The sequence below is a fragment of the Falco biarmicus genome, chromosome 1 (genome assembly GCF_023638135.1).
Source record: "Falco biarmicus isolate bFalBia1 chromosome 1, bFalBia1.pri, whole genome shotgun sequence".
Taxonomy (NCBI): domain Eukaryota; kingdom Metazoa; phylum Chordata; class Aves; order Falconiformes; family Falconidae; genus Falco; species Falco biarmicus.
In genome coordinates this window covers 57,787,822-57,932,000 of record NC_079288.1, presented here as the reverse complement: position 1 = coordinate 57,932,000, position 144,179 = coordinate 57,787,822, and the positions used below count along the sequence as shown (strand labels likewise).

The 144,179-nt window shown below is 43.4% G+C and overlaps 2 protein-coding genes across 2 annotated transcripts in view; one reads left to right on the top strand and one right to left on the bottom strand.

Moving 5' to 3' along the window:
• PPA2 (inorganic pyrophosphatase 2) overlaps positions 1–17,965 on the top strand; it is a 36,365-nt gene extending 18,400 nt beyond the window's left edge. The window contains 6 exon segments of the mRNA XM_056327831.1: positions 301–427; positions 8,036–8,163; positions 9,993–10,078; positions 11,597–11,666; positions 16,695–16,734; positions 17,783–17,965. Coding sequence (XP_056183806.1) covers positions 301–427; positions 8,036–8,163; positions 9,993–10,078; positions 11,597–11,666; positions 16,695–16,734; positions 17,783–17,811 — 480 coding nt within the window. The 3' untranslated portion in view covers positions 17,812–17,965.
• A 33,116-nt stretch (positions 17,966–51,081) lies between these two features.
• TET2 (tet methylcytosine dioxygenase 2) lies at positions 51,082–125,335 on the bottom strand. The gene is made up of 10 exons (XM_056327816.1): positions 125,202–125,335; positions 72,011–75,395; positions 69,691–69,781; positions 66,003–66,096; positions 64,664–64,872; positions 63,697–63,847; positions 61,437–61,526; positions 58,764–58,901; positions 57,013–57,373; positions 51,082–55,799 (listed from the first exon to the last, which is right to left on the bottom strand). Exons 1-10 carry the CDS (start codon positions 125,229–125,231, stop codon positions 54,394–54,396), a joined length of 5,955 nt encoding a protein of 1,984 aa, XP_056183791.1. The 5' UTR covers positions 125,232–125,335; the 3' UTR covers positions 51,082–54,393.
• Positions 125,336–144,179: the final 18,844 nt, after the last annotated feature.

Here is a 144,179-nt window from a genome sequence, read left to right as displayed (position 1 = left end):
GAGTATGAGATACTTTTGAGTTGCAGTTTGGGGTGAACATCAAGAAGGTGTGGAAGAACTAGGGTAGAAGAGAAGGAAAATTCTTCTGGCTTGTTGTTTACTTAAATGCTGACTGGAGAATTGACGGTTGAAGAATAGCAGTGGTGGGAGAAAGGCTAGTAATGTTAAATACATGTGTACTGGGTTTACAGATCTATCTTGCAATTCTGTTAGCTGCGGGCTAAAAATGCAGCCTGTGAGGTGAAAGAGAAATTCTACTTAGTGTTTTCCAAATGTTTGTGAGATTATGTTCTGTTTCAGATTCGTTCTTCTGGTGAGATTGTTCAGGTGAAGGTCTTGGGTGTTTTAGCTCTTGTTGATGAAGGAGAGACAGATTGGAAGATAATTGCTATCAGTGCGGATGACCCAGAAGCTCAGAAAATCCACGGCAAGTATTTTTACCTTTCTTAATGCAAGTTACGTCAGTAGCTTGCACAGTAGCTACTCAGTTGTAGCTGAGTTTAGACCACCCAGGCCAATAAAAGGCAGACATCAGAAAGGCAAGACTATTTTTTTGTTGTTTAAATCTGGTACTTCCTTCAAGGAGGGCATATGTGGTTTCGTACTAAGCTTTTGAAAAAGATTGACTTGGATTTTCAGGAGAACCTGTCATGCAGAAAGTCTTTTGACTTCTGAAACACAACCACCTTAGAAAGTGACCTCTTAAAATTACAGGCTTATCTCCTGTGTAATTGTGCATATTTACCTACTCAGATTGTGTAGCACACTGCTGTTTTGCTTGTTGAAAGTGTTTGTTCCTTTCATACTTGCAGGCATTGCGTTGCATTCTGAAAAAGGCTGCACATTTCCAATGTTTTGTCACTTGTAACTGGGTTACTTCCAGGGTTTGTTACCTAGTATGGATGATTAACTTTCACCTTTTAGCTTGAAAATTTTGAAAGTAAACTGCTAATGCAGCTCACCCTAATATCAGCCTTGATGATGACTAGCAGTGCAGGGGGAAATATCCTTTCCAGACTGGTCCTCCTTGTGACCATGCTTTTGGTATCCAAATAGAATTCAAGTACTAAAATGTATGCAAGTAGCATGTGAGGTGGAGTTCTGCTTGCAGATTCCCATGAGAAGATGATACAGATGTGTTAAAACTGCAGGGAGTTAAGTTTTTACAGCACAGGTAAAGTGCAGCTTCTCTCTGAATAAATGGAGGTTCCCTTCCTCAAACACAGTGTTACTGGGAATCATGAGAATTAAGTGAGGAGGTTTGTGTAAGATAGTGATTGTTGTGAGACCAAAACCCATATGTCATCAGGTATGTATGATCAGAGCCTGCCCTTTGTTGGTAGGGAGCACTAAGGCACAGAGTGGCCTTCCTGTAAGAATAGGGCATAGGGCTATCCAGTGGTTTTGTAAGTAATTATTGCCATTGAGGCTTTTTCCTGATTTCTGAATGTAAAGCAAGTATATCACTGGGCTGGCCCTTCATTCTCAAGTTCTCTTGCAGGTTGCTTTCATGTGGAGAATACTTGGCTTGTGGGGGAAGAAGGGGATAAGAGGAAATGAGGAAAAGGAACCTCTTGGGTTGATGTTGATTAAAGTAATTGGACAGATTAATTACTACATAGTGTTTATGACTTTACTTTGACAGATATTAAGAAGTTCTGCTTAAGGAAATAGTAATAGTTTGCTGTTAATGTTAGTATCAGTTTGAGCCTCTGTAATGTGCAGTAAAATGCAATATAAGTGTCAGTAGTTAAAAGACAAGTAATTAGCACTTTATTTCTATACATTGTTCTGTTTAACTCTTACCCTTTTTCCTTAACAATTTCTGCAACAGTTTTATCAGAAAAGCTGGTGTGAGAATTTGAAAGGAGTTCACTAACTAGGGACAAAATTGGGACAGTTTATGTCACTGGGTTAAGTAACTCTATTTGAAAGCCCTCTGTTTTGTTTTGGTTTTTCAGGTAATGACTGATTGGTCAGCTGTGTTACAGCTTTAGTTTGTTTGGGAGGGGAGTAAGAGTTTTAGTCTTGTTTTAACAAAAAAGAAAAAAGGCAGGGGGGAATGCATAAACCATTGTCTGTAGTTGATTCCTGTGTACATCCTTTCTTATCAGAGAAAGGTGCAAAACTTCAAGAGGAGAACTGTTCTTCTGAGGTTCAGAGAAGTACAGAAATATGTATCCAATTTAATATGATTTCTCTTTGTGATTGGAGTTGCAGTCCAGGATTTACAAAAGAAAAGAAAAAGGAGTGGGGGAAAAAAAGCCCCCATCTGCTTTCACAAAACATGACTAGCTTTGCAGTGTTTAACAGCAATCCTTCTTCAGTCTGAAAACAAACAAATCTGTTGGAGTAGGCAGTACAATATGTCCTTTTATACTTGTTTTCCCCCCTTCCCAAATATGTTAATTATTTCAGCATAAAGGGATAGCAGCTACAGATAAAACTGGTATCTCCCTCGGTAATTGACGTGCTGCTGTGTTATGGTGGTGGCCTCCTAGGGAAAGATGAGACTAAGTGTTGCCTTCTAAGTCTGCCCAGTAATTTTTATATCGTTTGTTAAACATTTTGAATTGGACTGAGAATCATCACATTTGCTTTCAGCTGAGTATGTGCACAGCCCCCAGTGAACATTTGGAAAAGATAATTCCGAGACACCAGAGCGGTGATTACTTGCAAACCCCATCCTGAGCCCGCACAGTGTGTTAACTCTTCTTGCTGCTTTAAGCACACCCCAGGTACTCTGTATATTCTCCTTCTGGGATTGTGATCGTTCTCCTAAGTGCAATTGATTTTTTTTGAGACTTCACAGAACTTAAAACTGAGCAGTCCCAACTTCTGAACAGTTCTCATTGTTTATTCATAGCACTCCACTGTACTGTGTCCTGCAGGCATTTATTGATAAATACTGGTTTAAATTGGAAACCCTGCCTAGAACTCTCTCTTTCACACAGAGCAATGAGAAACTCTAGTTTATAGTGACAATACCCAGGAATAATAAGCAGTGCTTAGCACCTGTTCGACTGGGAACTGTGTCATCCATGGGAATAGCAAGGGCTTAGTGTCTTTTTGGACTGACTTGTGAAGGTAATCTGTTTGAAATTATAGTGCTTAATACTGGTGGGCGTGGGGATAATATCACTCCGAATACAAGATGTATGTCAGATGCAAGTATCTATGACAGAGTTTCTTTATGTCAGTGAGATCTGTCTTTGTGGCAACCTGAAAACCACTGTGGTGTGTTTCTGCTCAGGCAGTTTCAAGGTAGATGGCCATTAGCAGGCCAGTAAAGCAACATCAGATCAAGCAAGTGTGGGAAATGGCCTAATAGCTCCCTGCACACTCAAACACTAAATATTGGTGGTGTAATAGGCCTGGCTGTGTTTTTGCTGCTGTTGTTGCTTTTTGTTTGTGGTGGTTTTTTTTTTTTTTTTTTTTTTTGTAAAATACTAGCCATGAGAAGCAACAAATTCTTGGACTGGAAGGACTGCTTGTCTGCTTATGTCATAATTTGGATAGAATTTAATGTATTGAAATTCACATACATACTTGATGTGCTTTACAATGTTGGGCTTAGAAAGGATGAGCATCTTCCATGCTGCAGTTTGGTCTAAATGTATATGGCATCTTCACGTTGGACAAGAGGTTTTGAATATCACTGGCAATTGAAACAGGAAGTGTGTTTGAAACAGCTTATGAAAAGTCCAGCTCTCAAAAGGTCATCTTACCTTCCCTGAGCAAATTGGATGAATAATGGATGGCATTTTGGAGGTGTTTTACTGGCCTGGAATCTCAGTAGCCATTTTTTGCTGTTGCTTACTGGAAAGATGACTGGTTGTATTCTGCAGCAGTTGGTGAAGTCTGCCGGCTTTCTTGCACTATCATTTGCTGGCACTGGTATAGTTAACTGTGCTATCTTGTCACGCTTCTTTTCCAGCATGCAACTTGAGATTGGCTTTGTGAATTAAGTGATCAAACCCTAAATGGCAAAAACAAAGCATATGGCATACTTTGTACCATATATTTTTATAGATCCTTGCATGAGAGTGTATTTATATGCATAGAAGCAGAGAGGCCCTGAAAACCTTTGTTGTGGATTTGTGTAAGCATTCAATATAAAGAAATTAATTATCTGTACTGAGGCTCCCCTCCTACCCCCTCACACCAGGCTGCACAAAATACACCAAATGCCTTTATATGGAATGTTGCTGCTGCTTCCTGTAAATGTTTATAAGATGTTATTAAAAACATATGTCCTCTCTTCCCAGAGACCTTGTTTAGAAAGCTTGCTGCAAGCATGTTGTTTTAGCTTTGCTTGCAAGAAGCAGCATCTGTTGTACTAAAAACAGTAGTTTGGTACAAATGCTTTTGTTGCTGTCTTGCAAAGCCAGATAGAATTGGGATCTGCGTTTGCATTGGCTCACTCTATTGACAAGAGAGCTAGCAGTGGTTGTTTGTGCCAGCCTTCAGAGATTTTTCCTTATTGAGACTAAACTGCACACTTAATGTGATTAGCTATCTTTTTTTTTTTTTTTTTTTTAAACCCTTGGTGCTTAACTTTGGTGCCCAGAAAAATGTGACCTATGGTTGTATGTAGGCAGTATAAAGACGTTACCACCTAGAGCCCAGTGGGTACCTGCTGATAATATACCTGCAAGAGCTGCTTGTGGGAATGAAACCGCATTAGGCCAGGTGCGTGCTTGCTACTCCCATACTTGCTAAGCCCTTTTTGACATCAGTGTGAGTACGTAGTTGTGAGGGAAGGTAAGCAGTCAGGGTCAGAAGGAAGTGTCTTAACAGTGTCTACTGTGGGAAAGACATTTAAGTGGTTTTTGGTGTGTTTTTGTTGTTGTTTGTTTGGTTTAAATCATATATCACTGTACTGCTTATCACGATCTATTATTTTACCTTTCTTTACTTAGTCTTTTGTTCTCAGAGTATATTTTTCTCCTTCTCCCCCTGATATCCAAAAGATGCTGTTTGGATTTCGGAATGGAGGGCAAGCTGTCTTTCAAGCTTTTCTATGGCAGCTTGTAAGGAACTGAAGACATGGCTGTTGTGGATGTGAGAGCTCCTGTTTTCCTTATATTTTGTGCTTCGTGCTGACTGCACAGCAACAGGATCAATTTATTCTTGCGCACACACACATACACGTTTTTCCTGCTGCTTGCCCCCAAGCAATGCATTATAATATAGATGTTTTGGTTGGTTTTTTTTTTTTTCTTTCAACCATTTAAGCTTCATATGGTGCCCAGTAGCTGTCCTTCATAATAAAGAATAGTGAAGTGAAGCATGGGGATGAAGGAAAGTAACTTGCAAGGACCAAGGAAATAAAAGTAACCGCTGTCCCCCTTCTTAAGTCCTCAAAAAGAGAATATACAGCAGCCAGTACTTTAGGGGTCATACAATGCTGTAACCTGATTCTGTGTAGTCATTGTACCTAGGCAAGGTATCTTCCAGTAGAGAATGTGAAATTCAGAGACATGATTCTGTCCATGAAGGTGGTCATCCCTGTCTTAAGGAGGTAAGGAAAGGCTGCCCCAAAGCCTATTCTAATATTTGAGTCCTTTAAAGAAATAAAACCAAGGCCTGTAAATAAGGAACAACAGGTGGGGAGGGGCCCAAGTGTCAGTTTGTAGACAGACACTTTTGGTGAATGGTTTTTATGGGAATAGGAGACAAATAACCAAGTAGGAGGAGTGGAGAAGCAGAGTTAGGAGAGAAATTTGCTGGAACAGGAACCAGAAGAAAGGACCAGCAGTCTGAGAAAGTATTTAAGTAGTGTCTAGACATGGAGGTCTGGGGTTCATTCACTGCTGGAAGCCAAGGAAGTTGCTGCAGCAGCCTAGTTTGCTTTACAGACCTGAGGAGATACTGTCTCTTCCAACAAGTACTAGAACTTGTGAGTTCAAACCTCTCAAGGGGAGGAGATTACAAGGGCTCAAGATGGGAGAATGGTCCCACACTTGGAGTGAACAGGATGATATACTGTAGCCCTGAAACCAGTTTGAATTGGAGCTGCAGTTTTATTAGTGCCCAAATGAAGCATCCAACCAAGTCCCCACCCTTTTCTAAATCTTTTCTTCTTGGTTGGTCTCACCCACCCATCCCAGTGAAAGACTTCTTGTACTCTTAAAGCATGTATTCAGCTAGAAGTCCTGCCTCTAGCATAGCCTTATGTGCCCTTGCTTTTTTCTGGGATTCTGCCAATGAAACTCCCTAATCTTCTACAGGCAGATGGCCAGCAGCCAAGTGCAAAATGTGTTTTACTTCTGAGTCCATAAACACGTAGCCCTATTAAGTGTGTGCAGAAGCAAAAATTTACATAAGGTTCTTCAAAGTTTTATGTTTTATTCCTTGGGTAGTGTGTGATCCAGTGGAATTTGGGAGTGGCATCTATGAGATGCCTATGAACACTCGGCTTATCTTCTCACATAGGTTTGGTCACACAGTTCAGTCCATGTGTCATCTCTCTTGGTGGTCTACAGAGAATTGCATTGTCTGTAGCACAAGGCTTGTTCCCTTCTCATACTGTCCTTTTTAGAAATACTTGAATGTCTTCGTTCAGGTTCACAGCCTAGATCTTTAAAAAGACATTTAGGCACTCAAAGATGGAAAGCACAGGACTAGGTGTCAATTTTGAAGACTAAGCACTCTGAAAATCTGGTTTAGAGGACTGGATAGACAGAAGAGTATCTGCTAGGAATCACTGCCAACCAGGAGATGTCAGTTAGTGAGGCATATCTATGGCAGAAGAGAATGAAGTAACCAAGCAGTACTGGGAGAGAGCAAGAGGGAATTGAGAAGGGAGAAATCAGCAACTGACTTGCGAAAACACCAGAAAAAGAGAATAACACCATGGGAAGTGGGCAAAGTGAAGTTACGAAAAAGCTGGAAGACTGCATGCAAAGTACAGCAATAAAAAGTCAGCTCCCATTTCCATTAGAAGTGACATTAGGAGGGAAATAGATGGAAAGCGAAGGATTACACCAGCTACAAAAAGTACTTTGCTTCCAGAAAGGACAAATTCCTTTATTATATCAAAATCAATTAAAATTGTGTTGAAGGCTTTTCCATGTAAACATATTGCCAGAGAGTTAATTTGCCAAGGGGGTGATAGGACCACTTTGTTGCAAGTGACAGAACTGATGGTAGTCTCACAGGACAACCTGGTAAAATTTGATAGGCGCAGCAGAAGTGAACATTTAAGATCATGAACTGCGCCTTTGCTATAGTAGTATAGCCCTTGAGCAGAATTACTGTGTGACTGTTTAATCTCTCTGTACCCACTGTGGCAATGTTCATCTCTGCCTCCCAAGGGTGTCCTGCAAATGGCATGCATTCCTCTTTGTGTCCCGTTCCATCTTTGCACAGTAGGATTATAGAGGTAAAGGTAGAATTGACTTATCACTGTGAGTATGCAGATATCACGGGGTTATCAGTAGAGTTAGTGTTTAGTGCTCCTGGCACATACCTGTCTTGTATCTAATGGGCTGAATTTGGAAGTAATGTGAGCAAAGGGATGCCTTTAACGTAATTTTGAGAAGTCAAGCCTGTATTTTGTTTTGAGGTGCTGGTTTAAAAATCCATATGTTGAAATTGTTTTTACTAGCTATTCTTTCATTATCAAAAAATGCTTTTAGTCCCTGCAGTTGCTGGGGAAAACAATTACCTCACTGAATAATCTTAAGTATTGCAAGAGATACGTATTGAGATGAAAGCCTATAAATACAGAATTTTCTTCCTCTCCTGTCAGAAGTATGGTCCTTTTAATCATTGTCCCTTTGGGCCTTCATTAACGAAGGGCAGGAGGCAACTGGCTTACCTGTTCAGCGTGGTTGTGAAAGCGTAAGATATCAGCTATGGGCACCTGATGTAATGAAGTGAAGTTCCGCGATGACTTTGAAAGTGCTCAGTGAAATCAAATAGTTTGCAGATCCTTTATGAGACTTTAAAAAATGAATGTTACAAAAACTGTGAGTAAAAATGACCAGTTCTTTTTTTTTCCTTTTTTTTTTTTCTTTTTAATTTACAGATATTGACGATGTTAAGAAGCACAAGCCAGGTTATCTTGAGGCTACAGTTGACTGGTTCAGATTATATAAAGTCCCTGATGGTAAACCGGAAAATCAGTTTGCTTTTAATGGAGAATTTAAAGACAAGGTGAAGATAATCCAAAACTAAAGATGCATCATTCTGTCATGTAGCCTCTTTAATACATCATAGACTTTTTGGAATTGTAAAGGATGAGGTTTTAACAAAAAGAATTTTTATAGGAGGGATCTTTGAAAAAGATTTATTAGGCTAGGAATAAATAATCTTTGCTGCCTTCCATTTTATTCAGGGAAAATGCATAGTTTATTAACGGAAGTCAGTAAAAAGCCAAACAAAACCAAAACATTCAGTCCTAATCCTGATGAGACTTACACACTTATCTGTGCATTTGTAGTTTTTTTTCACAGCATTTTCATTCTTACTGTCAGAGGAATGAACAAATAGTCTTTTCAGGTATTTTTTCAGTCCTGATTTGATAAATTTTCCTGACAATTTTTTTAAGGCCATGCCATTTAAGGCAGACAATGGGTTGCAGATTTTTTCATATTTGGTATTTGCTCAAGGTGTACTTCTTCCTGGTAGTTCTATGTGAAAACATTTGAACTGGTTTTGGCTTGAAGGCTGAAAAAATATTTTCTCTTTTTTTAGAAAATGAATGGTGTTTTCAACTACCTACGGTAAAAATGGCCAGGGTTTGAAAGGAGAGTGGACCTGGGAATAGACCTCACTGAAGAAAATACCTGGATTTTTCCAGAGGAAATTGGGTGTGATTTGAGTAAAAGTGACTTGCAAATCATGTATTGCACACTCTGTAGACTATTTTTGGCAAAAGTGTCACAGGTTCCTGTTGAATGATGCCCGTGTGTCAGCTAGTTCAGCCTTGCTGTGTGCTGTCAAAGTTATAAAATGCCTTCTAACCAGCACAGGCAACTTACATGTTTTGTCTGGTTAAAGAGATGCTCTGGCTCCCCTCTGCACTAGAACTGTCTTTTAAATCAATCCAGTGTAGAGTTGTAAGGCTTGATAACCTCATCTCTCTCCCCTGTTCTCTCAGGAGCTGCTTTTAGAAATTGTCCTGCTCTGTAATGCAGAGTGTCACTCTGTAGTGACAGTTTAACGGTATATCCCTGTCAGGCCATTGGAGTTCAGGCTTGAGGCACTAAATGCCCCAGGATAGCTGGTGTGGAGCACTTGAATAATTCTCCAACATTTCTAGAGACCCAGAATGTGGGGCGGCAGCTGTTGGCTATGCTCCAGCAGCTCTGGTGAAGTTCACAATGTTCCAGTGGCATTTTGCCAAGTCTCTCCTTCTTAGGAAGTGTGCATGTTCTGTTGGCAGCTTTTTGCAAGCCAGTCTAGATACCATCATCTGGACAGGGAGGGCTTATTTTACTTTATTTTTTTAAAAAACTTTCTCATCCCTACCATGCCCCCAATATTACTTTTGTTTAAAACAAACAAAAACTGTTAAGCAGCTGACATGTTACGTTGTTGCAAATGCTTAAGTATATGATTGGGCAATTAATGAAGTAAATGCAAATTTTGCCACTAGAGGGGAAACCTTAACTCTGACCTTGATGTGTATGTGTGACAGAGGAGTCGTAGCTGACACTTTGTCCCATTTAGGACCTGGTACAGTTTTCTACAACTGTAGGTGTCTGCTTAGCATCTAGTGCTGATTTATTTGTGCAGCCTTCATGTTTTCTGGCTGTGGACCAAGGGAAAGTCCTGAATGTGTTGCCACTGTATTTGACAGATAGTGAAGTTTGTTTCTTTTCATAAAAAGGGTGTTATATTTTACAGAAATTGAATGAGGCCTTGAAGGAGGGCCCTTTAAAAAAAACAGATGAAAAGTATGTTTTACTAAACTAGTTCTGTGACTTTTTTTCTGTTTAATAGCATTTTAATGCATAAAACTTTTCCTTGATGTAAACTAGGATTTTGCTGTTGAAATTATTAAATCCACCCATGAACACTGGAAAGCTTTGCTTCATAAGAAAGCTGAGGGAGGTACTATTAAGTGGTAAGTGTCCAGTCATGTCTTTTCTTCTTTGTCTTTTGCTAGTGCTGGTGGTATTCTACATGTGGCAGCTGTGCATGAGCTGCTTAGAATTTTTACTTTGAGATGACAGAAATACTCATGGTTTTGATAATTGATAATAGACTATGATTGACTAATTGCACCTTGTATGATAATGACTTACTGGTAAGTGGTTCCAAAAACATACTGATCATATAAAAGTGATATAGATTAACTTTAGGAAAATGGCCCCAGAGTGTGTGTTCAGTATCATTTTGGGAGAATCTTGGTATTCCGTGTAAATCCTCTTGTCACTGTTTATTCCATCCTTCAGTGCTGCATTGCTGTGCTGCAAAATTCTTTAGCAGCTTAGCATTCCATATTTTTTAGTTGTTGTCTGGAATGAGAGAGCCAAATTACTGTTTTTTATTAGCCTTTGGCCTGATCTAAATTAAAATGGACTTTTATTAAGCTCTCTGGACTGGTTTGCATTGGCAATTCTGGCATCAGAGGTCCTGAAAAGTAGGCAGGTATCTTCGCCTGGTGCTTTCCAAGAACAGTAGATTGCCTACCGTTAGCTGAAACCAGAGGGCAAAGGCTGTGGGGAAAGGTGTGCTCAGATAGTTGCTGTTGTCTTCTACTTTATTGGGAAAAAGTGACTTTCTTTTTCTTGGAGCTGTTTGAACACCGTAGCAGTTGGCCAGGTTGGTAGTTCTGTTTTAGCATGGTAGAAATACGGTAGGATAATATTAAAATTTTGGTCTTGATTATTTCAGAAGTGCTTTGAGGTTCATGTTGGCGAAATTAAAAAATAATTAAAATTGCAGTCTTACTTTGAGGAATTGAACTTGTTGCTGTTTACTCTTTAGGACTTTCAAAACTCATGACCAAATTCACTTTTGGTGTGAAAGGATATTTATAGGGAAAGATCTCTGCAAAGTACTTGGTCCCAGAATTTGCTCTCTGGAAGCAGTACAGGTGTCTGCTGCTTTATGTAGGAGCAGAGTTTTGACTTGTGTTTTTTCTTCCTCCTTGCTACATACTGCAGGCAGGTTACTGCAAACCAGGGGTGATCTGCCACAGAATCTGCCTGTCCTTCAAGGCACAAGAGACAGGGGGATAGTCACGCTGTTTGTGGTAGCCATCTAGGTGTTTTTTCAATTCCCTCAGGAAGTGCCAGTTTATCTCTATTGACTTTGTGGGGGGATTTAGTTTAACTGTGGTCCCCTGAACTGTACCCAAGTGAGCTGCCAAAAGCTCTGAGTGTGAGCACTGCTTGTATTCGTATAGAACATAGAGCCTAAACCCCCCCTCAAATCCAAAGAAACAAAGAACACCCCTCCACGCCCCTGCTCTCTTCCAGCATTACTGGTTACTTTTATGTTTTTTACTTCATTTCTTGCAGATACACATTTCTGAGCTCTATATGTGAAGGTGTTTTTTTCCATAGGTACTCAATAGTGTGTGTGTGTGTCTCTTTTCCACTGATTGATAAAATGTGTATTTAATTTTGTTTTTCAGCACAAATGTTCTGGTGAATGGCAGTCCGTTTTGTTGCAGCGAAGAGGATGCCCGAATGATTGTGCAGTCGGTAAGGATAATCTGTACTTTTTTTCTCCCCCCGCTTTTTTTTTTAAAGTGATTAATAGGAAAAGAAGATTAAGAGCTCCAAAACTGAAAGAAAGTAGCTAAACTGAAATGGTCCTTAAATAAAAATTTTAGGCATAAAGTAAAAGGAAGAGCACAAAGGTTGTGGGGGAAATGTAAGCATTATAATACAAACCTTTCATTGCAGTGGTCCAATTGTGCTTTCTGGCAGGTTCATTGCTGTTCTGGTGGGGGTTTTTTGTTTTGTCTTTTTTTCTCCCTCTGCAGTGCTGTTTCTTCTGATCCTAAATAGCAAGATGGACTGCTATTTGTATCTAGCCTGCTGTCTTCTCTGTCTCCCCTGTTGCCATGAGTTACCACCCAGTGTTAGAACTCATTGACTAGCTGACTGTAGTCCCTAATCACTAAAGGGATCCTTTGTTTGTCTACTTGCATAATTAAATGCATTGCTGTAAGAGAGGGGGATGCTTTTTTGAATGTTTCTTAAAGAATGCCTGTCATATTCTGAAAATTAACATAAAATGAAAACATGCAGGTTTCCTGTTCAGGCAAGAAAAATGTCCTGCAGGTCTGATGCTTTCATGTGCAAATGCTAGTGGAGGAGAATTTCTTCCATTTTAAAATTTGCTAGTTTGGATGCCAGAAATGAAGCAAAGTTACCAGAAATTACATGGAGAAAAGAACCCCCAAGTATTACTCTTTTTTTTTAATTATTATTATTATTCTTGGTTTTATTTTTAACATATGCCATGATTGAGACTGTGCTCGTGACCAAATGAGCGTGGCAGGTATTTTGCACATGTGCGTGGCTGTCTGGGCAGCCAGTGTTTTGCCCCAGTAGTCACAGGAATTATGCAAGTTCAGGATGCCATCCACTGTCTGTGCAGGTAACATTCCAACAGCATTTCTAGTAAGAATGTGTTGTCCTTGGTGGTGTTTTGTCACAAGGAAGTAAAACTTGTCAGTTGCAAAGAAAACTTAGTTTAAGTCATAAAGTGTCAAACCTAACTGGTTTTCCTATTCAGGTCTCTTGCTTTCAGGACTTCTTCAAAAGTGTCTTTATGGTTGGCCTTATAAATGTTTATTAATTGGACTGTAAGTTTTAAATGAAAGAAAAACTCATTCTGGAATTCAGATATGTTTTTAGGCATGTCACTCACAGCTATAAAGCATATATTTACCTCCTCTATGTTTTCAAATTTACAGTAACTTTTACTAAGTGTTTAAATGCAATTAAAATTTGAAGTTCAGATGTATTTGGATAATGGCAAACCTGCAAAGGAGTATTTCCTTTTGCTTTCTGTTTCTACTTTGAAGCATGTAGGGTAAATAATTATCTGTTTAAATCAGCAGTATCCATTATTTTTCCTTTTAATAACAAATAAAACTTCCTGGGTTTTGGGGTGGAGGTTAGTAAAAACAAGTTCATAAAATATATTGTATCAAACTTTATTTTTTTTTTATTTTGAGCACTTGCATTCTTATCAGGTATTATCACTTTCTGGCTTTTAAGTGATACTGGTTTGGGGAAGTTGTCCTTTCCATCATTCTTTTTCAGTTCAAAGTATTTTAATTGTGTCTTTGTAGGGTACTACTGCTTGGTGCTTTTTGGGCAGGGAGAAGAGGCAATACTCTTTTAAATACTGTTCATACTGCGTGCAATTACCAATCTATGATAAATAAAAAAAGTAAAATGCTCTTGAAATATGAATGGTGGACACTCTAAATATAAGCAGGGAGGTTGACCTGCATGTTTTAAGCACGTATCTTTTTGTCTAGTATGCTACACTGCCTGCTTTGGTTATTAGTTTGAAAGAGATGAACACCTGAAGTGAAAGTACATGAGTGTTGGCTACAGAATCTTAATGGCTGGTGGTAATTTTAAATGAAAGTTGCCTGTGTCTGTCTGGGTGGTTTTTTTGTGTTTTTTGTTTTTATAAACTGAAAGTAGATACATTTTCTTCTAATTTATGTCCATCTATTAATTTCTGGATTGAAAACAGAAGAATGAAAGCTGAGGTAGGGATTTTGTGTGCAAGAACAGTGAGAAATGTATTTCAGCGACTGCAAAATTTCTGAGCTACTTGTGCAGTGAGAGCTGGTACCCTACAATTCTGTCTCCTGGGTCAGACTCAAATATGGAATTTTTGACTGGGTGATAATTGCCTTCAAGCAGGTATATCGAGTTGTTATAAAAAAACCCACCAAACAAACACCAAAACCACAAACCTCAACCAAAAAAATACCCCCAAAAAACCCCACCAAAGGAAAACTCGGTACTGCTATGAAACAATTTTTATGGTGAGCGAGAGACCTATAAGAACCAAAAGGAAAACAAACAAATCCTACCAAATGCTTCCCAAGTTGTGTACTAACCAAAATTTCATACAGATTTTGATTGGGTAATTCCCAAGATAGTCCTGTTGATTTCAGTAGATTTATTGTGCTGTTGTTTGACCTTTCATTATTTTACAGATACAGGACTAGAATGTCTTGTCTCCGTTGGGGGAATTTATACTCCACTGAGTTCACTTCTACATGGTGGGCACGTGTACTGTCATCTGTATTGGTGGCAGACTAGGAATGATTCTATAGCTGGTCAAGTTGCCATGTCCCGACAATCCCAAAGAGATAAAAGATAATATGTGCATATGGGAACACATATGGAACATTTGAACCAGCCAGAATTACACCAGCCCCCTGCAACTACAAACCTAGTTGAGTTTTAACACTAGGTGGTGAAAATTTCTAGGGTTCTCCAGCCTTTGCAAATGGTTTGATATCTCTCTCGGCTCCACTGTTAGTGTATGTTGGAAACTGAAGCCAGGAGGAGCAGAGCTTTGTAGCTGAATGTGTTAGTGCCAAGATGTACTATTTATTTCAGGGTTTTAAGTGTTGTCATCTGTAAAACTGACCAGGACAGCCAAACTATTGTTTAACATTAATCCTTGAGAACTGCTTGCTCACTTGCTCTGTGAAGAAGCTACTGAGGACTTTGCAAATTGGAAAATCTCCAAGAAAATCTATATATAGTTAGTAGAGCAGTGGTTCTCAGACTTATCACATAATTTTTCCCTTTATAATACTGGAAAGTGAACTAGGAAAGCTTTGCTAGATGATGTCTCATCTGATAAAATGCAGAACAGTGTCTTGCAGGGGAAAACACTTGGCTCTTCCATATAATTTAAAAAAACCTCCCAACAAAATTTGCATCTGTATATCTAATGATGTGTTTTGAGTAATTCAGATAATTATATAATTATAATTAATATAATATAGAGATAATATAAGCAAGAAAAGTCTGCAAATTGCCTTTCTCCCTACATGTTCTGTGAGGGCATTTCCATTTGGGACTTATTAGAGGCTGAATTTTCTGTTCAGTAGCCAGTTGTGAAACAAAAGATTGATTGGGTTTTTAGTCTGGGATTTTGCTTTGTTTTAAATTATTTTGTTTGGTTTTTAAACTGTGTTCTAGATGGAAAGGGTTGTGTAACGAAAAGACTCCTGGTTCAGTGGGATGAGGTTGTGATCTGTTTGTGGTGGGAAGGTACCGAGTCCTTACCTTAAACTTCCGAAGCAATTATCCCTGAAGTGACAGGCACCTGCTTGTACATGGTGACGACTGGTTCTCCCTACCTTGTGGGATAAAGCTTTGGATTTGCTGGAAAGATAGGTGATGGTCTGGTGGTAAGGCCTGGAAGACCTGGATTATGTTTGTCATACTGCCACATCCCTTCAGATCAGTCGCTTAATCTCCTTGTGCAGGTGATTATCCTGGGTAAAGTGAGAAAAAGGATATTGGTTTTCTTTTTCCTCCTCATGGGTTTTGACCCACTCTCAGTGGATTGAGCCCTCTGCGTGCTTAGAGGCAGGCAGGCTCACGAGGGAATTTCACACCAATGGGGCTCGGTCCGAGAGCTGCACTGTGCTAAACCTGGCTCCGCGGTTTCTGGGTCTGCCTGCCTGCCTGCCAGGATACTGCAAAGTTTTCATTATTGTCATCACGTGCCGTTAAAGCAGTGGCAGGAAGTGCCACCCTGTTGGTGTGGAAGACATGGGTGGTCACTGTGCAGCTTTGTTCTCCTGAAGTTTCAAACACCTGTAAATGCTGCCTTGGAGGTGGCTTCTTTTTTGCGTTCACCTCAGTGATTACTTGTGGGGTTATCTGCTGGGGTAAGTGGTTGTGTCATGGCAAAAGCCAGCATCCACCCTGGTTTTGCACTTGATTTGTGTGTGCAGGTGAGTGTTGCAGGATTACTTCTGCTGAGATGCTCTTTGCTTCTTTCCCATCAGTTAGGTCATTTGGAAAACTTGTCAGAAGGGCGGTGGAGGATTGTTCTTACGCAAGTAACTAGCATCCTCATCGCGAGGCATGTTTCATCGAGCCAGTGTTAAAACTGGCTTTAGTTTTGTCCTTTAAGTTACAGGACAAGGCATACTGTGTAATACTGCAATTAAATCCTGGTGTATTCAGCTTTGAAATGTCAGACGTACATTTTAAAAACAGTTTGTCACTTCACACAGAACTGAATCCTACTCTGTCAAAATATAATTGTAAGAGTATAATCATATGTTTATTTATAAATGTTTGCATATATATAATGTAAAGTGTGTGTGTGCGTATAATCACATGCATACCTTATGCCGAAACTTGTATAGTAATGTAATTGGAAAGGCATTTTCACTCTTTAGTATGTAAACAGCAAATCCTGTTCTCATCAAAATGATATGGTAGGAGATTCCCCTTTAGGTAAGGTGTTAATGTGTCACTCATTAGTGTGTGTGTTTTGTCATTTATGGGCAATTTGTACAGTAGTTGGGGGGAGTGGGCAGGGAGTCTGTAAGGTAGAACGTTGTCCTGTGGGGGCAACAGTAAGTTCTGTTTGTGTTTAATACCTCTTGACTGCAGCAGTAAAATAGCTTTGAGTTTGGGTGTTACCTCTGAAACTTCAACCAAATACTGATACATTGGTTTGCTTTTTTCTTGTTTTTTTCTTTTTCTTCTTTTTAGGCACCCATGCATGTGAATGGAGAGTCTGTTTCCCCAGAAGGTACCTTTTTCCCCAAATGCCATACAATTTCTCTAATAATTTGCTTTAAAAATCGACATAAAAATTGTCTTGTTAAAAAAGGTGGTTTTAATGCACATGAGAATGATATTTGTTATATCCTGTCAGACTTCTAATGCCTGTCCCCTGTTAAACAGAACATGAACAGAAATTCATGGGTGGTTTGTGGGAGATTACTTTTGAGTGCGAGTTAAAGTATAGCCCACATAAAAAGATAAGACTAAACTTTTCTGTCACTGAAGAGGAACTGAGGAAGTGAGGAACTGAGGAGAGCAAGTGCATTATATTTATCCTTTTTAAAGCAGAAAGGTTCCTTTGCCTTAGTTTTTGTCATTCCTCAGAGTAGCTAACTAATCATGTAAACAGCTCCTTTTCCTAGAATTGACCATATTTACTTTTCAGATGTAAGTTCTAAGGACAAAATTCTCTTTTCACTGTTATATGTTTTGTTAACTTGAAAAAACTTCATGTTTTTCTTCAAGAAATAAGAATGAATCCTACATGCTCGTTTTTGTTAAAACTTAAGATATTTCTACTGGCAGGAACTATAGGGAAGACATACGTGCTTTTTGAGATGGAGTGAGTTAATGGAAACACTAAGAGAAACTTAGTCACGAGTCAAGTTCCAGATTGTTTGCAAAGTAACATCTGTGTAGCCCATGTCATGGGAAAGCAAGCTGCATTCCGTTTGCCCTTATAGGGTATGCCAATAAATAGCATTTATTTACTGAAGCATTACAATCTCAGACCTCTGACAGACAACTGAACATAATCTGTCTGATCTTTGATGTTTTCCAGGGAGGGTCACATCAGTGTTGTAACTTGTTGCAGGGTGGTTTCAGCCAAACTGTTAAAGTGAGCGGGTACTAGTCTGAGGCCATGCTTTGCACAGGCTGAGAGTAGACCTCACCCAGAAGTACTGTTGTGGGAGAGGAGACAGCTGAGAGAGCAGGATGTTGTTTTTCAAGTGTTTGTGTACGGCCAGTTGTGTAGAACGAATGTCATTCTTTATGTGTATTTTATGTTTTAGTTGATTCCTGGCACTTTTTTCCCAAGTGATCGTCAAAGTGTTCTGAAGCTGCATCATCAAATCTTAAAGGCATCCCTTTTTTGAAGACAGGCAAAAGCACTAATTGTTGGGTTCCTCTTGAAACAACTCTTCAACTTGTGTAAACCTTCTATCATGTAAATAAACATTGATATTAAAAAATGAGTGTTTCCTTTCTATGTCTGTCTTTGTACAGTGTGGAGCAGAGGGAAGAGGAGGGCTTGCTTGTTTGTTTCTGAGTCTCAGAACTGCAGAATTGATCTTACCCACTCATGAAGTTTAGTATCAAATGAGGTAGGAGACAGGGTGTTTTCAACCTTGTTCTCTAGATATGGGAATAATCCAGTCATCAGGTGCATAGAAGACTGCGTAAATTTACATCTTAGGGCTTGTCTGGCCAGCCTGACTGTAATCCGTTTCAGGTGGACAATAAACTTTATGTAATAGGCCTAACAGTTTACCATGTTCTTTAATACACGACTGGGTGCCTTTCCCTGACTTGTATACACTTTTGTGCCCAGTTCTTTCTGCGTGCTTTGTAAAGTTATGAGCAGACCATACTTGCCTTAGGAAAACCCAACCAAATACAACTTCATTCCAAAGAGTAATTCAACTAGGAAGGGCTAGTGTCGTAACAATTGAAGTGAGGATGCATGTGTGCTCTCTCTACTACGTCCTGTTTTGATAACCTGTGTGTTTCGTCACACAGGAAGGTCTTTCCTTATGGAAAGCTTCCATTTTTAGAGTTGTGTATGCCTGAAGGCTTTTGATAGCTCCTCATTCAGTGAATCAACATTAATAAAATGTATAGAACTGAGCTTTGTGTTTTCAGGGTAAAAATATCTACCACTTTTTCTACTGCAGGTTTATATCTGGCCTGTCTGTACCCGTGGTGTTCATTAAAAACAAACCAAAAAAAGCTAGCTGTTAAGTAGAAAGAGATGAAATGATGATACAGACTGATAGCTTTATCCAGCTTGTTACTGAGAACAAAGGTGAGAGTTGTCTGCTTTGTATGATGACGGAAACAATATGTTAGTATTGCTGACGCATGATGGAAATGGAAGATACAAAGAACTGGAAAAGTTAGGCTGTGGCTTGCAATAGAGGACTAATTTTTCCGTAGTAAAGTTATTAATAAGAAAGCTTTTGCCTGTGGGAATGGTTCTTTGATTTTAGGAGTTGATTTTCCTGGTTTAGAGACCTTCTGCTAGGATATTCTCTAGTGTATAAGCACCAGTCACTTTGGAGATCTCCATTAGGGCCTCGGCACTTGGGAGTAGATGGAGTTCTCCCATCTGCATAGAGTTTTATACAGAGTTTAGGAGTGGTATGAGAAATGCAATATAAACCTCAGATATTGTGGACTACTTTTTTTTTTTTTTTTAGTCAAGCGATATGTTACATCCAATGTACACTCAAAGTGCTGATTTACCATACTTTATTTGAGATTTTAGAATTCAAAGAACATGCAGCATTATACTTACAGATATAATGGCCTTTTTTAAAAATAAAGTGTTTCTGTAGTGTCTTGTGTTCATGTGTAGCCTCTCGGATTTCTCTGGTTAGAGGTGAGCTGTAGCAGAGCACAGAACAGCTGCTGTATTTGCCCATGTGGTGGTACATCTAGGAGGCCTTACTGTTTTGTAAAGTGCTTAGGGGCAGCTGGGCAATGAAGCAAACTGTGTAAAATCAAGTTATCTTCCCTATACAGTGGTCACTGCTGTCCTTATCTTTTTGAGAGACAGAATGAAAAGCTGTACACATATGAAAACCAAATATTGTTTACATGTGTATCTATGCTGAACATGCCAAGACTAGGTCAGAAGTTACTTCGTTCTTGCTTCAAATAATTTTAGTATTTTTGGTTTAAAACTGTATTGATGGCACGTGGTTAGGAATTAAGGAGGAGTAATAAATTTTGAGATCGGATTAGATGCTGTGCAAGACGACAACAAATAGTACTTGGGAAAGCTGAAAATTGAAATTATGAGAAATGCCTAATATTATCCTAGATTTAAAAATGTTAAAATATTTATTACGTATGGAGTATATAAACAGTTGACTGTCTTGTCTTCAGAGTATTTTCAGCACCTGTTTATGTATAGTTGCTAAAGTTTTTTCCCAAATGGGATAGAAAGATATACTGTTACCTATAGCCTTGCTGCTGAAATGTACTGAATGCTACTGATGTGGATTTCAGAAATGAAGTGATGAAATAGCTGTGGAGAGAATGTCTGCTAATAAGAGGATTAGGGAAATGGGACAGAGAAACTAGAATACGTTTTTCAGATATCCTCAGGAAAAACAAGTCTGTGCAATAAACGTTTTTTATTTTATTTTGGCTCTTTTCACAGGCTAGGTCTTCTGTTTGTATTGTGTGCCTATATTGTTGTGTTTAAAATCAGTTTATTGTAGTGGGAGGCTTAGTGTAGTGGTGTCCACTTCTCAATAATTTTATGAAAATAACTTTCTTATATCTGATTCTAATATTTCCTGGAGAGATGTCTTGAAGAGAAATCATTTTTTTCTTTTTTTTCCCCCAGGAAATAAGTCCATCTTAACTGTATTTTCTGTGCTGAATATATAATACACATTATGTATATCTTCGAAGGATAACTTTGCATCTTGATTTCCTCTTTTTGTCTGTTTTGGAGAGAAAGTAGAGGTTACTTCTTTTCCCACCTCACTATTGTGATGGTGAAGTTTCTTTTTACATGTGTAAATCATCAGCTCCTGCTTAAAATAGTACCGTTTACTGCCATGGAGTCCACGCTTCAGTCCCTCCAGTGAAAATGGGGTTTGAGTTCTACTTACAGGGAAATAACGTTCATTATTTGTTTTAAGTTTGGAAATCAAAGCATTGTGAAAATAGTATGCTGTTGTCACTGTTAGGATATTATTTACATGCTGTTAGCAACAACGGGCATCCTCTGAAACCCCCCCAAAAGAATAGAAAGTAATTCTGAAGTGTGTTTGGGAGAACTGTTCATAGATGTTATGCAAGGAGGAGCACCTTACTGTAACTTGTGTTTGCCACTTAAATTGACGCTCAAGAGCTACAGCATGCAGCAGTCCTAAACTGATCAAAGTATTATTTCATGCTTCTCTGCTTTTACTGGGCTTGAATCTTTTTAATGGGTTGTAGTTCAGTTTTACTCCAGTCAAAAGACAAACCCAATATTAAGTCAGTAGGGCGCAAATTTTTTTTGTCTGTCCTTGCTGTAAAACTTAAGGTGATTTCCCCGGGCCCTCCCCCCCGCCCCTCCCAGGTTTGATAACCTGGGTTCCTACCCCTGAGGACAAGAGATCTGGGATTTAGGGATCAAAGAGGTGAGAAGTTAGCTAGAAGAGAACAGAAAGAACGGAAGACGCATCTAGGAGGTTCAAGCGAGTAAAAGTAATGAGTAGAACATTAAAAAGGAGTGACCAAAATGTTTTAGAACAGTTTTGCCTAAATATTGCAGCAATGTGTAACAATGCTGGTTTCATGCAACTGAAGAGGTCAGTAGGATGCATTCGTCAATGAAGAAGAACGTTTACCTACCACGCAGGAGTTGCAATTGCTTCGCCAGAAACAGTGCTTTAATCTTTGATCTCCTGAGTAGGGGAAAGCGATAGAAAGCAGCAATTGTATTCATTGTTGAATTGACTTTATGAGAGTCTTTGGGGTTGTGCAGAGGTGACCTGGGTGCTCAGCAATGCTGGCTGACTGACTGACCCACATGCAGTTTTTGATTCCTCACAGCAGGATGCTGGATGTATGCTGTGCTCTCTTCCTGAAACTACAGGTGGGGTCTAGAGGGTAGCCCAAAAAAGGCCAAGCTCACTGCTGTAGGTTGTCACTTTGTGCTTATTTGTCAGCTTTGGCTCATTAATTCACTGCTAATTCTTGTGGCAGAAGCTTTTAAGTGTTCTGGAGCTATGGGCAGTATTCAGATAGTGCTGCATGTTTTCTCTCATTCTTGATCTGATAAATTGCAACTGAATCAGTCTTATCAGTGATTCAGTATGCTCAGTCAAAAGTAAGATTTTTGTTGATGATTTGGTCTACTGCAAGGGTCAAAAAAGGGTTTCCTATTGTAAGGGAAATTGCAGAAACCAGTAAGAATTCTGTGCATGAAGAATGTGTCTTATGTGCCAGCACAGTGCTGTCTGTTAGCTTTTTCCCTTAGGACATCCTCATAGAGTTTCTAGATTCCTCACAGATGTCACCAAGTTTAATATTAACATGTTTTGTTTATTATCTTTGGAAGAATAATACTTGCATTAGCCAGATATTACAGTACATATGCAAATTTGTGTTCGGTTGCACTCCTTGTGGTTTGCTTCTGTGTATGTGTTAATGCTTGCCTGGAAATTAAGGGGGTTTTCTTCAGATACAAAGATTTGGTTTTGTGTGCGGTGTTCAGTGCTAATCATGGAATCATAGAATGGTTTGAATTGGAAGGGACCTTAAAGATCATCTAGTTCCAGCCCCCTTACCACGGGCAGGGACACCTTCCACTAGACCAGGTTGCTCAAAGCCTCATCCAACGTGGCGCTGAACACTTCCAGGGCTGGGGCATCCACAGCTGCTCTGGGCTACCTGGCCAGTGTCTCACCATCCTCACAAAGTGGTCCTGTAAGCTTCTCTTTCAGGATGAAGAGAGTAAGTGTAGTCACTGAAATGGCTGCACTATGGAGCTGTTACTAGCTTGATGCTCGTTTATTGGTGCGTATATCAGGACACGGATATTGGAATGTTACAAAACTAGTTTGTCTGCTCTGTGTCTGACTGCTGTCTGCTCTGCAATTATACCAGCTACAGGCTGGGGGTTGGGAATGTGTCTTAAGTATTTTGTAATTCACATTTTAAATAAGCGAAGGAGTAAATATTTACTTGGTGCCAGAAGCCCTGGGCTGGAATACAAGGAATTAACTTTAAATTCTCTTTTTTCCATAGTGTACCTTGCGGGCTTGGGCAGACCACATAGTCTTTATGCTACCTGTGAAATGGGTAGAAAAGTTGATTCTGTGAGTGGCCTGATTTTTACGAGAGACCTGACACTTCTCCAACACTGAGAAGGGAACTCCTTCCAGTGTCTAGGAAAACGTAGGATATATTCAGCTTTGCTTACAGTGAAAAGGAAGGTTAGCTGTACTGACAGGCTTTCCGAAGGATTTGACTGAATCTGCCCGAGGGTTATCTGATGACATAATTATCTTAAGACTGAAAAGACCGTAAATGGTGGTAAAAGTTCAAGGTGTGAATTGGCATCTTAGTCCTTGTGAGTTCTGCAGGAGACTAGACTTGATTCTTAAGCAGGTCTTCAAGTCCCTTAATGGCCTATGCGTGTTGCTTCTGGAGTGCGGAAAAGCCAATTTCAAAGTGTAACTCATGACCACCTGGGAGTTCTGAGCATTTGAACTCTAAATCATAGGAGGTCTGGGAACAAAGCTGGTTTAAGAGTCAAAGTGAAAATATCCTGCTAGTTCCTGCTATTTAGAAGACCTACTGTGTGGTAAAAAAATCAAGTCTAGCTGAGCGGCATTTGGCAGCCTGCTCTCCCTGGAGATCTGGGATGAGAGGGAAGGCACAGTCAGGTGAGGACAAAATTCCCCTGACGGAGCTGTTCACTGGCATTTACTTCTTGTCTCATTATTGCCCTGCTTTAACTAGATCATTTCTCATACGTGACAATTTGGGAATCAACAATTCAGGAATCCCTAGCCCTTTACTTGGGCGGTTTTCTGATTCAGGCAAACCACATAAACCTCTCTCTGCCCCTCTTTCTTTTTGTGCCTGTACACAGGGACATTATCTGTTTGTTACATAATGTGGTGGCTATTAGTTGCTTCAAAACGTCAAACATCAAGGAAGCCTTATTACTAGCAGATGTGTCTCTGACCCGATAGGTTGGCAGCGCGAAGCTGCAAATTTGAAGTCCTCTCAAAGTTTGTATAGTTTTATGTGTGTGTGAGGGAAATCCTGCAAGAGAAACGGAGTCAGGGTAATAGGGCAGCTGAGCAAGGGTCACTGTGAAGTGCGCGTGAAAAGAAAGTTGTAGCTTGTTGTGCAGCTAGCTGAGAACAAGGGGACCCAAATGTGGAAAGGGAAATGGCATCTCCTATCCTAATACGGGAAGAGATTTGAGATTCATGTTTCTGTGGACCTAAGTGTCATCAGAACATCTTCGTTATCTGCAAATCCTGTAAAAGTATTGCTCCCCAATTAGTGATAATCTGCTTTGTAAAAGTAGCTCTCTGATTCACTTAGCTCTCTGTCTTGAGCTGGAATGGTTTGTGGGACCTCCAACTGAAATGCAAATTAGCCTTAGATGTTTCTCTTCAATTAACGCTTCTTGGAAGAAGTGACACAATTCTTGAAAATATCAGAATGATGTTTCTGTGACGTGCAAGCTCTTTGTTATATACGTAGCATAGCTGATCTGAATCATACCAATATGCTTATGGTCTGCCTGAAAGTGTAATGTATGCAAGTTGCACAGCCTGTGATATTTTTCACTGAATGTGTGATCTGGTGATCTCATGTAAAAACAAAAGTTGTATTTTTAGAGAAGAGAAAAAGGCGGAGAGGTGGTGGTGTGGTGCCGGGGGAAATGCCCTTTACCAGCAAGGGACCGAGAAAACTGTAGCAGTTAATGAACATAAGCACACTAGCTCCTAAAACTAAAGGATTTTTTTCCTTTTAACTTAAAAGCCTAATTCCTTTCTAAATATAGGTTTATTAAAATAAGCTTAGCAAAATTTGTTGCTTTATGATGATTAGTTGCATAGTGAATAGAGGTAGCTGCCTAAGTTCCAGTTCTCTTCTGTAATAACTGGTTTTTGCTTTCTTTGAATTTGAATGTTGAAATTGTAAAATCTTCTATTTAAAAATCCCTATTTAAAAATTCATTTTGAATTAATGTTGCAGTGAGGTCTTCTGACCCATCATTGATACAGAGTATCCATAAAAATGAAATGGTTGTTGTGTATAACAACCAGGAAGCTATTTTTTCTGATTTTAAAGATGCTCTTTTTCCAGAATATGAATAATGAAAAAAACCTCATTTTGCAGCCATAACCATTTTCTGCATCTATTTAGAACTCATTGTAATCATGATCGGAGAGCATTGTAGTAGGTACATCAAAATATACATAGCACCTCAAAGACCTAACACTCCAAGTAGAAAAAAACAGTTAAAAGATGGGAAGAGAACTAAATGCTCTTCCTGTTCTGCGGCTGAGAGAACTTGAGGAGCAGTGAACATTAGTGGGTTTCTTGGGGGCAGTGGCTGATACATGGAGGAGATGAACTCTACAGAGGCTTACCCTGATCGTTCAGCCTCTATACTACTATCGTGGTGGTATTGTTTGACAAACGAGTTATATATTATATGGAGCGGTAGTGGCTGCTTGTGACACGAAATGGTCATGTAAGCAGGACTACAGTTTAAGTGATAAATTTAGCATACCCTAAATAGTAAAAATGTAGGATACTGGGACCTTGGATCCATGATGTATCGAAGAATCATTTAGGTTGGAAAAGACCTTTGAGATCATAAAGTCCGACCATCTACCCAGGACTGCCAAGTTCACCACTAAACCATTTCCCTAAGCACCACATCTACATGCTTTTAAACACTTCCGAAGATGGTGATTCCACTACCTCCCTGGGCAGCCTGTTCCAATGCTTGATGACCCCCTTTCTGTGAAAAAAAAATTCCTAACATCCAATCTAAACCTCCCCTGGTGCAACTTGAGGCCATTTCCTCTTGTCCTGTTGCTTGTTATCTGGGAGAAGAGACCAACCTCCACCTGTCTACAACTTCCTTTAGAGCAATAAGATCTGTCCTGAGTCTCCTTTTCTCCAGGCTAAACCACCCCAGTTCCCTCAACTGCTCCTCATAAGTCTTGTTCTCCAGACCCTTCAGCAGCTTCATCGCCCTTCTCTGGACATGCTGCAGCACCTCTACGTCCCTCTTGCCGTGAGGGGCCCAAAAGTGAACACGGGATTCAAGGTGCAGCCTCACCAGTGCCGACTACAAAGGTACAATCACTTCCCCTATCCTGCTGGCCACCCTGTTTTGGATACAAGCCAGGATGCTGTTGGCCTCCTTGGCCACCTGGGCACACTGCTGGCTCATGTTCAGCCGGCTGTCAGCCAGCACCCCCAGGTCCTTTTCCCCCAGGCAGCTTTCCAGCCGCTCTGCCCCAGGCCCAAGCCTGTAGCGCTGTGTGGGGTTGGTGTGACCCAAGTGCAGGACCTGGCACTTCTCCTCATTGAACCTCATACAACTGGCCTTGGTCCAGCCTGTGCAGATCCCTCTGCAGAGCCTTCCTGCCCTCAAGCAGATCAACACTCCTCCCAACTTGGTGTTGTCTGCAAACTTGCTGAGGGTGCACTCGATTCCCTCATCCAGGTCATTGATAAAGGCATTAAACAGGACTGGCCCCAACACTGAGCCCTGGGGTACGCCACTTGTGACCGGCCAACAGCTGTGTATATCTCCTGGGCTCAGCCAGCCAGCTTTTAACCCAGCGTAGAGTACCCCTGTCCACGCCATGAGCAGCCGGTTTCTTCGGGAGAATGTTGTAGGAGACTGTGTCAAAGGCTTTTCTAGGGTCCAGGTAGACAACATCCACAGCCTTTCCCTCACCCCCTGGGCAGGTCACCTTGTCATAGAAGGAGATGAGGTTAGTCAAGATCCCCCAGCTGTCCTGCACATGCTGCGTGATGGCACTCAGGCTGATGTGCTCCATAACCTTCCCCGGCACTGAGGCCAGGCTGACAGGCCTGTAGCTCCCTGGATCCTCCTTCCTGCCCTTGCTGTAGATGGCTGTCACACTGGCTAACCTCCAGTCTCCTGGGACCTCCCCAGTTAGGCAGGACTGTTGACAAATGATGGAGAGTGGCTTGGTGAGCTCCTCCACCAGCTCCCTCAGTACCCTCGGGTGGGTCCCATCCAGCCCCATAGACTTGTGCACACTGAAGTGGAGCAGAGGTCACTGACTGTTTCCTCCTGAGCTGTGGGGACTTCATTCTCCTCCTCATCCCTGTCCTCCAGCTCCGGGGGCTGGGTACCCAGAGGGTACTTGCTGGTCTCACTGTTAAAGACTGAGGCAAAAAAGGCATTAAGTACCTCAGCCTTTTCCTCATTCCTTGTGGCAATGTTCTCCTCCGCATCCAATAAAAGATGAAGATTATCCTTGGCCCTCCTTTTGTTTCTGATGTGTTTGTAAAAATATCTTTTGTTATCTTTTACAGCAGTGGCCAGTATCTTAATATATTGCTGGTCTGTGTACCACGTGTCGCTGAGGCCCAGAAAAGGAAGCCTTGTGTTCACAAAGGAGATAAAAGTAAACAAAGTGCAGCTGGCCTTGAGGAAGTACTTTTCTGTGGATTAAGACCTGTCTGTTGTGTCCTTTCACCAGCTGAATCCTAGAGCTTCCATGAACAATACCAACCAACATGTATTTCTCTGCCATGCAACCAAACTGTGAAGAGTTCCTGCCTTCCAGGAGTTCAGCAGGCATCTCTTACGTTGTTTTCACGAACCCTTTGAGCTGGCATTTGGAGATTACTGACCTACGCAACGTTACTGTAGAACACTTACAGTGGTGAAAGAGAACTGTAACCTCACACCTGGTGCCAGCGGTAGGAGGTTAAGATATTTTATTACATGAAGAAACTTCTGCATCTAATGCAGACCTATGGATGTCTTATCTTTCTTCTTGCTTCCCATCTTGTCATGTTGGTGAAAGTGTAAACTAAAGGCAATTCCTTTGGCAGGGTGACTGAAAATATTTGTGTGATGGGACTGTAGCCCTAGAAGGTAGAAAGCTGAACTATTCATACAGGCCCAATAATTAACTATATTTGTTAGTAGTTTTCCATTAATGAGACATTCTGGTGTAGGAGTCTGTGTATTTGGCTTTTTATTCAAGCCGATGATGTTTCTTTCAGCAGAAGTGTGGTGTTTCGACCATATGCTCAAATATTAACACGCTTAATGCCAGCAGCAGAATATTTACATTAAAGGACATGGAGCCAAGTTAAACTCAATTGCAACTTTATTAACTGGATTACAGTATTATCAGCAAAACCCAGCTGTGATAATCAATTGAGTGATCTCTTGCCTTTTCCCCTCTTTAATTTTCTAAAACAGGCTGAGACAGATCTGCCCTTGTTGGAAGTTGTGCTTTAATTACTGTCTTAAGCCCTAGTGCAGCCGGGTAGAGGGGGTTCCAGGGGGTATTCCACTTGGGCCTGAGACCCTTGAGAGGGAGGGAGGGATAGGAAGGTAAGCATATCCAAGGTTTTATTCCATGCTCCCTCCCTCTAGTCATGGCATTAGAAGATGTTACGTGCTTGCCGTCAACAATGCACAATTTAGTGCTGTTAAATTAAGCAGTAGTTCTGGAAGAGAGATTTTGCAGGTGAGACTGAGGCAGTTGAGTAGGTTGTCCCCAGAAGGCTGTGGATGTGCAGGAACTAACTGTAGCAAATGCCTCATGAGGTTTCCACCTCTCAGATCAGGCTTGCAAAGATTTACAGTTTTGATTGTATAACTGAACCAAGGACATTTTGATAGAAATGGCTAACGGAGAGATAATGAGACTAAACAAGTCAGCAGATTTGAGGAAGTGGTAACTGAGCAAGGCATGGCGTGAACGGTTGGTGATGGACATCTCTTCTGCTCTGTTGTAGCCAGGGGAAATGGTCTGTTCACAGATGGTGTGAGAACTAGGACTGCAACACAGGAATAAAATCTGTTGCTTTGTTTTAAACGATAATGAACAGGTTGTTGCCTAGTGGAGTCTCAGCTAGTGGCAGGATGGTGTGACCTGGAAGCTCAGAATTTGAATAAGCATTCAGCCTTCAAAAAAAACCCCAAAACAAACAACAAACCCCTAACAACAGCCTCACACCCTGGCTGTTCATCATGCCAGTTTGGAAAGAGGATGAGAAAAGTCTTTCTTTTTACAGTTCCCCTTTCCATCTGAAAAAGAGAACCATCTGAGGAGCACAGAAAGGAGAAGTTCAACGACACTTTTATGGTTTGCTTGTTGGACTAAAACTAGGCAATTTTTTCTTCCCCTCCCCCCTCCTTCTTTCTTTTTTCCCCTTCCCTTTCCCCTTCCAAAGTTGTTAATTCTAGTTAGGCCCATTCCAGATGATCTTGGAGAGGGCTGACAGGGAGTTAGCATCACAGTATGATCCAGTCACAAGTCAGTTCTGCAGAAGATGGACCTTTGATATCCCATGTGTAGTTTGTATGCAGTATGGCTGCCCTCAGAGGAGTTCTGCCTTTTTGTTGAGACAAGAAGGCAGCAGAAGGGGCACGCAGTGGGGAATGAAAAGCTGAAGAACTTGGATCTGCCACATGGGATTAGGCAGCAATAGTGCTGTAGACATTTTTCTCCTTGCTGAGCTGATGTTTCTGAGGCTGGGGATGGTGGGTGTTCAGGCAAGGTGAGGGCTTGTGCGCTCATTTTTGGAGAGCACAGATTTGTAGGAGAGTGTTGGAACTGCATTGTTGGGGTGCTCAAGGTGAGAGGAGGCGATACTATGCAGGTAATATATGTGAAAACAAGAGAGATTAGGATTCTAAGAGGACTGTGGAGATGAAAGAAAGAAGTGGGTTTTTTTCCAGAGATCTTTTTTTTCCAACCTTGTGTGTTGTTTTGAGTTTTGCTCTAACTTTGTACTTGTGAGCAGGAACAAATGAAAGGGACTCTTCTTTCCCCTTGTTCTCAGTGCCCATCAGCTTTTCTCTATCACTTGGCAAACCCCTGTGACACACACTTTGACCACAGCAGCTTGTTTCTCATTCTGAGAATATGGTTGGACTGTGGTGATGCTCAGAAAGGGGTTATACAGATGGTAGCCTCAACTTCCCCAGTTATCTTGGGTCCCAACCACTTCTGAAAGGAAGATGAGCTTAGGGGGAACAGTTGATTCATTCACTTCTTTAAGCCATCAAGTTCTCAAGCCATCTTATGTTATTTTCCCAGTTACAATGTCTTCTCAAGAAAAGATCCTGTACAATGCAGGCACTGACCCAAGAAGGAAAACAGTAGCTGGAAATGCCAGGAGGAACAGAAGGAACTTCCATGTTTGCAGAAACAATTGGTCATGCATCTACTATGGTTTTCCAAAACTTTTTTGGTTTGGTTTTCCCCCCCCTGTATTCAGTGTCTTTGTTCAATTCCTTGTAGCGAGTTAGAACAGACAGTGGGTTTTTTCGTTAAGGTGATCACATGTGGAGGCTGGTTGGAAATAGTTCAGTGGTGCAGGCAAATGAAAAGAATCTCAAACCTCAAGAAAATAATGTCTGGGGGGAGGGAGCTGCATGAAGATTAAGTTAAAATGAAACCATTATCCAAAACAAACAGTGGTCTTAAGTGTGAGCTAATCATTCCTCTTGAAGTAGTTGGAAAATTGTCTCTTGCATTCCAGATCCCAAATTTAAAGTGCGGTCATGCTTTGTGAAACTGAAGACATTATTACAGATGTTGATTTGTAATGTGATTTAGTGGTTATGGCAAGTGGCAGATTTACAGCATCAGGACTTTCAAGTTTTATGGCAGACTGAGTCATTGAGTGACCTTTCGGTGACTCTTGGTTAAACACCTACATACGGAGCTTGATCCTGAGCAGTGGGGAATGGCTGTGGATTCCCTGGGCTCCCCTCGAGCTTGGCCAAGACCGGCACGGGTGGAGGGGCAGCAGACTGCCCTGTATATGCCCGGCACCCCGCACATCGGCCTGCCATCAGCAGGGGTAGCTCAGCCGCTGCCTTCTCTGGCAGCCCTCTTCCTTCCCTTTCCTCACCCTTCCTTGCCTGGCAGGAGGGGCCAAGAGAGTAACCACAGAGCTTCTCCCCATGGCTGCCTGCGCTGGGACAGGGGACGGAAAGGGGAAGTGGTGCGGGGCGTCAGCTCAGGGGGCTGCTCTCCTGGAAGCATGGCTGCTTCCTATGGAGGTGTGCAGGGAGTGGGAGTTACCTTGTTGCTTTTTCTCCCACGCCTGGTGCAGTACTTCTGGTTGAATGTCCTGAAGTTTGCTTTCTTGATATCAAAATGAGTTTGTGGCAAATGTTTCAATACCCTGAGCAGAAAAACACCGTTTGAATCTCTAGGAGACTTCCAGGAGGTGAGGGAAGAGAGAAGGTAAGATGAGGAGAAATGACAACTTCATCCAGATTGGCTTCCAAGTTAACGCCGCATGGCAGTCAGATGACTGAGCACAGCTGCATGGCTGTGTGGTCACGTTATCCGCATCCTCACTAACCAGTGTTTTGGTTACTTCAGGAGAACAAGTCGGGGAAGGGGAAGGCAGAGAGGCTGCTGGGACCCGCGGTCCTGTGGCACAGGGGAGCCTCCGGTGCGGTGCTTCACACTGGGACACGTGAAAACAATGAACGGTGAAATACTTCTGTTCACGGAGCCCGATTCTGTGAAACCCCAGGCTTAGAGGGCAAAGCAGCACAAAGAATTCCTGCGCAGATGAGTATATCCTTAAAGGTTGCTAGTTTTCACCTTCAGCATTGACTTTTCTGACGCAAAGAGATGCGGTGGCAGCTCTGGGGCTGCTGAGAGGCACAGGAAGAAGTACTCAGCTGCACGGGCAGTATTTACTGTCCCCATTTCCTCCAGAGAAACAACCGTGGGTGGGTCTGGCTGTAGCGCCTGTCTCTTCCAACTAGCTTTGCACATTGTGCGCGGTGTGCATACCACAGTTTGGGGAGTCCTGACCTCAGTGAAGGGAAGCCAGGGAGTTGCTGCTCTCAGCCTGTTTGAAACTACAGCACCGTAAGCGAATGGTGCTTCTACAAGGAGGTGTTAGCCATGAGGTGCAGCAAGCCAGGGGCGGTGGTACTTGGCTGGTTGTTAGCAGAGCAGCTGAATCAGGCCCACTGTTTGCATTCTCTAAACTTAGTCCAGCACTAAATGTAAAAGTCAGGTAGAGGAGGGAAAAGCAGACAGGGAGGAGGCTAATCTAGTTCTGTTGCTGTAATCCTTTGGCTTCATGGATACATCAGAAAAGGATGGGAGAGGCACGTGTGGCTGCATGCGGTCATGGAGCAGCTCCCGGAGAAAGCGTGTGGGTCTGAAAGCTGTGGAGGTGTTGAGACACCAGCTTTGCCTCCTGTAATTACAAGGGGAGAGGAAAGTGGAATAAGGGGTCGGACCCTGGCTAAAGGCGAATCTGTCTTCTACAAGGCTGAGAGTCTCCTATCGGGATGATGAGACTGGGTCAGCAGCGTGGCAGGACACTGCCCTACCGTGTCAGGGGTGGCCATGGCCACTGCCGTGGAATGGCAGAAGTGAGAGGCTCTTCACTACTGGCTACGTAATACTTCCCTGCCATTCTGGAAGTGCTCCGAGCCTTCAGTACTTTATGCTGAATATATGTAAAACAGCCTTGGTTATTTCATGAGGCTGCTATGACATGCCTACTCTGCTATTTTTTGTGAAAGACTGCTGTGTTTTGGTAAAAGAGGAGTGGGATTATATGAATTTGAGCGATCTCAAACAAGCTGGATGCGAGCTATGCAGTTTTTTACTTCTTTCTTGAAAAAAAAATAATAAAACAACCACAAAACCCCCTGAAAACAAAGGTTATTTTTTCACTGGGGAATTTTGAAATGTTCAAAACTAAGCAGCTGTTTTTTCAGCTGTTGCAGGTATTAAACAACAGCAAGAAAATCCTCAGCTATGACCTGTCACAGGAAATAACCCTTTCTTGATTGTGGTGAACAGCTGGGTTCATTGCTTCTCCTGCAGTGGTAGTCCTCAGCTTCTCAACTTGTTACCTGCACGATGGCTCATCAAAATTTTAACCTAATGGTATATATAAAAAAAAGAAATAATGAAATTGCAGATGTCTAAGCGTACCCTTAGGATTCATAAATTATAGGAGATACAGTGAATTGCTGTTAGGAATGAATTAGGTGTTTGGAAGTGACCTACTTTGAAGATATTTTTAATTTTTTAAAAATGCTAAATGCTTTTGACCTTTTTACCCATTGCAGTGCAAGTGACCACCTAATAACACCACTTCAGTTTTGTTGCTTTTTTGTGATAATAAATAACATTTACTTTTCAATGATGATACTTGAATTATGCAAATTAAATTCTCACTAATAGCTTTTTTCAGACCCCATAAATCTGCAATGTAATTTGTCCTTTAGTAAATAGGTCAGGGGAAATGCAGCAATGACAAGGGTGGGCAGATGCATTTTGGATCCTCTGTTTAACTACACATATGCTCTGTAGTCACTTAAAAAAACCCAGCACCAAAAAGCCCAAAAACCTGATGGCCTGTATAAATGTTAAGAAATGGAAACAATTATTGGAATTGTTGTAGTTTGTGTTCACGTTACTGTCAATAAAGGGGCTGTTGCCAATTTATTTCACTTAACAAATATCAGTAGAAGCAATCATGAAAAACCTTGCTCTGAGAATATCCTGCAGGCTTCCTTTACTTGGAGATCAACATGTTTATTTCTGGCTTGAATCTTCTCATTGTTTAGATTAAAATCTGCTTTGCATGGTCAACATAGTTGAAAGCGAGCAGATTGCCTTCTGACTCCTACATTATCAACACAAGAATAATTGCCATCACAAGTAAAAAGCAGGAAATAACATGCATTACTTGAAAAAGAACACACAACTTTCACGTTCACAGATTTTTAAGGTTAATACTTTCCCTTCTCTTTCTCCTGCTTTCAAATCAAAACAGAACCCTGCCCCTGAAAAACACCAAAAACTGGGGAACAAGTGAACTACCCCAAAAGCTGACAAGCAGGCAGCTGTGGTCTGTGATTGCTAGGAGAAATAAAAATGAACTTTTGCTGTGTCATTTCTAGAATCATATTTGAGATCAGTACTGTGACAGAAATAAAAGCACAGGGACATACTGAGGCAGAGTTGCCAGACCCAGACCCCAGTGCACTGCAGATCTGTTGAAGTTCAGTATGCAGCAATGCAAAGTGATTTCTGCATGATGTCTATACCCCGACATGTACACCAGCCAAGGCCATTTCAGCTGGCTGGTTGCATGGGATGGGAGTCTAGAAGATAATATGAGGAGAAGTGAAGACAGCAAAGTCCTGAGGAGGGGACCTGGAAGGAGAGTAGTGCTTTGCACCGTCCTGTACACATTGAGGGTAGTGTGGTAACCCTAGCCAAAAAAGGTGAACAGAGAAGATGGAGTGTTCTGCATGCCATGCTTGTCCCTTCCCTTTACCATCATTTTGACATTGTAAGTTTTTATAAAGAAAATCGGGGTGTAAGAGAGTGAGATACCTTAAAGAATCAGTAGGTGAATACCATTCTTTGAAGATAAGCGCAGTCTGCCTCAGATGACTTGTTGATTATCCATCCAACAGCAATTTCATCTTGTGCTCTGTTGGTTCAGTGGTTTGACACGCTGTGTTGGCATTGTTATTTAGGGTATTTTATGCAAACCAGTGTGAGCGGTTTATCCTGTTTAGAGTGCAAGCTAGTCCTCCCATTCCCACAACTGAATCTATTTCATTACAGTGAATGCTTTCTTTGTCTCTGAACTCTTGCCTACGATCATAAACAAACAGCTATGACCTCTGTCTTTGACATGAGGTTGTCACACTCTTCTTAATACAAGACAGGGTACTACCTTGCCTTGCATTTGATAGCTGTTCCCCATTATCTTTGGAAATTAAATCTTTTTTTTAGAAAAGGATGGTGCAATCTGAGGAATCTTCACTGTGTCAGTGTTTCTCAGCTACAGTCCTGGATTCTGGTCAGCCATAAAACATGGACCATTATCCTGGGGAGGACAGAAAGTAAAACACTCAAACTGTACCATGTGTGTGCTCTCACATGTGTTAGCAAATCAACAAAGTGGGAGGAAACAGGCAAATAAAAATAGCACATATACAGAATTTTAGCCTCCTTTTTTGTTGGGAAAGTCTAATAAGTAACAGGGCAACAAGCGTGGCCTTGGATATTGTTTGTTTAATTTCCTGAAGGGACAGATAGTCCTTTGACTTATTCTTTTCTTGGTTGTCGGGAAGCATTGTGCTTGGGCTCTGTTCTGGTGGGCCTGATTATCGTAGACAAGAGATGCCGTCTCTGCCGCCTCTGATCCGGATCGTTGGTGCCGCCAGCACTGGTCTGCAGGAAGAACGAACACACCTCCCATCCCAGCCTGCTTGTGATCATCTAAACTTGAGAACGATCTGATCCTAGTTTTTCCCACTTAAGCCCTCAGACACAGGCAGTCCTGCTGTGGTCCTTCTCGGAAGTACCTCTCTTTTCTTCAGGGCTAAGCGGGGTGGCACGTCGGTCCTGCCCGAGCCACAGGCAGGCTGCTCTCCCCGCAGTGCTCAGGGCGGGCAGCTTCCAGCGCAGTCTTTTTACGTGACGGCTCAGAGGTTACAGTGTTCGGGTCTCAAATTCCTGAGGAAATTCAGCCCTTGTGAAACTGAACAGATGGAGCTGAGCCCCAGAGAGTAGACAGGGAACTAATGTTTGATTCCCACATCCTGAGTGAGTGCTCTAACCGCTAAGGAAGGGCTAGGACACTGCTGCTTCCTCTGGCCACGCCGCCTAGTAAAGATGTTGCCCTTCCTCATGAGAGCAAAGTGATACAGGCAGGGCAGAGCAAAACATGCTGAAGTGCAAATGAAAAGAAGGGCATCCTGTTGCCCTGCATGAAGAGCCTGAGCCCCTAGAAGTGGTTTTAAGGAGCTTCTGTCTCCTTGGTGCTCCCTGGGGCTGGTTGAAGCAGCTTACCATGCAGTGAGCTGTTTCATGCGGATCATGCTCTGAAGCATCAAGCCCTTTCCTGCACATTGCACAGGGAACCTGTTTGCTGAAATCACAACTGTTGCCTTTGTTGCAAAATCTAGAGACTAAAAGAGTGAAGTGCTTTTGTGTAGCACTGCTGTGCCAAAACCCCAAGTCCACAAATAGATTAATAGTTTGTTCCTTAGGGGGCATTAACACCACAATACTCTTGAAGTATGTGCTTCTACAGAGAAAAAGTAGCATTTGGTACTACTTTTCTTCCCAAACCTTCCTCCCAGCAGTCTGCGTATTAAATATACATTATTAACACACACCCCCGCCCAATAACTACAGAATTATGACAGTTGAAGCAGAATTAGAGGAGCTAACATAAAGGCGGACCCCGTGTCCCACCTGCACTGCAGGCTGCTGTCAGGGCACCTGTCAGTCATGATTTGCCTCTGTACGAGGGTTTCTTTCCTGGAAAAAAAGCAAAACAAAAAGCAGGCTTCCTTCCAGCCTGCTAGCGTGATAAAGCTTATCAGTCATAGTGACAGCAAAGGCACAGCGAGGGGAGCTTATAACCCTTGCATCACTTTGCTCTTAGAAGCATAGATGACACAGCGCTGACAATCAGCTCCTTCCATCCAATTGCACTTATGCTGCTGGCAGGACATCTACCAGCAGTTATAAAAAAAATCCAGCTGTAGCATATGCAAAGCCTGCACTGATATTTCTGTGAACCTAACAATCAATTTTTCAGTGTCCTGCCTTTATGTAAAATACATAATGAAACATTTGTACAAGAAAAAAACAACAGTCCATTTTCTTTAGAAAGCTCAAAGCTGCCTGGGGTGGTCTAATGCCTGGAGTCCTGGTAATCTGCACCATTACCATAATTCAAGAATGGATGGCATCTTTCTGTTGAATAAGCAGCATGCTTTAACAGGAGAAATAAGAAAAAAAAAGCGTCTTTCCAAATGGCTGGTATAATGCATTGGCATTTTCAAAGGTTGTTCTGGACGTTCAGCATTTACCCTGGCAGCCCTGAACTCTGAAATTGTGGTATATTACATTCATTGCTTTGGATGGATGCTTGCTTTCTAAGCTAAGACCAAGCACTGAGGCAATTGTAGTTTCAAGATAATAATGTCTTTAGTTAAATAAACCCAGGACATGCCATTTTTTAAAATGTAGCTCTAGCCCATTTGTTGCAAATTATGGTTTTCTGTGTTTGCGCTGCTGTGACTATGCTGGTTCCTGATGTGGGCTCATTAATAGATTATTTTCTTGTTAGCTGTAGGTAAAGCTTTGACCTAGAGCTGATTAGGGAAAAGAACTTCTGTATCTATTATCTTTTCTCTCTCATAATTAGTATAATTATGCTTCTGAGCCCCAGACAGAAATCTCAGACAGTCTGCTGTGGAGCCACAGAAACCATCTGGACAGCAGGAATGGGAGTTTGCTGTTGAGCAAGGGATGGCTGGGTTGTGTAGTGTCAGGGGAAAGCTGAGTTACTGCATTGCACAGAAAGCAACCAAACCAGTGGAGAGAGTTCCCTCCCTCCCCACCCAGTTAAATCCAATTAACTGGGAGGAATGCAAAGAGCAGGTTCTGTCATTTCCACTTTTTGGAAGATAAATTGGTATGCCTATGAGACAGAATCATTTAAGGGCACAGTATCTCAAATGTGGAAATCACGAGCAGCGCTGAGGAGAGTACCCAAATGGAAGCTCTGGGTTGGACACAGTTCTACAGCTTCTCAGTAACGTGGTCAGCTGCTCTCTGTTAACTGGGGCTGCCGGCGAGCATTCCCAGCTGCAGCGTGGGTGGCAACCCCGACTGCTCCGCGCTGGGGCAGGGGCAGCTCCCCACAGGTGTGGGTAGGGTTTTCCCTTCTGAGGGTGCACTGGCCGGCTGTGGGCAGCCTCTGAAGTTGGGTTACAAAGCAAAAGCAGAGGAGAGGACTCTTTTCGAGAGAGGTCATGGCAGCCTTCAGGGGGAAACAAGTTGAGAAGGTGAGGTCAGTTTAGTACCTTTGGTTTTCATAAAGCTTCCACGTTTTGTGAATGCAGTGCTCTGCTCCTGAGATCTCAGATTGGCCTCATTAAAGGTAAGGCTTGCTTGCAAAAGGACAGGGCTCAAGCACCGTGTCTGGAAAGCGCTGAGCAGCTTAACTGGCAAGAAATCTTGCAGCTTAAACCATGGAGGAGCCTCAGTGTACGTTGGAGGGCACTAGCAGCTGGCTGCTGGCTGCCTCTGACCCTTCCTACCGTGTTTGCACCTCGGGGTATGTGCTGCTTTTTCTTGTAGTGCAGCTGGAATGATGGGGTTTAACAGGACCATTGTTCTTTATGGTCATCTCAGATATCATTGCTCTGGTACTATGAAGTGTGATTCCCATCATAAGATGGCAGCTGTACTCAGGCGCTTCCCAACCGGGCTGAAGTGCAAAGCTCGGAGGAAGGAGGAAGGAGATGATGGTAGTGGGTGATGGTGAGGGTGCAGCCAGTGTGGCTTCTGCCCTGGGCACAGCGCTCGGAGCCCCCGCCTCATGCCTCATGATGGAGTTTCCAGCGAGGTGGGAATGAGTTGCTGTTCAGCAGGAGCAGCCTTCGTCCGTCCTTTTGCATTAATCCTGCAGCCTGAGAGAGCCGTAGTCTGAGTGCCTGCCTCCGAGGTGGAGAGGGAGGCTCTAGAGTTTTGTGCTTTTCTCCATGTAGTAAGTGCACGAGCAGCCCCCGGGAGAGGAGGGAAGGCCCGGGCTCCGGGATGCTGTTAGCTTGGGCGTTTGCATGCTTTCCTGGGAACTAAGAATTAGAACTTTGTCGTCCCCTCCAGAGCAGAGGGGATTTAAGGCCTAGTCTACCACACCTCAGCTAATGCCAAACTAGTTGTGGCCTTAAGGCAACTCCTGCTCTAAGAGCAGGGCTAGAGGTGCTTACTTTTAATCAGAGGATGCACATCATGAACCAGTGACACTACGTCTTACCAGACCCCCACCCCAAAGGCCCAGGCAGGCTGTAGGAGCTTCTGCCGGGGGTCCTGGGCTGTGCCACTCATCTGCCCCTGCACCCGCTCTGGAGGTACCTGATTATCCCTGAGCTCTGGGTGAGCTCAGCGCTCATGTTAACACGCACCTCCAGATCCCACTGGAGGCCTGGTGATGGGTTAGATCCTGCAGCGCTGCCTGTGGAGCTGCTCCAGTCGCTCTGCAGGCTGAATTCCTCGCTCTTAGCCATCAGCCCTGCCAGGAAAGGAGTTACTGAAACGCGTGAAAATACTTGGTGTAACAGAGTACCTGGCAACTGATATGGGATAGTTGGATTTTCTTTTTTTTTTTTTTTTTTTTTTTGTTAGCTTGTTTTCACTGTATGTCTTTAAAAAAAAATAAATTCGTTAAAGGAAAAAATAACTTGGCTATAAATGACATAAAGCACTTTGGGTTGTGCTGCTGCGTCCTGTGGTGTAACTATTCACGCTCTTTCTGTGCTCCGTGTGTGACAAAATAACCTGGGAGAGAGCCGGGTGTCTCTAATCCTGTGTCCCTGGCTCCTTGCCTGGAGGTGTCCCATAAGCAAAACCGAAGAGGAGCTGTGATGGGCGGTGTGCCACGTTATGGTTTGATGTGGCCGGGGAATGGATGTGAGGCTGTGATTAAAGGCTCTTGTGGTAGTCTGTGAGAAAATAAAAAGCTTGTGTGTGTTATCAGTGGAAGCAGCAAAGGAGTTCCATCATGTATGGAGGCATCCGCTCGTGCGTCGAACCGCTTTCGGGCTGTGATGGAATGCTCTTACAGCTAATGATTGTCTGATTTTTTTAATACAGCATTGATAGGGCTGATTTGTTGGTGAATTTTGGAAGTGAATATGCAGTTGAGCACAAGAGCTTGTATGTTTACGCTAGGCGAGTGTCTCAAGCCCGAAGAAAACAGGTAAAACCTCTTGTCTGGAGAAATGATGCCATTTAATCCCAGCTTACCAAAGAGAAAATTGAGTACTATCTCACTTTGCTTACTGTAGCAAAGGAGACACTGCCTGCATCTGGGAATGTTTTGGGTGTCAGCTGGATTTTTACTCATTTTAAGAAACTCTGTTCCAGCTAAGAAGTGTGAATTGGTTTGTTCACTGGCTGTTACTGACCTTCCTCTCTGTTTACTTACGTCGCTAATGCTTTCTGTGTGTTATGGCGAGAAATCACCAGCCTATGCTTTCCTCCTGTGGAGCTGACAAGCCTTCTCTTTGTGCATGAAACCTCTCCCTTGGGCTGGTAAGGAGCAAACTGTGTGGGAAGTGCAGCTCCTGGAAGGCGGACACAGCGGCTGGGGACCGTGTGTCCCCCTGCTCCAGTGGGGTGAGCCCGGCACCCGCGGGGCTGCCATGGGGCAGGTGGAGGCACTGGGCCATCTTGGCCTGTTTTAGGCACTGAATAAAACAAACAAACTGGCGTGCTGACTGTGTCCGGAATGAGTCAGGTCAATTTACAAGATGTCAATTTTGGCAGCAGAGGCGTGTGCGCTTTCTTCTTGTGAGAGAGATCGGAAAAGAGCGGGACCGGCTTCTGTCGCGTGCAGCAGCTCTGGCGCTCGCTCCTGGGGTCTGCTGGCCTCCTGCCCACACTGTTACCTTAAAGTGTATCACCTTCTTCTAGACTTTCTGAATATAATTTCTTTTTATTAGTGATCCAGTCATCATGCCATCTTTCAGCCTAAGGGAATTATTCATCCCCTTTCTCATTTTCGAGATGCCTTAAATACGAACCCCCAAGGTTTGGGTGCAGCTCCCATGCCATAGTACTTGAAGGGATTGGATCGATTCGTTGTTCACCGACTTTCCTTTGAAAGCATCTGAAGTGAGGGGCTTGAATGGTCCTATTTTTTGCGCTTCTCTTAAAATGAAAGAAGTGAAAGGGTCAAAATGCATATCAATTAATTTTGACTTCTACATAGCATCTTGGTTTAGATCCCATTCCTTGCCACTCTGTGAGAAAAGCCTTTGTATTAATTTTCTTACAGGTTACAACTATTCTTTTTATAATGTTAGCTTCTGTAAGTATGGTAAACAGGCTATTGAGTTGCTAAGAAGGGAGGCAGAGATGATTGTGGGTGTGTGAATAAAGAGAGACCATAGGTAAAACTTCTGATCTTCTGGAAACGCTTTGAGTCACAAGTGCCAAGAGCTGCATTTCGGTGGCCACAGAACTGGGTAGGATATTCCCTTCCAGAGTCATGTGTGAGCTCCTGTCAATGGCCAAAATTTTTTTGTTCATTTTATGGTATTAGTATAGGCGGTCATAGTAATAAAGATCCCTGGCAGGAAAATATCACAAAGGCATACGCAGGTTTTTTTCTCTGGACTGATGGAGTGCAGTGGACAAACATACAGAGCAAGACTTCAAAACAATTTACTAGAATAATCTGCTGTCAACAGAAATAACATAACGATAAATAGAAGTCACCTAATGATTCTGATAATGGCTTTTTTTCTTTTTTTTTTTTTTTTAACCCCTCCCAAAATTTCTTTGCCGGCTGATGCTGTGGAGTCAGTCAGGGGGGTGAGTCTGGTGGAAGAGTGGACAGCTTGGAGAGGGTGCTATGGCTCCTGCGAAGGTGCAGTCAGCATATGGTGAGGTTTAAAGTACTGAGACTATTGAGGGGTGAGGAAAGCGTGACTTTTAAGTAGAAGGAAGAGGTTTTGTTACTGATGCATAAGAGTCTGGGTGTCCCAGACAGAAGTTACAGCCTGGGTAATGGTGCTGACAAAAGACCCTGGTTACCTCCTCTATTAGGACAAGTCTGTTCCTAACACGTTGGGCAAATAGATCTTTTCAGCACCTGAAAATGGATGCAGAGAAGCAAATCTTCAGATCCCTGGAGGAATTTGGAAGCTGCAGAAACTCATGTGGCCTTAAAGAGGATTGAGACTCTTTGCGGTCATTATGGATGTCTTGGTGGCCCCATGCCACCTGTGGTGCCAGCTCTGAAAACTGTGCTCTGGCTGCCTGGATCGATGTCCCTGCTGTTGCTGTGGGCTCAGTTTACACCCGACCTCCTCTTGCTGGGTTCCCAGGGGTGTGCTCTGTAGGTAGCGTTGTCTGCTCTGGATTTGCATCCAGCTCTCTGCTTGTGGAGCCGATCAGATGGAGGCCTGCGGTGCGAAAGAGAAACCGAACACTCAGTAGATTACCTTGGCTGTGTAAATGATCCTCTTTGTCTCAGCCTGACTTCTACAGCATTGCAACAGGCAACTGTAAAATTGCATCCACAGCAAGGAAGTGTTACAATCTCTCTCCTCAGACTGTCCTTCCTCTCCTCCCCCTTCTGTATTATGCCAGGATTATGGTGATGTTCACAATTTCTGGGTTTTTTTCCTTTAAGGAGGAATTTGAATGAGACAGAGCTTTTCCTCAAGATTCTTTCTCTCTCTAGCCAGTCTTTCCTCTGTCACATATGATCCATTCAGAAATCCCTGGTCCGTGTCTTGCTTTGACTGGCAGCAGTTGCGAGACGGTGCTTCTTGTTCAGCATAGCTTGTGTGCATCTTGGAGTAAAAGCTATGGTGAGCCTGGCTGGAGTTCTGCAAAAATTGCTCAGTTGTTGTACTAGTGACAAATAGGCGAGGGGGAGCGCAGTTCACCCCCTTGTGTGTCATTTCTTACACCTTCATGGTTGTTCAGCAGCGCTCTGCAGAATGGCTGTATTGTCTGGCCTTGAACTTTCCCACAAATCCTGTGTCTAGGGTAATCTGAGCGCTTTAAAACTTCATGAATTGCCTTTGGGGAAGGACCTTTGGAGAACTGGGCTGTTGTGAGAGTTTCTTGGATCTTGAAAGGGCGAGAGGGTCCGGGCAGCGCTGTCTTAAATAGCTCCACAGTCTGGGCTCAGCCTTGTTAAGCAAGGTTCTGACAAAACAATGCCTTTCATAAGCCATCTCCTAGAATCCGTACTACTGATATCCCACATCTTGCAATGTACCACAGACTATTTAATGAGCAATCAAAAATTTTATAAACATGGTCTACCTTTGTAGATCTGTAATTGGAGGAAGAATAAGAAATAAGATGTTTTAATAAGTATGGAAATAGATGTTGCTGTAGTCTGATCTACAGTTAGTTTGCACTCAAATACTTTTTTAAGTGGCTAGCTGAGTGTTGGATGTTAATGTGAGACGTTAAGAAGCTGAAGTACCTGTCTATATTCCGATAATCAGGTGGCTTTAAAAGGTTTCAAGCTGTGCACTCTGAAAACCTTGGAAGGCTCCAAGAGCTTGTAGTGTATTTGGCCACATACTTTCTATAGACTTCAAGACGATACTTCATTCTTTCACTGAAGCGATCGTGATATGGGGGTGGGGGGGTGCTCCCTACATATACAGAGTTAAACTAAAGGAATTTGAGTATCTTCACCTCCAGTTACCTTACCCCGGGTGGACTAGAGAGTGCGTCTGAGTAGCAAATACTCTCTGCCCCAGCACCATCTGCCATCCCCAGCAGCTCTCTAGATATCACCGCTGGTTAGTTGCGATGGGGTGGTTCTTCTGCCTGCAGAGCCATAACCCAGCGGTAAGGTGCACTCCTTGGCTTTACATTTGGGGCAGTTTGCTGAAGACAGCTTGGAAAAGTTTTGCAAGACGTGCTGTTCTCTTCAGCATTTTGTGCAGCGGTTTCCGAGCAAGGCAATATATAGTTGGAAGCCTGTAGTGCTGAGGGCTCGTCCTTTTACAGTGAACTTGCTGTCCAAGACAACTAGACGCATCGTTGTTGAATTGTGTGGCACTTGTCTAGCTGAAAGTTGATTCTGACCAGTGTGGGGATTTTTAATTTTTTTTTTTTCCTTTGCAGCTAGCCAGTGCTTGATGTGGTATGATTAGAATCAGAAAAGAAATCATTTTGTATGGATTTTTTACTGGGGAAAAAAGCAGTCAGCAGACTTGCATCTCTGGAGGGGGGGAGGGTATTTTATTTTTTTTTTCCAGACATGACAGCATCTTTCCCATCTCTTGATGATGCAAATAGGATTTTATGGGTCATAATGCAATATTTTATTGATCATGTTATGAAAAATCAATGAAAAAGTTGCTCTGGCTGTCAATTCTGTGCTACCTACTGCGTATGCAGTGACAGGTTTGACTGCTCACCATTGTGACTGAGAAGAGAATACCTTGGGGTGCCCAATTATAGCAGCAGTGAGAGGAAATTCAGAAGAGTAATTTTGGCTTCCTTCATCGCCTTTATGTTGGCCTCTGAACGAGTGGCCGTTCCACTCCTTTCAGATTTCACAGCAGCAAGAGCACTAATGGCAACTCTGTGCAATTTTGACTTCTCATGTCCATGAGATTGAATCAATGCTTTTCCTTCCACATTTAGTAAAACAATTTTACACGCACTCTGAGCAGCTATTCTTGTCTATACCTGCTTTGAGATGGGCTAGATGAACTGGAAGATTTTATAGAAAGCTGTCTCTTTCATTCTTTCTCCCCCAGTCCCCCCCACCCCCCCACCCCCTTTATTTTTTTTTATAAACTGCAGATTGACAATGGAACAATTCTCTAAAGGAGGTATTTTAAAGGCAAAGATGAGGAAAGGCTGAATGTTTTATTAGGACTTATCTCGTAAGGGGTGGAGTTTAAAGCAGGAAAGAAGAAAGTTAACATAAACAGAAAAAAAGCAATTGAGCTCTCCCAGTTCAAGGATATGGAGTTCAGGTGCCGTTACTATAGTATCTGGACACTTAAATTGTTAATGCATTTATTGCTGTAACATTCCCATGTGGTTTGGAGCAGACTGTTTTGCAAGGGAACTGTGACCAAGAAACCCACCTGAAGCAGGTTCTAAGCAGAGGTTTGAGGCTGAAATCCGTGGAACTGTAGTCTCTATATTTCTGGTTCAGTCACTACTTAGCCCTGGAGGTGACGTATCTCCCTGACATCTGTGAACAGCTGGATTTTGCTTTCATACTCACCCAGGACTGCTCAGAATGGGAGTCCCACAGCATAGCTCGTAGGGAAGCATGACCTGACCCCAAAACAAAGTGTTCCTCTGCCTAAGTTCTGATCAAAGTGGACTCATTGCTCAGGGGAGCCGAGCTCCTGACGAGCATCCTGCTTCTGTTTTGGCTGCTTTTAAAGCATAGCTGGGTAAGGAGAGAGCCTACTGGGGAAGGTGTCTGCCTGTGAAGAGGAAGGCAGGGGTCAAGTGCTATCTCTCAGTGCTGTCTTTTAATGTGCCATTTAATATTAACATCACATCCATAAGCAGAAATGAGAACAGGCAGCAGAGCTCTCCGTTCCCATACTACAAAGTCATGCTTCCCCTTAGGCAGAGTTCTCTCCCTCTGGCCCAGCAAATACTTTATTATAATTTGGGTTGAGTGACAGGAGGAATGTCCTTCCTCGAGGAGGGGCACATCTTGGACCAAGGCTCCCGCCCCCTCCCCTGTGCTGAAGGCTTGAATCTCTTCTGCCAGCCGTATAAAATGGTGACTGTGCTTCCTAACAGGAGCCCAGCTGCATTCCCACGTGCAGGTAGCAAGGGATCTCTTTCCAGCCTCTGTGGCAAAAGGTCACGTGTAAGGTATCACCTCTCCTCTTAACTATAATTGATTGATCAGAGTTAACTGAACAAGCAAGAACTTTGTTTGCTCTTTGCCAGGAGCTTTTGGGAATACTCATCAGCAACCGGGCCCTCCGCGGACCGGATGGTGCCCGCTCACCGCTCAGTCTGTGCTCTAGAGACAAGTGGGCAGACATCAAACAGGCAGCAAATCTCTCTGGTTTGCTTTTGTCAGCACCAGTCTAACACGTAACCCCCCTGAAAGAGGGCAGTGGCTTTCCTAGATCGACAGTCCATACATTCCACTGTGGAGATCTACCTGCAGAGAAATCTGACAGCCATGTGTAACTGGTGACTATCAACTAGCAGCAAACTACTTTCTTAGGAAGAAAACGGCTGCTAATGTTCCCAGTTAGTTGTGTCAGCTATACCTGACTATATGTATACTTAGCTGTGTATTTGAGTAGTTCTATAGTGCCTTGCTACAAATGCATGAAGAGACCACATAGGAACGCTTGTTGGATTCACAGAAACTTGCCAGGTCCTCTTCAGACTTGTGAGGATTTCTTCTGTGCACTTAAAATGTGGATGGGTTTAGGGGTCTAAGTATGTGTAAGCAAGCTGCTTGCCTGCCTTTCCCAAGGAAGCAGCTGCCTCTGCGAATGTGGTGGAGGAGGAGGAGGAGGAAGAGGAGGCAGCACTTCTTTCTTCACGTAACAGGCACAGCTGCAGGAGCTCTGAAACCTCATGGCTACACTTGAGCTGGTTTCCTTGACAAAAGTGCATTTGGTTTTTAATTGATTTAACCTGGAAACCTGCGCTGGGGCTAGGAATCCTGCGTCGCAAATCCTTCTGTAAAATGTGAGCGTGTTGCTGCTGTGAAAATTACCAAGACAGATCTAAAACGTTCCCCGAGTCCTCTTGGTAGTCCTGTGAGAGAGGCTCACCCTTGTCACCTTGTGTGTCAGGGATTTGCACCTGGCAATTTGAGTGTCGTGGGAACTGTCAGACCCTCTTCTCCTCCTTGTACTGCTCTGGTGTGGCTGGTGTCACCTGGCACCTCCTAGCAGCGTCATTGTCCTCACACAGATGAGTGTCCCCTGTGTTACCATTGGATCAGCTGGTATTTGTTGCCTGGGGTTTTGGACAGGAGGAGCCCAGGGTGTCCCCTGCAAGGCATGTGTGTTGTGCCACGGCCTGGGTCCCTGCCTTCCGCTGCTCGCCTCAGGGTGCCGCAGCAACCTGGGTCAAGCTGGAAACAGGCTCCTCTTGTTTGCATCCTGTGTCAACGATGCTGGGGTGCTTTGGTGCAAACATTTTCGTCTTAATTGCTGGGAGAATAAATGCCTGCAAACCGCAGCCCTCTGACACAATGCGTGCTTGCTTCTGGTACGGAGGGTGTTAACAGCAGAGAGACAAACAGAGATTTGCCAGGGTTACTGATTCTAAGGCTGTATAAATTCTTGAAGAGCAGGCAAGCCTGAGGTTTTAAATTTCTGCCTTGTACGGTCCCTTCCAGCACCCTGTCCTGCCGCAGGGAGGCTGTGGAGATGCCGCGAAGGTTCAGATGCAGATCCCGTGTGCGGAGTCTGGGTGTCTTAACCAGGGCCTGAACTGAAGCGCTGTCAGGCAAAACAAATGTGCTGGGGGTGGTGGTGGAGGAGGGAACAGCTAATAGATGTTTTCCCCTTGCTTGACATCTGTCACCTCCCCCCATGCCAACCCTTCCTCTGTTTATAGCAAACCATTTGCTCCCATTAATTAGAACTGGACTCCTGCCATCTGACTGGCTTTATGCCTGTACAAATGTCAGCAGCACCAGGACTACACAGGTGGGGAGAAGGGCTGGTCGGAGGAGATCTGTTGCATCTGTCTGGGGAAGGATAGATGGGGGAAAATGCCACCGCCCTTCCAAATCAGGCCCATTAGCTACAACAATAATTGAAACGCGGACTGGGAGCCCCAGGATGCCACTTCCCCCGTCCCTTTTCAGAGCAGACTGCACTTTAAGCCATCCCCTCCAGTTAAATCCCTTTACCAAAGTGGTCTGTACGAAGGCTTACATACAAGAAGATAATGGTGCTGTCATTTTTACAAATAATCACAACAGGAGCAGAAAAAGAAGAGGAAGATGATTACGCCTGAAAATCCAATGAGGTTCCAGTCACTAATGCAGTGGAAGCTAAATGGAAGCTGAACCTCAATCCCAAGCTGCTCCTGCCAGGCATGGGGCTGGCTCTTCTGCGACGATTTAGGAGTGTACAGCTGTGTTGCCATGACATTAGAAGGAAATGTGCTTACCCTGGGATGGTTTTCCTTGTGTCAAATACTACGAAAACGAAGTATTTAATGTGCTAGTTGAAGCAAATCCTGAGTGGGAGAAACAGGTTTAATTGATTAGCTTGTCTGGATGGTAGAAGAAAAAACCAAATCTGCAACCCCCCTCGCGGCCTACTCCAGCAGCCAGTGCTGTGTTTGTGGGGACTATGAATCAAGAGAGTGGCACTGTTGTTACACTGATGATTAAACCCCATCTTCAAAGGCAGTGGAGCAGCAGGCTCTTCTTCCCCCCACTCCTTCCTATCACGATTTGGAGTAGATTTTTACATGACGTGGGAAGGATGGGGGCTGATGTGATGTGCCTGTGTGTATCCTGGAGTATTTTAAGTATTGTAAGATGGTGCCCTGGAATCTGTTTGGGCAAGGAGGACCTGGATGTCAAGGCTGTGAGTGCTCAAACCGTGGATTTAGTGGCAAGATGTTCTGGGGGAGAGAGTGGTGCCTTGTGCCTGCATCTGAAAGAAAGAGGTGCAGGCTCCAAATCTGGAGGGAGGGAGACCTTTAATAGACCTTTTCCTCCTTCTTCTCACTTTCTTACCCCAGTATAAGGTTTTTCTTCCCTCTAAACACAAGTATTTTTGTTTTTCTTTAAATCAGCAACACTTCCTGTGCTAACCTCATGCCCATCAGTGATTCCCTTTGCTGGTTAGAGGTGGGGCAACTAAAACATGGAGCTGACTGACTTATTTGTAAGTTCTGCAAGAATCCCTCATGGTACAGTATTTGCATTAACTAAATGAACTTAGGGAATCATTTACAGGTCAAGGTAAAGGAACCCACTTAATACATAAACTTAGCTGAAAAATGAAATGGCTCACACAGAGTGATGGAGGAAGAGCTGTCACTGTGGCTCTATAGGGTGGTGGGGGTAAAACTGTCAGTCCTCTGAGACAAAATGTTCCTTCACTGAGTGCCTCAAAATTACTAGTTGTGTCTGCATTAGGTAAACATAGCTGAGTGTAACAGAAACTTGACAGATGCATGTTTTTCAGGGAAAAAAAAAGGTTACTATGTTAGTTAAATAGCAGAGTATTAATTTACTGCTGAGATGATGATATCTACCAATTCTAATCTTTGTGCTGCTGGACTATCAGCAAGATTCACTGAGTTAGGCATGAGGCTTGTCATGCAAGTGCAGAAGTAACGGGGAGCCCTGCCTTGCAGCTCTGCTGGCAGGCACGGTGCCCTGCTGTTCCGAACAGGCTACAGGCAAGAGAAGGTGTGTTTCTATAAGCTCTGTTTTGCAGCTAGGTGTAAACCACAGGTTGACATTTAAATCAAAGGTCTTGTTCCCCTGCTTTGAGTCTTACTTGAGTGAAAGGATTTGAGTTGGTTTTTTTGTTTGTTTTTTTTTTTTTTAATTTCCAAATTCGTATTTGAAAGTAGCGGTGAAAATGTGTATACGGAGAAACCACCATTACCCACCACTTCTTAATGCCTGCTGTGCCTTCTGTAAGGCACCTTTCCAAAAATACATTCTTACGTTTAAGTGTGGTTTTTTTTCCTTTTCCCCACCCTTCCGTGCTGATACTTTTCTGTATCTTTGAGCACAATCACCTGTCGCTCTTAAAGTTTGCCTGTGTTGGTTTTTTTTTGGTTTTTTTGCCCTGGTTTGGTTGGTCATCACAGGCTTTTCAGTCGTTCCCATAAAAAAGTGGCATTGCCCTCTCTGTGAGATGTCGAAAGGCAGAAAACGACGGGACAGGTGGGTAAGAGGAGAGGCAGGGCAAGGCAGAAGCTACCCCTGGGGGCCGGATGCTCTGCTGGGCACCCGCAGTGGCGACTGATTTATCAGGGCAAGCAGCCTGTGGTTGGGGCACCGAGGGCGCGCGGTGCCTTGGTCACAGCCACCTGAGGCACACGAGCAAACCGCCCTTGCCTCGGGGACAGCCCAGCAGGTAGGTTTGGCCTCGGCCTTGGCTGGGAGCGGTTGTGCCAATGCTAGTGGCACCTCTGAAGCAAGGTCTGTCAAAGTGCGCTGGGGAGGGAGCTGCTTACGTTGAAAGGCAGCCAGTGGGGATGTTCGTTAGCGGCAGGGGTTTATGCGGGGAAGGCTAAAGGGGTGACAGACCTTTGTTAAAGCCGTGCATCTGTCGGTTCCAGCTGTCTGACATATTAAAGTGCACCTGCGCACAGAAAAGAGCAACACTTGGCTGCTGCAGCGTGCTAGTCTGCCTCGAGGCATTCCCAGCTGGGAATACGCTGAGAGCCAGGGGTGAACGTTACAGATTTTTTGAGTTTTAAATCACTGTTCCCCGAGATGCATAGCTGTATGAATGTAGGGTGCGTAGGGAGGCTCCCCTGAGGTGTATGACACTGAGGGATGGGGTAAGCAGGGCTGACGACAAACTTAGGGTCTTCAAAAAGAAAACTTGAAAAGCTTTCAAGTACCAATCGTTACAGAAACATTTTGCAGCTGTGGAGAGAGCAGTTTCTGTCTGTTAACACAGAAAAGATGATTTCAGGGTTCTGTCCTGATACCCCTTGAAGTTAAAAGAAGGGACCATGAAAACAAGCTTTTGTCTGCAAGAACGTATGTCCTGGTAGCAAATCAGAGAGGCTTTCTTGTTGCTTCTGCTTTTCTCTAGATTATGTGTGATTTCGATTATACATGAGGTTTTGGGCTTTTATTTTTTTTAATCATAGAATCATTTAGGTTGGAAAAGACCTTTAAGATCATTGAGTCCAACCACAAACCTAACGTTGCCAGGTCCACCGCTAAACTATGTCCCTAAGTGCCACGTCTACATGTCTTTTAAATACCACCAGGGATGGTGACTCAACCACTTCCCTGGGCAGCCTGTTCCAATGCTAGACAACCCTTCTGGTGAAGAAATTTTTCCTAATGTCCAATCTAAACCTTCTCCTGGTGCAATACTACTATCTGTTGGAGTATCCCACTGTTTGGGAGTAATTTGAAATCGACTGAAAAATACATAAACAGATAAATACCCCCCAAAAAAACAATGAACCCCTAGAGCGTCCCTCTTGTCCGGCCTCTGCCAGGTGTGCATTTCTGGCTGTTACTCAAGCAGTGAGGAAATTCCAACAGTGAATATGCCATATTCATCTGTGTCCACAAACACTAGCAGGAAAACAGCAGTGATGCTCTGCACCCTTCTCCTGCCCATAAAAATGCCACCCGCCTTCACTTTAAACACAGGTTTTATTGAGCAGTAGCCTGGGCTTTGTAGCTGGCGTCCCAGCCCGTTAGAAGCAAGAGTCAAAGGAGTCAAAGCAGAATTAGGAATAAATATGATGTCTAGATCTCCTGTTTTGAAGTTCCTAGCGATGCATTTCATTTGAGTGTGATGAAGTCGGGGAAGATGGAGGTGGGCTAAACCCGTGTGGGTGTGTGGGCCTGCTTCGTTGAAAAGTTTGGGTTGTGCTCGTATGTCAGTCGATCCAACTGATTTCTAAGCTGCTGAAGTATGCAACTTCCTCTGTTTCTCAACAGTTTTAACTCTAAGTTCCCCAAGCTAGCAGTTTTCCTGGCCCCCTAACCATCGCCCAGTTCTCCTGGGGCTCTTGACCCGCGGCTGGTACTAGGGGCCATGTTTCACTGTGCTGGCTTTTCTGTCAGCTGATAAAAATGGCAAGGAAAGACAAGGTTCTGCAAGACAGACTTAGAGTGCATTAAATAAATATAAATTTTATTAAAAACACCCACATCTCAGCGTTATCAGGAATGATATAATAATAAACAGCTTTCAAATAACCTGCATTACATTACAATACTTACAGTATTTATAACCATCCTCAGATTCTTTTTATAGACATACCAAACATTTCATGAAAATGAATGAAACTGAAGTAAAAAAAAAAAAAAAGAACATAAGCATAGAAAATGCACACAGAAGTTCATTACCTTAGTGTCAAACTGCTAAAGTTTCCTACACAAGTTAACCACCAGCTTTAGAAGTGAACTTTATACCACTGTGCGTCAATCAAGATGAAAAATTCATTCAAGTAAAGTTGACACCACTCAGAAGCATCTTCAAGTATGGCTATAGTCAACCTGATAATCCTATACAAGCAATTTTATGTCTGCTTTGTCATTCGTTCCAACGGAGGCAGGGTTCTGTACACCAAAAATTACAGTTCGGGTATTTACAATACAAAACTGATTCACCAGCTAAGCTTCCTGCTCCTGCTGCCAGCAGTTTGGCAAATGACGGTGCATGGCATATTAACCAAACATCTACTATGGATTACATGAATAATATAGGAATTAAAAAAAAAAATCACCGAAAAAATGAAGATTTATAATGATTTAATTAATCTGACATATAACCATCTTTTTTTTTTTTTAAAGGCGAAACTTTTGTTTCAATGCAGTGGGTAAAGTCACAGACTGAAAATTAAAACCCCAAATTGCCATAATAAATATTTGACCATTAAACCCAAAGGCCTCCTTTGATTTACTCGAGTTAGGTTGTGATTCTGTTAGACAAAATTTCTTTTGACCAAACTTAATCTTACAGTATATTGCACAAGATACATCTGGGACATGGAGGTTTGTATGTTTAGGGAAGCCCTTGTACAGACTGTACCTTTTTTATATTTTATTTTATTCATTACAGTATCCAAGAAGCCTTGTTTAGAGAGTGACTTGAACAACTCTAGCAAACAGTCACTTGCCAAACCCCTGCCTTACGTTTTTCCCTTTAATCAGCTCAGTGCATTCTACTTTGTTTTTGTTTATTTGAAACAGGCAAAACATTCTAAATCTCTTAAACACTTTCATGACAATAAAAAGCTAATGAATTTACAAAATTAGTTTTAGTTACACCAATACATGTACAGAAAAATCAGAGAAGGGATTCAAAAGAAAAGCATTAAATCCCTGAAAAAAACCCAAAACAAAACAAAAAACCCAAGAATAATATATTTAACCTACATCAGCTTTACATACACACAGGTGACACGTTGGCATAGGAGAACATGAGCTGAAATATCCCTGAATTTTTAGGAAAAAAAAAAAAAAAAAGTTGAAGTTCAAGTTATACTTGCTAAAATGTCAAGTATTGAGAGATTTTTTTTTATATTTTTTTGTTTGTTTTTTTTTTTCAAAGGCTATTGGGGGAAAAAGATGGTATACAATATATAAACTTTCATACTCAGTTCAATATCCTATTGCCAAACTAGTGTTGAGGTATATGACAATTAGGAACATCACTCAAACCTTTTAATGTATTTTTTAGCTCACATTATGATATATTTGTAGCAGGCTGAGTAGCACCATGATGTGAATTCAGCTCAAAACCCAAATATATATAGATTTAATATTTTTACAGTACTAAAATACTAAAGCATTGCGTTAAAAAAAGTTTTGTTTACAATTTAATTTACTATACAACTCTCCTGCTTTTTTTTTTAATAGAAATTAATGATTTAAAACCACCACAGCAAGCCAGCTGCCTATTTTTTTTTTTTCTATTTAATCAACGGAATCACACAGAACTAACCCTGTTTCATTCATCTTGTGTAGGCATCAGTCTGCTCAATCTTCCTGGAAAAGAGGACACTTGCACCGAGAAATGACTTACACCACAATGTACATAATTATCAACACAAAAGCAGTCTGCCATTCAATATTTGAAGAGCATACAGGTCTTTAAAAACAGCAGAAGCTCAAGCTAATTAGTTGAAGTCTGTTACATGCTGCTAATTATTACCTGTGGTTAATATAAAATTCTTTCCTTAAAACTGTACATATTTGAGCAATGAACTTGTCATAATAATTGTAGAAAACAGTTTACAGTATAGCTGTGTGAGATGAGCACCAGAAAAACATGTGTTTTGTGTACTAAAGTATTCCCTTATATCCAGTAAGCCCCATTTTTACCATAACTGACTGTATTAAAAATGGATATGTAGCCCACTAGCAGATGCATGGCTAAAACAAAAGTATTTAAAAGCTTTTTTTAGTTTAAAAAAATTATCTTTGCATTTTAAAATCAAAGTAAACTTTTTTTTTTTTAATGTCTTAGTACCTTAGCATTGTTCAAGTTGCCAAGCTTAGGTAGACAAAGTGCTTTTGAAACACTATTTAAAAAAAAATATCTCTCTATATATTTTATTGTCCTTTTCTAGGACTTGACTGGATGAGCAAAATCCAGAGGTCTTTGTAATTCCCATATGTTAAAAAGTAAGCTTATTTTAACACCAGGTAAATTCAATACATACATGAATGAAAAGGTCCTCCTGTTGTTGAAGAACATTTGACTACATCATTGACATTTTGTTATAAAGGCATTAACTGTTGGACTGTTAAAATAAAGACACCATTCTCTTAGATAGCACCATGGTTTTAGAATATCCAAACAAATTCAGTGTTTTGCTGTCTATTCATTATGTATTATACTTATCTACTTTGTTAAATAAAATCAAGAGACTAATAAGATTACAGTAAAAACTGCATGTTAAAAAGCCATATTTCCAGTATTTCAGTACATCATAGATTCAGCACCAGATGTTATTTTAAGATTCCTGCAGTTGTAATACTACAGTATTATTTTTTTAGGGTTTTTTTTGCTCCTGTTCCATGACTATGCAAACTTGATGACATTAAAAGTGGCCACAGATGTGCAAAACTGTAAGAAAAAAAAATAATCCATTTGCAGATTACCTCTTTCAGTAATGGAGCCAGTGTTTTCAAATGTAAATTGTGAAACACTTTTTTTGTTTTGTTTTTGTTTTTGCATAGGATGCTTTGGTCTTGTTTCCTACATGCCATCTGTGACCACTTAAAAATCAGTGGAAAGTAAGTGCGCTAGTGAGATTACCTCTTTCTGCTGGTGTGCTGAGGCTTTTTCCACTGATGAGTTTCGTAAAAACACTGTTTTCTTCTCCACCCTTGCCTTCCCCAAAAACTAAAGAACTATCCTACTGACAAGGTGTTTTTTTCAAATGAGGTAACCAACAAAGGTGTGAAGTTAGATATATCGGTTGTAAGGCCCTGTAACCCGTGTAAAGGCATATGGAGATGTAGTTACTGTGGAGTCCGTGGTGACCGACAGCGTCCTTTGTGCAAGAGACTTGATGAAGCGCACATACGTTGGCTCAGAGGGTTCATGTGGCTCAGCAGGCTCCCGCTTTGCTTTCTTGCCGTAAGATTTCTGAGGCACGTAGTCTGGACCATACTTTTCACATTCCTCTTCTTTCTCTCTTGCCTTCTCAGCCATCTTTGCCTCCCACAGAGCCAGACCATGTTTTGGCTCGTTCATACTCTTGTGCTGGTAAAAGACAAGGGATATTCTGGTGGGGTGGTTCCTGTTGGGGTTTTTTAAGGGAGTCGTTGCATGGAGCTCACGTTTTGCGCACTCTATGAGAATTGACCCATGAGATGGAGCAACTGCTACTCCTCCAATTTCTGGATCCAGAAAGCTCTGTTCACTATCTGACCAGACATCATCAGGATCCTCTGCTTTTTCTGGATTTAGCACTTCAGTTTTATCTAAACCACCCTGGGGAGTAGTCCTATCATGATTTTGACCTGGAAGCATGTTAGACAAACCGTTAACTGCATGTGAAATCATTTCACTCTCCTTATTTTGGAGGTGCAGTGAATTAGGAGGACCACTAAACATACTTGGAGCAGAATGGTAATCATGTGCTAAGTGTGGAGGGGGTTGCACTTGATGATGTTCACTGGTTTTACTCGTGGAGGCATAATCCATGCTTGGATTACTCAGATTGGATTTTAACCTTGAAGCAACCTCCATAAAATGGCCGTCAGCCTCATGGGTGGAGTAAGAGGAAAAAGACCCTACGTGGTGTACATTTGGTCTAATGGTGCAATTACTGAAGGAGTCTACCTGCATATTTTGGTTTCCATAATTCAAGTACTTGGGACCAAAACTCTGGTTATTCCCAAACCTGTGCTGGTATAATGTTTGAATGGGTGGTAGGCTTAGTTTAGACATATGCTCTTGACTCTGGCAACTATACAGGTCCACGTGCTGATGCTGGGAAGGGTAGGAGCCCAAGTAAGAGGGGCAGTTGTCCATAGGTATGTTTCCATTGCATTGGTAGGGTGGATATTGGTTATTTTGACTTAACGATCCTGAATAAGGGTTCATGGGACTGGAAGAATTCAAATATGACCCCACAGGCTGTGATGAGGTTGTGTAGAGGTTCATGGGACTGGACCCTCCATAGGGATCTGAAGTGTATGAAGAGCTTGGATAAGCACTGGCTGGATTAGGCAACCTTACATAGAGATTTGCAGAACCTGAACCCGAGTAAGAGTTAACGGGATTTGACTGAGGGTTAGGGAGAGTGCGCTGTGGATGCTGCTGCTGCTGTTGTTGTGTGGCTGGTCCTGAAAGACGTAAAAGATCTGTAGATGTGAAAAGAAAAAAAACACACAACAAACAAGCTTTTTCTAAAAAAAAAACCACACCAAACCAACAAACTGCATACTTTATAGACTTTTCATGATACATATCGTTAAAATTTCTAAGGAAAGTGTATCACATGATACATTAACAGAGGTTCCCTTTCTCATATCTCAAATACCATCCTTGAAGATGCTGAATAAATACTAGGGCTACTCATCCATTTTGGCACATATCCAGTGAGATCAGATGCTAGTGGCAATGGGGAAAAAGAAGACAGTGCAATCTGTTCAGAGTCACATGAACAAAATCCAAAGAGTTGAATCATCATTTAAGTAGCCCATAAAACGCAGCATCAAAGCGCTCCCAAACAGCCATGCACAAGGTGACCTTCTTTTCCCCAAGAATAAATAATTCTTCTCATCTATATTAATAGAATTCTCTCAAAAAAGTTTCCCTAGCTTTATGCAGAAAACCAACAGTGACATTCACTGATAGAACAGTTCAGTAACAAGTGAGATTAACTGAAGACGTATGAGCAAAACCATCATTCACTAAAGTGAAATGGCATTGTTTAATGGTTACAACCCTAGCCTGGGTCATGGGACAGCTGACTTCTATTCATAGGCATTTCAGTGACCTTCTGGGTGCCCTTGGGTATATGGCTCTTTTCCTCTCTAAGAAACTTGCTGTAACAATAAAACAGTCACGATGAACTGCTTTACTCAGGACTCTCAAATCTACTGATGAAAGCTGCCAGGGCTTGTTAAGTGGATTTTTAAACTCTTACTCTGCTATGGAAAAACCTGTTCTACTTTTGGTCTTGAAGCAGAGCGCGAATGGTGGTAACAAGGTTAGGCTTGAATCCCCCTCAAATTAGGAGGTTCTCTGTAACAGTGGCAAACAGTGAGTGATGTGTAGGTCATTCTTTCTTTGGCAGCAGCATCCCACACTTGTCTTCATGGTTTCTAGCACTACTAGTCTTTTAAAGGTACTTTACATTACACTGGATGGCAAGCAGAGTTTGCAAAAGCACCAGATTTCTATCAGAAATATACAATATTGATATTTACTTTCAAGAATTCTCTTTCCTTTTTACTTTAAAATGTTCTTGGGCTGAGAATAATGGTTTTCTTGAGACTCATTATAAATGTCCCTGATTTCTAGGAAGCTTACCACTGTTGATAAAGATCCCCATCAGATTCACGTGTTTACCTGCTAGCTGCTTTGCATGACCTGCCGCCTCAGAGTTGCCTTGCTTGTTGCGTGCTGCAGCAGTCTTATCTCTTTCAGCTTTGCTAGACCCATTCTCCAAAGAGGAAAGCTTTTCTGCAGCTGCTTTCTTTGCTTCTAGCTTCCTTTGCCGACACGTCTTAACGGGCTCTGCTAACATCCTTACTTTTCGGCGAAAGGAGGTAAGGACCTGGATGCTGCCATTCCTCTTCTTCTCCTCCTGGCCTTCAGTGCTTCCGAACTCATCCACATCAGAGACTTTGTATAACGGGAGCACGTGGAGCTGCTCGTCTTCTGGTGTTTGGCCAATTTCACGATTGTCTTCTCTAGTTAGTGTGCAAACCTGTTGGAAAGTTGTGTTAGAGTAACTTTCTCAAACCAGTCTGAGAAGAGGAGATCTGAAATACTAGCCTGTGCATTTGACCCTGCCCTGCCACTGTCAGCGTCAGCATCTGGCAAGCCATTTGTAAGTTTCTGTGCAATTTATGCATGTCACAACAAGCCTGCAATTTCATTTCTTCCATTGCTCTGTTGGACAACGTTAATAGAAACAGAAGGTATACGTAGCTATTTCTTGTACTTGTGGTGAACTGGACAGTATAGTTAGGGACTACCCTAATGTAAAATAAACTGTGATGCATCGTACCATGGCTAGAGAGCTAAAACAGTGGAACCTGGGACTTTGCACTTGCTGAAGATTTTTTCACTATAATATGTTAGCTAGCTACCTATTACAAATACTGTGCAATGTAACATAACTGCCATTGTGTCTCACACCCCCTTACAATGGCAACTTCCAGAACTTTGCAAAGGAGCAAGTCACTGTAATTTAATAAGATTTAAGGAAGTTACTGTTGTGTCATGCAGCATACTAATTGTATTAGCTCCAGCTAAAACAGGTATTGGGAGGATCTCAGTGGAAAAAGATGCTGATACAGACATATTCTGTAGCAAAACCATTGCATCAGCCAGTTTTTAGGAAGAAAGCTCAGCTAGAAATACATATTGTATTGGTGGTGGTGGACTTGACAATTAAGTCAGACCCTGGAAACTGGAAAAATTCAGTTAGAAGTAAAATGTAGGTAGTCTCTTTGGTCGTAATTACGATTATTCTTTCTCATGTTTACCCCAAATGTATTGTCACAGAGAGAGTAGGCAGGGAACAGAAATAATCCAATACTCAATGAAAACCAGCGCATTTTTCTGGTATCTTCTGCAGAACGTTTGCTGTACATGCTAGAGACCAGAACTGAAGAGAGTAAAGGGTGCATGTACAATACAAAGGATGCCAAGGCTTGCAGGCTTTCTGGTCATCCCAAGGAGGAATGAAATTCACAACTTCCAAAACTCTCCTGGAAAGAAGTTATTTGTTTCCGTTTTTATTTTATTAGAAGATATAATCCAAAGTTGTTAGAAAAAGAGTCTTTCGAGAGGATAAATATAAACTACTGTGCCAGGAACACTGAAACAGGCATTTCAGCCCTGTTGAGACCATTGTCACCATGGTTTTGCTTTTACCAGTTTTATATTAAACGTTTCTTTAATAGACCAAAAGTTGCATTCATTTGAATGAAAAATTGTGTAGGGGGTAATAAGTTAGCTGAATTACTGCTTAATATTCCTTTTTTAGCAATCTGTGTTATGCAAGTATAAATTTAAACAGACGGGGGATAATGAATTAAATGTATGAAATTGGTGCTGGAGTAACGAGGTTATATGCATCATGGACTTACCAATGTACTCCCGTTCTGCATATTGTGCAAGTCTCTGTGAGCATGAGCGCAAAAATCCAGGCAGGCAGTAACCCCTGAGAATGGGCGACCTTCTTTTAAACCCAAGCGACACTCGGGTGCTCTGTGTTCATACTCTATCTGGAAAGAGATGACAGGTACCACTTCAACTCAACTGGATGTTTCAGCACATGGAATTAGCACTGAACGCTCCACTGTGACAACATGCAAGCCTCCTAACATCTTGGAGGTGGCAACATACGGATCTTGAAGGCAAATAAAATCAAGCAATTTGATGGCAATTCCATATCGATACTTCATTCCTTGCTGCTTTGTTCTCTGTTACCTTCTGTCTCTGGCGTGATGGTGAAATTAGCCAACAATACTTTTCCTTGCGTGTTACTTTTGATTCTCTGCCAGTGGTTGGTGTTTTTACATGACAAATGCAGTGCATGGTTTCAGCATCTGGCACGGTAAGAGTGATGTGTTTGTGTAGACTGGAAATATACCAAGCTATTAAGGGAAAATGGCTTTAGAAAACTGACTTCAGAATGACTTCATGAAAAATAATAATTTGCTTTTTGATTTGTGATATTTTGGCATGCTAAACATATATTTCACGAGGACTTAAGTACATGAAAAAGATGAAAAAGAGATATAATTCAGTCAAGACAGTGCCTTCTACCCATGCGCTCACTACTAAGCAGCTTTACAAGAGTTCATAATACAACAATAAACCTTACACAAAAAGAAAGAATTCTGTAATGGAAGATCAAGCCTGAGACAAATGACAGTTTCAGATTTTATTTAGAAAATGAAAAATAAAACCACATTTGTAAAATGCTTTGCCAAAATTCCTGAACCTTTCAAGTGAATGCAATTCTGAATGGAACTTAATGGATCCCATTTTAAGTTAGGGTGAAATTAGAGGTTTTGCCAAGTCTTGATCCAAGATCACTAAAAAGATGACTAGTTTGCTCACATATTTTTAAGATCTGGGATATTTACTTCCCTGGAATCTGAAAATAAAAGCAGAACAAAACTTGAAGCATGAAAACTTCTTTGGAATTAAACTAGAGTGGTCTGAAATGTTAGCCATACTGTAAGTGTCTGCTTGAAGTATTCTTGTGCAACTGTTCTCCGAGACCTTCTGTTGGATCCAGTTGGAAAACCAGACCCTTCCCAATGCTAGATTTTAACCCAGTAGCAATCCAGACTTGGGTTAGAATAAATCTGGGAATCTGGAATTTCTTTTCAGGATTCAAAGGGGGATTGATTTTAGGGCTTTTTGGTTTTAGAACCTTTTACAATACCATACAAACCAGGCCTCTTTAAAACCACTGGCAGTAGCTTGCCCAGGGTTTCCACACAAATACAAGGTCTGCACGAAACTCGTGAAACAGGCCAAACTATACACATGGCTTATTGCACAAGGTAAAAATTGAAACTTGTAAAAGCATTTATTTTCAACAAGTGTCAGACAGGACCATGGCTTACATGGATAAAAGTTCTTTTGTGAATTTTTGTGGGAAAAGAAAAGTTGCCCAAGCCAAGAACCATTTTACTGTTCACCACCCCCTCATTTTTTTTTTCTTCCTCTTTCTTTCCTCTCTTGCAGAATGTCTCCCAGATATTTGGACAGATAACCAGAGCTAGTGGGCATATGGCCACAGCTTCCTCCACAATAAGCCTCCAAACATTATCTGATCAGGTAAGTGAAATTGGGTAAGTCCGTACTGAATTTGCTTACCCTATCTAGTTGCTACTAAATATGCAGTAAAGAGTGAGTTTTATGCAAATAAAAATGGACAGGTTTGGTTAGTTTATTGTTTCCATTACAGTTGAAAATGTCTTGTGCTGGTTGCTACAGCATAATGCTGTCAACAGGCAAAAAAGATGTCATAGTTTGCAGTAGTTTGGAGACTGTCAGTTCTTTGACTTTCTAAAAGTGAACCAGAGCAATGAAAACGAAGGCCAATAGTTACACGTCTGCAAGGGCTATGCTATCAAATTTTGATGCAAATGTCTGAAAGACATTTGGTAAAGGAGTGCAGCTGAGAGACAGCCACACTGGGAACCTCATAAAAGCTTTGAATGTGCTACTATCTGTGAACACTGCTTCACAAAAAATATGCGCGCATGATCCCCTCATGCAGGGAGGCTGGTGCAAGCACTTGTGTGCATATGCAGGGCTGAGTGTGTTCAAATATGAAACTTTGCTTTAAAAGTATGCTTGTAATGGCTGTTTTGGAGAAAAGAAAATTAATCTGCCACTTGAGAGAGCAGAACTGAAACTGTGGCTTCAGGACTCTGCCTTCTGGCACTGTTGCCAATCTCACACCATCGTCATGGCTGTTTTGCTAGATAGGCTGGTGACTCATTAAATTCAGAAATTTGTGTTGTAGAGCTAAAGAGTTCTGCTCAAGTGTGAAGCAATTTTATTGTGTTGATATAGGTGAAACGATTAGTTCTATTTAGTGGACCAAATTCTGCTAGTTTTACTTTTGAAAGCATTTTAAGTGGAATTGCTGATTTCCATTCATCTTTACTCTGATGTCAAAGAAATGCTGGCACAAAAAGTACATAATGGTTTGGTGCAAGACTGAAGCATTGAGAAGCATGGTAAAAATCAGATTATTTGCATGACTGCTCCAGTTCCTTTTTTCCCCAGCATACCTGGTTGTTATATGCATCAGGTGCAAGCTTCTTGTAGGTAGGTGCCATAAGGGTTGACAGATTCTGCAAATTGGATTCTAGTTTTTCTTCCTGTTAGGAGATGAAATAGAGTTCAATGACATTTCCATGCTGTATGTAGGGGATCTAAGAAGTGAAGGTCTTTACACAATTATGTTCACACTGCTACTTGTGTAAAGGCCTAGATCATTATCATTCTTGTTTAGACAGTAACTGTTGTGAATCTTCTTTTAATATTATTGTTTCACACCCTTTAAAAAGTGATGCAGTAAAGCAGTATGGTGTGATCCTTGCAAGAGGACATCACATACTATAAATCTGGTTTATGTGAAGAAGAATCACATGCTGTAACATGGAGATTTTTTAGATCCAAGTATGATGATCCTCATTATTTTCCCTATTGGAGTTTTGGGAAAAGTAGTACTCTTCAGAAGGTTTGAGAGAAAAAATATCAGAATGGTCCGTCCATTTAATTTAAGGGTTTTGCACATTGCAACGACAGCGCTTCAATGCAGTGAAATACCTTTTCATGCAGCAATTTAAAATTATGTAAATACTTCAGAAAGTTCCCAGTTCTTAAGCAATGAAGAACTGTGGATGTGTCTAGTGATACGGACATAAGAATGATCACATCTCTTCTTGAAGGAGCTCTGAATATGAAGGGTTCTTTAAAAATTAAGTACTCCAATAACATTCCCCAAAGTTGTTCCCATCCTCTTAGGACAAGAATCCCAAATTCAAAAACTTGCTTAGACGAGGCCCTTATTTTTAATTTCAAGTGCATAAAGAACAGTGGCATACTGGAGTGGTATACTTGGTTTTAGGAGTTTTTCTATTATAGGAGCATGTGAATGGCTGTGAAAAACCTATGGGTTTGAGAGATGTGTTTCATGCGTTAAAAGTTTGTATTTCCTACTATGGGACTATATCCGAGATTGGGATTCCAAAATGACGTTATGAATTTGTCAAAAATAACTTGCTGTGACCTTGTGGCTGCTGCTAGAACTTGGACCTTTTGTATGGCCTGTAGGTTACCATTTGTAAATGCTACTTCTGGTTTTCATTGGAGAGGATCCTATTTGCTTTGTCTATAACTGTGTCAGCGCTATGGGACCCAGCCGCTGGTCTGGATGCATGCTTTGGCTGCCCCCGGCTTTGTGTGGGAATAAGACTGGAGTGTAAAAGCATCTTCCCTGCCCAGATCTGGCTGCCACGGGAAGTAAGTCCAAGAACGTAAGCTGGAAGCGTGGCATGGTAGACTCTGGCCAGGTACCCAGCTTAGAAAATTTAGGGGGTTTAGGACTGCAGGCTGTGATAAAGAAGGCTTTGTGTCACAGCATGATTTAAGGAGAGCTATTCTGTAATTTTTAGGGTCAGAGAAGAGCAGTGGGGAATGTGGGAAAACTGTGTGTTAATTATGATGATATTCTAAATAGTGTGCTATTGTCAGCCCAGGCCATAGGACGCAGAAGCACCTGGCTGTCTGATCACATGAAAGAAATGCTTGGATTTGTGTAAGAAAGACACCAGGATACAGTGAAAGTTGTGGACCGATGTGTCAGTACACAAGCAAGGGACTAAATCCGCACGTGCTTGCCAAAAAACAGGCTGGGCCATTGGAGCCTCCCAGACACATGACTAGCTAGAGGTGTCCAGGAGTCGCTGCAGTTGTAATGTCACAGGTATCTTGCGCCCGGGCTAAGGTCAATGTTTTTTTTAATTACTCTGACTCATTTTAAACAGTTTCCAGTTTGCTGTAGCACAGAGCCCAGCCTGGAAACTATTCAGTGGGGAAGGACTGTATGTAGACTTCCCATCCTCTTCTTCCTATTGTCACCTCAGCGTTTCATCATGTTTGTCTCCATGCAGTCTGCTCTGGTCCCCAGTTGCAATGTTATGTGCCTTCAGTTGGTAAACCTCCTGCTCCGCCACCGGGGAATGCCCGATTGCAAACCTAATGCAGCCACAATTATTCAGGCCATGCCCTCTCCTCTAATTGTGAAAGCCTGCAAACATGGTTTCAAGTCTCAGGGCTTTTACCAGCTGTCAGAATTTGGACAGTCAATTCAGCTGGCTCAGCAACTGGAATCAATCAGTTTTGTCTGGCAGTTATTTAATTACCCTACATGTACGCCATTCAGGCAGGGCTCTGGCCCCTGGTCTCTTGTACTGTATCTCTGTTTGCAGAGTGACAGAAAACATTTCCTTGCAAATGAGGCTCATTTTAGAAATGGACACCAACCTCTTTTGGGTCATCCCCCATCAGCTTAAACTTTCTTGGAATCTTGCTTCTGGCAAACTTACAACCATTGTAGTACATGCTCCAGGAGCAACCAAAGGAAAATGAAGCACCACAAGTTTCAGGGTCCAGCCCTTGACATGCACAAGTCCGTCTGAAAAATAAGAGAATATGGCTGTTAGCAGCAAGGGGCACTCCTGCAGCGGGCATCAGTATTCTGCCAGCGCTCTGGGGAATCATTCGTCTTGGATTGTCTTCCATTGGTAAATAATGAAGAAATGAAAGAGGAAGGCATATGCATTATAACAGAAGAATTTATCGGAGTGAATAATTTATCGGAGTTAATAATTTCATGGTTGCAAAGCAAGGACTATGGGGTTTCTACACTTCTGTGAGGAACCTGGCTTTGCTCGAAAGAGGGAATGTTTGCGTGGTAGGTAGTGATTGTCATGGTATCTGAAAGGGGCACACGCTGATGGCTTTGCAAGAATGTGGGAGCCTTCTGACAGCAGCTAAGCAGTTACTCCTGAAATATGACTCTAGCCATGAAGCCAAAGTAACCTACAGTGATACCCATGTTAATTTTGGTTTGAATGTTCTTTGCTATCAGAAAGATATGGGAAAACAATATAGTGCAATTTATTTAGATTCAGGCTAGCTTCTGTAGGCTTACAATATGATTTAGTGCATCTAGCTTTTATTTCAAGATTGAGGTATCTGCTGTCCTGGGCCCTGCTGAGATCTCTTCCTTTAAATATACTGAGATGCTTCACAACTCCGGGAACATGTTTTTCCCTGATTTATAAGAACATTTACTTTGCTTTTCTCACAAGGTTTGTGGATTTTCAAACTGCCCGAGACAGTTGGAAAGGTTACGCGTATTTCAGGGTAATAGCATCATGGGGGGTGCCAGGTCTGAGGCAGAAGGTGGGGTTGCAAGATGGACGAGCATACACTTTGTTCCACTTACTCTTCATTCAGGGCACACCGCCGGTTCGTGAGTGTGCCATACTTCCTCAGGGTGTCCGTGAGTTCAGAGTAGAGCTTGTCGGCTAGGCTTGTGGGGATTCCCTCCCAGACCAGGATAAGAATCACGATCACAGCCGTCTCACACGTGTGGCCCGCTCGCTCACGCACCAAGCAGAGTAGCTTTTCCTCCTGACTGCTTCTGCGGACTACCTGCATGCACAGCAACACACACACCCCGGAGCCCCAACACAAACAATGCGTTTCTTAATGTGAAGAACAAGAGAGTAGGAAACCTCAGCATTAGTGCATGTGTGGGGAGGTTACTTCTGCTGCTGTCTTCCTCTTTGTTTCTGGCAACTTGTTCCATTTTTCTCATTTAATGATCTGGGCCAGGGCTACCCTTTCTGTTTAATGAAGCTGACTCTTAAGTGGCTAAACTTGACTGCTGGCATGGAAAGCCATGGTGGTGGAAACCAGCTTTGTAAAGGCACGCCACGTGCTCTGCTTCAGCAGGAATCCTCTACTGAACCTGCACTACAGTACAAGCGGCCCGGTTCAATTAGTAGGCAAAAGGAAGTGAGCAGCGAGATCCCTCCCTGCGCAGAGCTGGATGGTGGACACCTGTGCTTAGGGGCAGGAGCTGTGCAGGGAAAGGCAGGGACTAAATAACTGGACATGGGAGATCTCTCCCCTTCCCTCACAAACCTAAGCAGTTAAACCCACGATCAGCGAGCCACTCAGTTTTGTGACCTGCCCTTGCTACATACAACGATTACAGCGATGAGAGGAAAGCAGCAGATGTTGTTCAAATAAGACTGTCCTTCTCAGTGCTTGTGCTACTGTGGGTATTGCTGAAAAAAAAGGTGCAGTCTGGCATGCATAAAGACTATAATCATGTATCAGTTTTTCCTCATCCTGTATATTTCATGAGCCTACCCAAACTACTTGGTAATTTCTGCCAAAGTATGACAGTGTTTGCTAAGAGGGTGTCCTAAGGACCCTCTTGAACTGGGAGTGCACTTATTGGACTTACTTGTAAGCTACAATTAAACAGCAATAAGAACGTATGGTGGTGTCAATCTTAAATCTAAGTGAAGCTGCCTTCCTTCTCAGGTTTTCATATCTTTAAGCCAAATTTTATTCTTGCCATTTTCTGTGCAACAAGTAAAGGGAGTGTGAGAGACAGGGGTGGGAGCAGGCTACAGGCACCCTGTGGTACTGCTGCTGTTGGGTTGTATTAAATTTCACAGTGTCAGCTAACAGGACATGTCACTGCTGTCTGCTTACATGAACCATCATACTGAACTAGATTAGTCTTAACATTTGTGTACATCACTTACCCATTTAGCAATTGGACATCCTTGAGAACTTTTGCCTTCTTTCCCAGTGTAGACAACCCTCTCAATCCTTATAGCTTTACCCTTCTGTCCAAATCTTAAACAAACAAAAATATGTACAGTAAGGAGATTCATTTGGTTCTGCATGAACACTGAAAAGAATGGAGCACATTTGCTAGTCTTAAACACTGAGTATTACAGGGGGAGGGATATGCAATGCGGTTTATCTTGCTGATTTTATTATAGTGGTGGATTGATATGTTGAAAGGGGCAAATGTCTTTAACTCATCATGCATGAGTAAAAATGATCCATATCACATTAATATTCCCAAATCTTTTAACTGTTGCTGTAGAGAATTTATAGATGAAATTTTGAAAAGTGGACTTTAAGTCTCTCTGTTTTGGGCATGAATTTCACATTTTTCTTTAATTTCTGGGTTAAAGTTGTTACTCTGAAATGTATATAATTATGTTGTCACGGAACAGCTGGCATGCAGTATTCATTATTAATTTTCTGTGCTTGTTTCTGGTTTGGATACAGTGTGAATCAGTTAAGTTGTGATTAATTTCCTTTATCATCTGCTCATAAAACATTACTTATTTACTTCTGCCTGACTTCTATATGGCATTGGGAACACCAGGTGCCCTCAAATGATGCCGTTTGTGACTTTCTGAGACTGAAGCGGGTAAGCTCAGCTCTTGCTGAAGCATTTAATCAAGGAGATTATGCCATCAAGGCAGAATCTAGCCCCACATGCAAGTAGTGCTCTTGCCCAGAGCAAATGGGATTCACTTTCCATGTCCTTTGATGGACCAGGTAGAAATATGCAGCAAGTGCTAAGTGAAGCAAATCTTGAATCAATAAAAAGCATCAGACCTGTTAAGCCATTTCCAGGCATGTTCTCTGGCCAGGCCTCTCCTTGGGCTGCTGCAGGTGGGGGGTGCCCACTGCTGAGCCCTAGAGCGCACCAGGTCTCAGGTGAGGTCGTGCATTAGAAACTGCAGGGTCTGCAACATTACAGATCCAGCTACCGTGTTGACTTGGCTGCATTTTGGGGACCAGAGAAATTGCACTTCCATCACTATTTCTTGAATTCTGATGCTTTCATTGGCATAACTTTTTTTTTTTTTTTTAAATAACCAAGTGTGGGGACTAAATCACAATCTCCTTGTTCTTTGCCTGTTACCTATAGAGCAATCAAGATAGTTCCTTCCTGTTGCGCACACATTTAACGATGCCTTGAGAACTTTTGACCTTTCGTCCCTCTTGTTTTTGCACTAAAATCTTGGTGATATATTTAAGAGCAAATATTTGTATTTAAACTTCTGTCCTGTAAAGGAAATGAAGAATGCTTATTTTTAGATGTGATCTCATTGTGAAATTTCAGTGTCACAGGAAATTATACAAATAAAATCAACTTGTACTACACATGTTCTGCAGGCAACTGTTAGGTCACTTTTTCCTACTTAGGCTTGGATGTTAGTATACATTTCTTTCTTTAATTAACCACATTTTTAAAAAAATAAATTAAAAAACTTAACATTTTCTATTATTTTGCTAATCTGGACCGCAGGACAACTGTGCAGATGCCGTTATAAAAATACATTGTATGTTACACACTGCAAATGAAATGGACTTTGTCTCAAATCTTTTCCACTGTCACAAAAGAATTTGTGCCTGATGTTTGTCATGCTTGCTTTTAGGCCAGTGCTGATTGGCTTTAAAACCAGAGCAAAACTCACTGAGTGTGAAGTAGGATTGGGAGAAGAAAGAGGTAAAATGTATGTATCCATCATGGATCCTGCAAGAAATTTGTTCTGGTACAGCTAAAATACTAACTGCAAGTCTAAACCCCAATCCTGGTGTGTTTGGCAGTGCTGATACCTTAAAAGTCAATTCATGGAAGCCTGTTTAAAAGTGCTTCAAATGTTATTAGTGTCACCAACTGCACACATGTGCTTGAGAGTATTTTTATAGTTCAGTGCTTTTTTAACTTGGGGATACAAAATTAACTAACGAGGAAGAGTTCTGAAGTTCTTCAGTCAGAGAATCACACAGTTCATACCATATGAACAGTTGAAAACTAGCCATTGTTCAAGTGGCTGCTGCTATACTCTGCTGAACCTGGCTGAGTAGATGCATGTTATCTATAATCTCTCAGGATTTCCTTCTGCCAACATGAAATGAAATTAAATGCAAAAAAAAAAAAAAGAAAAAAAAGAAAAAAAAAAAGAAAAAAGGTGAGGTCAATATTAAGGATGAAAAACTACATTCCAAAGTAAAGAAATGAAAAAAGTTTCATCTCTAATAATTGACATCATGACATGAATGACTTTCCTTTTATTTATTTATTTGTAAATACTAAAGAATTAACCAGTCAATGAGAGCTATGGAGATAACAAATTGTAAGAAGCTTCTCAGGAGAGTCAGTGTTCACTCCCTCTTCACAGGAAGAAGCTAATTTATGTAGCTTACATGCATTCAAGGTGCTCACAAAGCTGAAAACAAGTATTGGGGCAAGCCCCGCACAGGAGTCACAGGGAAGGAGATTCAAAGAAAGAGAAAGGACCTTAGGATTTAGAGGTAATCCAAAGGGTTTTGGATTATTAGGGCAAATCCTAAGTGGCCCATGGTTGTGCAGTGATGAGCACAAGCTGACAGACCTTGCTAAGAAATGCTGCTCCTTAGCTCAGACACAGCCCTGCAATAATGCTCATTTGCTTTTGGTTCTGCAACTAGCTCCAGCTTCTTTGCAGTTCTGGAGTCCAGATTTTAAAGGTATTATCAATCAAATTCCCATCTGTCTTTGACTTACTGGGAAGCTTTTTGTTTGCTTGTTTGTTCAAAGGGGGACTGAATTCCCAGATACCTCTAAAAATCTGACAATTAATGTCTATGCATGCCAAAAGCTACAAGAAATGCAGAATTCACAGTGCAGAAGTCACTTTTGTGACAGTTTTTAATTTAAATACCTTAAAAAAGCTAATGGGTTTTGCACTTACACATATTTTCAAACAGCACAGATCATGTAACCATTCTGTGCTGTTCAAAATTCCTGGTTTGGTTGGCTTGGATGAATACATATATCATGGGATGCAAGATGATACAGGACTGTCCACAATCAAGATAAGGCTGGTTTTGTGCAATACTCTGAGGAAGGGGCTGTTTTTTCACAAAACTACTTATAGATTCTTGGGCTGAAATCCTACCCAACAATTTTGTGGCACTCCTCTGGACGTGACTGATTTAGATTTAGCCCTTTAGGCCTGTACTATATACTTAGTAATTTGGGGGTGTGTGCTCATTTTGGAGTTTGATAATTCTGTTCTTCATCTTTCTTCTACCTCGGCGTCCTCCTACCCAGAGGGAACACCAGGTCCATGCCTGCTCTTACAACCATTGCCAACCGTCTTGCTTGGCAGGCTGGTGAATACTTGTTCCTGCTTGGGTTTGCTGGCATCTGTCTCAAAGTGTGCAGCCTGTGCCAGCCAGCAGACTATTAGCCCTGTCAAATATTGTGACTCTCTGGTGAATAGCACAGTGCGTAATGTTGGCAACACTGGAGGAGCTAAGCCTACAAGTAATTACTTGATTTGCAATTGTTTATTTCTTTATGTGCAAAAGCTGGAAAAATTCTGACATCCACAAAAGGATAAACTTTAATCTGCCCTGTGCCTTTGCACTAATTACCTTTCTTCCATGATTTCTCTAATAGCTGCCACATTAGGACCGGCTCCTAGATGGGTATAGAAAGGACCTTCATCTTTTTCAATAATTTGCTCTGTTTAAAACAAAATAAAGGTTATTACTTCAAGGCTTAATTCCTTAATGTAAAAAGTCACATTGCAAAGCTTACATCTAGCTTATTAGAATACTGCTGTATGGGTCTGGGGTCAGAGTTTTCAAACACTTATGTCTAAAGTATGCCCACGCAATTTGTACAAAACATGCAAAGCACATGGCTAATCCTGCAAATAGCTGTGATATGGACTGTGTGCCTTTTGCTAGCACAAACAGTTGTTTCATATCTCAGGCTCTACATTGAAATTCAAAAGGCATTTTCCTGTTATCACCAAACAATTGTTTCTCCTTCTCCCACTTCCTTCTCTCCCGGTATCTGGAAAGGAGGATAAATGGGATAACAATGGCAATACTGACATTAGGGAGGTTCACAGTACTTGTTTTTCAGCAGACATGTTACAGTGTAGGAACCTACAGCTTGAGAAAGTTGCCAGTAAGGTTACCTAAAGAATTTCTGCCACCCACAAGAAGACTTCATGAAATGAAAAAAAGCAAGTTTGCTGAAAGAAATCCTGCACAAGAGTTAGTCAAAATGGTTGTATGCTAAGAATGTGGCCTCAGTTTTCTGTGTGTAGGTAAGATCAGAACATATGCTATATGTTTAGTTTGATACCAGGAGGCAGGCTCCAGCAGTGAGAAAGAAATGGCCAGGCTCTGCTTGGGTTCAGAAGGAGGTGGTGGAGCTGTGCTGACTTGTCCGAGGGCTGACTTTTATGCTTTCTGCCATGCTAACTCCAAAGGCTGGATGAGGTGCTGCTGCTCTTGACATACAGCCTCCAGAAGCATGATGAAAGCATGCTATAAACCTGAATGTGTCAATGGGGGAATGGCGTAATTTAATCTTCCTAAGGACAAGTATTAGTAGGAAAAAGCAATAAACCCTTTCAATCACGCTGTAGCACTGGATTCTTCAAAGAGGACAGGAACTAAGTTTCATGCTCCTTGATTTCCTAGAGAATCTGCTAAGACTGAAGAATTACAATGCAAGTGGAGAATAAGCTCTTGCACTTAGTAGTTGCAGTACTGGCTAAAAAAGTAGTGAGGATAATGAAATGATTGCTAGACAAACTTGTGCCAACTACATCGGAGAAACTGTCTCAAGAAAAAAACCTCAAACAACTTCAGTGTTTTCAAAAAATTTTGTAGCTACATTTTATAGGTTTCTTACAAACCAACAAAGAACAGCAAGGAACTGGCTTCCAGTTTTCCTCCTTGGAGCTTTGGAAATCCACTACCTCCTCTTTTTGTTCCCATGGATCACCTCTGAGACACAGCCCAAGCATTTGAAAAGGCAAAAAAGGTCCATTTTGCAGTTTTGGAGGATTATTGGTTCAACTTTCCTCTTAAGTAGCTGGTACAAAATCCCTGTAAGTGAAACTATAACAAGATTCCCCGCGGCCCAGCCCATTTTGTCGCAGCCTGAACAATTAATCCATTAGTCTGAAAGTGCCTGTTAGACCTGGCTGTGTGCAGAGTTAGTGCTGGATGGAAGCTCTGGCTATGGGGCCATGCTGGTCACTCTGCTTTGCTTCCCTCTGCTCTATTCTTCTGGCTTTTGGAGATCGGGTACACCATGAAGAAACACTGAGGGTCCCCCTCACTGCTTTTTTGATGCTGCTTGTGTAACTCCTCTAAGAAAATGCTGATCTCTTTAGCCTTGCAGGAGACAAGTGTGTGAAAGGGAGGATAAACTCTTGCAATAAGTGAGGCATAATCTGTCATCCCTTCTTTGCTTAGGCTTTACTCAGGGAAACTTCAGCAATTTCACTGTTAAGAGCAAAAAATGGTGTAAGGATCTCAAGTTTTGGACCCAAGACATATTTTATAAATGCTATATCTAACCTTGACAAATAGATTAGATTATAAAGTTATGACCTACTTTTTATCAGCATGTTGTCATTACATGTCTGCTGCTCAAGGAGAATGGATGTGAGGGGATACATTACTGGCCATAAGCATTCTGACTGAAAAATCAAATAGGTAATTGCTTTATGAAATATTAAGAAAGGGCCTGTGTGTAGGGTTGGATAAGGGGAGTAGGCATAACTACATAAAACTGCAATTTTTTAAGTCTTTGCTAATTAATGTTCTAAAAAAAACAACCCAAAAAATCTTCCAACAAAAACATCCAACTAACCCCATGATCCCAGCTCGAAGGCTCATTTCCTTCCTGTGAACTAGTATATTTTTAGTACATCTCAGCACTTACCAACACAGCTGCAAGATGGGAAATCATACTGGGTTTTGGCAGGTGTGTCCAATAAATTTTTTACAGGAGTATCCAATAACTTGGAAGGTGAGTCTAAAAAATTATTGAGAACAGTTCCAGCTGTTCTTTTGGTCGGGGTTTTCTCAGCAGACAAGTTTGCTTGTTGATCTAAGATTGGGGTCTGAGTGTCAAAATCTGCAGCACTGGTATTTCTTGACAGGATGGTAATAGGGCCTGCTGTTTCAACCTTCACATGTTTAGGTGATTTGATAGTAAAAGTCTTGTGATCAAACAGTGATTTGACCTGTATCTGTTTCAGCTGCTGTTCCATTGTCTCAATGATGCTCTTTTGTTGCATGCTCTCGCAGCCAAAGTGCTGATTCTCTTGTTTAATTGGTTTTTTCCACATTTTGTTTTCCAGCTGTCCAGCTAATGGACGCATGCAGACATTAGACTTTGTGCCAGCCTCAGTTTTTATAGGCTTGCGCGCTGCACTGGGACCAATCTCGGTTTTGGGTTGCTGGTATGCTTGTTGCTCCTGTTTTTGCAAGAGATGCCACCTTAGAGCAGCGTGCTTTTGAAAATCCTTAGGGGTTTGGGACTGCACATGACAGCCTCTCTGGTCTTGGGAGTGTGGGGCAGTTTGCTGGCTGAGTGGTAAGTACCGCTGAGGAATCTGCGTGACTTGTTGGCTCGGGACATCTTGGTTGAGACCACCACTGTAGCATTGTGTTTGCTGGAGTGGTGGTAGCTGTATAACTGAAGCTTGTTGTGTCTGTTGCTCTTGTTCTTGAAAACAGTGATTCACATCTTGCTTTGCGGTCAAGTTATTTGAAAAATACTGCACATGTTGCAAGTCCTGCATTTTGTTGGCTCCAAAGTGTTTGATATTTGTGGCGTTTTCTTTCTTCTCAGAAATCAAGTGCATGTTGTTTGGGCAGGGATGCTGAAGACTAGCATTTGCTTTCTGAGCATAAAGGGGAGCTTTGTTGTTCATGCTCTGTACCTGCTCTAGGCCTAGCTGAGGGCTGTGCAGCGGGAATGCAGCTGATTTCATGTACTTATTCCCAGTTTGAAAGCATTCATCTGCTTTAAGCTGATTGAAGGATGCCCTGTCTAGTGGCTGCTCAGCATTACTTCGGGAGTGGGAAACAGTTTGGGGCAGGCCTTTATTTTTCATTTGCAGAGCCTGTTGCTGGTTTGGGGTTAGCTGCGGACTGCATGGCAGTTGCACCTGCTGGGCCTGTTTTTGAAGCATCTGCTGCAATATGTGTGAATGCAAGAATTGCTCATTTTCTCCCGGTTGGGGATTCAAGTGCTGCTGTTTCAACAGGGCCCCTAAAGGCTGTTCAGCTTGTTGTTCTGGACTTTGCTGGAAACGGAGCTGCTGCGGAGGGTGTTGCTGCACTTGGGACTTGAGTAGGGAATCCATCTTGGTGAGCTGTGGCTGCGGTGAGTGTTTCTGGAACGGCAGCTGCTGGTCAGCTTTGGGATGCGGCTGCAGCTGGGAGGTCTCACTTTTGTACAGCAGAGGAGTTTGTTCCTGTTGCATTATATTCTGGCTCTGGGGCTGTCCTGAGGGCCCCTTTAATGCATCAGGACTTCCAGCATACTGTTTTGTATAGGTTGCTTTTGTTGTGTTTGCCTGGAATTGAAGAACTGACCGCAATAATGCCTCGCTGGGCTTTTGGGGAGGCTCTCCCTGGCGGAACTGGGTAGAAACCAGTTCTATCCAGGCTGGTTTTGAGTAATGTTGAGCCTGTTGCACAGGCTCTTTCACTTGGTCCTTTGCTTTGTTGAGAGGAATCTCAGGTTCTCCCTGTCCTGGGAAATGCTGGTAGTGTTGCTGCAACTCATCCTCACTTCCACGCGCTTGCAGGTTTTGGAGGGGAGGCTCTGACGCCGGCGTCATTTCTGGGTGCTGCTGAATTGAGGCGGCCACAGCAGCTTGCGGGTTGCTTTCACTGACATCTTGTGAGGTTTGTGCCTGCTGTGGAAGTCTCTGATGAGGGTGCAGTTGCTTTTGGCTGAGGCTGGGACTTTCTGACATTGGTCCCTGCTGTTGCCCTTCATCCTTTATCTCCCCAGGAAGAGTTTCATCACATCTGTTGTCATAGGAATGGTGTCCTTCTCGCACCATGACAGACTGTGCACTGTTCATTTCCGGAGCAGGAGGAGCGGAGGAATCTTTGTGAAACATTGAGTTCTGTTTAAAGAAAGCACCATTTTTTTCTGCTTGCTCAGAAAACCTTTCCAGAGAGGCACTCTGAGCCTGCAGGTTACTGCTGGAACTTAGAGAGAGGTCTTGGTTGGGAACCTGCCCTACGCTTCCACGAACAGTACTGTTTCCTATGGGTAACTGGTGTGGATCATAGCCTGGAATCTGTTGTTGTAGCTGTAGTTCTGGTTTCTGAAGTGAACAGCTACCTGGCAATACAGGTGGTTTACTGGAGTCTTCTGTGTTGTAGACCTCAGTAACCACTACAGCTGGCACTTGAGGCAGCTCAGAGTTTGAGGTCTGTGGGGAAGTGATCTGCCCTGAGGTATGGGATGAATGTGTTGTCTCACAGGACAACTCATTAGTAGCCTGACTGGTAATGGCATTGATATGAGATGTGTTCTTCTGCATTGCTATGGAAACATGTTCTGGATAATACTGAGACAGTGTTTTCTCCAGGAGTTCACCATGCATGCTTTCCATGGAAGAGGCAGAAACTGTAGCACCATTAGGCATTGGCACTGCCTTGTTCTTAAGTAGTAAGACAATGTCCCTGTTGTGGCAATGAACGTTTTCCCGCTCCTGCTCATCCTGAATCAGGAGGTCATGAGGGTTTTCTGAACCACCACTGTTGTGTCTTGTAGACTGTATGAAATCTGAAGCTTCATTTTCTTGTCCTGTAAAACTTTTCGGTTTCTTCTCACTGTAACAATTGGAAACACTTGGTTTTTCATTATTATCCTCTGGCTCAGCTTTTTCTCCATTTACTTCTTTGTCTTGTTTCACTTTCTTGTTCTCATGAAGTCCATACAGAGAGGGTTCACTAAAAGTGCGTTTTATCCCACCATTTTGCATATATTTGGAATATACTTTCTTTTCTTGTAAAAGGTCAGGGCTAACGCGGTTGTTTGGACTTCCCTTCAGGTGGGGCACTCCATAGTTGCTTTTAACGAATAGCCGCTTGTGGTCTCCATTTACTTCAACTTCAGGCCTCTCTGTTGCTGGACTTCCATTCTGTAGCTTCACCACAGAAGGCTCTGCCTGGCACCCATGAGAAGATTGCGATATTAGGAATGGACTCAATCTATTGCCGTCAACATGGTTGGTTCTGTCCTGTTCCATCTGGCCTGCTCCGGGGCCATCCACAAGGCTACCCTCTGAACGTATCTGAAAGAGAAAAGGAACAGGAGAGAATGTAAGTCAATTTTAGTTTCCACTGATGAACAGCTAATTATCAACAATTCCTGCAGCATTCAAACACCCCGTTACTTTGACCAGCTTCCACACACAACATGAGCTCAGAGGCACACCTGAGGGGTGTTTCACTGTCTCCCTTTTTCTTGAAAAGTTTGTTCTTCAAGATCAAAGGAGAATGAAAATACAGAGTGGCTCCTTACTCCTATTTACGCACAAGCAGATATTTCACCAAAAAATCTCTCCTAATGGTGCAAAAAGTATTCTCTGCTTTTGAATTATTTGCTTAAGACTCCTCTGTCATCACATTTTGTCCTTGGTAAGGCAAAAGTCATGCCAAAACCATAGTTCCCAGACTTGGTGCTAATCCCATTATTTGATTAAGTGTGCCAAACCTCTTTCGTGTGACTTGAAGGATTATTGCCACCAAGCTTGCCAGTTAGAGAGGAAAACCTCCTTTCTTCTGTCTTCAGCTGTCTGACAAGGCCTTTTAAAATGGGCATTCCTAAAGACCACGCAAGTGGCACAACACGTGTGAGACTGCCACGCTTGACTGCTGTCCATAGGAACTCTTACAGTTCATCAACATCTTGGTAGTGTTGACAGAAACAAATCGAGAGATTCCTGAAAGGTTTGATGAAAGTGGTATTTTTTCAGGTATTAACTTCCTTTCAAATTTACATATAGACATCAAGCATGGCTTAAACTATGCAGTTAGGTTTTGAACTGAGCCCCACAGCTGTGGAGCTAGGACTCCTTCCTTCTTTGTTTGGATGGAAAACCCATTTTCTCACACAGTTTTTATATTTTATTTATAAAATAAAGTTTTTCACTGGATAACAGTACTGACAATGTGCAGTGAACAAATTCCATATCATGACAAGCTAATCCTGTTCACATGGATCTTCCCAGGTTTCACAATCCCAGTGAACTTTGATAAAGCCCTTGTTTGACTGCTTGTAATTTATTTGTTGTTGGCTATATGGTTCTCAACCAGTCACAAATGACAGAAGACGGGCTGACAGAGTCTTACAGATGTGAGATTGCATAGAGAAAATTTGGACTCATGCATGTCTTTGTCCTAAAGCTTTTATTTTTAGTTTGCATAAAGGGGAACCTGAAGGGCTCTCCATTACCAGGTCATCCCTGGTTTGACTGCAAAGTCAGAAGAAGCACTACATGTGTCTGGTATTGCCGCTACATCGGAAGAAAAACTATACTGAAAAGTTCCTCCTATCATATTGCTCTGCTTATGTATTTATCCTACACTATTTTTTTTTATTTTTTTTAATGCTAAGCAACATCTAATTTATAGTTTTCAGTTCAGTATTGCCTTACTTAGTTGAGTAATATGATTCTAAAATTTTTTTTTAAGTAATATTAATTCATGAGATTCAGCACATCCAGCAGAATCCCCTCTGCCTGCAGCTCTGATTTCAGTATCAGGACAATTCAAACATACTTTTTGACTGGCAAGCACCTATATGATGACTTCTGTGCACTTCCTCCTTATACCAAACTTGGTTTTACATTTACTTCTGACCTCCTGAAGTTTTTTTCTTCTTTCTGTACTCAATCTACGTTTTGTATGACAGAAGTAAGCAAGTTCTCTCTGTGAGTAACAGTACTTTAAAAAAGTGTTTTTGAAGGGAAAGCTAAGAATAGGGAGATGGAAAAGAATGTTTGCCCCCTCTCACTTACTTTCTTGACAAGGTAAGGTATGCTTCTTCCATTCTAGATCTATTTCAGTATATTTCCCAAGCTAGCTTTAAAGTACCACAAGACACGAGACTTTGCAGCTTTCTAAGGGAGACGATATTCCATGCTTAACAGAAAGCACCATGAAAAGTATTCCTCCGATGTGTCATTCTAGGCCAGGCAACAGAATGATGCTCCCAGAGCATCTCAAAAATAAAATGTCAGCCTAATTTGTAAGCCATTCTTTTCCTTCACACCTTTCATACCTGGAAATTGCCGCTGAACCTCACCTCAGACATGATTGTGTGGGCTGCTGTATTTCACAAGTATGAAATGAAATAAAAGGCACCATAATAATTAACACTGTGCTGTCAAGCTGTTTCTAAAATATTTATTTCTTTTTAAAAAGTTTTAGTCTGTGTGACTGAGCTGTGAGAAACTTCCTCTGGGCCTGAAAGTCTGCCTCGCTGCTTGTGTTCTGGTGTACCCTGTGGGTTGCAACTAAATTCCTTCTTAGAGTTCCCAGACAATCTTTCTTCTCAACTCCTTACTGATAGGTAAAAATATCTTTTTATTTAGAAGTGGGGGCTGCCTGACTTCTTTAAACTTAGCTTGTAAATCTCTCAAAGGAGCACATCTGTGCTTCAAAACAGAGCCTTAGGTGCACGTTGATCTCAAAAAACATGAGGTTACGTTCACTGTGTGGCATGGACTATTATTCACAGTATTCTCAAAGACTTCATGGTATGAGTCAATCAGTTCCCCCAAATCCTGATCACCCTCAGTGTAAAAGACACTGGTTTAGACATTGTAAAGGACACGGGAATCATTTGGTTCTTTGAAATACAAAGTTAATTCATCGATTAAAAGTGCCAGATTTGCATTCTTTGAAATCCATCTAGGATTGTACGACTGTGTTATACTTCTTACTCTCTCTGTCTACACTCAATTATTCACAATCCTCAAGTCACACCTGAGTCAAATCTTGCTCAAGGAGCTACAATTCACAGCAATTATTTGTAATTTAAAACTGGCAAAAGACAAATGGCAGCAATACCTTTATTACTGGCTTTAACTGAGACACCATAAAGATATTCTTGATGCTACTAGTAAGTAGACCTGGTTGTGCCTTACAAGGTCTCTGTGCTCTTTGTAATTGTTGTGGGATGAACTGTCTGCCTCTCAAAGTAAATCTGCTTTTCCCTAAGCATAGCAGTTAGCCTTTTTCCTCTTTCCTATAACTGTATTTTATCCAGACCATTTAGAAGCTCCACATATTTTTCTTCAGCTATAATTCATTAGAAATTCAAGTCACATCAGCAGCATCTGTGAAACAATTACTGCATCTAGGATTGACTCTGCAGTCTAATCCATCATAATTATGACTGGCCTCTTTGAAGATGCCACGATGCATGACTTAAATATAGCACATTACTGTGCAAATGGATCACCATCTCATCCCACCAGTATGCATTCAAGTCAGAATTCAGTCCACCACCATCTGACTTTTTCAGATGCAATCAATGTATGTACATTTATTTCTTACCACCTACGGGGCACAAACTGGAAACTAGGTACTGAAGGAGAGTATCAGATGTTTGGGGGGTTTTTTTATGGGCAAATTTGGTGTAGTCCTGGCACCTCTATCAATACAGGAATACCAAAAGACTGTGGAAGGCGCTGTTAAGGGCACAACAAAGATTTCTGTGGCAACAAAAGTACTCTTAGTTATGTCATTTTCTTCCACGGAAAATCTTTACTTTTTTACAGTTCTAGAGGTTCATCCCTTATTTTAGATAGCACCCATATCTGGGGAGTTTGTGATTGCAAAGTGACAAATACACCTACTGCAAGGTAGTACAATCTTCTGCAAAGCTGGGCAAGATTCCCAGTAGAAAAAGTAGGGCAGGGGGGATGCTGTGGCTCATGGCCCTGAAGGACCAAAAGGTGGGATGTCAGGTGGGTTGTTTCCCCTTCTGGGGTTAGCTGGATAGAAATATATCTCCTCAGAGGTTTTTCTCCCCAGCAGAAATATACCTTCTCAGATCATGACCTCAGCTGACTTGTGCTTCAATGATTATTAGGAGGAGACTCAAGAAAGCCGAAGTCGGACACCCGTGAGCTTGTTGATGGCTTGCTGGGTTGTTCTTGGAGCAGTGCCACAGCCTCCATCCTCCTGGCACCCTTCTGCCACCACCAGATGACACAGGTCTAAATTGCTCCCAGACAAGAAACCCCTGTATCAGTTTCTAGGGAGGAGGTGAATCTGATCTGCCAAACTCCAGTTTCTAAGTTGTATTTCTGCTTACATTCCCCTGCTCCTATCACTTGGGTACAGTAGCTGGCTTCACTTCTGGCTTCACTTGCTATGTGTTATTACATGCTGCTGTGCATTGCTTCTCTCCTCTGAAGTTCATGCTGCTGGCAAAGAGGTCTAAATCCTGAACTTCCAAAAAGTGAAAAAGGTCCTAAGCGAAGGGTTTTCTTTTCCCTATTTCAAGAATGAATGAAAAAGCATGAGTAGCATTATTCTGAAGTAAGGACGCTCCTGCATGGCATTATCAGAAAGCTCAATTTCTGTACTAAAACCTTAAATCTTCTGTACTTGCATACATGCAAAATTGTTTCTGATTAACTCTGTGTCAAAGTTTTCTCTTTTTAAACTTTTGAACAAGATGTGTAAGCAGTTAAAATGATGCTCAACACCATGATTTATAGCCATGTAGTTATCATGGGATGTAATTTTTCTCTGGCCTAAGTAAGTAGCAGTTGCTTCAGCTGTACCTTAGGTCAACACATGTAAGCAAGCTGCAAATGTCACTAGAGGAGAAAAGATGTGCAGTCAACTCAGATAGCTAGTGGGCAATGTAACACATCAAAGCCCCTTATTAGTGAGACATTTCCATTATTGCTGGTATAAAATGTTGCACATATGAAAACTGTGGCATAGTTTAAGGATTTCCTGTATGTTTGCACTTAAGGTGCACTGTGTTTATACGCTGAGAAACAAAGCAAACTTCCATGTGGAAACTAATGGGAGAGGCAAGACCCTGAGTATGCCTGCCCAGACTCTGGGTGGTTTGCCATTCACAGAACAGCTTCTTCCCAAGCCAGGGTTGCTGGTAGTTTGTAATAAATACAATACCATCAGAAACCAAACCCCACGTGGGCCTGTTGTTTAAATACAGGTTTAACATGCTTTTCTTGAAGCCAAGGCACCCACGGGAGAGAATTTTAACCCTTTTGTCCAAAGCAGATTTGAAAGAGAGATTGCATTAACATCCAAGATGGATTGAGGCTCTGAATCCCACAGCACGCCCTAAGGATTTGCTCTGCTCCCTACCAGCATCACTGCTGCCTCGCTGCAAGCGTGGTGGCTGAGGAAAAGAGCAAAACTTCAAGGCAGATGTAAAGGAGGCCCCAGAAGGACAAGGACACTCTGTTGTTAGCTGGGCTCTGTGGCTTACAATGGGGTCCTTTTGCACTGCATTCAGCTGTCTCTTTGTTTGGATAGTATACTTACTCAGTGCATTAGCAATGCTTTGGAAAGAACTCACGTAAGGATGCTGTGCCTTCTATGTCCCTTGAAGTTTTTAAGTTAGGGCTGTATTTCTTTCTAAAATACACATTTTGCTTTCTGATTGTGGCTATAAATAGCAGTTAAGGGGTTAATCTAGAAACTACTGGATAAGATTTTGTGACTGTGTTCTACAGGAGGTCATATTACATGAATATAATTGTCTTTTCTGGCATTTAGATCTACGAATAATCTGTGTCAAATAGAAAAGAAAATGTGGGATGGCTAAAATTTGTTACCTAATTTATAGCTATTCTATCCTTAATTTACAGGGAAAATGGTGACTAGCAAATATAGATATAAGCTGACATAAGGGAATGAAGAGCATGGGATTTGTGAAATACGACGATTAATAATTCATTAAATCTTATCCCAGCCAGAAGCCTCATAATTCATGCATTTTTAAATCAACTAGTGCTAAACCCCCCTCAATTTATTTTCTTGCATTTCAGTGATGCAGTAACCTGATTGCAAAAAACACTTGAATCAGAGTAATTTTTTACCTTAATGCAGAGGACAAGAGAGTAAAGCTACACTGGCCTGCACAGTGATTTCCCATTGCTATATTATATAACTATCAACAAGACTGGATACTGCATAGTATTTACCCAGACATTAAAAAATTGCACTATTTTAACAATTGCATAACATCAAGGGGAGCAAAAATTAAATGCCTCTACAATATGGAAAAAAAAATTACTTGAGGGAAATGAATTCAGGAATATAAAATGTGAGTAAATAGGAATTATAATGTTGCATCACACAGCTCTCCAGTTCCTGTTTTTTTGTTATTTATGCCCTATACAAACTTTGCACCTAATCGTACCATGTAGCACTTCTAACAGAACAACACACCTCTTCTAGTCACTTGTAAAGCCACTGTAGTATGACTAGGTTAGAGATGTTTCCCAAAACCTCAAAATTCAGAATCAGGTTGGATTTAAGAGGCAAAAGGACCTTCCTAATGTGATAACCAGAACATTCAAGAGGAGGTTGGCACCTATGCTTGTCCTTGCCAGTTGTAAGCTCATTTCTGTGGTTTGGATGTAGGGCATGGTGGATCCAGGTGCCATCGCACAGAGACGTATTATTTCCCAAGTTAGCCTGTTTGACATTATCTAGGGTGTTGGTATGCTGACATATAAGACCAGTATTGCTCAATTTATTGAGCACCACCTTGATTATTACACATCTTTCACAAATACAGGGAAGCTGAACTACAACACCCTTTCACCTTTGCTGGTTTTGGGAGCGAGATGCTCCTATGCTTGGATATAATGAGAAATTTCTGTTGTGTGCCTGTGAAGTCTGACCAGCAAAATTGTTTCAAATTGTGACCCACACCAGACGTCATTTGGGTAATTCACCAGTTTTTTGTTCGCGCCTGTGGATTCAACACAGGGAAACATGTTGAGGTAGGAAAATAGAACCAAGTCTCTTTTTTTCTTCATCCTAGCCAATTATCATGCTAGGTTAGGTGTGTTGAGCAAAGGCTGGCAAGGTAGGGTGGCCAGTGTTATCAGGTGCACAGCTGGTGCTCAGACCTGGTTTTCATTTCTGAAGAAACACGAGGGATAATTTTCTTCTTGGTACTTCAGTTACCCCACATGTCAAACAGTAATGATGCTACTGGCCTCTGATTAAAATCAGCTATCCGAGAGCAATAGCTAACTGCTCGTGCTGTTCTGTAGTGCAGCGTGCCTGTGTGTGAGCACGCCAGAATAAGCAAGTGTTGGTGGCTGAACCGTTCTTCAAGACACACTTGATGTTATCAACCCGCCATTTAGGGAAGGTTACCAAGATGTCAGTGTCATCATTATCTTCCAGTTTCTGTGATCTTTGTCCATCTGGCTTCAGACCTGGATATAGCATGGATTTCTTGGATTGATGACTTCCTGACACTAGTCAAAGGTTGGTTATCCATGATGATTTCATCACAGCTGCCAGCAGAGTTAAGTAATTTGCTATTAAGTAGTATATCCTCCCTGAGAACTAGAAGCAGTGGAAGAGATTCTCTTGGCTCTCTTCACTCCTACTATAAAGAAGAAAGGGAGGACCCAAAGGAAAAACTACTGGCAAGCTAAAGATTTCAGGGTTTCATCATGCTGGGGCAGTAACATTAGAAAACAGGAATAGAAATGGTCCTGTTTAGCATGTGGGTGGAAGAACTGATAGAAGAGAGTAAAACATTGTGGGCTGCAGCATCCTCAGAAAGCCTATTCACACAGCTCTGTTTTCCATTATCCTTTGAACTTCAAATAGGAAATCCTGTTGGTCTCCCAGTTCTGATGAAAACAGAATTTTCAATGAAATGCAGTTTTGTTGAATTTCTTCTCCAAAAGTTGAAGGTGAAGGTCATACCAAGAGGAGAGTGGGGAGAATGCAGAGACCAGGGCTGATGACTCTAATCAACTGTTGTTCCCACATGTCCAGATGATAAAGCATGGCCTGAAGTGTCAGCCCCTTCACTGGTCTCACTGTGGTAGCCTTTACACCCCTCTACACATCCCTCCTCAGTTTTATTCGTGCCTCTGCCACACCTAGGCTGGGATGCTGTAGTGAACTCAATAGTCGGTTACTATACTTGGCCATTGAGAAATGAGAGGCAGCACAGAGACAGCTCCCTTGCAATGCAGCATGTACTGTGTGCACCAGCACGCCCAAGGGGCAGGTGCTGGAGATCCCTGCTGGAGGTGGTGAGCCACAAGATACCCCTGTGTCCCTAAGTGAGATGCTGCGTGCCACTGCAGTTCCTGTATGATTTCCTAAGTCCTTCTGGGGATTTGCTTCCTGAGCCAAAACAAGGGTACTTGCTTTGGAAAGATCTCGAGCTGTTTTAATTGTGGCATGATTTGATTTAAAAATGTGGTTTTGTGCCCACTTGTGATTTTTTTTTCTTCCTTCCAATTTGTGCCTTGCACGACTTACAAACCAGACCAATCGCTCATAAACACATGGGAAAATAGGTTCACCAGGGGCCTGGGGAGATGAGTGCCCTGTTCCTCGGCTCCAGGGCAGCACCAGCCAGACCTGTACCAGTCTGCTCCAACCTGTTTTCAAAGGTCTCTGATGATCAAGTTTGCATAATAACCCACAGTCACCTGCAGTGCTTCATTAATCTTACTTATTAGAAAGCTTCTACCACTTAAAACATAAACCTACACCGTCTCTTCCCATTGACCACAGACTCATGGAACAGTTTTTTCTTCTGTGCTGTAGCTTCTTTCTCCCCATGTAACTGAAGACTGTTATTAATGCTCTCCTCTTAGACAGAATAAACGACCTGGATCATGACATCTGATCTCCTCCCTGGGTGGATCTATATCCATAACATTTGTTCCCTGACCAGATGCACGGAGGTCACAAAGCAAATGCAACAGCCTGTTCTTTGGAGGCCTTATGCACATGCCATATTCTCCTGGATTTTCCCTGAGTTCAGACGGTTGATATACAAGCAGCTATAATATGTGCCTATGTATTTGAAATACCTGTGTGAATTAACTTGGCTTTCCCCTTAGTATCTAAAATCAGTTTTATTCCCTCAGTGTGAGAGGGACTGTATAAATCACACTGAAAACAACAGAACAAGCTTGTTACTTCTAGCAGAGCTTTATAAAGGAGGCTGTTTCCTTAAAACCTGAATTTAGTATGTTTAAGTCTGTGAGCTACTGGCACAAACACCTCTTCTGACTTCCACTGTTGCTGAGGCACCACAGAAGATAAGAATCTAATGCATTTTTAGAGGTCTATTAGAAGATGCTCCCTGGAGCTATGGTTGCCATTCAGCTTCTTTCTGCATTTGTGTGTGGTCTTCAGGAGCAGTTTTCATGTGGGTTACTGCAATCTACATGCAACAATGGCATGGATTATCCTGCTGAAATCTACATCTGAGAAAATAGTTACAATTGCCTCTCCAGATGTAAAAGAGATGAAAGACAAGGTGTTTTTGATGACCAGAGCCAGCTGACAACCTAAAAGCAATTGAGATCTAACCTTGATAAAAGCACAGCTCTGGGAGAGAAATAAAACGTGGGAGCTGGCACTGCCTTGCCATGGTTCTGAGCACACAAGAGAGCTTGGCACGGGTACTGTTGCCATCCCCTGCAGTTTTAGGTTGGAGATGAAGATGTGGGACTACATTTTCATTTTGAATACTCAACATACAAGCTAGGAAAGAACTTGGACATTGACTAATCTTAGATAAAATGGCCCAGGGCCCACACAAATTGTAAGTCAAGAGATACCCACTTCACATCATGCCAACATTTATCAAGGAGTTACAGCCTAGCTTCTTAAGGTTTGCTTGAAAAAACAGATTTTCTGTAGTTACCATCTTGGCTACGGTCATTTCCCCCCCTTTCTAATTTTAGCTTTTTGTTAGTCGGCAAGAGAGTTTTTAGTTTTTTTCTTTACAAGACCACTATTAACCCTGTTCTGAGGATCAAGCGATGGGCTCCAGTTCATGCTTCCACACAACTGAGGCCATTTCTAAGTTCCTTCTTATCTCATTACATCCTCGCTTATATTGAAAGCGGTTTTTATTTATAGCCATTTAAGACTTCTTAATGTTTAAGCATAAATGGGTAGTATTGGGGAATTTTATGTATTTTGTGGCAAGAAACATTTAGTTAGAGAGCTACTAGAGAAAAAAAGTTTATTACAGGGAGACAGGCATTTGCCTTTCTGTGTAATCTCCCTTTGGTGTTTCAGGGAAACTAGAAATCAGTAAAAAGTCTATAGATTTTGTGAACAGGATGTTTGTTTAAAAACACAGCTCTAACATGAAGGTTTCTCCCTTTAACCAAATTACAAGACTGGATAAAAACTTGGGATCGCTGTGCTGAGAAAGGGTTGGGATCCCAGAATGAGCTGGCATTCCTGCTTTCCTTTAATTTCCAATAATTCAAAGCACATTCTTTCTCCTGTTTAAATTTTCCTCTTCATGGCGAGATGCAACATGAAGAGACAGAAAATTCACTGCCGCCAAGCTAAAAGGGAGGGGGGGGTGTGGAAACTGGCAGATTGTGTTTTAACTCTTGTTAAGACTTTCAGACTCCTGCAGCTGACGCTTGGAAGAGTGGTATTTGAGCAGTCCTGAAGGGAACTGCAACACTCCTCTCTCTGTCCTTCCTTTTCAAATATTTTCAAAGCTTTGAAAACAGTTGGTTGTTCTTCGTTCTGGCAACTCGCCATTTGCTGCCGGCTCACATCAGTTCATAGTCTTCCGAGGTATCCAGTGGCCTGTGTGGATTTGAGAGAGTTTGAAGCTCTAATGAAAGACCTTTGATATTTTGGGGTATTTCAGAGACATACAGAAATGGGTGAGTTAAAGGAGCTGTTGTCAGTTCCCGCAAAGCCCACTTCATATTCTCAGTCACAAGATACCATTTCACTAATTGATAATTGTCTGTCCGTAACACAGTCATGCCTAGTGCACAAAGAAGCAGTGTGGATGAAAAGCTCACCACTGTAAAAGTACACACTCAACTGGATTTAGAAAGCTGGGAACTATAGACAAATCTAAGATACAGGACTACTTCGCATGGAACTCATAAATCATAGCTGACAATTTTTCCACCTTAAGTAAACATCTTTACTACAGATGGTGAAAATTGATTGGAAGCATTTTAATTGCCTCTCTTCACTTTTCCTTGGAAGTGTGGCAGGTGAGCCCTCCTCAAAAGGGTCAGGTGACTTTTCGTTATTTAAATGCACACCTTCAGCAACAAGGACCTGATCCCACAAGTCCTGCAGAACTGCTCCTGGCTGGCAAGATTATGCGAAGTGTTTGCCAGGCTAGTCGTCAGCCAGAAGTCTAATAGCTGTGGTGGTCTGGAGCTCAGGAATGCAGGTGGAGGGATGAACGCCTTGCATTGTGCTGGTTGAGTTCCCATAAGCTTATGGGCGCCCTTGTACGTGAAGTGTGATTGTGCAGCACAGTCGCTGCTTTTCTTGCCAACACAAATTTTTGCTCCTTCTTCCACCCCGCCTCTCCCAAAACACATCAGGGAGAAAACAGGGTTGGGGGCAAAGCAATGATGACAGGCATTAAGCTCTGACATATGCAACCGGTTTTGCTCAGAAGAAAATGCAATGCAGTCTGCACTTGGTAGTATTACTTCTATACAGCCTTAGGGGGCAATGAACAGCTGCTTTTCCTTTTCCAAAACAGAAAAGGCGGGTGGGTGGGCGTGTTTGGGAGAAAAGAGGAAACAGCTATCTGGATAAATGTCTAATGCAGTCGTTTAAGCTAACATGCATGCCACTGTCAAATGCAAGTAAGGACACTTTATTTTTGGTTTGTTAACAATTGGAAGGTCAGCCAGGTTGATTATGAGAAAATGAGCTAATAATTTTAGTGTGGGAAGAGTGGGGGACAATGATGAATGGCAAAGTTTATCTACTCGTTACACTCCCCAGCAAACAACCCTTCCTAACAGCCTCATCTACCTCACAAAAGCTTGCCTGCAATTGATGTGTAATAAATCAGAAGCATGCCTCAGCTCCCTGAACCAAAATGATCTTAAAAATTTATGATAGGTATTGATGATTAAGCAAATGTTCTGAGAAGCTAGTTGCACCTAAAATTAGACCTAAAAATGAGAAGGGCAGAAAAAGTATTTTGGAGTACCTGCAGTTAACCTCTAAAATTGCATGCGGAGGACTAAAGCAAATCAGGTGAGCACTAGAGACTGGGTATGTGTTCCCATACTGCTGTGCATCAACTCTGCAATGTGCCATGTCCTTCAGGGAAATTATGCCATGAAGTTGTTTAGAAACTATGTTCAGGGTGCTGATGCCTCCCAGCCTTTCCTACCTTCTCCCTTTGGCACTGTTCAGGTCCTTTCAGTGGATGGTCCCAACAAAACTGTGCTCCTCTCTTCAAGCGGAGGGGCCAGACTAGCACACGGGCCCGGGCACACGAGTGATACAGGGCATGTGTCAGCACAGCCCCACAGGGTCCCAGTCCAATCCTGGAAACCAGTGGGGTCCCAGCAGCTCCCAGATTCCCCCTGCCTGAGCTCCCTGCCCCAGCCCTTGTTCCCAGAGGCGTGGAGGGATATCTTCCAAACTGTCAGGAGCTTATGACAGATGATTTGTATGATCAGGATGCTGGCTACTCTGATGTTAAATATTTGTTTGCCCTTTTTCCTCCTGTCCCACTTCCTCATACACTGCAATATAACCAGGCAGCACAAAGTCTTAGTCTATGCTTCAGTTTTTCTGGCTTCATTGAAAAAATTCAATGTCTTAAAAACAGCTGGTACTACTTAATGATCTTTTGGTAACTAAGGCTGATTTCTTTTGTTATGCTCTCTGAAGATTAAATTTTGCTCTGGACTCCATTGCCTGAAGGAGGCTATTGTAAAACAAGATACTCAGAAATCAGCAAAAAGATGTTAAAGCTAAAACAGAAAACCAAAACACTTTAACTCTAGTGGTGCTGCTGCCAATGAGTTTGAGAAAAGATCCTGAGATTATGCTAAAACCAGTCTGGTATTGTGGGCTGACGGCTGAGGAACTGCTTTCTAACAACATACACATCCTTGCAAATAAATAAAACCTCCATGATATGAGAGACGCTTCTTTCATGTTAGGTTCTAAATCCTGATTCAATCAAACAGGCTATCATGCAAATAACTAGATGCTAGTAAGCATTGCTATTGCTTTAGATTGTGAGAAGGGAAATGCAAAGCTCAAGGATCTGCAGTCCCTTTTACAAGAGACCCATTGGTGAGAGCCTGCATCTACCGAATACTGAAAAGCTCGATCAGGATTACAAAGGAAATTGCTATAAAAGATTAAAATATGTAGTCAGCAGTAATAACTCTCCCTCTGTTTGCTGTCTCAGGTTGTGTTTGTGTTGGAGGAAAGATTGGTGTACTTCAGATAGCAGCAAGGAAGAGAGAGAGAGGTTTCGAGAGAGATTTTCCATGACAAGGTTAGCAAGAGGAAGTGGATGGGGATGGGGGAATGTGCTCCACAGAGCTGCAGGAAATTGAAGCTGGAGGAAGGCAGCACAGCAGCTAGAGACTAGAGCTAAAGACTTTGATGAGTACAAACACTGGGTTTGGATATGAAATTACCAAGGATTGCCAACTGACCTGGTCCTCAAGTCTCCCTTCATTGGGACGCTCCTGAGGCACCCGCTGGGGTTAACCTGTCTCCCCAGGGACTGGCAGGCAGTGACCTTGGTTGGGTGTTTATTACAGAAGGCTTCCCTCTTGCTCAGGTCAGCTAGGAACTTACTGCATAGTTTGCATTGACTGTGGAACTAAAAGTTATCACTATTTTTACCGGTTATAAAAGCTTTTGTTAAAAAAAAAGCGAAAGGATACATACAGAATACCTGTGTGTGCAAAGGAGTTAGAGGAGGACTGTCATGAAATTCTGGCTGAAATGACTGCAGCATTTTAGCTTCTGTGCTTTCTGTCTGTTGCTTAGAATTATAATAGTGATTCAAGGGACCAAAAAGGCAGGAGAATCAAGCTAATTCCTCCAGATATGGCTGATGAGAAAAGCCTGCCTTCTTAATTGAAAGTTTAAGCTCATGCTTTGCAACTATGGCACTCGTTTCAAAGTAACCCAAGTAACTTCGATTCCAATCAATCTTTACAGGAACCTCTCTCTGTAGATACCTCTCTGAGATACAGATACCACCCTCTGTATCTCCCAGTGCAGAACAACCCTGACCCTGCCAACTTGCACTGAAATCCTCTCCCCCACTCTGGTACCAGGAGAATGCTCATCTGACCTGAGATACTGACTGCGGGATTTATGAAGCCACGTCTTTGAGGCTGTCCCTGAAGAGCCCTCCTGCTCCCTGCAGCAAGCAGTGGGTTACTGAATGATACCGGGGCTTACATGTGACACCACTTAGCCTTCATTTTACATTCCAGCTAAAACTGGGCATCAGCCTTCCCCGGTTATTTTGCTCATACAGGTCACAACCACAGATACAGATTCACGGGGAATTACAGTAACCAATATGAAACAATGTACAAAGTTTAGGAAACGCATTTTGTAAGCACTTTAAGTACTCAGTTACCTCTTTCTGTTAAAGGTACATATTTATAATATACAGAACCAGATTAATTAAGGCAAGTGCTGCCAATATTATCTTTTAAGAGATTTGCATTTCACACATGAAGACATGAAGACATGAAGACATGAAGACAGTAACTAGTGCACGTGTTAGAGTGAGCAGTAACTCTCCCTGAAGGATTTAGGGTGGCCAAATTGCCACCACATCCCAGACTGACATAGCTGGGAAACCCCAGTACCTTTTCCATCCCTGGGGAATGCAGCTTGCAAAATGTTATTCCCACCTTTGGCTCCCCTTTGGGCACCTGGCAGGCACTATGTCTGTATCTATGCACAGTTCTTTGTTGGAATACTTAGAAAACTTAGGACCTAACATGAGAAGTGACAGGCTGTGCATCTGCCTATTCAAATCACAGCTTGTGTGCCTGCAAAACAGTGGCCACACACCACGTGCAGCTTGGGGTGACAAAGCAGAGCACGTAATACAGGATATAGGAGTGTGTGGGGGTTCTGACCAGAAGTTCAGGGATGAACAACTCACAAACACTGTAAAAGAAATAGCTATACTTGTAAGTTTTAAATTAACTTTGTAACATCTGTTGTTAACTTTAGTACTCATTTGCAGCCTTACCATCATGTAGATTTAGCTTGAGGTACAACTATTTAAAGAAGTGCAAAGTGATCTGTTATTTTATTTACACTTTCAGTTACATGTACTATACATGGAAAAGAGGGCCATAAACTTTTGCATCTATTGCAATGGACAGGAAAACTGGCATTGACTAGAGCAGAGACCATATTTTACAGAGGCATTAGGTGCTACTTTCAGTAACAGGAAAAGTAGTCAGTAGTGGTATTTTTTATGTTGGTCATGCCCCAGTAACTCCCACAGTGCTCTTCTTTTGTAATACCAAGTCTTTCATTGCTTGACAATGTTTATTTGCATTCTCTGTATTTTTTGCTTGAAGGCAAACTCTTCTGTGAGCCCTTTTTAAAAAAAAAGAAAAACAACAAAAAACTTCATTTTTGAAGTCTAGTTTCTCTATTTCTCATCTTCTCAAAGGGAAAAAAATAAATTTATGATATCTGAATGAAGAGGACAGATAATATTATGTACCTGACATCTCCAAAGAGCAAAGATCATCAGCTTTCTCTTTCAGTGTTACAGCTAGAAAGTGCATTTGACAAAGCTACGCTGTCAAATAGATGATCTTCTGGGAAGATTTACACAGTTCTCACTTGTTACCTTTTGGTCATGACACAAAGCTTAGTTAAAAGTCAAGTCACCACAGATGACAAACGAGGAACTGTGTTTCTTCACTTAAAATCTTTGGTGATTTTAAAAGGCACAAAGTAGTTGCTGGCCCCATATGGTGTTGCTCCTAAATGTGTATTCCAAAATCCCACTTATCTGTGTTGCTGCATTTCTGCTGGTGACAATTTAGCATCTAAGCATTTGAGACAAAGCCCAGGGAAGGCAAAATGACACCACAAGGTCTTGGATAAGAGGGATATTCCTAAAAAGACACTCCATACTCAGAAAGGTATGTATTTTCACAACCCCTATGACTTTGGTGTCTATCTTACAAGCATAATTGCAAAATGCTTTACAGCAGGAAACTGAAGCAGTAATGGACAGTCAGAAATCTCTTTCTTTCCTCAGTTCCACAGTCTTCACAGTTGGTTGTTTTTATTGTTTTCATTTCAACATTAGTTGTATTTCAGAGCTGCTGAGGAAGGAAGAATATCTAGGCAAATCTCATGCTTATACCTTTTGTCCTACACAAAAAGTTCTATATTCCTTTTTCTTTTATTCTTCCCAATTTTAAAACAGAGCTAAAATTTTTCTTGGCTATCTTTAGGGGTAGGGAAAAGGATTATTTCTTAGCTTTAAATGCCATTTTAGCCACCCAGAAAAACAAACCTCTCTCATAATGAAGAGCTGTATCTTCACCTTATGGCAGGTGACACAAATGGTATAGCAAGATTATTGTTCTTGCAAGGGTAAACTAGTTCTGTAGTTCAGACATAAAACAGGCATCTTTCTAGATTAGGAGAAAAAGGAGTTACAGAGATGCATAATCCCTGTCACAGTTAACCTTTTCTCTCCTTGAGTTTATGGGTGTTTTCTCAAGAAGTAGAAATTCTTGTTCTTGCTGTGCATGGAGGAGATAAGGACAGTATCAGAGAGGGAGGCAGTCATGAAAGTTACTAGTCAAGGAGGGAGGGAAAGAAGAGACAGAAACTGCTTGTGGGGGAAGGGTGTTTTGCCCAGGGGAAGGAGAGTTGAGATCAATTACACTGAAAAGACTGTATGGAAAAGAGATGGGCAAGGGAGGTGGGTGGCAGCTGGAATTCAAAGTTTGTAGAAGGAAAATGCACCCTCCAAGGGTGAAATGGCAGAGATCAGCATTCAGATTTCAAACTCCTGGGTTTTTTACAGAAAAACAGGATGGGATGAGTTTAGGGTTTTTTATCATCATCTGATGAAATGTTTATTTAATAGAGAAGAAAAGGAAAATGCAAATATAGGAAATCTTCCTGTGCCTGGGTTAAGAAAACCCTCAGAATCACTAACACATTGAATAAATCCCGTTTTAGGCAGGTAATGACTTGAAACTCCCTGCTGAAAACAAAGGTGGTTCACAATGATGCATGACAGATGCAGAAGCAATGTAACTGTGAGATGGCACAGTTATTCCAGTTTCAGGGATGATGGGAGTTTATCTAAGGATAAAGGAGGAAGGGATTCCCTGTGCAAGGTCAGTGTGGGGGAGAGATCCAGGGGGAGACCAGCTGTCTGTATTTACCAACCTCTAATCCAGGAGGACAGCTTTGTTGTGCTGCTCCAATACAGAACAGGTTAGACTGAATGCCGATGAGGTACCAGCCATCTAGGAAGTCATTTTCTGTTTCACCGATTTTGGTTCTTGTTGCTTTTTTTCTCCCCTCTCTGTATGTAAAACAAGCATTCAAGGAGTTCCTGAACAGAGGTTGCCCTGCTCCTCTCTGATAGTGCCACTGCAAGTAATGTGGCTGCTGCTGGCCGAAGGGCTCACCAGCACTTCACAAAAAGCCCTGATAGTACATAAATTCAGATCTTCACCAGATACATAATTTTATGTGGTCTGCAGAAGAATAGGCCTTTGTCAGAATGAGATGATAGCTGACTTTGTTTGGGAGGGGGAAGGGAGGGAGTTTTCTCAATTTCTGTGTATTTCTATTCAGCTGCTGCAGAAACATCCCCATCTGCTTTGAATCTACATTTTAATTCCAAACCCTAGCAAGAAATGAAGCAAGCTGGCTTGCTCTGCCTGGCAAAGTACACACATAGCAAGTCACCAGGCTGAAAGCTGTTCCAAAATCCAGGAATGTAACAAACTTAAAAGCCAAGTTACCTGGCTTTGTACTCTGTTTAACCATATGATGATGATAATCAGAAAATTAATTTCATCAGTCTGTCCTTTAAATGTTGTCACTTACTCAAAAGTACGTGCTTTCTTTGCCATCTGCTCTGTCAGGGCAATGTGGTTTAAGGAAGTGACACTAAATAAGAAAACCCAAACCCATTTCATTTCTCTGTGCAAGCAGGCAATGGAGCTTTGCCTGCTGTTCTGCATGTTAATGGGTAGTGAAACAGAGGGTGCAAATTAATTTGTTGATCACCGTTGTTTATAGCACCTATATCTGAATTCATGTAGTATGACATGACATTTTGCCACTAACAGTAAAATCTTGCCTATTTTACATATATGTATATATATTTATATGTGAATGCGCAAGGACTTAGCTTTATGATCTGCACAGTTTGAATTTTTGCTTGCCTTTCCTAGTGCAGGAAATTTTATCCCTAACTGTCAACAGGTGTCAGAAACAGAAGCAGCTGGAGCCAGAGCTGAACATTTCTGTTCTGATCTGATAAACTTGCAAATAAACCACATGTAACTTCTGTTATGGATACCCAGCAAAAGCTAATTGTGATGCAGACCCTAAGTTAATTTCTGTGCCTGTTTCACAAGCTGTAACAGGGGATAGTGAGTGATACACACACAGGCTGATAAAAAGCAGAACTGCCTTTTAAATTGTTCCTGGGTGAAAGGGATCATAGAAATGCAAGTTATTTGCATCACATTCTGAAGAGAGTATAATTTAAAGGAATTATTTTCATGATGGAAAGAAAATGGACAAGAAAAACTGTTGAAACTGTTGTGAGAAAAAAATAGAAAAGGAGAAGAGGGTTTACTCTGAGCTGAAAGGGAAAAGAATTGAAAGATGCCCATTCAAATGCTTCATCTGCCTGCTAATTTTAATTAAGGCTCCTCCTTTGTAACTATGCCACAGTGCCTGAGTCTTAAAAAAAAAAGAAAAAAAGTTGTCACTAGGCAGATTTCTGTGTCTCCTGATTGAATCATCATTTTAATCTCTTCACTGCCACCCCTCTCTCCTGAGCAGAAGCTACTGGCTGCATTATATGACAATTAACATGCTAAGAAATGCTACTGCACTCCTCAGGGAGTTTCAGAAACGCGAAACACCGTTTTGCTGTGTGATAAAAATGCCAAAACCTTTAAATTATCCTGTGTTGTAAAATACTCCGTGTTTTCTGGAGTCTGGATGCACACTCTGTTTTCACCAGGAAAAAATATTCTTCATTAACTTTTTGTGAAGAAAAAAATATTCCTTTCCTTTGGTTCTCCCCCTCCCGCCCCATATCCCCTCTAACTTTGGAAAAGTTGACAAATACAGTGGTCTTTGCAAAGAAGTACTGATCAGTGACAAAAACTGCTGGCTGTGTTTGTATGTCTTTGCTCAGCATCCTTATACTTTCTCAGATCCTTCCTTGTCCTTGTCTTACTGCTTCATGTTTCACCTCTCTTCCCTAACAAAGCACTCGAAACAGCTTCCTGCGCCTGGTGGGGTCCCAGCGGGCTCTTCTGCACCACCCCACTCCAATCCCACAGAAGCCAAGCCAGGTTTACTGAACTGGGTCACTGCTCCCAGTTAGACAACACCCACTGTACCAGTCTCCTCTCCTAGCAACACAAAAAAGTGGGGGGTGGGATAAGAAAAGCAAATAGATTCTTTCAGCGTCTTCTCCCTCTGCCACCTTTGTAAGCCACAGATCAGCCCAAGGTCTGCCCACAGGGACATGCTAATTGAGATGCTGTTTGGCAGCAGACTCTGTCCTTGCACAAATGTTCACAAAATGACTAATTAAAAACAAGCCTCTTGCCCTGCTTCCTTCCCTCAACAAGTTAACATAGGCACGTTTTTCCTTTCATTATTCCATGGACAACAATAATGAACACACTAAGGAAAGAGCACTTCAGGAACAGTTTTGTCTGAAGAAAATAACAAGGGTGGTTGTCCCTTTCTTCCCACACACCCTGATGGCTGCCTGTGTTGCTGGGAAGGTACAAACCAGGATGAAGTCGTGCAAGAGGGGTTGTATGGGGAAAGGTGGGTCATTCCAGGCAACTTTTAATTACAGTGAAAAGGGAGGGAATATGCTTAAGCGTAAGAGTTTGGTTTCTGTTGTCCCAAAAGTACTTTGGGTACTGGATATGAGAACAAACAGATTTTCTGTGAAGTCAGGGAGGTTAGGTCTCGGTGAGGAAACCCTTCCGGTTCTGCTGCTCAGCTGAGCATCTGTCCTCCCACAGCCTTGCTTGGAAACCAGAAGGCAGCAAGTAGGACCAAGAGTGCTGCGCTACTCCAGAAAGCACACATGATGCCAAATGGGCAGAGCTCTTAATTACATCATAGAGAGTCATGGTGTAATCACAGAAACGTGCAAGGAATGGGAGTAGCTTTAACTCAGGAAAAATAGCTAACTGGGCTGTGTAACGGGGAAAACCAGCAAACGCAGGAGAAGAACGCAATGGTGAGGTGACTGCTGCAAAGCGCACAACAGAACAATTTACACATTGACCAGAGATCATGAAGCAACAGGCTGGATTTTTATCTAGCTGTTGTACGTGACTAACACAAGGTCTGTGCGTACATGAAACACTGAGGAACTGCTTTCGCTGTTACTCCACTGCATGTGTATTCATTGTTGTCTAAACCTGGGAATAACTGCTGCGAAACTTTCAAGCGCGTAAGAGTTTTCCTGTAGGCAGAGGGGACAAATCCCCAGTGGAGAAAGGAGTTGGCTCCTTGTGAGGACCTTTATCTCTAGACTTGGAAAGGAACAGCTTTGCTGTGCTGGAAAAAGCTGCATGTGCATCCACGTGCTTTGGAGGCAGCCTCCTCGCTGGGTCTGAGCCAGCTGCCCAATAGCAACATGCTGAGGAAGCAGCTCTGCTCCCCGCGCGGCTGGGCTGCTGGTTGAGCTCCCGCAATGCACAGGGGCACGAGGGGAAGCCGTGTTTATTCCTGCTGAGGCCAGGAAGGGACAACAAGGGTGGCACAGGGCACAGGTGGCTGGTGGGTGTTGCTCTGCCCAGCAACTGCTCAGGAAACCTTAACAAAACTTGACTATGAGCCTGAAGAAATAAGTAAAAGATGGGCCAAAATGTGCAGTGGTATTTAAGTACATAGACACGCAGATGGGCACCTCGCAGGGATTTACAGAATAAATTTGGCAGTTAACATAATTAGAAACTTCATGGGAATTACAGAAGTACCTATCTGACTCTCTAAACATCTAAATGCCTCTGGAGAGACAGTCCTTAGGGCCTGTTTTACCAGAGGACAGGTATGAAGGTTGGGTGAAAACAGTACGCACGGATCAGATGCTTGCAAACACAACTTTCCTGCAGGGTACCTGAGCTTTGCCGTGTACTGCTGGTGTTTTGGTACCAGCTCTCCAAACACCTGCCTCTGGCATTTCATCAGCAGCCCCGTATGTTGCTCGTGGTACTCTGCTGACCTCTGCCAGATCCTGTCAATATGTGGACAGTCACCAGAGCCTTATGAAGCTGAGGTCGAAGTGTTAGACAAAAAAAGTGCAGTAGCAGTTCCACCTTGAGCCGCGATACTGGACCTCCCTCGCTAAGCAGGTTAATTAACTCAGTTACAAGGAAAAGCCACATGCTGCAGGAAATAGGGCTCATTTCCATATGTAAAACCACCTACCCCTTCTGTTAGCACCAAACCCTCAACACAGAAAGACAAAGTAGCTTGATTTACAGGTGTAAAAATCTGTCTCCCTCTGAAATAGTTAAAAACATTTTTGTTCAGAGTAAGGAGAGGGCAGGGAATGAAAGAAGTGATCTTTACATGTTGAGTTTTTATTTATATAAACTATACAGAACACCTTGACAATCTTTGAGATATACAGAGCTATATATAGAAATATGAGTAACTGTATTAGTGAGTGTGACACTGTGTGCAAGCCAGAATATTCTCAAGTGTTTTCAGCCATGTGCTTTCCTTCCCTGGTCTAGCCTTGCATAGGTTATTCTAAATCACATTAGCATTATCTAAAATATTTTTTCTTGCCTTTTACAGTAGTTATTTCTGTATTAATACTATGTAGTCTGAGCTTTCCTTAAAACCTCCCATTTTGTCTTGCAGTTTCTACTGAATAAATACCTTTATTAGGATCTTGTAAAGCTCTGCCTCTATCCCAGTGGAGCAGGTTATTCTGCAGCGAGCAGGTTATTAAAAAAACTCATGGCTGGAGAAGTAGAAGTGCTGTGGCATGAGAGTCAGTAGCTCAATAACCCCAACAGGTTGATGATTCCTTCAGAATTGGTACATACTTATTGTTATCCTGAATTACATACAGAACTTTTTAGACCCGAACGCTAACCTAAGAAATAATGTCTTTACAGGCCATGCAATCACACAAGGGGTTTCAGTACTGTTACTTGTATTTGGAGGTTTAAGAACACAATGCTGTGAACTAGTATTTGTTACTCCTGAGCTGAAATTCAAATGCTAAATGATTCTGAATGGAGTGGGAACTACTCCTGATTTGGGACCCATGTTGTGCTTTCCAAGCAGGTACTACTGGGAGCAGCAAGCCTCAGGAAGCCTGAATCCCGTGGGTTTGCTTTATCGTGGGTGACTCTGAGTTTCAGCAGAAGCTTTTCCCATGACTGGGACGTGTATAAAGGCTCTCTCCCATGAGGGTTCTTGGGTGTTTAATAACTTGTGAAGTTACGCATTTGTTGTTCCTTCACTTGGGATGTTTACAGGTTTTTCTCCTTTACCCAGCATCTGATCTTTGCAACAGTTGGAGCACTAAATCTATCACACATGGCTGAGACCAGCCAGTTGACTCAGACTCTCTTTGTGGGGGATGGACAGGCGCAAATGCACGATATAATGCTGTATTATTCATTTAGCAGGGAAACTTATTTTTCTAGTCACAAGAGGGTTGTATGACAGCAGTAGCTTGTGGTAGTGAGCAGAATGGTCACGTGATGGCATTAATGGGTAAGGGAAATACGTTTAAATGAAAGAGCAGAAAACTGTCAGACACAGCACCACTTTCTGTAAGAGCGTGAAGTAGAAAGGAGAAAACAGAGAAGGGTAATGTTTAAACAAGCCTGGACAGCAGTTGACTCCTGGACCCTGCAAGGTCAGTGAGGATTACATGAGGAGCTCCTCTGAGGCAACTGGAACAGGTTCACAGAAAACACTCAAATGTTTGGGTTCACAGAGAGAGGTGAGAAGTAAGAAGTAAACCAAGCAAACCTTTTCCAAGCAACAGATCTACTGTAACTTGGGACTGGCTAGAGGACAGTACTTTGGATTGATAGCTTTCTTGTCTTCTATGGAGAGAAACTTAGTAACTGATGTTTTGGGGAAAGCGTATCAGAAGTGTTTGACAGCGCACCCAGAGCAGTGTTTCAGAAAGGGGAAGGGCAGAGAGGTAGTACTATTTTTTAATGCATGTTAAGTCATGCAACTGCAGTGTAGGAATTCTGTCCCAGTCAACAGGTTTTCCCAGAGAACAACTTCACACAAATCAAAGTGACACCCACGTGAAAGGTCGGAGAGACTCAAGCAAAAGGGACAAGAAGCTGAGAGCATGTTAGAAGAAGTCCCTCCCTGATTTTTAATTTAGGAAGGGAACTGTTTTGGAAACAGTTGAAGGTAGTTGCAAAGTTTGGTGGTGAGAACTGAAGAGGGAAGTTTGAAGGATGTGAAGGGAAGCAGGGCAGTCATACAAGCAGAAAACGTGTAGGTGCTTTGGGAGCAAGCAGGCTGCAAAGAATTAAGGAGAATGCTCTATGTATCCAGATACAGATGCAGACCTTGGTTAGATTAGAGAAATCAGATGTCTGGCCTTCTTTGGAAAAAAAAAAGTGCAGTGAGATAAAAAGAAGGATCTTAAAGAAGGGCAAGAATAGATGAGTGAGAATATGAAATGTAGAAGGCTAGATATGAAAAAAGAGATTCTGGATACAGTGGGGGAAAAAAGCTTACAAAAGCAAGTTTTGAAATAAAGCAGTGATGCTTTTCAGCTTGTAGAAACTGAACAGAGCAAGCGAGAAATGAAACAAAGTTTATATAGCCAAGAAAGGAGATGATAAAGAAATAAGACTCTGTTTTCTTTCTTTTAAAGCCACACCACTAACAAAATCGTGAGGGTCGGCTTTCTGTGAATTATGATTGTTGCTCTTACCTACTTCTAAAGCTAGCATGACGTGACCAAATGGTAATAGTGATGGACATGATGAGAGAAAGGTCTCTCTAGTGACTACATAGGCAAAAGTACACACGAGGATGAATTTACCCGTCTAGATAGTTCGTAATAGCTGCTATGAACATCCCATTCAAAATGATCAAATGGCTTATACGATATCTTTCCTGTGACCCGTGGAACTGAATCTGTGTCATGGAGTAAGGTCACCACACTGTCAGCTGGGTGACAAACCTAGTTTGAGCATTGACTCGGGATTGCAGGCCATGGGCCTTGGGCCAAGGGATGTCAAGCGTGCCACAGAGGTGACGCGCATACACCCGGCGGAAGGCTTCCAGCCGATCGGCACGCCGCCACGCCTTCCCCGCGCCAATTCATGGAAAGGCAACTGGGCTGCCTCCGAAGGGAGCAACTCGTCTGGCTGTCCAGATGGATGTGGCACTATGCTGGCAGCAGTGAAAACCTGGCAGAGAGGATGAAGGGAGTCTGTTGGGTAGCTGTTGGCAGTTCATGACCAGCTTCCTAACGAGACTGAACACTGGCTGAAGATGCCCTGTTCACATTGGCAAAAAAAAATAATAATCTGGTGATTTTGAAAGAAGTGGAGGAGACAAGGGCAGATGTCACACTGCTGTAGATCGGAGTAGCTCCACTGATTTCAGCAGAGCCATACTGGTTGAGTTTTGGCTCAAGGTCTGAGCAATGGCATTAGCACAATGGGACTGTGTTAGCTATGCTGCTGTAAAATGGTACCGTTCCAGATATTTCTGGTATAACACTGATGTAAGCCTGTCCCTTTGTGCATTACTGCTAAGATACATCAGTGCTGAGAGTTTGTTTGGGGTTTCTGCGTTGGTTTGAACAGGTAGCAACCTCGCTGCTGCAGTTTAATCCTTCAAACACTGCCATGACAACTGTGCCACACAGTGCCTGCCAGGTTCAAGCAAGGACATAGTGGAGCACACGTCAACAGTCGAGCTGCAAATGAGGTAATGTGTTACCAGCACACAGGTCAGAGCTCTACGTATCAACTCCTGAAGCACAGAGTGACTGAAAATAACTTCCTAGTGCAAGTACCCATTTCCCGAAGAAGGAAATGCCCTTATTTAACACCTTCCACCCCAAACAAACCAGGAATGACTTATCACAGTTTCTGCATCCCTTGATATCCTAGTGGTCTAGCTGGATGACAGGCTCAAGTGCTCTGCTTTCACCTCCAGAAGGTGACCAGAAGTCAAGAGTAATATAAAGACCTGAGCAATCCCAGCCACATCCCCATCACCTGACCATCACCATGGGTAATATTACAGTTACGCACCAGCCTCTCTCCAGGAATGCGAGTGTCTGGAGCAAGTGTGGGACTGAACTACTCCTCGTGCCTTTTGAAGCACACGTCATCAGATCAGGATCGAGACTACTAAACAACCTCACATGTCAACTTTCCACTTGGTTCAGGACTGTGAACCGAGAAGCCTTTGGCATCTGTTGTTAAGCCAGACTTTATACCTGCAAACAGACACCAGAGAGATCCCAAGCAAATAATATTTCTGTTCTTGAAAAAGTATATAAAAATTAAAAATCACTATTCATTTGTAGCTTACAGTGTGCCTTAAGAGGTTTATTTTGTCAGCTAAACCATAGTGGATGCTTTGGGCTTTGCCCTGTATGAAGAGGTCTCCAGCACACTTCAGTGCAAAGGGTGTGAGTCTGTTCTCCCTGGCACTGTGGAGCAGCATGGGTTCAAGTCAAGTGGAGAACTGAGTCAGGTCCAGTTTTTCATGAACACTGGGCGAAAAGTTTCAAACTTAGGTACTCTAACTGTATTTATGCATCTTCACAAAAAATGTTTATCTGATTTCTGTTGGCAGCATGTTTCACTATCTTGTCCAGCAGCTCTGATGCTTTTACTGCTGGCCAGGCAATTTATACTCCCCTTGCCCTCCTAATTATTACTTTTCCAGATGTTTACATTAGTAAGTCATGAGCTATGCTAATCCCATCTAATGAGAGTGGCAGGTTTACAATTGTGCCACTACAGGCCAAGGCAATCTTCTCCTGAAGATATTACTGCTTTAAGAACCCACAATAGAAGGCAAAAATCCACAATAAATAAATAAATAAATAAATAAAGCAAGCCTCTAACGCTACTTGCATTAATACAAGGGGAGGGATCCTCTTCAACGAAAAACCAAAAGCATTTTGAAAAGGCACGTACTAAGAGATACACCAAAACCGAGCTTTCTCTGAACTAAATAATCCATGGCACATCTCCAAGTGACCAAAACCACAGTTTTTTTATTAACACACATAAGCAATGAGCTGAAGCAGGGCCGTTGGATTAGCAGGGCCGTTGGATTAGACAGGCCAAAACTCCTCTGTGTTTGTATTAGTTGACTCAGGACTGGGCTTTCCCCCCACCCCCACCCCGAGTACAGACAGTGCAGCAAGTATAAAAAGGACAGTTAAGCACCACTGCTGAGCATGTCTCTTCTTCCCATGTTGCACACCCTGGCAACAAATCAATTTTGTCTTTTGCTGTGAGACTTTCTCTCTCTCTCTGCTGGATCAAAATTACTCTCCCAGAATCCTCTATAGCAACTTTTTTTCCCCCTCTACAGTTCATCCTGCCAGTTGCCACTTTAGTAAATAGCATATAGCAAGCAATAACTTTATTTTTTCCATACCCTCTAAAGGTTAACTATAGGTGAATGTTTTATTCTTTATAACAAGTAATTGACATGCAGGAGCCAACTTTCTGTTCAGAACATAATTTGTATCCTTGAAAGATCTATGCGTATTCTTGTTCATATTGCTTCTTCCCTGAAGGGATCTGGGAGGGGGAGGAGAAGGAGAAGCTTTTAAAGTTTGGCTCACAAAAGTTACAGAGAAACATCTAGGCTTTCAGCTCCATCAGATAAATGGTAATGTAACTGCACAATGTACAGTACAGTGGCACGTACTGATAGGAAAAGAACAGAGTAAATAAGGGGGCGGGAGAAGGGGGAGAAGGGAAGTCAGCACGCAGAGAAAAGAGAATACTCAATGTCTAGACAAGCTGGCTGCTAAAATATATATCATCAGAAATTTTGAACCCAAAGGTCGGTGGGCTCATTAGAAACACAATTCAGGTGGGATTTTAACGGGAGCTTTCTAATGAACAGTCAACGCACTTCTTCATATTCTTATGGTTGGGGGGCATTTGCTTAATCAAACTTAATGATTTGATCCGAAGACTACTGAAATCAGATTTGTTTCAGCCACTTTAGTGGGTTTAGGATTAAGTTTGAAAAAGCACCATTTTTATGGGGGTGTAGGGGGAACGTTTAATGTACTTTTTTATATATATATATATAAGTGAAGAGCCTTCTCATGTGGTTACCTCTTCTTGTGAGAAGGTCTTTTCAGAATTTATGTATAAAAAGACTGTCAGCACATATGCAACACCTGTAATTTAGAACATAGCTCATGGGTTGTGGTCTCCTTGGTCAGACTGGTAGGTGTGGTGGGTACAGCTGCATAATCCTTGAGATGCTGTAATCTGTCAGATGCCACTTCAGGCCTTTAATTTTACCACACAATGGTGAATTGTTATTTTGTAGCAAGGATCTTCAACCCCCTTGCATACAGTTTTTTCAAAATTAAAGGAACTTAAGACCTCCTTTAGAAAACTCAGAATGTGTTGCAAAATTAATGTGAAATTGCATTTAAAGACTTGATATCCACACTTTCAGCTCTGAGGGTAGGTCCTGCCTATCAGAAGTAACCAACCCCCTTAGCTTGTAACATTCAACTCTGTGGTTTCAGAAGAGCAAGCAGTGGATTCATACTCAAAAAAATATAATTTACAGGCATAACTGGGGCAGGATTATATATTAGTTGCACATTATCATGGCAACTTACAAGACAGCTAATGGACAGTCTTCACACTACTTAGGTGACAGTACCCTCTCGTAGCCCCTTACAGTTGCCCACTGCACCCACCAACAAGTGTTCTCTACACACAGATCCCAGCTGCCTAGTAAAAAAATTACTCTAAATGCTAAGTAACCAAGACAACTTACCCAGACACAGCCACTTATTTTGTTCAATGAAAGCCTGAAAGGGCACCACGAGGTTATTCTTTCCACTCACACTTTATTTCAAACAGGTGTGCAAAGGGAACATATCAGAGAGATTTAAATAGAAGGTTAAGCAGACTGTAAATTTCCATCTACACTTGGTCTAATTAAAGCTATGAACATACTTGAGACTGAGAATTTTGTTTACAGTAATCCCCTTATCAAAACTGTCATATGCCAGGAAATGTTAGAAGCAGAGCTTCTTATTCCCCATGTTCTCGAGCTACTGTGTCTGCCATTTAAATATCAACATTTCTCAACAGCTTTCAGTTTAACCCACAGAGGTTTCCCACAGTAACTAATGGCTGACTTATGAGCCCCTTACTCATACCAGTGATTAGTTAATTCCACAAATAGCTCCACTGACTGCAACAGGATCACATTTAATTATGACTACATCAACATAAAAGATCTCCAGCCTTTTAGGACTAATGCAGATAGCGCTAGGAGGTAATCTCAACAGCAGTACTCCCAGAGGTTGTGATCACCAGACTTTTTTGCTGCTTCTGCTCATGTAACAGTGAGCCACTGCATCACAGACAAGTGGCAAAACGTTACTATTGCAAGCCATGCTAAGCCTGGGTTTGTTTTTTTTCCATTGTTACCTTCCTACAAAGAACGCTCTGCCTCTTCTGACTGATTTATTCTACCATAAAAGCAGTATTTTAAGCTCTAGGGTGCAAGGATTTTCTCAACTTTATACTGTCTTACTTGGCGGGGTCCTGAGTTTTGCACCTCTACCCAGCATCACGCTTAGAAATAATAAACAGATTATACAGAAAAAAATATTTCTGTGCTATTTATGTACCACAGCAATGTCTTCAGGCCTCAGCTGAGCTAAGGGTCTCCTTCTGTTAGACACTGTAAGGATATATAATGTGCTTTTGATTCCCCTTACTGTTACCTGTTTCTTCCCAAAGGGCTATACTTGTGAGTTTCTTACATGGATGCAGTTAAAACCACATGTGATCTCACTGTAGTCAATGACATTATTTGTGAGATTAAGCAATCATCACTGTGGAAAAGCGCTCATGTTCAGATCTACGGTTAATGAAGGGAAAAGGGGAAAAAAAAATCTTTTCAGTGCAGGGACTGCAATCCTACACGGAGCAGCAGTCAAAGGCTAAGACTGGAAACAGGTACTTCTGCATCAACCAATCAACCAAGCCCTCCTGAGACCACTGAGTGGGTCCAGGACCAAGTACCTGTTCCCCTAGGGCTCCTTTTGCTGGTGTCCCAGGGACACAATTCCCTGCTAAGCTTTCGCCTGCATGCTACAAAACTTTCTTTTTTGAGAACTGCTATGTAATAACTTAAAATAGCTTGCCCCATCCATCCTGAGTGCAGCTGGACAGAGTTCCTTCATAATATCTGTCATGCCTAAAAATACTCCTGCAATGAAAATAGAGACAGAGATACTATGTCTGGTTTTGTGTGCTGTGCCTGTGTGTTTAGTGTACGTGTAAGTGTGTGTGGAGCAACTCTGAGGGTGAGCTTCCTCAGCCACCGAGCGTGAATGCTGTACTGAAGAATTATGTAAAACAGTGAGCATCATGAATAAGGGCTTGGTATTTGTTTCAGAATATCTGTCTATAACTCTACTTCTGTACTATAAATACATCTAAACTAAAGCCCACAGTACGTAAAGCAGGGCAGGGAATACTTCTGACTTCTAGACTTGCTAAACTTGCAAAGCTGTGGGCAGGGCTGCTCACAATAATGCTTCACAGGGGTGAGAGAGAGAAAAATTCAACCAGGAATAAGGCAGGCTAAGCCTCATGAATGAGATGAGGTATAATATTTGAATGTTTCCGAGGAAAAGAACTAAAGTGCAAAGTAGGCACAATGTTCTTTGACTGGTGTGTAAAGAATGATAGTGGGGAGGAACATACTGACAAAGCAGAAAAGTGGGAAGGCATTTTAGATCATAGGTGGTTTTCCTCCTCTGAAAGTTTTAAGTCACAGAAAAAGCCCACAGAGGAATCAGATACAACCATACAGAAACAAGAACCAATGAAACAAATTAAGTCTCGGGGTAGAGGAAAACCCTATTAGTTGAGTGTTTACCACAGCTTTTTTCCCTTCTTCCTTTTTATTTAAATGATTATGTGTTCAGCTTCATGTAAGAGGCAAACCCTGCAACTGGGCCTGCCCAGCTCGGGTCTTTTAAAGTGTACAGAGAAGCAAAAACATGCAAGCACAAACACCTGCTGAGTTTAGGAGAACAGAAGGAAACAGGAGAAAGGATAAAGCAAAGAAAGTGGCCAGGTTGTCTCCAGTTCCCTCTGAACCTAGTCCAGGTCAGCACTGTTGCTAGCTATACCACAACATGTAAGTTCCAGCAAGATGCCCAGATTTTATGAAAGGATGGATATTTCTCACAAGTGCTATCTTTATATCAGGTTACTCCTGCTTTGAAGCCTTCTTTGCTTCATAGTTTCTGCAGTTCTACAGCCAACATCCCCGTGTACTTGTCCTCTGTAACTGCTGAAAATGACTTCTTAATTCCCTGGGGGGAGAGACACAAGCAGATGAGGCAGCACGTTCCTGCCCAGTTCTGCACAGAAGAACCAGTAACCCTTCCAAAAAGACCGGCATTTACCCCCCTGAATATCATGATTTAGTGCAAATTCATATTCATATACACAATTAAAATTTTAAAAGGATTTCTAAACTCTGTGTCACAACCTATACAATTCTTTGGCACATGCAGAGGAATTTAGGAACTTTCAGATTAAAACAGTTTTGGCAGAATAAAGAAAAATAGAAATAGTACTAAAAAGCCCAACCCCCTGAAAGTACAGGATGTGCCCTTCCCCATGCATTAGGTTGCAACAAGTGTGTTGATAGGCAACATTAGATATACAAGGATGAAGTAAACAAAAAGCCTGAGGATTGAAAAGTAAATATTTGGGTGTATTAGCTAACTGTTTGTGGGTGTTTGGGGCTTTTAAATTTGTTTGTATGAACATTTGAGTCCACCTCACCTTCCAAAAAAGGGTAAGCAAAAGGATCTGTCTCCTGCCCACAGTTGTGTCCTCCATCAATATTGTTGCTTATCTCTCTTCTCATGTTTCATGTTGTTTCAAGCACCTCTTTAGCGAGCCACAAAAATGTTAGCTATCCAGCTAGGTTTAAGTTGACCCCAGCTGAAGTAAATACTCTACGCAGGCATGCTTTCTCTCTTTTCCATTTCTTGGTTAGTCTTCTTCAGGCCTGCTAGATGTAGATCAGGAGTCTTTAAAATGTTCAGTGAGGAGACTATGCATTACAGAAACTATTGCTTTCACAGTACTGTGTTTCTATAGTAACCATCTTATTAAAGCACTGCAGCCATCTGCTTTAAATACTAACTTCACAAGACCATCAGGACTAGCTTAAAACAATATCATATGTTCATTAAATATTAAAACTAGAAACAAAAGGAGAACACTACAGGACAGAGCTTTTTCCTGTTCCTTCAATCTAATCTTTAAAAAAAAACCAACACTGGTTTGGTCTTTTAAGATAATTTAACAGCTCATGTTACTGCTTTAGAAAGAACTGTTTAAGTGACCACACTAGCTGCTGGTGGCATAAACTACACATTTCTGGGCGTCACAAAACCAAACAAATGAAGAAAATAGCTTCTTGGGGTAGGTAGTCACTTTGTATATGTTCCTCCTGATAACAGATTTTCTTGACCATATTTTTGTAGCAGTACTCTCAGATGTAACGTGGCAAAGTCTTTAAAGGGGGGAGCACAGAGAGACAGCCCGCAGCAGCCAAGAAGTGCCACACTGGAGCAAACCATGGTCTCTTTTTATCAGTCTACTAAAGGGCAGATGCCTCAGAGAAAGGTATAAACACTCAGTAATACATGCAGCCAACCTCTAGCTTACAGCCAAACCCATGAGAAAACCCCCTATAGATTCTATCCTAAGAAGCAGGAGCCTAGACATTGTCCTAATTCACAGAATGCCTGCTACTTATGAAAGAACCTGCACCATCAGCGGCAGGTTGTGACAGCAAGGTCCTTGAATTAAGCACACCCAATTGTAGGTTTCCTTTCAGCTATTTGAAATATGTGGGCTGTTACTTCTTTAAATACTCTCCTTCTTCAAACTGTGCTAGAGAGCCAATGGTAAGCTCCTCAGAGCCCTTCTCTGCCTTTAACGTATAGTATTTAGCTCACCCTCTAATGTTATTTTCAGTGTGCTCTACTCCTGCTCCCTCATTCCGTGCTGGCTGTTTTGAGGCCCTGACCCAGCACAAGCTATTGTATTTGGAGTCAGAATACATGGAAACACCCATAATTTGTAAATTTCATCTGAAAATTTCACTGGAACAAAAGGAGGAGAATTCAGATCTTTCCATGGCAAAGCCACACACCTTTGGCACTGTGGCTCAAGAAAAATCTTTTCTAGTGTTTTGCATTCTCTGACACACAATTCTATTCCATTCACTACAGCTTAACAAAACCATACATACTACCAAGTACTTTCCTGCATCTGGTTTACCCAGCTCTCTTTACTGCCACATTGAGCAAGTGCCTACACAAAGCTGTTCATGATGTTTTCCAGGTCTTCTTCTGCAGGAGGGAACTCTTTGCATTATGCATAGAATAGCAGCAGTGTGCCCAGGTAACACAGACACAGTCCTTACTCAAAAAATTCATAGTCCAGTGGATCACCAGACCCTCACAAAAATACGTAATTACTTATTTTAAGATTCCCCCAGTATGCATTTCTTTCTCCTTGAGGACACCAACTTCTCTATATTCACACACTAGCTTTTTTCCTCAAGTTCTTCTAGGGTTTCTCATATTGGTAACCCAAGGGCAATGTCTCAAAAGGCAGGAACAACCGTGAGCACACACACTGAATGAGGAACAGCAATTCCTGGAGTTACAGTGAATATGAATATCAAGCTGAATAGTTATGTCAATCCTTTTGAGAAAAGAGGCAATTTTTGCAAAAGCTACAGTCTTGTTTGTGTGGCTTTATCAGGCATTAAGTTACCTTTCTTCTTAGCCTTTGCAAGCCCTCGGCTAAAGTGCTGTATCTGTCCAAAAATAAAAAAGTTGATCAAAACGAGAAGACTTGGAAGGATACAGAATCACCACTAGCAGAGGTCTTCTACAGCACAGTATCCAAGTATTCATCAAAAGTGTCAGTTATGATTTATCTGGCTTGGGAGAAGATTGATTAAATGGTCTCTTCCATGGCTATTTCATAAAACTTTTAGGAACAACTTGTCTTTCTCACTGCTGTGCACTGGTACAGAGAAACTGCATTTAGTACGTCCTGGTAAGAATTTTCCTGGACAAGGGTGGAAGCAAATTTGCACAGGCCATAAGGAGCTCACAAAGGGAAGACACTGACCACTCTTCCGCCCAAAATTAAACGACCCCCTATTTTCCACATCAAAACTTTACACTGGCGCACAACATTCTTTTACATGGAGTTTCAAGATATTTGCTGTGCTTGAGACACCCATTCTCTCCACACTCGTGGACCTACAGCAAGGCAAAATAATTAGGAAAAGAAAAAAGCTGCCAGGATAGTGGAACATGAGTAGAAGCGAAAGCCTGATTTTGCTGCTTCTGGTATATCTCTATCAAATTCATAAATCAGGGGGTTTGCTGTTTGCCTGTTACATAATAAAGGCTGTTTTCTTTCACTGATGTATAATTTGGCTTCAAGAAATGGGGGGTTCATCATATTTTGAAGCTTTGGAAGTTGACCATGGCTAAAGGCAGACTGGTGGGCAAAGCATAGCAGTGTTTCTTGTAGTAATGAAAGATGTGAGAAGAAACATCAGCACCTCACTGATTTAATCCTGCAAACATGAAGAGCAGCCATTGCTGGCATGGCTCAGCCAACTTTTATTTTTTTAAACTCACTCTATAATGTGGGGTTTCCTTCTTTTCCCAAGAACATGTTTGAGCATTTTTGCCCATACATTCCCCAATACTGTAAAAATCTAAAATACTCCTTGTACCTTTCATTGTTTTTGTTTTCCTTCACACACATTGTAGTTCTTGTGACTCTTGAATTAACAGGGCTTGTTTTGTTTTAAGTAAGGTGATGGGAAGCAGTTTCTGCCTGTGGTTTGTGCTGAGCAAATATTCTGCAGGCCTGTTGCATGTTTCTACCTTGCCTTTGAGTGCTGTAGGCAGTTGTTAATGTAACTTAATGTACTGTCCAGTAGTTGTTCTGTATGTTTTCTTCACTGTGCACAAAATGAGTTAGTAGTTGGTCCATTTAGGAACCATGTTCTGCTGAGAAAGCAATGAGTAAGAGAGACAGAGGTACAACGTGGTCTCTATCTGTCTACCTCCCAGCTCAGGGAGTCCTGCCGCTGCCTCATTCAGTGCTGCAAATTTTGGTAGCGCAATTCAAATTCCATCCAAGATTCCCAGCTCCGAGAGACATCAATGAAAAATCGCTCAGGTAAATACCACAGACGTCATTTCATCTCTTCTCTATTTCCCCCTGCTTTTTTGGTAGATTGGCTTTTGAAGGGGGTGTGAGGAGAAGGGGATTGGCAGAAGATTATGAATTGGTGAATAATCTCTTGCTTTCTCTCACACACGCATATGGCAGAGAAAACTATGGCTGGGGATAGTTGTTTATTATGCCAAGGAATTCTTTTCCCCAGCTATGCACTGAGATTATTATTGATTGGCATACATTCCAAGTATAAGAAAAACCAAAAGTCCCAACTCTGTTCTCTGACGGTTGAGTAAAACTCTTTAGTAAGAATTGCACCCATGCATCTGAAGACATAATTAAACTTTAGGTGTGCCTTTCGCTGAACTTGTTAAACAAGATTTCCATTACTTTTTTACCTAGAGGACAAACCCATGACAGAGTCTGTATTTATTTTGAGATACTCATCTAAACTGACACAATGGCGGTATTCACCCTGTAGCATACAATGGTAATCTTACACTATTCTCTTCCATCCTGCCCCCAACTAAAAGTATTGAGTGAAATAATCTTCATCAGAAACAGAATTTCTTCCCTTACATTCTCTTCATTGTATGACTAAAAGAAGCTCTTCTTATTAAGAAAGTATCACAAATGGTAACAATAAGAAGATTATCCGAGTCAAAGATGCACCAGACACAGAATTTGTGAATCTCTATAATCTTATACTGGTTACATTAAATGTATTGGTAAAGCCCACAGACATGATAAATACAAATAAACCAGTCCTTGTAAACCTCAGTACTTTCTTATTCAGAACACTTTAAAAGCACTTCAGGGCTTCTGGAGAAAGGCTCCACAAGATGTACCCAGGAAAAAAGCTATATATATTTAAAGAAGATTTTATAGTAAGGCTCTAGTTCTCCAATCTCTGAGTCTGCGCATAGTTGTACAGTTTCACAGTAAGGTGGACTTGCTTTCCTCAGGCAGGAGAAACGCCACAAAACTCAAACTAGGAACACAGCAGTGACCTCTTTTTAGTACTTCCATTCTTGTTTCTAGGTCTGTTATATACAGTGTAATGAACATTGTAATGAACATTCAGCAGTGAAAAGACATCAATAACCAAAGCAAAGACATCTGCTCACATTCTGAATGCAGTATCAAAAAATCAGCCAAGAGACTGGACAAAACCAGAGAAGGGTCAGGGGCTGACCTGCAGAGCACTTCACCTGCTCAGGTTAGAACTATGTGATCACATGAAATAAGTTAGTGACCAGCCAGCATGGACATGTGTCAGCCTCTCATTTTACTTTGTTTACATGGTGAAAGCATTCTGCAGGAGCTTTGACAACTCTAGTGCAGAGCTGCCATGGGTATGGATGGAAAAAGTGAAGACTACAGACTAGCTTTATACTTAAAAAAGTTTTATTCAGTAATGGGATTGAATCACATTGGAGAAGAGGCATGGAGAAGCTCATAGTGTACCTTTCCTAAGGGCTTTGTCATTACGGTGTTTACAAACACAGAGATGTATCATAGTAACTAATACAAAATAGAACTACCATCTTTCCACCATCTCGTCTGCTTCTGAAAGGTCAATCTTTCTATCTGGGAGGGAAAAAAAAAATCCTTCACCATTTAACAGGCTTTTACAAAGCTGGAATTAAATTCTTTGCTTCCAAAAGTAAAAACTGGAGGTGATTTATTAACAAGCATGGGTTATTTTTGCTAGTTTAGCAGTTTTTTCAAGAAAGCTCTGTTTATCTTTGGCAGCTACTCACAGTTACATAGCTTGTCTTCCTCCACATACGTGTATTTCTGAGAAAAATTCAATAACACTAGAATCTGTCAAAAACTAATCATCTGACCACATACTTCCATTTTACAATAAACTGCTAACTTCTAGGAAGGAAACTGCTTTAGAGTACTTTGGTGTACAACACAGACTTCTTTGAAGAACTTCAAGGGTAAGGAAGGGACGCTTTTTTTTTTTTTTTTTTTTTAAGTAGACATCTGCTGCATCCAAAAGTGTTTTTTAAAAAATATATATGAAGATAGAATGTGGACATTTGACAGTTAAGCATACAATGCCTGGTTTGCTAAAGGGGCATTTCAGCTATGCATTTTTTTCTTAAGGCCCCTATTAAAAACCACAAATCAGCTGTACCGTGGTATTCGTACTTTGTGGATGGAGGCGTGTCATTTGAAACTACTAAGGCATCTTTTTCCTAAATGTATGGTCACAACTTGACTACAAAGCATTCATTAGTGCCTGAGTGCAAGTATTAATAAAGGAATAAAAATGTACTGTCGCTCAGGAACCACATGATCATGCAGTGTCCTTTTCTTTTAGCCAAAGCAAGCCAGCTTTGGAGTTCCTTCCCGCTTTGAAAATTTTATGTACTTTCTGAGTCAGTTCAACGCAGAAACAGACTTACGGTGTCAAAGAACACAGTCGCTTCTATCCCTGAGTTGCTGAATCACTTACCCGCCGCTCCTGCTAGTTAATAGTAGCTATTTTTAGTTTACGGTGGAAAACTCTGTCATGATGGCAACGATACTTCAAAACAGTTTTGGGAGCAAAATCATCTGCCTTGAACACCTGATGTGTTCTCACAGCCTGCATTTGGTACGAGCACCTCACCATTCACTCCCAGCACTGACGATCTAGGTCACCCTCATGCGTGGGATGCGGCATTCGCTGGCTCTTTCGCAACTGTCCGTAAGAGTTCTGGGGTCATGTTTGTAAACACTGCTGCCATGTGCACGTAAGCACGTGGCGAGACACCAGCATGACCTGGAGTGCCAAGTGGAGAGGTAAACCTTGGCGCTGGTGTCGCTAAGCCAACTAGCGCCAACTCTTGCTGGCGCGTATACCCCTCACAGCCCCGTGAAACGCCACGGTGGGTTATTTGAAGGGCAAAAGGAAACTTTTTTCCTGTACATGGTACACATGAACATGTGCTAATGTTGATAGTGTCCAGGCAGGTTCCTTCTCTCAGCTGTAAGCAAATGGCAGCACTGAATTTTTCTCAAGAAAAGCAAAATTCATTTCTGCCCTAAGTCACGGAAATGGGAGCCAGCATGGTCCCACAACACAATGCAAAACTATGGCTATTAGGAAAAAGAACTGTATAAGGGCATGTTGCCAAAGTTTCCAAAATTACTTCAAAGACAGATAGCTGAGACTTTGAGTCTGTAATAGCTTTTTGCTGGCTTTGCACCGATGAAATTAAGACCACGTTTAAGGCATTTGAGGAAGTAACTCCTAAATAATTTCTGTTTATTAGTAGAGGTTGCACAAAACTAGATATGGCCAGTACAAACAAAAGTCACAAGCCTTTCATTTCCTCTTAACGAGAAAGTAACAGATACAGCCACTCAAAGCCTATGGAAAGTTTCATCTTACCCTGGCCATGCACTTTATATCCTTCAGAAAAAAAAACACCCGCAACACAGGGGTGAACAGCCTGTGGTTGCAGTCCCCCCCTCCTCTAGCAGCTCTGTTTCAAGTGCAGCTGTAAGTCTCATTTGCTTTGACCTTTGCTGGGAGAGCTGAGAATAGGACAAAGAGTTAAAGTGTTACCAGTCCCTGCTGAGTCTGCACTTCTGGGCCAGGCAAGCCAGTGAGGCAGCTGGAAGAGGGTGTGCACACAGCAGAGGGTTAGCGGGAGGGGGCGCCGGGAGGGAGAGTAAAACAAAAGGAGAAAAATAAACAGCACACACCCCGAAACAAAACAGGGGAAGAACAAGTACAGAAAAATGCTCGTCTTTGAAGAACATGAACTTCTCTGTTTGTTTCCCTCCATGTAGTTATATCTTGTTATCTGAACTCGAGGTGCAGTAGACATACGAGTCCTTGAACTCTGAACTCGTGAGGAGAGCAGCAAAAAGTAAGTCAATACAATTTTAGCTGAGCAGCTGGAAAGAAGCGTGCTTTGTCTTTTTCTGCCTCAGCTATGGGAGGCCATTTAATGCAGCAATACACAGCTGTTCAAACCTCTTTCTTGCTGTGTGCCAATGGCCTGCTAAAACAAAGCAAAACCAAGGCAGTCTTCTCCAAGTGATAATGCAACCGCAGTTTCAAATACTAGCTTCTCCAAGCTACTCATGTTTTGTTGAGACCAGTCTCTTAAACCTGGCCAAAAAGTGGTCCCCAGTTTGTTAGTGGGAAATAAAAGAAAAAATGTGCCCATTCATTTCCACAGGCTTTCTGAAATCTTGCCCTACTGTAAATGTTACCCAATTCCCTAGTAGTATCTCTGGAAAGCAGAAAAGTACCTTCCTCGCTGTTGCATGTATGTCTAGCTAGCGCTCTCCAGTGCTACTACTCTATCGAGCAATATAGTTTCTATTTCTGACTCACCATGGACGACCTTGCTCTAAACCCCTGGCCTGAATATTTCTTAAATGTAAAATGAGCAAACCCAAACGAGCTAGCAGACTCTGCCAGCCCATCATAGCCCTGCCTTTGGCCACGACTGCAATGAGCAGCCGCAACCATGGGTCAAAACCAGGGGCTCCTGCAAGCTGCAGGAAGGGAGCTCAGCCCTGCAAAGGAAGCTCAGCCCTGCAGCCTGGCACCCTCTCGCCTGTTACGTGGCGCCTTGGGGACACCTGGGAGGGTGTTTGTAAACAATGCGGCCACGTGCGCGCAAGCCACGTGGGGTCTCGGCCAGCCGAACCTCCGAACTGCTGTGGGGAGAGGAGCCAGTCCAAATGCTCCCACTCCTTTCTCAAAGTACTCTGCAGCACTATGGGATCTCTAATCATGGCAGGGAAAAATCCATCTGTCCTTCACGGTCAACTGCTGCTGTCAGTGTCTAGAGACACTGCATGAGCTAAATTACCCATTGGATTTTATTTCCCAATGCATTTCATCATGGATTGTATCACGAGTCTATGAATGTGCTGAAGTTACTTAGGGTAGGCTCTCAGTTAAATGCACTATGTACCAAACCAGGCAGGCTGAGCTATGACTACCCACAGCAAAGGAACTCCCAAAGACTGGAGAGAGACACTAAAATTTACCACCTCCAATTCAGATCTAGGAGGTAACAGGCAGCTGTTGCACAGAAAGCTGTGAATGCTGCCAAGGTTGTGTCACCTGCACAGGCTTGTGCATCCCATCTCCAGAGGGAAGATTTCTGACAACAAATTAAAGTTGGGTTTGCTTTTTTGCTTTTTCTTCTTCAAGCTCTGCTACCAAGCATGACACCAGTGTGAGTCGGGTTCATGAACCCTGACAAACTTTTAATTGATAAAACAGATCAAAACTGGAGTCCTGTGGTAAGCTGGAGCTGATGTACAGGAACAGTTTGCAGACTGTGGGAAATCTTGCCTGAATGAATAGGAGGATCAAGGGTATTAAAGGTTAGTGGGAGTTACTGGAGTACCTACTTATTGAAAAGACATTACACAACTCTGTTTCACACACTGCAATTAATTGGCACAACATACTATTTTTAATTATAAGTAGCTCATTGTGAGATTCACTTATTTGTTTGGATGGGTGGATGGATGGAGACATCTGCAGTGCCAGTAAAACTGAAGTAACATCCTTTCCTGCACGGTTTCTCACTTGGAGTGGAGGGTTTCAACAGGGCTGCAGTCAGAGCAGCGTGCTGAAAGCCATCCTCTTCCCTGAAGAGAAAAACAACAGGTTTTAATTTGCTGGGTTTGGATGAGCAGTGCTGGTTTAAAGGTTCAAAGGCTTGTGTAGCAAAGAACCAGTTGTCAATCAACAGAAAATGTGACTGAAAACCGGCTTCTGAAAAAGTGAAAAGCTACTTGTTTCTGAGTCTAGTTTCTGTTTCTTAAAATTGATACTTCTGTTATCTTAGTAAGCAGAGAAAACTATCAGTAAATCTCGGAATGAGCAGGAAGGAGTGTATCATGGGTAAAGCACTGGGGCTTAGGAGATAGGGGTTCAGTTCCCAGCTATACCACAGCTTTCCTGTATGTCTTTTAGGGTTAAAAAAAAAAAGGCACTGAAATGAATGGCTCCAGCAGGGTTTGTACCACATTGCGTGATCTGCATGTGCTTTGGCTTTCAGTTCTTGCTTATTAATTTTTTACCCTTTCTCTTACTCTTCGCATGTTTTACCTGCTCATTAATGTGAGCACCCCAGGGAAAAGACTGCAGCAACACTGGTTAGGAACTCCTCTTAACACACATGCACACAGAGCAGGCAGCAATAGCACTTTTGCTTTACTTACTGCAAATATTTAGGTTTTTGGAAGGTAGCTCCCTGCTTCTGCTTTGCACTATAAACAAGAGTTACTAACACTCTGGCCCCTTGTGTGCTCCCAGACCCCTTGTCTCTGTCTCCTTTACTGAATTAAATAGCAAAATGGAACAAAAATGGCTTATGTTTGTACAGCCCCAAGCACAGTGGGATTCTGTTTTGTGGCTGGGATATGAGGTGCCTCCTAACGTGCAATAATTAATTTCACTCTATCCACTCTCCTTATATTTAGAAGCATCAGAGTTGCCATCCTGAATTAGGCTCATGCTCCAGCTTGTCCAAAAAAATGTCTCCAACCAGCTAGTAGCAGTTGTTTCAAGAAAAAGTAGCTATTCAGTAGGTAGTTACAGACTCACTCTTCCAGAGGCAAAACTTCTAATTCATCAGCTAGTTTATATTTTATAGAAAAAAACATGCTAACTTGCAACTGCTTTGAAAAGTTGGGGTTTTTTTGAAAAGTAAAAATTATTTTTTAGCTTCTATACCTGCCTTTAAGTCTTTCCATCCATTTCCTCTCCCTTCCCCCTCAAAGAAGAAAAAAATACCCCCCAAAACGACTTTTCTTTTTTTCAGTTGCTACAAAGTATGTGACTGACTAGGTGCCTCACTCCTGCAAGTGTCTCTACACAGGCAGACTATTACAGCTCTGGGAGCCCGAGGGAAATGAATAGGGCTTTGTAAGAATGGCAAGGGCTGCCATCAGTTTGCAGGATCACAAGTCAGCTGACAGCACTGGGGAAAAAAAAAAGCCACCTATACCTAACCTATTGTCAAGTGCACAACATAGGCACAGTGGAAAAATACACAGAAATCTGTATTTTCCTACCTGGTCTCTCACTTCTCAGGCACCACATGCAGTAATAGAGAGACAGAAAATAGATCAGCACAATTTGTATTTTTCCTACTACCTTCTCATGCTTACAAAAGCTTCTTCTCTGCATTAAGGATCAAAGGGAAGCAGAAAAGTACAGGTCCAGGAAAGTATGGAGGGCACCATGAAAACAACAGAGAACTGAAAGGCTGTATTTTTCTGGGGTTTTTTGCATTTTTCATGTTTATAAATACCAACAGTGCTTTTCATGATTTGGTCAATATTTTCATTTGCTCCTGGGTATGTGGTATGTACAGTCACAAACTGACTGTATGTGGAATGGAGACTCACTAGCATAGGTTTTCTTTCCCAGAAAATACCTACTGGTTATATGAGTTAAGTAAGTGTTAAATCTGACCCTTTTCAGTTGCTCAGCTTTCATGGTTTTGATTTTTACTGTTGCCATTTTGGTAATACTTCAGACTTTTGGGGGCAGATAAACTTGAAATCAAACAGACAAGTAAGCAAAGGAGTGCAGTAGGAACAACAAGTTGGTCATCTGAAAAGAAAGCATGTTAAGGTCTGTAATACATACACACAGACGCACTCCCACTTCTCCAAATCCCAGGAAGATGTGAGACCAATGTATTTTCCAATTTTTGTATGTTCTCTTTCAGGGATAAATTGCATTCCTTTTATTAAGCTGTACATGCAGTCTAAGCTTCCAAGGAAGTATCTCACTCCTGTGAACTTTAGTAACTTTGGGGGAAGGGAAGCAACTCCTGCTTTACTGCAACCATTCATTTTCCTCATTTTACCGTGAGCAGGACAGTAATGCTACTTGCACACAAGAGGAAATAGGCAATCATTCTTTTCTCCTTTTTGCTTACATAAGAGCTGAAAGAGTTTTGTGTCCTTTGGCACGTATAAAAATTGTATAGCTTCAAAGTATGTGACTTCAAACACAAGTGAAATAGCACTGAAAGAACAAACAAATAAACAAAGATGGGGGGGGGGGGAAGGTATCGGGGCATGAAATGGGGGTGAGTGGTACACGAACAGTTGTTGTGTCTCTTGCTAAGGGAAAAACATGGAAAGTTATTAAAGGACGCTGAGAGCACAACTCTCCTGTCAGCATCAGGCTCAGGGTTAACATTTACCCTTCGATCTCTCTAACAGCACTAAAAATGGAAGGAACAAATAGTCAGTGCAAACTCAGAAATGCCTTTGTCACATATTCTCTCATATATTCTTTGTTCTTGCTTGCTACCTTCTGCTACCCAGCTGCTGCAAGAGTAATGGGAACTGTGGGTAAAAGAGAAGTCAGAAAAGAAAACAAAGGGAGGTGAAGAGTTTGGTGAAAGAGAAGCAGGTTCTGGATGTGATCCGAATAATTGTACCTTGCAAATGAGAAGACAGGTGAGAAAGAAACCACTGGAGTGTAATACCAAAAATACAGTGATTATAATCAACATCAACGTAAAACGAAAGCAACCAATATGAACAACTAATAGCAGAAGTCATGAATAACAAGATCTGTGGATGGGCCTTTGAACTGTGTTGTATGATAGTGAATACCATGACTCATGTAGACAAATTCAGAATATGGAAGAGACGCTTGTACCAACTGCTTCCTCCCCATGAGGAAAACCCCGTTCTTAGGATTCATTTTGTAAAGTAAGTGATGTGTTTGGCATGCTGTCGCAAGTGCTTGCTGCAAAACTGCATGAGAAAGTCTGAAAAAACATGCATGAGACTGGAAAATAGTGTTTCTGGATGAGGAGCAGAACTGCTAATAAGGTCCCACAGTGCACAGGCTTCAAGTGGCTCCAAAGACCAGAACCTGTCTGACAGCTTTGGTTTGGTTTAAGTCTGCAAGGGCAGGCGTGAAAGGAATTGTCAGCTGGGTGCTTTTGACCAGCTACGACGTATGTGCTTCCTGAAACTGTCTTGGCAAGGCAACCCCAATAATTACCACCACTTCTCCCCCCTCCTTTTTTTATTTTAAAAAAAAAAAACCAGATTGGTGGCATTATTCATTTGGTTGAGTAAATGCAGAAATCTCCACCAACCTTCTTATGTCTAATGGAGATCTGAAACTTGCCTTGCAGTGGTATTAGCTTTCGTAACAGCAACGCCTCTTTGTGTCAACATGTCTCATTAAGTAATGAAGACTTTCAACTATCTGATTTTACTTATAAAGTTAGTAGGATTCATGATTTCTTTTTTGTTCTTCAAAAAGGGAATTGTTCTACTATTCTAACAGGCAGTGAGTCATGCCTAATTAAGGAAAAAAATACATAACCATTTACAGTGGGATTCTTGTATTGCAAAGAGCTGTTTTGTCATGAAGGCTTTTGGGGATTGAATTCCTTATAAATTTTTAAAAGGGGAGGGGGAGCAAAGAAATAATCTGAAACCTTTGCAACAATTCCCTTAACCCCCATCTTGTACTTAGGGTCAGTCTGTTGCAGGCAAACGCGTCGACACAGCCCAGATTACGCTCAAGTGGGGGGAAAAAAACAGCAGTGTCTGACAAAGGAACCAACAGTCTAGAATGCAACACAGATGCAGAAAGCTCAGCCAAACCCCAAAACTACGATATGTTTTCTTAAACTCTGCAATTTTTATTTCTTCCCCCCTCCTCTGCCGCCTGTGAGGACCAGGGACATTCCTAGAACTCTGTCCTCGCTGGCTGCGTCAAGGCAGCTGCTGAGGATGCTGGGACACTGTTTGTAAACACACTAACCACGTGCATGCAACCACATGGAGAGTCTTTGTCCTGACCTGAACATCTACCCACTTGGTAAGCCAGGGTATTACTGCAATGGAGCCAAATCCTTTTCCAACACAACATGACTTGCAGCTCACGCCAGGGCATTAGAAGACAAAGCTTAAGACTATTTATGCATTATTAGAAAGGAGATTAAGCAGGGATGCTGTTTAAATTTTAGTCACTGAAATACAAGTTTAAGGACAGGGTAGTTCATATAAAGAATGCATAAGTCATTATCCTCTTTATACATCTGCAAAAATATTGAACTTAAACCTGGAAACTTCTCCTCCTCCATGCATATACCTGGTGAAACCAATATTCATATGCTGGGAACCCACAAGGAATATATTTGAGGTTAGAGGTAATGCTGTAGAACAAACGAAGATATTTCACGTTGTCTAAATTGCATCACAGTAATTAATCAGAAAGTGCCAAGGCTACTGCCTTGTACCTGTGGAAGACACTTTCAAGGGGTATGTGGTTATTTAGCTACTCCTGGTTATCTTAGCTACCTTAACTACTCACCTGCTCACTTCTTTGCCGATTCTTTGAAACTGTCTTAAAAGATATGCTGTACTTTGTTAGGATTAAAATGCTAAATTTTCCTTTCTGGCTGAACTCGAGCCTAGAACAAGCTTATTCCTTTGCACACTACAATAGAAATGCTGCTTTTATTTTATTTTTAATAAGAGGGGAAAAAAAACACACACCAAGAATTAGGTCAAACCAAAGTGTCAATACTGCAAGCCTTTATTCATTTGTAAGAATAATCCTACTGGGGTTTCTTGCCATATAAATGCTACAAGGCAACAACACTCCAAATAGGAATCCACACCTCCACAAACAACCTTGTTTTTGAAGGACAGCCTGAATTTTGTTCAGGTTACTAAGATGATTCAGCTTTCTGGAAGGTGTGTGACAGAGATAAACAAGCCTGCTTGAAAAGACAGGAATCTAAATTTTTTTATGGCTTTTAATTGTTAAAGTGTTTTTCAAAGCACAGCAACTTTCTTTAAATTGTCCCCAGGTTTAAAATCCTTCACTATAAAGTAGTAGAGCACTCTTTCTGATAATCTCGTAAGGCAGGGATTTTTTTTTTTCCTTTCATTTCAAGAACAGTGCAAGATACATGGGTGAAATTAGTTAGCTTATTTCCCAAACCTTGTTTTTCTCTGCCTTCCTTCTTTTACTCCCTGCTACGTAATGTGGGGCACATATCCAGAATTTTAATCCAAACAACCTTTTTTGGGTCAGTCATCATCTGTCCTTGGGATTAGTCCAGCTGATGCTGGAGGTTCAGAATTTTATTCATTAACCCCACCAACTCTATCTCCACCCACTCAGCAATTCCTTGGGAAAAATGGGTGATTTTTTTTGTTTGTTTGGTTGGTTTTTAAGAGACTTGCCTACCCTAAGGGAAGGCAGAAGTGATTTCTTTTCAATGGGTGACTGAGAAGATGATTACTCATGGTACTTTCCATTTGTAACGTTTTATTATCTAGGATATTGGGACCAGCTATGCAAACTGAACATGCAAGCAGTGATGATCTGAAAGTGTAACAACCGGAATTATGGAAACTTGTTACTAGTTACTTGTTCAGTGTTCAAAAGGATAATTTTCCTACAGAATATCATTAAATGAGTAAGAAGGTATTCACTGTCTTATGGAGTATGGGATCGGAACAATGCTACAAGTGTGATTGATTCATATAATTCCCTTTTTGGCTTTCAGCCATGGTGCAGTCATATGCTTTATCTCTGTTCAGACGACAGTTGTGTTTTTTTTTTTTAATAATGAATCATAGTACATCCCACTCCATTTCAGAACCAGCACATTGCCTTTCAAAATGATGTCACAACACTTACTGCTGTTGGCTGACTGCCTTAACAGCAATCAGAGAGCTGGACTAAATAAATACTGTATATTATTTGGCAAAATCATTTGTGGTTGTGTTCTCCAGCACAGTTTCCAAGATAACCACCAACTCTACTTGAAACTTGTCAACTTTGTTTTACCACTTTCAGGCTCCAATTGTGGAGCTGGCTTACAGATGCTGCTGCCACGCTTAGAGCTACTGTGTGGCAGTCAAGTGTGAGAGGTAGAAGGGTCACTCGCTGTGACAAGCCAAATTTGACAGCTCATCTGACATGCCACCTTGAAAAATGGACATTTTTTTTAAAAAAGGACCTTATTTGGTTCCCATATAAACACAGGACATATCTTCCACTCAGAAGGAAAAAGAGCAAGGGATCTGAAGTCCCTGCTTAGGCTCACTCCTGAGAAAATCACTTTACTGCCCATGCAAGTAACTTAGAAGCGAAGCACTCCCTGTAATCCCTAACAGGATTGGTAACACTAGTCCAACCCAAACTTCATGGTTTTCAACACCTGAGCAGCAGATTTGTTCCAAAACATGGTGAGGTGTTTGGTTTTGGTTTTTTCCTCTTTACAACTAGTAATTAAAGGAACACTATGGGAGACAGAGTCCTAGAAGCATCTGAAGTGCTCAGAGCAAGAAGGAATGCTCCCTTCCAACTCCAGCAGCTGAAATCCCCATTCCAGCAGCAACTACAGGGTCTCCCAATTCTGCAGAGAAACCAAAACATTTAACAGGCTCCTAATTCTGTTACCCAATGCAGCACTGGTACCATCAAGAGACCTTGGAAATCAGTCTGTCATAGTAACTCCTGAGCGGGCACACATTTCTTGTTCTTTAAACAATGCTGTCACGCCGAAGTCTAGGACCATGCGCACTGTATCAAAACAATACCAGTTTCCCTGGCTAAACACCAAATATCAGCACAACGCCAAAGTCCTCCCTAAAAGCCTTACTATGAACAGTGGTAGTTTGGCAAATCTGGGAGCCTCAGCGTCTCCCGTTCGACCTTTTCTTCTTTTGATGATTTGCTAATGATTAGTTCTAAAATGGACAATACAAAACCACTTTCTGGTGCTCCCTGGATGCATTCACAAAGTTTTTTTGATGTCGCTTCCCAAAATGAAACAAGTTATTTCCAATGAAAGATGACTTTTGAATTCTTCATTTCATATAAACAGCAGCTTAGTCCCATCACCTGAACACTGTTATTTTTCACATCTTTGCCCTCCTTTTCCTCCTCCCTGCACCCTGGTTGCTGGATTTAAATGGTTTTTTTACTTCATTGGCAGGGTTCATACTACGCTTTCCATGACACTGAGGAAGAGACACAAAATATTGCCTGACAGCAATTTATTTACATTGGTTCCAAATTGTTGTTTTTCTGCAGGATAAAATCAAAGATGCGTACATTCTTTCAAAGTGTTAACAGCAGCAGATCTGACAGACTAGGAGTTCTTGACTTCGATTTACCAATGTTTGAGACACAATAGACTATAGTAGAAAGAATGTCGTTTGGAGTAGGGAAAGATACATACAAAATTGTCTTAATGCAGATGTGGCAAAATAGTATCAGTGTTTGTATCCAGTTTTATTTGAGTCTTTTGAAAAACAGCAGCTATTTAGCAACTGAGAAGTGAAGTGTCAGAAGACAGCAGCAATCAATGTGCCATGTGTTTTGAGAGAGAAAGAGCTGAAAGAAGTAGTGTTTCTGTATGATAGTCTACTAAAAGCTGTTACCTGACCATTGTCAGTCACAGACCTTTAGCAATAGTAAATGGTAAAAATGATAATCTATAAAGAAACTGCATAGGCTTACCTTTACTTGGAGGGTTGCAAGAAATTAATTGTGAGGTGACCAGGAAAAGGAAAAAAAAAACATTAAGAAGGAAAGAAGTTTTGGGAAATGTAACAGTAGTTGAGGGGCAGGCAGCCCTACGTGCTCAAAGAAACCTGCTTATTTTCCATGGCTACTGGTAAAAGAAACCAGTAAGTTCATCACACACCACTTAAGGAAATTTGTCTAACTCCCAAAAGATAACAGAAGGAATGATTTATAGTCTACGGTCAGACTGCCACGCCAAGGGCATCTCTTAAAAGGACGCTGTATGCACCGTTGTGTTGGTTTTGCCACCTTTTATTCAGTCAGATCCCCCTCTAACTCGAGTTTATACACGACTCGTGACCATTAACAACTCCCTGTTGAGTATCTTCAGCAATCATGTCCCGTTTTGCACTTTACAGCCTCCAGAGAAAGTGCTGTGGTGGAATACACAAGTGAATATACACGTTACTACACTCACCCCCTGCTGCAGTAAGTCAACCTGCTATTAACATGCAAATAAAATGGCCTCATTAGCCGACAAACAACACCCACTAACCTGCTTTCACTAGGGACAGTATCTCCTCATCTCTGAAACTCCTAAACTTCACATTCAAAAAGAAAAAAAAAAAAAAAATTACGCCGGACTGATATTCAGAGGTGCCGAACACTGCTTAAAGCCTGCATCTTTGCATGCCGCTCATCATGGAAAACAAATCTCACGATGAGATAGATCTTTGGTTGCAACATTTCAATGAAAGCAGGCTAGACCACATCACTTCTCCCCTCACCTCGCCCTCTGAAAAGGAAAATTACTTAGCAGAAAAGGGTGTCTGCTGAATTTCCAAGGTTCAAACCGCGAGCCGAAAAGCGTCCCTTTAACTAAGGACACGACAGCGAGCGCAAGCGTCGAAGGGGGTGATTTAACGCCAATAACTGCCCCGATGCGAGCGGACGGCGCCGCGCTCCCGACTTACGAACGCGGTAAGGTGGCTGCTCGTGTCTGTCATCTGGCGGGGAACTAGCCCGGCCTCACCGAACGCGCTATTTCGGGGGAACGCGCACGGGAAAGTAATTCTGCTTTCCTTCCCGTAGCCACATTGTGCAAGTGGCCCCGACGGCAGCGTTTGGCAACGCGGACAAAACGCGCGTGTAGATTGCACAGAAAAAGGAAGGCCTCGCAGCGAGCCCCCCCGCCGCCCGCCCGCACTTCTCCCTCGCCCCCCAACGCCGGGTTTCGCTTCCCCCTCCGCTGCCCCCCGCCCCCCAAACTCCGCCAGCCCCCCCGCCCCGCGCCCCCCCCTTCCCCGGGGCTGCGCCCGCCTTTGTGCCCGCCCGGGGCCGGGGAGCGGCACAAAGCCGGGGCCCGCCGCCGCCCCGGACCCCGGCCGCGCTCGGCGGGGCTCGGCGCGGGAAGCCGGGAGCGGGAGGGCCGGTCCCCGCGGGGCGCGGCGGAGGGGAGCGGGGCAGCCCCCCGCGGCGGGGCAACCGCCGGCCGGCCGGGGGGGCTCCGAGGGGCGCGGGGCTCCTCCCGCCGCCGCCCCCGTCCCCCCGCCACCGCCGCGCAGACAAAGGCGCGGGGAGGGGCGGCCAGGCAAACTTGGGGGCCGGCCCCGCGGGGACGGGACGGCGGGGGCCCCGCGGCGCCCCCCGCCGCCTCTGTCAGTCAGCCATGTTGGGGGAGCCGCGGCGGCGCCCACCCCCCGCCGACACCCAGCGGCGCGGCGCGGCCCCGCGACACCCCCGGAGGGCTGGGGGGGAGGCGGCCGGCCTGGGGGACCCGCTCTGACCTCTGCCGCGTCCCTCAGCCTTGCCGACATCCAGCACGCACAGCCGGGCGCCGCGCTCCCCGCTCCTACAGGGCCGCCATCTTGCTTCCTTCTGCTCCTTGACGAAAGCGGCCGGGCCCCCGCATCAATATGCACGCGGCGCCCTGACGTCGGCGCCCGCCCCGCGCGCCGCGCCGCCCCGCGCGCGCAACACACCCCCCTCGGCACCCCCTGTCCGCGCCGCGCGGCGCCGGGCGCCCCCGTGCAGCCAGCGGGGACGGGCGTGGGGGCGCCCCCGCCACCGGCCCCGGCCCCGACCGCGGGGCTGCGGCCGCTTTTCGGCCTTTTGCGTGCTCCCCCCGCCCGCCCCGCCGCCCCCTCCCCGCCTTTGCCGCCCTCGCTCCCCGCTTCGCGCCCCGCCGGAGCCGGTGGGTGCGTGGGGCAGCGCGGGGTGCCGGTGCCGCCCGCCAGCGGCAGCCCCCGCCGCCCGGGGCACCGTTCTCCCGCACCACACGCTCCACCTCCCTCCGCGGAGCCGGCGGCGCTTTCCCACGGCCGCGGGAGCCCGTCTGCCATCCCCGCAGACGCGGGCGGCTGCGGGGGCCGCGACTTCGCCCTCGGGCTGCTCTCCGCCGGCCGCCGCTCGGGTGCTCGGTAACCGGCTGGCAGCGTGAGAGGAAAGCCAAAACCAAAGAAGAACCGCTGTCAACGTGTCCCCGGGCTTCCTCGCCACCGGGTCCCGCGGCTGCCCGCGGGAATGTCGCAGCGCGGGGCCAGCCGGGCCCCCGGCCGGGCGAGCACCCGCCCCACGTGGCTGCAAAGCCCGCGGCCCCGGTGCGGGACGCTCCGCCAGCGGGGCCGATGGCGCCGCTCCCGCACTCCGGATCTTCGCAGGGGAAAGGGCTCCGTGCCCGCCACAGCTGGAGCCCCGGGAGGGGGTCTGGCTGCCGGCCTCGCCCCGCCGACCCGAGAGGGGAGCTCGGTGCCTTCACCCCCGGCCGGCCAGCCCCCGCCAGCGGGTGACCGGCTGCCGCCGCCGTGCCCCCGTTCACTGCCTGCTCCCGCGCCGCTCGCCGCCCTCCTTCGCCGGAGGAGCTGGAGCCCTTCCAGCAGGGCAGCCGCGGGGAGCAGAAGCCAGAGTAAGCAACAGCTGCCTCCGTGAGAACCGGCTCTGGGGGCTCACACTGCCCCGGTGCCCCCCCCTCCACCCTGCTGTCCCCCTGCCCAGGCAGAGCAGCCTCCCGCTCTGTCCCGGCCTGCCGGGGAGGTGTTGCGGGGCAGGGGACGATCTGAGGAGGGCATTAGCTTCCCGGCAGGACCCTCTCCCGCCCGCGGACGTGTCCCCGACCCTGGGCTCGGCAGGCGGGTCTGCAGGTGCTGCACGGAGGGCGACCCCCCGGCGCTCCCTGCCCGCAGGAGGCCGGCTGGCGGGACAGCGTTCTAGCAAGATGCGAAATCCGGTGCTCTCGATGCAGATCGGACTGATTTCTAGGAAGTTCAGGTCATCGCTGAGTAATTTGTTTTTCACATCACAGGTTGTTCTCGGGCTTTTGCTTTTGCTTTGGTTTCTGTGAAATTTCATTGCAGAAGCAGGCTGCGCACAGAGAGTTGCCGTTACAGCTTGCTAAAATAGCACTGCGCCGGCGGCGGAGCATCACCTCTGTGCCCCTGCCGGGCGGCTCGCTGTCCCCAGAGCTCGGGAGGGAGCTGGCCTGGCTAGCCCTGTCCCGTTGGGAAGATACGTGGGGTTTCTAATTAAAAAAAAAAAAAAAAAAAGGGTCTTCATGTTTGCTGCCGTAGAACTTTCAGCACCGTCCCGTGCAGCCTAAACCTGTGCGAATAGGCTCTGGCTCTGCCTCTTCTTGGAAGAGCAAACGACGCCAAGAATGGCCAAAGTCTCTCTCAATCTTGCCAGTTTTGTTTGTGCTTTCACAGCGCTTCCAGCAGGCTTTAATCAGTGTTCCAAACTCTTTCAAGTCTGCAGATTTATTAAAGCCTGGTGTTGCTTTTTCCCCCTTGGTGTGGCACATCCAGCTGACATGACCAGGAACGAGCACGCCCGACCTCTCAGCGGGTGCAAAGTGCTGTCTCCTCCCCGGCCCGCTCTTACAGCACCTGCAGAAACACCTCCGGCCGCTGCACCGTCTTGTCCTGCCTCACCAGGGCACGGCACCGGCGAGGTTCGCCCGGGCCTCTCTGCGCTGGGTGAGGTGACCCTCCCTTGCATGGCCCGGGTCCCTCCCGTGGCCGTGAGCCCTTCGCAGTCACAAGCAGCAGGTGGCTGGTTTTGGCAGGACCTTGCCGCGCCGGCTCCTGCTTTCAGCAGGGTCACAGCCCTTCCTTTGCACAAGCAAGCAGCTGCAAACCTGGCTGAGTGCATGAAGGAAAGAAAGGAAAAAAAAATCACCAACCACAAAGCAGGAGTTTTACACTGAGCTGGGATTCTTTTCTTTTTTTTCTGACTGTACTTCTGTGCTGAAGATAAGAGACTGCTCATGCATATCTGACTTGCATGTAGGAATGGGAGAGAAACGTGCATTTTTTAAATGCTTCCTGTCATAGGTGTGGTTCGTGTCTCTATTATTTTCTTTCTCTCTCTTTTTTTTTTTTTTTTTTTTTTTAATTTTACTGCCCTACTGACAGCCTCTTGTAATCACCAGGCTCAATAAACTCAGGAGCAGTCCTGCTGAACCAGCGGTTCTGTCTTCCCTCCCGGAGCACAAGGCACATTTACCGGAGCCTCCCCTGCTCAGCTGGGTTGTGCTCAGCTATCCTGACCTACAAACCTCCTGACTGACCCGGTGCCATCACATAGCCTTGCTGCATTTTGACAGACCGCAGGATCTTGTGGCTTCCAAATCAGTGCAGCTTGCTCCACAAGGCACATTTCTTGGTATTCGTTAGCAGCCTAATGAGAGGGACATGGATCTAATTTCCTCCTTGGAGTAGTTCTGTTGGCTTCAATGTATTTACTGTTTAAAGAAAATTGGACTCATTTTGCTTTGCCTTATCTTTAGCTATCAAACAGGGAGAAAAAATGCCTGAACTTGACCATGATGAGAAGCGACTTAACCCCCCCACACACATGCTCTCACCCTTAAAGAGTTGGGGGGGAAAAGCCTTTTACGTTTCAAACATGCTGTTCCCAGCCTGGAGTTGCATGCATTGTTCAAAACAAGTATCTGCTGTAAAGAATGGATATGAAGCTTCCTTGGAAATGTGCTGAAATGCACTTAGCTCAAGCAGTATTCTGGAGCTGTTTCTAGGGCTATCCCAGCCACACCATTTTTCTTCTCGGTCAGTCTTTTCACCTATAAGCAATGAAAAGAAAAAAAGAAAAAAAGAAAAAAAAAAGACATCTCAACTGATTAAAGGCATGCAGTTGTGAATCCTACCAAAAACCCCACTCCAGACTACGTGTGTCCACTGCTACTCTTGTAAGGAACAGCTTTTGCTCCTTTTGAGATCTGCTGGGAACAGAATAATCTGCTTCGATCTCTTTGAGCAGAGTGTTAATAGCAATACAGCCCAGAGACCCGATTGTCACACGGTGCGGCTGCAGGACAGGTACTTGGGGAGTCGCTGCAGTTGTGGCCAGAGCAGTTTTTCTCATTTCCCCAACAGGCACTGCAGCGAGGCAAAGGTTTCATGGGCAAAATGTCAGGTAAAAAACATCCTGTCACTTGGCAATTACAGCATTTGTGTGTATAATGCGTAATTACACACAGATCAACGGTTTAAAAGGCCATGGGCCTTACCCCTCTGCTAGAAGGAAAGCTCACTCCCCACGAAGGATGTCGGGGCAGCCAGGGCACAAGCTGCAGCCAAAGTTTTCTTCTAACTCTAAAGCTACAATGAGCAAACCTGACTGACTTACTGACAGAATGTAATGTGCTTGCGTCCCTTCAGCCCCCACATGAAACATTCAGAAAGACGTACAGTACAAATAATTTTTCACCCTTACCCTGCATTGAAGAATAGCGGGGATATATTGACTACCTGCTTCACGTAGCTTTCTGGGCCAAATTCGACTCCGACTTAAAATTTCTGTGCAAAAAGCAGTTCAGAGCCATAATTAAATTGTTTCTACTGAGCCTGCAATTCTTCATGTTGTTTTATTCATGTTTTCTTCCCCCCATGATGGAGCGTGAACAGCTACGTGAGGTGAGGGGAAACAAATTTGCTAGACAGCCTGTTTCACCTCCTTGAGCAAACCCCAGGAGTCCAGAATGCAGTTGCAGCAAGATAGGTCTACAGAAAATCTCTCATGTCCATTCTCCACATAGACATTTGTCTCTGTCTTCCACCGAGGGACACTGATTTCTCAAGGGGCCTTGTCAGGATCACAGCAGCATCCACCAGAAGCCCTACAGGGACAAGGTGTGGGAAAGGCAACGGGACCGGTTCAGCAAGTCATCATTTTGCTTTGGTCTATGCTTTCAGCAGGGCTTTTTCAGGTCCTGAGACACCTGCTTGTCCATGTGCTCAAGAGCCCAGCCTCAAAGCTGAGGGATCGGACTGATGGGCAGCAGGGGGGTGGCTCTGCCAGACTCCAACAATTTATTTTTTCCCTGAATTCATCAAAAGTCACTATTTGTCATTTCTTGGCATTGCTTGCCTGGGCAGGAGGGGGCTTTTCCAGGACTGTGCAGATGAGATGGTGCAGAGGAAACACGGGGGAAGCCCAGCCTGTTCATGGTAGCTCAGTTGCTGAGTTTTGGGAGCAAGGTGCCCGATGGCTGGGATGCCTGCTGGGGCAACATCAAAGCTGCGATGCGTTATCCACCCAGTGCCACCATTCTGCTGGTGGCAGGTGCCTGTTGGCGATGGAGGAGAGCTGCAGGTGGTTCAACTTTTCAGCCCTTGGCTTTTTGCTCATGGTTACAGACGTCTTTATGCTGCTCGTAGTGTTTATGGCTCTGAAGGTGACTGTAGCCTTGTGATTGCTCAGGCATTTGTGGCTGGAAAACCTGAATCTGGGCACCTCAGGTGCCCTCTGGGCATTGCCTGTCCCCAGGACCGTGGCTGGGGTGCACGTGGGGGTAAGGGAGGCATAAGGAGAGGTGAAGCGGGAGGACCTTCCATGGGTCTGAAGGTACAGCTTGTCCTTTCAGGGCCCCAGGCTTACTTTTCTATAGCTGTGGGAGTAAAATCTTGAATCCTTGAATGCAAGGGAAGTGGAGACTCCCCTCACAGGCCTGTAGGGTAAGGTGCTGGCTGAAGGATGGAGACCTGGTCTGTGGTTTCCCCTGGGGAGTGGCATTCTGTTGACTTTCAGTAATAACCTTCCAGAAAAAGGCCAAAAGCTGACCTGCAAAGAAGGGGCTCTCAGCAGCGTGTATAGATCCTGGACACAATCAAATTGGTGACATCTGGGACCAAAGTCAACTCTCCCCGCTCTGCTCATCCCACTCTGCAGCTTGCTGGCATCCCTCAGTGTCTCTACTCTTGGACTACAGGACTGCGGGGAGGGCAGAAAAGCTGAGAAAGCAAATGAACCAATTCAGTACCACAGACCACCACGTGCAGGGAGACAAAAGCAGAATGTGTCGGAGCTCTTCCCCAGAATACCTGCTTCCAGGAGCAGAGGGGATGACCAGTTTTGCTCCATCAGTCTCACTTGCTGTGGCTGAATGCTGTCCCACAGGCAAATGCCTGCAGGAGCAAAGCACGGTGAGCTGTGCTGTGTTTCTGTCAAGCGCATTACACAGCTGTCAGGAGTCTTGAAACCGCACCGTCACAGTCAATCCAGCTGTGGGGAGGAAAGCCGTGCTGGTGTGGAGCTGTGCTGTTAGCCCTCTACGGTATCATTACAGCAGTGACGTGAGACCGGGAGTGCTCCTGCGTGGTGCCACCAGCCCACCAGTGTCAAGCTCTGTATGTAACAGCATGCATCTCTCACCGCCTTTCCAGGCTAGAGCAACATTCGGTAGCTGTATCCATAGATTCTCTGATTGTTGGAGGAATTAAAATCCTTTGATAAGCCTGAGCTGTGAGCATTTTACTGCTGCATGAATAGCTAAGGGCTCGGGTGGACTGAGCAGAAGAGGCAGCCTACAGCTGTCAAATCCCTTTACTGACTTTTTTCCCTGCCTTCTCTACTGATGTTTGGTTTTCTCATCATCTTCAAATCCTTCCACAGCCGTGGTCAGCATCCTGGCATGCATCCTCATGTACTGCCCATGGGGTCTGCTGCACTGCCCAGCATCACTGCTGGCTGGCAGCCCTCGCCCTGCGGCTCTGCAGCAGCATTACTGGAGCAGGCGGGTGGACAAGACCGTGGAGTTTCCCATGTTCTCTCTCTGGTCTCTGCCGGTGGTCGTGATGGAGAAGGATCCCTTGCACATGAGCTCTCAGTAGCTGTGTGAGCAGAGCCTGTGTGAAGTGGGGACTGGTGCAGGAGGTGTCAGTGCTTCTGTTCCTGGACACCAGCAGCATTGGCTCCAGCCAACACAATGTTGCTCCCGGGCCCTGCCTTCTCCTCAGCTTTACTGAAAAGTGTCCCCATTTGAACAGTGGTTCATTTTCAGAGGCCACTCTGTCTCTGTCCCTGAACATGACTTTTGGTCAACTATGAATTGAAGGGGACAGACGGAGGGCTAAGTTCCTACGGGTGCTGGTCCCTGAGAGGTGCTTGGCATCTTCTCTCATTTTAGCCTGACTCCAGCTTCCTAGGAAAATCAGGTTAGGAGATGGAGGCATGGCTGAGCTCTTACCTCCCGCAACTGCATTTTTAAATTGGATGTCCGAAGACAGGCTCCCTGTGTCTGTAGTTAGGCACTGAGGAAATGTGGCTTTGTTACAGGGGAGCTTGATGTCCGCTGGTGTCACTAGTAACAGTCTCAGGGAATCAGTACTCGTTCGTTTTAGGTAGATATTTTCCTGTATATAGATTAAACATACAACTTTAGAAATCAGGAATTTAGTGATTTTCTACAGTTCATCTCACAAGCAGGAGGAAAAGGGTCTTGCATTGACTTGGAGAAGCCAAGGAGATGTGCCACTTTTTGCAGTGCAGCCTGTTATTTCCTGGCAGATATGAAAGCTGGCTCCTAAGAAAGTCTTGTGAAGGGAAAAGCACAGAGGAAAAACCAGCAGGAGCTGATGAAACAGCTAAACCAGGTGACACACAGAAACCTGGGCTGCGATACAGCGAATGCTGGCCTTTGGGAAGAGCCTTAGCTGTGTGCCTGGGCAGGAGCTGGGAAAGGCAGTGGTTGCATGGTCATGCAACTCATAAAAAGCGTTACCTTTTCATCTTTAATCACTGTTTGCCTTTTTAATGGGCTCGGTGGGACTCTGCTTGTTTGTTTCCCTTCTCCCAGCACATCCAGAAGAGAAGGCCAAACCTAATCACGGGGTTGCCATCGCCCCTGTGATTCAGAAATTCTTAGCAGAAGTGACTGTCATGTTTCTTCATACCCTTAGCGCAGGCACAATTATATTGAGTTAAATTCTTCTTAAATCAAATTTGCCCTATAAATAAAAGCTATATGCAAAGCTAACCGCTTTGCAGCATGAATTTAAGCAGCTAAATGGTGTTCAAAAGCAACGTAAATGCATGCGTACCCATGACCTTGTTAGCACAGATTTTCTAATCTAGAAGCAATATATAAAGAAGATAAATGTTATAGCTGTCTTTGTCTCTTTTGATTTCCTTCTCCAGCAGAGCAGTTCATCCGTGGTCCTAGCTGAGCTGTCAGCTTGCTTTGATTTTTTCTTGCATGCCTGCTACTGTTTAGGCAGGGAGTCAGCACCGTAGCTCCTAGGGGGAGATGTGTTCAGACACAACCTGGCAATAGCCTGGGGTTTTGCTACTTGGGGAAGGAGCTGTGTTTGGTCCTTTTTATTTGGGTGAGTGTGGGGGTGTTATATGCAGTCTCCCTTCCTCCCTTCTTCAAAAAGCTGTAGAAAAGCTCCACTGAAAGATGCAGACATACATCAGACACACAGTCACCACATTGTATATATTAAAAGGTACAGTTTTGTCTGAGGATTTGAAGAACAAGAGGAATAGGCTGGCAGGGCTCTGCAGCTACGAGGCACCAGCAGAAGTCCTTGCCACCCTGAGCAACTTAAAGAAACCCCAAAATTCTCTATTCTTTTGGGGTGTTCAGACAGTGGAGAAAATCCAGCTGCTTTTCCTGGCTCATTGGTGCAACTTTCACTCTTGCCAGCCTTTCTCCGTGGGCAAAACGTACCATTCCGTGCCCCTTTTTGGTGGGTGGCAGGCAGTGCAGCAGCAGGCGGAACTTGCTTTGGGTTACTGGGATTGGTGGGTGCCTTGGAGCGGAGCTGGGAGCTGGTGGCCAAAGTGTGGCCAGGGGTCAGCCTCAAACTGGTGTCGTGCACCTTTCTGCACAGCTGGTGTCTCCAATGTAATATGCTGCTGGCTGTCAGAATGAAACATAGCCATGGCGCATCTCGGCAGTGACAACCTGCCCTGGCTTTTCTTTCCCTTAATGGGGTGTTGAGAGACATGGAACAAATTATTTTATGAAGCTGGTAGAAAGTAAAAAAAAAATTTTAAAATGTAGTTGTTGGGATGATCTCTGCCTTGCTAATTCCATCTCTGAAAAATCAGAAATTGTATTAAAAAGTGATTGCTGTGAGAGGAGATTGTCTGTGGCTGTGGACTCTGATTGCCACATAGTCTGCAATGTATTTGTTTTATTTCCATCCAGGAAAAAGCTGTGGATGAGCTTCCTGCCTGGTGACAGCATCGTCAGTTTTTTGCGGTGCCAAGGAAGTGGGAGTGCCACCGATCAGAGATCCCTAAACTGAAGCAGCTTAAGAGGCACGAGTTTTAGGGGATAGTTACTTGACATTTCCAGAAAATTCAGCTGCTGGATGCTTTTAGGGCATCTCAAATTAGGGACCTGCTTTCTGAGATTTTTACTTCCAGTCCCACTTTGCCTTGCTTTTCCGTTGGTAAATAAGACCACTAATACCCTTATCAGCAGAGGGATTTAGCAAAGATAAACAGATTTGCTTTTAATTCCTTCAGAAATCATGCCAGAAGTACAGAAAATAAACAGGAAGTGTTTGGACACTCATCACAGAAGCAAACCAGGACTGCAGAGACTCTGGGGGACAGATCACAGTCCGGAAAGATGGATAGGGAAGGGCACAGCTGATTTAGTAAAACTAAGCAGAAAAAACAGGGGTTAAATTTTACAGCAAATACCAAGAAAGGCTGTTCTTCACCTGATGTTCACCAGGAAGCAAGAGGAAGATTTACTGAATGAGTTTGGAGACAAAGAGGGAGAAAGGGAGAGTGTCAAGAGGTGGCTTGTTCCAGCCCACTTGGTCGGAAGGGAGATGTTTGGGAAGGTACCCGCATGAGCAGCTGCTAAGCAGTGACCCGCTGGCCATGCAAGACTTCAGCTACCCCTGCCCGCGGTGGGACAGTCCCTGAGAGGGGCACAGGCTTGGCATGCCCGGGGACACCAGGGACACGTGGCAGAAAAAGCTCCAAAGGCACCAGTGCTGTCCCAGGGCAGATGGTGCCCAGCCATGTGTTTGCCGTGGGAGGTATCCCCTGCTGTTCAGCAGTATGTTAGGTGAGGGAGTTCAGAGATGGTCTGCAGGAATGACAGCTTATACAGTGAGGCTCTCCCCCAAGCAGAAGGGTTTGGGGCTGCTGAATTGGGATTTTGGCAGCTGTGAGGATGCGGGAAGTTGTCTGCTCCATGTTAAATTCTTTTAAAATGCTGAGCCTTGACTGCCCTTCACATCCACTGGAAATAAAGCAAGAAAAACCTGGGGTAATTGGCAGCAAGGCACATCTATTGTCAAGACAATAATTTCTGACTGGAAAGATAGTTCTGTGCTGAAACAAGTTGCCTAGAGAAGATATTGCCCCAGAGGCTCAGCAGGGCAGAGCCGAGCCTGTCAGGATACATCCACCCACACAGGACAAGGGTGGACCAGGAAACCACCTGCAGTCCTTCTCAGACCCACGTTTCCATCACGTCCAGAAAATTACGGACTTTTTAAAGAGTGTTGGGAAGAACAACAGCATCCCAGTTGGAGACCATACAGTAAATGAAATCTGAGTGCTGAGAGTAAGATAAATAGTGGAGGTGTGCCATTTGCTGGGCACTCATAGAGTTACAGGCCACATCATCACAGGTGAAGGAGGGGCACAATTTACACAATTTCAGCTGTAATCACTTTTTTTCCAGGATGCTGGGAGGGGGACTAAACTTGCAATATTGAAATATGTATTGGAAAAATATGGCTAGTTGTAAACTGAGGAGTGACTTGAATGGAAGATATTCTTTGACTTATGAAGATGGCAGTCTAACAAAGCCAAGCTTCAGAAGTATTTTAAATCACTTAAGTACAATAAAAATATGTAAATGTTAAGTCAACTGAAGGAAATAGAATTCTGATGGGAAATACATGATGGGGAGCAGAGACATTCAAAGTAATTACTGTAAGGCTATATCTGTTTAGGGACAGGGGACACATCAAAATGATGCTGACACGTTGGAAAAGGTTTGGAGAGGACCTGCCACCTTGCCATCAGTCCCTGACCTTTTTTCTGAGGTCAGAAAAACTTGTGTCCCTCTGAGAGATGTAAAGAAATTCACCCTATTTATTTTAAGAGATGCAAGGTTAAGATCACAGTTCTCAAATGTCTACAAAGGGAAACATTCTTGGTAGCTGCAAGTCTGCAAGTCCTTTAATCGGGTAAACAAAGGCAAACCAAAATGCAATGGACAGGGGCTAAAGCTGGAGAAATTCAGTCCAAAAGGTTCTCATTTTCAAAAGCAAGTGGCATTATTTTCCTAAATTGTGGAACACTTTAGCAGGGGAAGTGGCAGAGCCTCTCCATCAATGGCTTGTCTAGAAGATGCGCTGTGGTGCTTTAGCCAGTCACCTGGAGGCTGTGCTGTGTGAGAAGTCAGGCCAGACAGTTGTGTGGTCCAATCTAGTCCACAGATCATGATTTTCTGTTGCTATGATTAAAGTGCAATGCGTGTGGTTAACCTGAAGATACCTGCCCTGTCGCTGGAGGTCTGTGCAGTGAGCAGATGCCTGGTGTTCAAGAGTGAAGAGTTAAAGTGCAAGGTCCACCCCCCCACCCCCCCAAAAAAAAAGGTATTTACTGCACAGTGCTTCCCAGGCTTTTGAAGCCAAGGATTGCCAAAGGATTCAAGGGAAGTGGCTGTTAGCTCACTAGCAAGCCTGTGAAACTCTCATTCATGAATTACTTGGTAAAAGAAACTTTGTGGGCTATTGCCACTGGGCTCTATGGTTTTGAGCGTTTCAGCTGGCTGTCCCTCCCTGCCAGAGCTCTTAATTTTCAAGCAACAAAAAAAGTGGTGCTCCATCTGAGGGAGGTCAAGAGAGCAACAAGTTTATGAAAACAGCAGGACTCAAATTAATAAATGTAGGTGGGATGGAGATGGTGAGGTGCATTTGTCTTTCACATCTAGTCACCCATGTTAATCCGTTCTAATTGCATTAGAGGGAATGAAAGGGCAACAGAGCTGATGTTTGCTGATGCCAGTGCTTGGAGCAGCTCTGGGCATCTGCCGGGAGATTTCACTGGGACAGCTGCACTGCAGGCAGATGCCTTCACCTCTCTCAAGCGAAGGTAAGCACACAAAACTTATGTGTCTATATTAGATTAGTGACAGGATATGTACATATACATATGTATCCATAAATGCTCTCAGGAAAGACATCTTAGCTTAAAAGTTTGCAGTTGATGAAAACATAGTACCCCTTCACTCCAAACTTAGATGAGACCCACACTTTCCATATTGAAAAAGAAGCTTTTAATTTCTCTTTTGCTCCTCCTGCACTTCAAATGCAATGTTTTCCCAGCAGATAACATTCATCACGTCCCCCATAATGGGCTGGCTCTTTCATACTGATCATCTCCGACAAAGTTCTTGAGTAACAAATTTGGTCTTGTCAGTAGAGGCCTCAGTACAGCTCAGAGTCTGTGAATCTCACTGAGGACAAGCTTTGCCGAAGTAAGGAGGGCAGGATCTGGTCTTTGAGCTAAACATCATCCAGAACTGGTGTTTTTTGCATTTCAATTTATTTAAACTTGGCTTTTTTCCTCCCAGGTCCATGGTTTTGCTACATGCAAATCAGCAGCAATGGGGAGGTAAAAATCCCTGTCGGAAACCCCCTCATTCCATCGTTGTACCTGATTGTGCATCGCCTGGTGTCTGGAGGGGACAGCAAACCCCTTTTGGCTCGTGCACATCTTGGGGTGGTATCTGTGAGTGGGGAGGAGTGGAAAAGAGCAACACGGGAGTGCAGAGACCTGGTGTGCATATCCCTTTGATCCAACAGCCACAAGGAGTTGGCATTTTTTAAGATTCCCTCCCATCTTGCTTTCCTGGCTTGTTTTCAATTCTTAGGAATGGTGGTGGAGAAGGCAGTGAGCACGGAGTGGTGGGCAGCAAGGGCGATGCCATGCTCAGGGATGGAGCCCCAGCTCCCAGCTGGGACCCTTCAGGTGACAGCACTGGTTCAAGGTATAAGATGGTGCCGGGCAGAAAGTCAAATGGCAAACACTTGCCTGCCAGAGTGGGGGGGATACCACCGTAGGAAACTGCACAGGCACAGCTTGCTTCTGGCTAGCATTTGCAGACAAATTGAAGGGAAGCACCAGCAGCCTCCTCACCCCTGGGGGCCTGGCAGAAGCATTTTCCTGCTCCAGGGGGTTTACCTGTCCTCTCCATGGATGGTCTGGTGCCCCGCAGGCTGGTCTTCTGTGTGCTCCTGGTGGGATGGCCCATGGCAGAGGGCACCATGGAGAGAACCTGGCGGCTGCCTGGGACATGATTTATCTGCTCTGGGAGGGTTTTGCATGGGCATGTCGAACAGAGTGCTTTTTCCTCCCAGCCGTGATGGGTTGCAGCAGACGAATGTGCAAGTGCACCACTGAGTATTAAAAAACCACAAAACCCCCATGATCTGATCAGCAAAGACCTGTGAGATCGGTTTAAAAAATATTATTTTTTTCTTTTGTGGTAACTTTTACATTCTTTGTGTTGAACCATCTGGGGTTTGAGTGGGTAGCAACTGCTTGAAGTTTCTCCAAAACCAGCACCTTGAGCTGCAGCTTTCTGGGTCTCCCTTCAAAGAAGAAGATGCTGGGAAGAAACCAGGCAACTCCAAAGCCTTGGCTCTTGGGCTGAGTGTGGGTCACAGGTGGGTCAGGGTTGGTCCCAGGTCCTGGTCCAGGCACACTGATGTGGGTACAAAGGGTGAGGTTTAATGAAACGTGCCAGGTGAAGGACTTGTCCTGGCCTTGTCTTTCTCCAGTCCTCCCTCCCTCCCCATCCCCTGCTCCCTCTCCCAGTCACCTTCCCAGTCTGCCCTCTGGTCTCACAGGAAAGCAACATCCTTTTCTTTCCAGGGGGAGCTGGTTGGCAGCCCCACCACCATGGCTGTAGCAGAATCCATAGGCTGCAGCTGTGGAAAGCTTCTTTTTAAGCACAGCCCCCCAGCACAGTCGGGGAGGCAGGGCGCTGCCTCTGTCTCCTTTTTTCCATGCTCTAATCCCAGCCCTGGTTTAAGGGCTCCCAAATTTTGGCTGGCCCAAGTGTGCAGCTAGTGGGATGCTATCAGCACTACTGCAGTGAGGGCAGGAGAAGCAAACCAGGTGCCCTGGGCAGGATGCTGCAGGCTCCCAAGGGGGCAGAGCTGTCCCTCCTAATAGATGTATTGCTTGCTGTGTTGTTTTTTTAGGTTGTGGCATGTTTCTTAAAATACTTTTTCCCAAAACTTTTCCCCATTTAACTTTTGAGCTTTCCTTCTGCCAGTGGATTTTGAAAATATACTCACAGTATGCCAGGCTTCATCCCAAGGGAAGCGCTAAATGGGAATTAACAATTAACATCTATTTCCAAGCCCCCGAAAAAACCCTGTTGACACTCTTCCTGCTGTTAGGCGCCGAACAATAGGCGCTGAGCTGTCATGATTTACCTCGCGTACGCTAATTAGTCTCATACGTATGGCTGGGAGTGTACACACATGTGGTGGCCATCCCCACATGCCTGTTCTGTTTGGTGCTGTTTCTCCCGAGGTGAGGGTTTGGGAACTCTTTCCAAGGTGCCCTTGTGCTGGTAAAGGTTGAGCTGTAAGGACAGAGCATCCTTCAGGGTGCGTGTCCTGAGGAAGGATGGGCACCAACTGGTGCAGCTCAGCAAGCAGCAAAACTCACATCCCAAGCATGGAGAAATGCTTTTAATGTCAGTATACAGGCTCTTTAAAGTCAGAAGAGAAATCTCACAGTACGACAGTGTGGCCCAGACTACCTGGACTTTAACCCACCTAATTTAAGAGGGAAGCACAGCTCACCATTGCAAGAGAGGGAATTTGGAGAGGGATTTCCCCACAGAGAGAGGTAGCCCTGCAGAGCAGAAACCTCTTCTCTCCTTTTGGTGCTTTTTGCTGAATTTCAACGGCACTAAATCCTACTGAGTCCTGCAGGTGTGTTTTGTCCCCTGAGCTAATGCTGCTGGGTAGGAAATTGCCTATAAAACACCCATCCTTTGAGTGCACAATCTGGGGACTTGACTTTTTTTGTGGGTGGGGGTGTGTGTATTCATTTCCCCAACATATTTATTTAACACTAAGGTGCTGAAAATATATATTTATGAGAAAGCAGCCATCAGATAGTCAGTAAAATCCCTGATGGTCTCTCCCAGTTTTAAACAGAAAGTGTTGCTCTCTGCATATCGAAGCCAACACAAATCAGTGCAAATGATCGTTAAGTCATTAGCAAAGGCTGCAAATGCCAGTAGTCCTAATATTAAGCCTTCTGGTGCACTCCCTGGAATCGTCTGACTCAATTGCATCCTGTTACACTTGCAATCTGCTTTCTGCTATCGGCAGATAGGCTGGCAGCCGTTTAAATTCTCATTTAGAAAAATCTAAGAGCACTTGAGTTGGTGTTTTTTTTTCCCCCTGGCTTTTTTTCTTGCTCCAACAAAAATGTCACGGCTCCCAGAGGGCAGCTTGGGCAAGGGTTTATCTCCCGCAGGGCTGAGCACTGGCAGCACAATTTTGGGCTGGTGTAGCCCACAGCAAGGGAAGCCAGGAGGGAGGGTGAGCTTTGCTCTGTGTGTGGGACATCAGCCTGCTGCTCCTGCCTCCCTCCTCATCCTCATTCCTTATCCCTTATGAAGTTTGTTTTCCAAGGAGACATGGGAAGAGGTGATACCAGCATTCCTGCAGCTTGAGGAGGTGCAAGCTTTTTTGGAGTTTCCTGGCCCGAGGGGGCAGTATGAGGGACACTGGGGGAGTTTGCTTTCATGGAGCTAGGATTTGGGTCAGACATGGGGATAAACTTAATCTTTCTGAGGAAAGAGAGGTGAAGTGAAGGTCTAGCATGGACAGGGAGGTTGTTCCTCCTCAAACTCTTCCGTTCCTCCTCTCAACACAAAACAAGGGAGAGTGGGGAGAGCCCCCTCTTCCCGGCAGCCCCTCCTGCAGCCCTTCATGCAACCCTGGCCCTTGGTGGCTCAACCCAGTGCTGCGGCGAGTCGCTAGCTGAGCACATGGGGATCCTTTCTGAGCCTCCCACCCGGCTCCCTGTCCCCTCCAGCTTGCAAGGGCAGCCTGGATGAGATGCTGTTTGCTGGAGATGCCTCGTAGTGCCAGCCCCTGGGGCCACCGTTCAGCCGTATGAAAGATTTCCCTTTGCAAACCTCCCCAGCTGCCCAAGGTGTGAAGCCGCTGGTGCTGCTTGGTGCCTGCCATTTTGGCATCCACAGGCGTGAAATACTGCTGGGGATGCCAGCTACTGACACAGTCTGTGGTAAGCATTAAGCATTAATTCATTTACACCATTTAACTACAGGCAAGGCAGTTCAAAAAGTTTTAATATGCCCAGGGACATAAAATCCCCACCCCCCTGCCACCCCCGCCCCAATGCTTATGTGTAAGTCTGTCTCATTTGCACAGCTATGAAGATGTCAGGAGGTTTCCTGTAGGATTTGGCTGGGATGCTGGCCCTGAGGCCAGCTTTTGCATCCCTAGGTCTGCCTTGCAGGAGGGATCTGCAGATGTGGGCAACCTTCTTCCAGATGGCATCTGTCAGGGTACCGGTTTTGGGAAATGTTGTTCTAAGGGAATATTTTCTGATTTTTGGTCATGGCTCCATGACTTGGTGAACTATAACTACCTCCTCTGAAACTATCTTGTCAGTGTGGAAACCCTGGCATAACTATGTGTATACAAATTGTTAACCTAGTGTGAGGAAAATAATTTGCCCAGCAAAGTTTAGCTCCTTGGCGTTACTTTACACAAAATCCATATAAGCAAATAAAACCTGACAACCCCTCTTCTGTCTGTAATGAACCACAGTAATCCTATTGACTGCCTCCTGAGAGAGGGCTGCACACATTCCTAGACAAGGAGAGCCATTGGATGTGCCTAACTGCTGCTCCAGGACTTGAGGGGTGCTTTGGTGAGAACATTTCCTCCATGGAGGAGACCTTTTTTAGCAGAATCTGGGAACCTACAAGAAGCAGATACACCCCTGGGTGGCGGCGCATCCTTTGGCCAGCTTCCCACCAATGCATGAAAGCCATCCCCCCTCAATCCTTCAGCTCTGTGCACTGGGGCTAGACCTGCCCTGGGGGCTGATCCCCACATGCATGGTGGGATGGACAAGTGCTGGGCGGTTTGGGGGTGGTTTGCTTTAATCTCATCTGCCAAAAATGGTCTCAAGGGAAAGTGAGGGAATAAATGAACATGAGGCTTGCCTAATGTACTCACAGGCAGACAACCCTCTAAAAATCCTCAGGCAGATATAGGAAGCCTAGGAGAACTGAAGGGCATTTCAATAGATCCTCTGAGATGTTCCAGGAGCAAAGTCAGGACCACCAGCTGAACACCAGGCTGATGACTTCAAAATACAGCCTCAACATGATCTTCAGCCCACAGATCTCCTGCAGGGTAAGCTTCTTCATCCCTCTGCTACCTGGAAACATGAGAAGTAGCTTTGACCTTTCAGACTGTGAAAAATCAGTTGGGGTAGCAGGGGACAGGGAGGCCAGTTCCCCCTGGAAACAGTGGAGACACCCCATCTTCATGCGGGAGGGACTACATTGTTTTTGCCCAAAGCAGAAGCTGGCACAAGATGCGGGCACCCCCTGCCCCATGTGCTCTCGTACCAGCATGCCGAGCTGTCAGTGACATCGAGGAAGGAACGCCTGCTATTTTTAGGAAGACTGTTATTTGCAGCGTAGGGAGGGGAAACTGGAAAGGAAAAGGAAAAGCTGCAGAAGTTAGATGACTTTCCGCCAGGAAAGCAGCAAACAACACCACCTGGGAAAATGGCAGCAAACCTCCCTTTGCTGTCAGGGCTGTGGCATCCCAGTGCCAGCTGGAGAGGTGTTGGCCCCGGGGCTGTGGTCCCAAGGGGGCTCCCTTTCCTTGCTCCCCCTCCCCAGTTTTGCATCCCCTTGCTCAAGGACACCAGCAGTGACAGCAGCACCTGCTTCTCCTTCCTGCAGCAGCTCTTTTGGGAGGAGAAGTTGGTGATGGAGCCATCAGGAGGGAAGGGTTGCATGCTCAGGGCCTTTGTGATGGGGAACCTGAAGGTAGCTCAAGCAAAAACAGTGTATACATAGTTATATATAAAACTACGTGTGTGTGTATGAGATATATACAAAACTATGTGTGTGTGTATGTGCATGATTTTAGCTGGAACAATGAATCTGGGGGGTTGCCACCTGGAGCCCCCCTCAGCATTTCCCGTTCCCTGCTCCCTGGGCATCCACCGCCTGCCCGGGGAGGGACCGGACTGAATTGGCAGCTCCTGCACTTCTCTCCCTGCTCCCTTCCCATCACCTCGCGCTTTGGCTGGGAGAGGGGTGCTGGGGTGCCCCCCACACAGCTGGGCCTCTGGCTCTGCAGGCAGGTGCAGGGGCTTCACACCTGCAGCTGTTCCTAGAAACTGTTTGTTCCTTGCAGCATCTGTTTGGGGGGGGTGTGTGTGTTGGGTGTTGGGTGGGAAATGGCTCACACCACAGCAAGGGGCCTGCCTCCCAGAGGGAGGGGCTTTACCTCTCTGCCAGCTCCCTTCTGAGGAAGCAAGAGCCTTGGGAGCACCACAAAACACTGCCAGGGAAATTAATCCTTTGTGCAGAGACAGGGCAGGGGAGGGCAGCTTGGCCAAGCCCTCCCAGGAGGGTGCTGGGTGGGAAGCTGCTTACCTGCCCCCAGGGGAGACCCCTCTCCCTCCTCCAGCTGACAGGCTGGTGACATGTGGCTTAAGGAGCTCAGTTCCTCAGAAGTCACAAACAGCACTCCATGCCAATAGCTGCCAAATTATGCATGCTTTCTGTAGGTATGACTATATAGGCAGTCACAAATATATACATACATGCATATTTACAGTCAGATATATATACACACATACGTATATATACAGCACATGCACCCAAAATGTTTACCAGTGACCAGGGACGGGCTCAGCGGCACAGAGGGGAAGCGAGCCACATCGCCCGCCATCCCCGGCTCCCTCCGTCCCTCCTGGGAGGTTTAGGGTGGTCTCCAGTGCGCGGGCGCAGGGCTTCTTAGCACCGCCATGGGCACTGGCTGCTCCCCGTGGTGTGCGGCTGCTGCTTCTCTGAGTCAGCACAGGTGGCAGATGATTCATCTCTGGCATCAGTAAGATGCTCATCTGCACAGTCTCAGGTTAGATGTTTTTTTTCTTTTTTTTTTTTTTTTTTTTTTTCAATGCCCGAATGATTCATCTCCTTGCTCCGGTGCTTCAAAAGCTTCAGTCCCAGGGGCACTGTCTTCTGTGGTCGGTCTTCTAGGAAAATCATGCCACCACTTCCCTCCCTCCCTGCTGAGCAGCACCATCTGGGCTTTTTGCATTCTTTGCTCTTTACTTTCCTACTGACTTACAGTTGGCTTTATGTGGCATCCAGATAGCATTAGCTATCTGGGAGTGAGTTTTCCTTGTCATGTTATCCCTAATATTTTATGAATACAGCGATTACC

Excerpts from the sequence above, each read along its gene's own strand:
- TET2 (XM_056327816.1), bottom strand. The coding sequence starts at position 125,231 with ATGTCGGCAAGGCTGAGGGACGCGGCAGAG. Across the intron at positions 69,782-72,010 it reads CCCATCTTGCAGCTGTGTTG|AGCAAATTATTGAAAAAGAT; the intron begins GTAAGTGCTGAG and ends TGTTTTAAACAG. Across the intron at positions 61,527-63,696 it reads TGGGGGATGACCCAAAAGAG|GAAGAAAAACTAGAATCCAA; the intron begins GTTGGTGTCCAT and ends ATCTCCTAACAG.